The following is a 144,179-nucleotide window of genomic DNA, read 5'->3' as shown; positions in this document are numbered from 1 at the left end:
CCATGACCTGTTCCACATTGGCTTCTTCTTCTCAGCTACATCCATGTTGGTGGTGGGCCTGAAACTGGCATGAAAACGCCAAAAGTTGCAAAATTTTTGTAAAACCCTGCATTGCGCAAAGATGTGACTATTCCAAGTGTTTTACGCCAAAATGTAAACACTTTGGGCCGAATTCATGACAGCTTTCATGCAAAAATCTGGAGCAAAAAAGCTCTGAAAAGTCAAAAAATGTAGGCGCAACATGGAGTTGCTTCAAAATTTTGCAACTTTTGGTGCTCTCCCGACCAACAAAATGGCAAGAGCTGGAGCGAGATTGGTTGTTCGAGATCATCGCATGTCATATTCATTAAGGGTCTGGAGTAGGATTTGCGGTGAGGCGCATACAAAGTTGCACACTACTCATCCAGTGCTCCTGACTCAAGAATCAGGGACATATGACTCCGGCACATCTCATCAACGCCGACGTGAACAACGCTGGTCTTGATGAATCAAGCTCACAAGATTGAAAACTCCTCCAGAAATTTAACTCTAGGGAAGATCAGAATGAGATATACAAAAAAAATTGACTTTTGCCAAATGTCACATCCAGTGGCATAACTTGAAACTCATGGGCCCCGATGCGAAAGCTCCAAAGGGGCTCCCAAATATTTAAAATCTTTAATAGCAATAGTCTTTTTCTATAGGCCAAAGGGACTTTTAGGGCCTTCTAGGTTCCAGGGCCCGGGTGCAATTGCAACCCCTGCACCTGTTGCAGTTACACCCCTGGTCATATCTCACAAATCTGTCTGAAACAAAGCAAAGTTATTGAGGAAAAAATAAAAAAGACAACTTAAAAAGTGGCACAAAACATATAGAGCATAAGGCACAAATACTAAAGCCACTAAAAGGAACAAATCGCACCATGAAACTGGAGAAAACAGTGATGAAACTGGACCTACTTGACTGAAGCTCCATATTAATGAACCATACACATTCTTCGTTCTCCTTGGAATTTGCGCATTATTGTCTTATATTGTGTGAGTTGCTTACACCCATGGTTTGATCATGCAAGATTAGCAGTTAGTTTTGTCAACAAATATACAAGTGATTGCTGCCAATAGAATAAACACTCGTAAAAAAAAACAAAACATTGGAATATATTATGACAAACATGCCATCAGTGCCTTATTCTTTGCTGCTGGTAGAGGAGTTGTAGGTAAATTTACAATTCATCTTTGTTTTCTCCTCTCTGTTCCGTTTTAATGAAAACATAAAAGTAAATGTTTAATCACAACAAACCGCCTCATTCTAGGAGGAAGTGCAGTCATTCCAAGACGTGTGTGAACGTAGAAGCAGATGTCTTCTGAAGGTCGTCAGTGCTGTAAATTGCAGACTTCATGACAGCTTTGATACAATACTTGGAAATAGGTTTACATTAATGTGTTCATAGAGGTCTCACAAACCATATAAACATTCAAATCTACCATAAAAAATTCACGGTATCAACCTTATCATCATTCTCGGCAATAATATATCATGACATGATAACGCGCTGCTTGTACAGTGACATTTACAGTTTGTGAAATATGGAAGAGGCAGTTTATTGGAAAGTACACCTGGTCAGCGACTGATACAATTTCCCCGTTCTGACCTTTTTCTTTGAGTTTGTTTATGTGAAGAAGTTATGGTGTGAAAAAAGTAAAATCACACCTGGAGTTAGTTTGTCTGCAGCCTCCCATTTTCTTTGCACAGGCCAAAATGTAAATATAATGCAACCTTAAAAAATGATATTTTAATCATTAAATGAATAATTTTCTAAATGGCAACAATTGTGCTTTGCCTTTGGGAGCCATGGATGTAGGATACATCCTAAAACTCCTGCCTTGGACACCAAGAATGCTTATCTTACGCATGCTCAAGATAGTCTTCATCTAAAATGAAGAAATAGTTAAAATCCCACCATTACTACTATTTAAAGGGTTTGTATGGCTGCTCACTTCAGCCTCAGGAGGTTAACGATCATACAAGTCTTCTCACAAAATTAGAATATCATCAAAAAGTTAATTTATTTCAGTTCTTCAATAAAAAAATTAAACACGTATATAAGGCTGCGGTTATCCCTGTTGCTTGTGCACCTTTTTCTACCACACTTTTTCCTTCCACTCAACTCTCCATTAATATGCTTGGATATTGCACTCTGTGAACAGCCAGCTTCTTTAGCAATGACCTTTTGTGGCTTACCCTCCTTGTGGAGTGTGTCAATGACTGCCTTCTGGACATCTGTCAATCAGCAGTCTTCCCCATGATTGTGGAGCCTACTGAAACAGACTAAGGGACCTTTCTAAACGCCTAGGAAGCCTTTGCAGGTGTTTTTTGTTAATTATTCTAATTTACTGAGATAATGACTGTTGGGTTTTCATTGGCTGTAAGCCATAATCATCAACATTAACTGAAATAAACACTTGAAATAGATCACTCTGTTTATAATGACTCTATATAAAATATGAGTTTCACTTTTTGTATTGAAGAACTAAAATACATTAACTTTTTGATGATATTCTAATTTTGCGAGAAGCACTTGTATATATATGTTCCAGCATATGTGCTAGGACAGGTGCACGATACCAGCTGATTTTGCACACATCCTGTTAGGTACCGTGTTTCCCCAAAAATCAGACTTACCCCGAAAATAAACCTTAGCATGATTTTACAAGCTTTTTGGATTGCTGGAAATATAGACCCTATTCCAATAGTACACCCTAGTTACAGTCAGGGCCAGCATTAGGGGGAAGGAGAGGAAAACTTGGCAATTTCTCAGGGAGCTCACTCTGAGGGCCTCCCAATGTTTCTATTCTGGGAATATGACTTCTTAAGGACCTTTGGTGACATCCCGGTCATGTGACCATGATGTCACCAAAGGTCCTTCAAAGAGAACACGCCAGCACCTGTACATCCTTATATACAGTATTATTGCACTCACCTAAAGGGTGGTCCGGTCCAAAGGGTGTCGCTGTTCTTGATCTAACGACTCTTCTCTTTTATGTCATCCACACAGTTTCTTTGGCATCACATCCCTGCTCAGGCGCATTTCTCCATTTTGCTGAGAGCATAGCAAAGTACTTTAATGCGCATGCACGGGGAAAAGCCAAAGAGCGCCGGTGTGTGCGCATTAGAATACTTTGCTCTGCCCTCAGCAGGGCACAGAATAGTGCGCCTGCACATGAGTGCGATGCCAAGGACACTGTGTGGATGATGAAAGACGCGTCATCCACATGAAGGAAGAAGAGAGGAGTGACAAGATCAAGAATAGCGACGTACATCGGACCCTTCAGAGCCATAGGTGAGTATAATAAAAGGTATTTTTTGTTTTAGAAAGAGTGCATTGGGGACATATAGACAGTATTTTATAATACTGTCACAAAGTTCTTACAGGTGCTGGCCCTACTCTATATGGGAAAAACCTGGTGACAGATTCCCTTTAACTGCCAGAATCTAGAGGAACTGAAGAGGAGACAGGCTGGCATGTACTGTATGTGCAGTGTGTATATACATGTGTATATTAGTGCAGAGTGTATATAGATGTGTATGTGGAGTGTATGTGTATATACACGTGCATGTATGTGCAGTGTGTGTACAGTACAGACCAAAAGTTTGGACACACCTTCTCATTTAAAGATTTTTCTGTATTTTCATGACTATGAAAATTGTACATTCACACTGAAGGCATCAAAACTATGAATTAGCACATGTGGAATTATATACTTAACAAAAAAGTGTGAAACAACTGAAATTATGTCTTATATTCTAGGTTCTTCAAAGTAGCCACCTTTTGCTTTGATGACTGCTTTTCACAATCTTGGCATTCTCTTGATGAGCTTCAAGAGGTAGTCACCGGGAATGGTCTTCCAACAATCTTGAAGGAGTTCCCAGAGATGCTTAGCACTTGTTGGCCCTTCTGCCTTCACTCTGCGGTCCAGCTCACCCCAAACCTTCTCGATTTGGTTCAGGTCTGGTGACTGTGGAGGCCAGGTCATCTGGCGTAGCACCCCATCACTCTCCTTCTTGGTCAAATAGCCCTTACACAGCCTGGAGGTGTGTTTGGGGTCATTGTCCTGTTGAAAAATAAATGATGGCCCAACTAAACACAAACCGGATTGAATTGCATGCCGCTGCAAGATGCTGTTTTAGCCATGGTTCAGTATGCCTACAATTTTGAATAAATCCCCAACAGTGTCCATCCGTTCACCTTTTCTGCATCGCACAAAGAGGCGGTGGTTGGAACCAAAGATCTCAAATTTGGACTCATCAGACCAAAGCACAGATTTCCACTGGTCTAATGTCCATTCCTTGTGTTCTTTAGCCCAAACAAGTCTCTTCTGCTTGTTGCCTGTCCTTAGCAGCGGTTTCCTAGCAGCTATTTTACCATGAAGGCCTGCTGCACATAGTCTCCTCTTAACAGTTGTTGTAGAGATGTGTCTGCTGCTAGAACTCTGTGTGGCATTGACCTGGTCTCTAATCTGAGCTGCTGTTAACCTGCGATTTTTGAGGCTGGCGACTCGGATAAACTTATCCTCAGAAGCAGAGGTGACTGTTATGACCCCAATGGCGAGGGTCTCAGAGGAACAAGTAAGTCTGCGAAGTACAAAAATCCAGCTCATAGGGCAGTGGTAACTGGGTTGACCATATATCTACTCCTAACGCCAACACTAGAAGTAGCCGGGGAACATGCCTACGTTGGTCGCTAGATGTCTCGCGCCAGCCGGAGGACTAACTACCCCTAGAAGAGGAAAACAAAGACCTCTCTTGCCTCCAGAGAATAGACCCCAAAAGTTGGATACAAGCCCCCCACAAATAATAACGGTGAGGTAAGAGGAAATGACAAACACAGAGATGAACTAGGTTTAGCAAAGAGAGGCCCACTTACTAATAGCACAATGTAGTAAGATAACTTATATGGTCAACAAAAACCCTATCAAAAATCCACACTGGAAATTCAAGAACCCCCGAACCATCTAACGGCCCGGGGGGAGAACTCCAGCCTCCCTAGAGCTTCCAGCAAGGTAAGGATACAGATTATGTACAAGCTGGACAAAAATGCAAACAAAAACAAATAGCAAAAAACAAGAAAGCAGACTTAGCTTAATCTAGCAGGAACCAGGATCAGTAGACAAGAGCACAACAGATTAGCTCTGATTACAACGTTGCCAGGCATTGAACTGAAGGTCCAGGGAGCTTATATAGCAACACCCCTGACCTAACGACCCAGGTGAGCATACAAAGGATGGCAGACATTCCCAGAGTCAAATCACTAGTAATCACTAGAGGGAGCCAAAAAGGTAAATTCACAACAGTACCCCCCCCTTAGTGAGGGGTCACCGAACCCTCACCAAGACCACCAGGGCGATCAGGATGAGCGGTGTGAAAGGCACGAACCAAATCGGCCGCATGCACATCAGAGGCGACCACCCAGGAATTATCCTCCTGACCATAGCCCTTCCACTTGACCAGGTACTGAAGCCTCCGCCTGGAGAGACGAGAATCTAAGATCTTCTCCACCACGTACTCCAACTCGCCCTCAACCAACACCGGAGCAGGAGGCTCAGCAGAAGGGACCACAGGCACAACATACCGCCGCAACAAGGACCTATGAAATACGTTGTGAATGGCAAACGACACCGGAAGATCCAGGCGAAAGGATACAGGATTAAGGATTTCCAATATCTTGTAAGGACCAATGAAGCGAGGCTTAAATTTGGGAGAGGAGACCTTCATAGGAACAAATCGAGAAGACAGCCATACCAAATTCCCAACGCGAAGTCGGGGACCCACACCGCGGCGGCGGTTGGCAAAACGCTGAGCCTTCTCCTGTGACAAATTCAAGTTGTCCACCACATGACTCCAGATCCGCTGCAACCTATCCACCACAGAATCCACCCCAGGACAGTCAGAAGGCTCCACATGTCCCGAGGAAAAACGAGGATGGAAACCAGAGTTGCAGAAAAATGGCGAAACCAAGGTGGCGGAACTAGCCCGATTATTAAGGGCAAATTCAGCCAACGGCAAGAAGGTCACCCAATCATCCTGATCAGAAGAGACAAAACACCTCAAATAAGCCTCCAGAGTCTGATTAGTTCGCTCCGTTTGTCCGTTAGTCTGGGGATGAAAAGCGGACGAAAACGACAAATCAATGCCCATCCTACCACAAAAGGATCGCCAGAACCTGGAAACAAACTGGGATCCTCTGTCCGACACAATATTCTCAGGAATGCCGTGCAAACGAACCACGTTCTGGAAGAACACAGGAACCAGATCAGAAGAGGAGGGCAGCTTAGGCAAAGGAACCAAATGGACCATCTTGGAGAAACGATCACATATCACCCAGATGACAGACATGCCCTGAGACACTGGAAGATCAGAAATGAAATCCATAGAGATGTGTGTCCAAGGTCTCTTCGGGACAGGCAAGGGCAAGAGCAACCCGCTGGCACGAGAACAGCAAGGCTTAGCTCGAGCACAAGTTCCACAGGACTGCACAAATGACCGCACATCCCTTGACAAGGAAGGCCACCAAAAGGACCTGGCCACCAGATCTCTGGTGCCAAAAATTCCCGGGTGCCCTGCCAACACTGAGGAATGAACCTCGGAAATGACTCTGCTGGTCCATTTAGCAGGCACAAACAATCTGTCAGATGGACAAGAGTCAGGCCTACCAGCCTGAAATCTCTGCAACACACGCCGCAGATCAGGAGAAATAGCTGACAAGATAACTCCTTCCTTAAGAATACCCACAGGTTCAGCGACTCCAGGAGCATCAGGCACAAAGCTCCTAGACAGAGCATCGGCCTTCACATTCTTAGAACCTGGTAAATACGAGACCACAAAGTCAAAACGGGAGAAAAACAATGACCAGCGGGCCTGTCTAGGATTCAGGCGTTTAGCAGACTCGAGATACATCAGATTTTTGTGATCAGTCAAGACCACCACACGATGCTTAGCACCCTCGAGCCAATGACGCCACTCCTCAAATGCCCACTTCATGGCCAACAACTCCCGATTGCCCACATCATAATTTCGCTCTGCCGGTGAAAACTTCCTGGAGAAAAAGGCACAAGGTCTCATAGTAGAGCAACCAGGGCCTCTCTGCGACAAAACGGCCCCTGCCCCAATCTCCGAAGCATCCACCTCCACCTGAAAGGGAAGTGAGGTGTCAGGTTGGCACAAAACAGGCGCCGAAGTAAACCGGCGTTTCAACTCCTGGAAAGCCTCCACGGCAGCAGGAGCCCAGTTAGCTACATCAGAGCCTTTCTTGGTCATATCCGTCAATGGTTTAACAACGCTAGAAAAATTTGCGATAAAACGACGGTAGAAGTTAGCAAAACCCAAGAACTTCTGAAGACTCTTAACTGACGAGGGTTGAGTCCAATCATGAATAGCTCGGACCTTGACTGGGTCCATCTCCACAGCAGAAGGGGAAAAAATGAACCCCAAAAAGGGAACCCTCTGTACACCAAAGAGACACTTTGAGCCTTTAACAAACAAAGAATTTTCACGCAAAATCTTAAAAACCATCCTGACCTGCTCCACATGCGAGTCCCAATCATCAGAAAAAAACAGAATATCATCCAGATAAACAATCAAAAATTTATCCAGATACTTCCGGAAAATGTCATGCATGAAGGACTGAAAAACTGAAGGTGCATTAGAGAGCCCAAATGGTATCACCAAGTACTCAAAATGACCTTCGGGCGTATTGAATGCGGTTTTCCATTCATCGCCTTGCTTAATGCGCACAAGGTTGTACGCACCACGAAGGTCTATCTTGGTGAACCACTTGGCACCTTTAATCCGGGCAAACAAGTCTGACAACAGCGGCAAAGGATACTGAAATTTGACAGTGATCTTGTTTAAAAGCCGATAGTCAATACAAGGCCTCAAAGATCCGTCCTTTTTGGCCACAAAAAAGAATCCCGCACCAAGAGGGGAAGAAGAAGGACGGATATGCCCCTTCTCAAGAGACTCCTTGATATATGAACGCATCGCGGTATGTTCAGGTACCGACAAATTAAACAGTCTCCCCTTAGGAAACTTACTGCCAGGAATCAAATCTATTGCACAGTCACATTCCCTATGAGGAGGCAGTGCACTGGACTTAGACTCGCTGAAGACATCCTGATAATCAGACAAATACGCCGGAACTTCCGAGGGCGTAGAAGAAGCAATAGACAAGGGCAGGGAATCTCCATGAATTCCATGGCAGCCCCAACTTGACACCGACATTGCCTTCCAGTCCAAGACTGGATTATGGGTCTGTAACCATGGCAAACCCAAAACAACCAAATCATGCATTTTATGCAGAACAAGAAAACGTATCACCTCCCGGTGTTCGGGAGTCATGCACATGGTAACCTGTGTCCAAAACTGCGGTTTATTTTTTGCCAAAGGCGTAGCATCAATACCCCTAAGAGGGATAGGATTTTCTAATGGCTCCAGAACAAAACCGCAGCGCTTGGCAAATGACAGATCCATCAGACTCAGGGCAGCACCTGAGTCTACAAACGCCATGACAGGATACGATGACAGTGAGTAAATCAAAGTTACAGATAGAATAAATTTAGGTTGCAAATTACCAATGGCGACAGGACTAACAACCCTAGTAAGACGTTTAGAGCATGCTGAGATAACATGTGTAGAATCACCACAGTAGTAACACAAGCCATTCTGGCGTCTATGAATTTTCCGCTCATTTCTAGTCAGGATTCTATCACATTGCATTAAATCAGGTGCCTGTTCAGATAACACCATGAGGGAATCTCGTTCCACTGGGTCAGCACGGACCATTTCCGAAATTTTTGGCAATACACTTCAGCCTCGTCCTGGCCCTGAGACATAGCCAGCAAGGCTTTTTCTGCCTGAATCTCAAGATTGGGTTCCTCATAAAGCAAACCGAGCGCCAGAAAAAACGCATCAATATCAGCCAATGCCGGATCTCCTGGCGCCAGCGAGAAGGCCCAATCCTGAGGGTCGCCCCGTAAAAAAGAAATAACAATTTTCACTTGCTGAGCGGAGTCTCCAGATGAACAGGGTCTCAGGGACAAAAACAATTTACAATTATTCCTGAAATTTCTAAATTTAAATCGGTCTCCGGAAAACAGTTCAGGAATCGGTATCTTAGGTTCTGACATAGGATTTCTGATAACATAATCTTGTATGCCCTGCACACGAGCAGTAAGCTGGTCCACACCTGTAATCAAGGTCTGGACATTCATGTCTGCAGCAAACACAAGCCACTCAGAGGTAAAGGGGAAAAGAAAAAAAAATGAGAAAGAGAAAAAAAAACTCAGAATTTTCTTTCTTATAATCCCGCTTCTGCAATGCATTTAACATTTATTACTGGCCTGGCAAACTGTTATGACCCCAATGGCGAGGGTCTCAGAGGAACAAGTAAGTCTGCGAAGTACAAAAATCCAGCTCATAGGGCAGTGGTAACTGGGTTGACCATATATCTACTCCTAACGCCAACACTAGAAGTAGCCAGGGAACATGCCTACGTTGGTCGCTAGATGTCTCGCGCCAGCCGGAGGACTAACTACCCCTAGAAGAGGAAAACAAAGACCTCTCTTGCCTCCAGAGAATAGACCCCAAAAGTTGGATACAAGCCCCCCACAAATAATAACGGTGAGGTAAGAGGAAATGACAAACACAGAGATGAACTAGGTTTAGCAAAGAGAGGCCCACTTACTAATAGCACAATGTAGTAAGATAACTTATATGGTCAACAAAAACCCTATCAAAAATCCACACTGGAAATTCAAGAACCCCCGAACCGTCTAACGGCCCGGGGGGAGAACTCCAGCCTCCCTAGAGCTTCCAGCAAGGTAAGGATACAGATTATGTACAAGCTGGACAAAAATGCAAACAAAAACAAATAGCAAAAAACAAGAAAGCAGACTTAGCTTAATCTAGCAGGAACCAGGATCAGTAGACAAGAGCACAACAGATTAGCTCTGATTACAACGTTGCCAGGCATTGAACTGAAGGTCCAGGGAGCTTATATAGCAACACCCCTGACCTAACGACCCAGGTGAGCATACAAGGGATGGCAGACATTCCCAGAGTCAAATCACTAGTAACCACTAGAGGGAGCCAAAAAGGTAAATTCACAACAGGTGACTCTTGGTCTTCCTTTCCTGGGGCGGTCCTCATGTGAGCCAGTTTCTTTGTAGAGCTTTATGGTTTTTGCCACTGCACTTGGGGACACTTTCAAAGTTTTCCCAATTTATCGGACTGTCTGTCCATCATTTCTTAAAGTAATGATGACCACTCGTTTTTCTTTACTTAGCTGCTTCTTTCTTGCCATAATAAAAATTCTAACAGTCTGTAGGACTATCAGTTGTGCATCCACCAGACTTCTGCACAACACAACTGATGGTCCCAACCCCATTTATAAGGCAAGAAATCCCACTTATTAAACCTGACAGGGCACACCTGTGAAGTGAAAACCATTCCCGGTGACTACCTCTTGAAGCTCATCAAGAGCATGCCAAGAGTGTGCAAAGCAGTCATCAAAGCAAAAGGTGGCTACTTTGAAGAACCTAGAATATAGGACAGAATTTCAGTTGTTTTACACTTTTTTGTTAAGTATATAATTCATAGCTTTGATGCCTTCAGTGTGAATGTACAATTTTCATAGTCATGAAAATACAGAAAAATCTTCAAATGAGAAGGTGTGTCCACACTTTCGGTCTGTACTGTATATACATGTATATATATGTTCTGGGTGTATATATGTGTGTGTGTATATTCATCATGTCTAATTGCAATGTGTGTATACACCATGTTCCAAATTATTATGCAAATTATATTTTTCTCGGATTTTCCTAAATGGTCAGTGCAAATAACAGTCAGTCTAATAAAAGTCATCACCCGTTAGATTATACATCGAATTTTATTGAAGAAACCTCCCAATGATAACAGTATAATCTCCAAAATGAATAAAAACTCAAAATGCACTGTTCCAAATTATTAGGCACAGTAGAATTTCTAAGCATTTGATATGTTTTAAAGAACTGAAAATACTCATTTGTGAAATTTGCAGCATTAGGAGATCACATTCACAGAACAAAAAAGCTATTTAGCTCCAAAACATACTAACAGGCCAAGTTACATGTTAACATAGCAACCCTTCTTTGATATGTGATTCATGACCTTTTTCTCTCTCACAAGCTTGCCTTCCTTGGCCTCATAGAAACATGGCTAACACCCTCTGACACCGCCTCCTCTGCTGCGCTGTGTTATGGCGGCCTCCACTTCACACACACCCCTCGCCCAGGCAACAGACATGGTGGACGAGTGGGTCTTCTCCTTTCTTCTAACTGCACCTTTAACCCAATCTCACCTCTACCCTCCCTTATTCTCCCCTCTTTCGAAGTCCACTCTGTCCACATCTACTCTCCCTCCAACCTCCAAGTGGCCGTCATATACCGACCTCCAGGCCCAGCCACTGTCTTTATTGACCAATTCTCTACCTGGCTTCTTCACTTTCTCTCTGCTGACGTTCCCACCATCATCATGGGCGACTTCAAAATCCCCACTGATACCCCTCAGTCAACAGCCTCCAAACTTCTGTCCCTTACTTCATCTTTTGGACTTACTCAGTGGTCGTCCGCAGCCACCCACACAGACGGACATGCATTGGACCTGGTCTTCACCCATCTCTGCTCTCTATCTAACTTCACCACCTCCTCTCTCCCTCTATCCGATCACCATCTGCTCACTTTCTCATCCCTGTCCTCCTCACGTCACCCATGTCCAGCAACATGCGCACCCCCGCTGAAACCTTGCACACCTAGACTCCCACGTGCTCTCTGACTCTATCCTACCACTGACATCCATTTCCTCACTCCATGACACAGACACTGCCACTGCTTTCTACAATTCCACTCTCGCATCAGCTATTGACACAGTTGCCCCTCTCGTTCATGGCAGAGTGTGACGTATCAATAGACAACCCTGGCACAATAACACCACTAAAAAACTCCGGCAACTGTCCAGGGTTGCAGAGCGGCACTGGAAGAAAACACATTCGCAAGACGACTTCACTGCATTCAAACAGGCAACACTTGCTTTTAAATCTGCTCTCACCTCTGCTAAACAGGCCTACTTCACAACCCTCGTATCCTCCCTATCCTACAACCCCAAACAGTTATTCAAAACCTTTAACTGCTTTTGACACAGTTGACCACTGCCTCCTACTACAGATCCTCTCCTCCTTTGGCATCAAAGATCTCGCCCTATCCTGGATCTCCTCATACCTTTTCAACCGCACATTCAGTGTCTCCCACTTCCACACTACCTCCTCATCCCACCCTCTCTGTTGGAGTCCCCCAAGGCTCTGTTCTAGAACCCCTACTCTTCTCAATCTACACACTTGGCCTGGGACAACTCATAAAGTCCCATGGATTCCAGTACCACCTTTATGCTGATGACACTCAGATCTACCTTTCTGGACCAGACATCACCTCTCTGCTATCCAGACTCCCGGAGTGTCAATCAGCCATATCCTCCTTCTTCTCCTCTCGCTTTCTCAAACAATGTGGACAAATCTGAACTCATCATCTTTCCTCCTTCTCATAGATCTTCCATACCTGACCTATCTATCGCAATTAACGACATCACGCTTTCCCCCGTACCGGAAGCCCGCTGCCTCGGAGTAACCCTTGACTCTGCCCTGTCCTTCAAACCACATATCCAAGCTCTCTCCACCTCCTGTCACCTCCAGCTCAAAAATATCTCCAGAATCCGTCCTTTCCTCAACCATCAATCTGCTAAAATGCTTGTGCATGCCCTCATCATCTCCGGCCTTGACTACTGCAACATCCTTTTCTGTGGCCTCCCTGCTAACACCCTTGCACCTCTCCAGTTCATCCTTAACTCTGCTGCCCGACTAATTCATCTCTCTCCTCGCTACTCCTCCGCTTCCCCTCTTTGCAAATCTCTTCACTGGCTCCCATTCCCTCAACGTATCCAGTTCAAATTACTAATACTGACCTACAAAGCATTCCATAACCTGTCTCCTCCATATATCTCTGAACTAATCTCCCGATATCTTCCCTCACGTAATCTCCGGTCCTCCCAAGACCTCCTTCTCTCCACACTTATCCGCTCCTCACCCAACTGCCTCCAAGACTTCTCCAGATTTCTCTGGAATTCTTTGCCCCAACACATCCGACTATCAACCACATTCGGATCCTTCAGATGGAACCTGAAAACCCACCTCTTCAGGAAAGCCTACAGCCTGCACTGACCCCGCTGCCTCCTCACCACTACTGAAGCTACCAACACCGGAGCTCCTACAACCCTCAACCTATTGTCTCTATCCCCACCATCCTGTAGAATGTAAGCCCGCAAGGGCAGGGTCCTCGCCCCTCTATGTCAGTCTGTCATTGTTAGTTTGCTGTTGTGAATTTGCTTTTTGCTCCCTCTAGTGGTTACTAGTTTTTTGACTCTGGTTTTTCTGTCATTCCTTTTATCCGCACCTGGGTCGTTAGTTAGGGGTGTTGCTATATAAGCTCCCTGGACCTTCAGTTCAATGCCTGGCAACGTAGTTATCAGAGCTAGTCTGCTGTGCTCTTGTCTACTGATCCTGGTTCCAGTTATATCAGCTAAGTCTGCCTTTTGCTTTTTGCTATTTGTTTTGGTTTTGTATTTTTGTCCAGCTTGTTCCAAATCTATATCCTGACCTTTGCTGGAAGCTCTAGGGGGCTGGTGTTCTCCCCCCGGACCGTTAGACGGTTCGGGGGTTCTTGAATTTCCAGTGTGGATTTTGATAGGGTTTTTGTTGACCATATAAGTTACCTTTCTTTATTCTGCTATCAGTAAGCGGGCCTCTCTGTGCTAAACCTGGTTCATTTCTGTGTTTGTCATTTCCTCTTACCTCACCGTCATTATTTGTGGGGGGCTTCTATCCAGCTTTGGGGTCCCCTTCTCTGGAGGCAAGAAAGGTCTTTGTTTTCCTCTACTAGGGGTAGCTAGATTCTCCGGCTGGCGCGTGTCATCTAGAATCAACGTAGGAATGATCCCCGGCTACTTCTAGTGTTGGCGTTAGGAGTAGATATATGGTCAACCCAGTTACCACTGCCCTATGAGCTGGATTTTTGTATTCTGCAGACTTCCACGTTCCTCTGAGACCCTCGCCATTGGGGTCATAACAGTTTGCCAGGCCAGTATTAAATGTTTAATGCATTGCAGAAGAGGGATTATAAGAAAGAAGATTCTGAGTTTTTTTTTTCTCCTTCCCCTTTACCTCAGAGTGGCTATGCTTGCTGCAGACATGAATGTCCAGACCTTGATTACAAGTGTGGACCAGCTGGCTACTCGTGTGCAGGGCATACAAGACTATGTTATCAGAAATCCTAGGTCAGAACCTAAAATACCGATTCCTGAACTGTTTTCCGGAGACAGGTTTAAGTTTAGGAATTTCGTGAATAATTGTAAATTGTTTTTGTCCCTGAGACCCTGTTCATCAGGAGATTCTGCTCAGCAAGTAAAAATTGTTATTTCGTTCTTACGGGGCGACCCTCAGGATTGGGCTTTTTCGCTGGCGCCAGGAGATCCGGCATTGGCTGATCTTGATGCGTTTTTTCTGGCGCTCGGTTTACTTTATGAGGAACCCAATCTTGAGATTCAGGCAGAAAAGGCCTTGCTGTCTATGTCTCAGGGGCAGGACGAGGCTGAAGTGTATTGCCAAAAATTTCGGAAATGGTCCGTGCTGACACATTGGAACGAGTGTGCACTGGCCGCTAATTTTAGAAATGGCCTTTCTGAAGCCATTAAGAATGTTATGGTGGGTTTTCCCATTCCCACAGGTCTGAATGATACTATGGCACTGGCTATTCAAATTGACCGGCGGTTGCGGGAGCGCAAAACCGCAAATTCCCTCATGATGTTGTCTGAACAGACACCTAATTCGGTGCAATGTGATAGAAAAACCGCAAATTCCCTCATGGTGTTGTCTGAACAGACACCTGATTTAATGCAATGTGATAGAATCTTGACTAGAAATGAGAGGAAAATTCATAGACGCCGGAATGGCTTGTGCTACTACTGTGGTGATTCTACACATGTTATCTCAGCATGCTCTAAACGTATAGCTAAGGTTGTTAGTCCTGTCACCGTTGGTAATTTGCAACCTAAATTTATTCTGTCTGTAACTTTGATTTGCTCACTGTCATCTTATCCTGTCATGGCGTTTGTAGATTCAGGTGCTGCCCTGAGTCTCATGGATCTCTCATTTGCTAAGCGCTGTGGATTTACTCTTGAACCATTAGAAAATCCTATTCCTCTTAGGGGTATTGATGCTACACCATTGGCAGCAAATAAACCGCAGTATTGGACTCAGGTTACCATGTGCATGACTCCTGAACACCGCGAGGTGATACGTTTCCTGGTTTTACATAAAATGCATGATTTGGTCGTTTTAGGGCTGCCATGGTTACAGACCCATAATCCAGTCCTGGACTGGAAGGCTATGTCAGTCTCAAGTTGGGGCAGTCGTGGTATTCATGAGGATTCCCTGCCTGTGTCTATTGCTTCTTCTACGCCTTCGGAAGTTCCGGAGTATTTGTCTGATTATCAGGATGTCTTCAGTGAGTCTGAGTCCAGTGCACTGCCTCCTCATAGGGACTGTGACTGTGCTATAGATTTGATCCCAGGCAGTAAATTTCCTAAGGGAAGACTGTTTAATCTGTCGGTACCTGAACATACCGCTATGCGTTCATATATCAAGGAGTCTCTGGAAAAAGGACATATTCGTCCGTCTTCTTCCCCTCTTGGTGCGGGATTCTTTTTTGTGGCAAAAAAGGACGGATCTTTGAGACCTTGTATTGATTATCGGCTTTTAAATAAGATCACTGTCAAATTTCAGTATCCTTTACCGCTGTTGTCTGACTTGTTTGCCCGGATTAAGGGTGCCAAGTGGTTCACCAAGATAGACCTTCGTGGTGCGTACAACCTTGTGCGCATTAAGCAAGGTGATGAATGGAAAACCGCATTCAATACGCCCGAAGGTCATTTTGAGTACTTGGTGATGCCTTTTGGGCTCTCCAATGCGCCTTCAGTTTTTCAGTCCTTTATGCATGACATTTTCCGGAAGTATCTGGATAAATTTTTGATTGTTTATCTGGATGATATTTTGGTTTTTTCTGATAGTTGGGATTCGCATGTGGAGCAGGTCAGGTTGGTCTTTAAAATTTTGCGTGAAAATTCTTTGTTTGTCAAGGGCTCAAAGTGTCTCTTTGGTGTACAGAAGGTTCCCTTTTTGGGGTTCATTTTTTCCCCTTCTGCTGTGGAGATGGACCCAGTCAAGGTCCGAGCTATTCTTGATTGGACTCAGCCCTCGTCAGTTAAGAGTCTTCAGAAGTTCTTGGGCTTCGCTAACTTCTACCGTCGTTTTATCGCTAATTTTTCTAGCATTGTGAAACCTTTGACGGATATGACCAAGAAGGGCTCCGATGTAGCTAACTGGGCTCCTGCTGCCGTGGAGGCTTTCCAGGAGTTGAAACGCCGGTTTACTTCGGCGCCTGTTTTGTGCCAGCCTGACGTCTCACTTCCCTTTCAGGTTGAGGTGGATGCTTCGGAGATTGGGGCAGGGGCCGTTTTGTCGCAGAGAGGCCCTGGTTGCTCTGTTATGAAACCTTGTGCCTTTTTCTCTAGGAAGTTTTCGCCTGCCGAGCGAAATTATGATGTGGGCAATCGGGAGTTGTTGGCCATGAAATGGGCATTTGAGGAGTGGCGTCATTGGCTCGAGGGTGCTAAGCATCGTGTGGTGGTCTTGACTGATCACAAAAATCTGATGTATCTCGAGTCTGCTAAACGCCTTAATCCTAGACAGGCCCGCTGGTCATTGTTTTTCTCCCGTTTTGACTTTGTGGTCTCGTATTTACCAGGTTCAAAGAATGTGAAGGCCGATGCTCTTTCTAGGAGCTTTGTGCCTGATGCTCCTGGAGTCGCTGATCCTGTTGGTATTCTTAAAGATGGAGTTATCTTGTCAGCTATTTCTCCGGATCTGCGACGTGTGTTGCAGAGATTTCAGGCTGATAGGCCTGAGTCTTGTCCACCTGACAGACTGTTTGTCCCGGATAAGTGGACCAGCAGAGTCATTTCCGAGGTTCATTCCTCGGTGTTGGCAGGTCACCCGGGAATTTTTGGCACCAGAGATCTGGTGGCCAGGTCCTTTTGGTGGCCTTCCTTGTCAAGGGATGTGCGGTCATTTGTGCAGTCCTGTGGGACTTGTGCTCGAGCTAAGCCTTGCTGTTCTCGTGCCAGCGGTTTGCTCTTGCCCTTGCCTGTCCCGAAGAGACCTTGGACACATATCTCCATGGATTTCATTTCTGATCTTCCGCTATCTCAGGGCATGTCCGTTATCTGGGTGATATGTGATCGCTTCTCCAAGATGGTCCATTTGGTTCCTTTGCCTAAGCTGCCTTCCTCTTCCGATCTGGTTCCTGTGTTTTTCCAGAACGTGGTTCGTTTGCACGGCATCCCTGAGAATATTGTGTCAGACAGAGGATCCCAGTTCGTTTCCAGGTTCTGGCGATCCTTTTGTAGTAGGATGGGCATTGATTTGTCGTTTTCGTCTGCTTTCCATCCTCAGACTAATGGACAGACGGAGCGAACCAATCAGACTTTGGAGGCTTATTTGAGGTGTTTTGTCTCTGCTGATCAGGACGATTGGGTGACATTCTTGCCGTTGGCTGAGTTTGCCCTTAATAATCGGGCTAGTTCCGCCACCTTGGTTTCGCCTTTTTTCTGCAACTCTGGTTTCCATCCTCGCTTTTCTTCGGGTCATGTGGAGCCTTCTGACTGTCCTGGGGTGGATTCTGTGGTGGATAGGTTGCAGCAGATCTGGAATCATGTGGTGGACAACTTGAAGTTGTCACAGGAGAAGGCTCAGCGCTTTGCCAACCGCCGCCGCGGTGTGGGTCCCCGACTACGCGTTGGGGATTTGGTGTGGCTTTCTTCCCGCTTTGTTCCTATGAAGGTCTCCTCTCCCAAATTTAAACCTCGTTTTATTGGGCCTTACAGGATATTGGAAATCCTTAATCCTGTATCTTTTCGTCTGGATCTTCCTGTGTCGTTTGCTATTCACAATGTATTTCATAGGTCCTTGTTGCGGCGGTACATTGTGCCTGTAGTTCCTTCTGCTGAGCCTCCTGCTCCGGTGTTGGTTGAGGGCGAGTTGGAGTACGTGGTGGAGAAGATCTTGGATTCTCGCCTCTCCAGGCGGAGGCTTCAGTACCTGGTCAAGTGGAAGGGCTATGGTCAGGAGGATAATTCCTGGGTGGTCGCCTCTGATGTTCATGCGGCCGATTTAGTTCGTGCCTTTCATGCCGCTCATCCTGATCGCCCTGGTGGTCGTGGTGAGGGTTCGGTGACCCCTCACTAAGGGGGGGGTACTGTTGTGAATTTGCTTTTTGCTCCCTCTAGTGGTTACTAGTTTTTTGACTCTGGTTTTTCTGTCATTCCTTTTATCCGCACCTGGGTCGTTAGTTAGGGGTGTTGCTATATAAGCTCCCTGGACCTTCAGTTCAATGCCTGGCAACGTAGTTATCAGAGCTAGTCTGCTGTGCTCTTGTCTACTGATCCTGGTTCCAGTTATATCAGCTAAGTCTGCCTTTTGCTTTTTGCTATTTGTTTTGGTTTTGTATTTTTGTCCAGCTTGTTCCAAATCTATATCCTGACCTTTGCTGGAAGCTCTAGGGGGCTGGTGTTCTCCCCCCGGACCGTTAGACGGTTCGGGGGTTCTTGAATTTCCAGTGTGGATTTTGATAGGGTTTTTGTTGACCATATAAGTTACCTTTCTTTATTCTGCTATCAGTAAGCGGGCCTCTCTGTGCTAAACCTGGTTCATTTCTGTGTTTGTCATTTCCTCTTACCTCACCGTCATTATTTGTGGGGGGCTTCTATCCAGCTTTGGGGTCCCCTTCTCTGGAGGCAAGAAAGGTCTTTGTTTTCCTCTACTAGGGGTAGCTAGATTCTCCGGCTGGCGCGTGTCATCTAGAATCAACGTAGGAATGATCCCCGGCTACTTCTAGTGTTGGCGTTAGGAGTAGATATATGGTCAACCCAGTTACCACTGCCCTATGAGCTGGATTTTTGTATTCTGCAGACTTCCACGTTCCTCTGAGACCCTCGCCATTGGGGTCATAACAGTTTGCTTACTGTAAGTGATATCTGTAATTTGTATGTAACCACTTCTCATGTACAGCACCATGGAATCAATGGTGCTATATAAATAAATAAATAATAATAATAATAATAATAATAATAATAAAAAAATAATAATATCACCTTCACAATTCTTGCATCCATTGAACTTATGAGTTTTTGGAAAGTTTCTGCTTGTATTTCTTTGCATGAAGTCAGAATAGCCTCCCAGATCTGCTGTTTTGATGTGAACTGCCTCCCACCCTCATAGATCTTTTGCTTGATGATACTCCAAAGGTTCTCTATAGGGTTGAGGTCAAGGGAAGATGGTGGCCACACCATGAGTTTATCTCCTTTTATGCCCATAGCAGCCAATGACTCAGAGGTATTCTTTGCAACATGAGATGGTGCATTGTCATGCATGAAGATGATTTTGCTCCTGAAGGCATGTTTTTATACCATGGAAGAAACTTGTCAGTCAGAAACTCTATATACTTTGCAGAGGTCATTTTCACACCTTTGGGAATCTTAAAGGGCCCGACCAGCTGTTTCCCCATGATTCTGGCCCAAAACATTACTCCTCCACCTCCTTGCTGACATCGCAGCCTTGTTGGGACATGGTGGCCATCCACCAACCATCCACTACTCCATCCCCCTGGACCATCCAGGGCTGCTCGACACTCATCAGTAAACAAGACTGTTTGAAAATTAGTCTTCATATATGTCTGGGCCCACTGCAACCGTTTCTGCTAGTGAACAATGTTTAAGGGTGGCCGAATAGTAGGTTTATGAACCAGAGCAAGCCTTTGAAGGATCCTACACCTTGAGGTTCGAGGGACTCCAGAGGCACTAGCAGCTTCAAATATCTGTTTGCTGGTTTGTAATGGTATTTTGGCAGCTGCTCTCTAATCTGATAAATTTGTCTGGCAGAAACCTTCTTCATTATGCCTTTATCAGCACGAACATGTCTGTACTCAGATTCAGCCACAAATCTCTTAACAGTACGATGATTACGCTTAAGTTTTCGGAAAATATCTAACGTTTTCATCCCTTGACCAAGGCATTGCTGTCATGATTCCCCAATGGCATGGGAACATCAGAAACACAAAAATAACAGACTAGCTCTCGGGTGATGGAAACTCAAGCTGACCGTGACCTAAATCTACCACACAACTAACAGTAGCCAGGAAGCATTCCTACGGCTGCCTAGATGCCATGCGCCAGCCGGAGAACTAACTACGCCTGGAAGAGGAAGGAACAGACCTGGCTTACCTCTAGAGAAATTCCCCAAAGATGATAGTAGCCCCCACGTATATTAACGGTGAGTTCAGAGGAAAAGACATACACAGTATGAAGGTAGATTTAGCAAAGCGAGGTCCACTTACTAGATAGAGGAAGGATACAAAAGAGGACTTCACGGTCAGCTGAAAAACCCTTTCAAAAACCCATCCTGAAATTACTTTAAGACTCCTGTGTCAACTCATGACACAGGAGTGGCAATTTCAGTCCACAAGAGCTTCCAGTAACAGGAAATGACAAAACTGTAAACTGGACAAGAAAAACAAAACAATAAGGACAAGAGTCCACTTAGCTGATCAGCAGACTAGTAGCAGGAACATGCAACTGAAAGACTCAGGTTACAATGATGACCGGCAAGGAAGTGACTGGAGAGCAAGGCTAAATAGGGAACTCCCAAAACTGATGGAAGCAGGTGAGCTGAGGCAGAAAAGCACACACAAGTCTCCAGTACCACCAGCCACCACCAGGGGAGCCAAAAAGCGGATCACAACAGTACCCCCCCCTTAAGGAGGGGGCACCGAACCCTCACAAGAACCGCCAGGGCGACCTGGATGAGCCCTATGAAAGGCACGAACCAAATCCGAGGCATGAACATCAGAGGCAGTTACCCAAGAATTATCTTCCTGACCATAGCCCTTCCATTTAACCAGGTACTGGAGTCTCCGCCTGGAAATACGGGAGTCCAAGATCTTCTCTATAACGTACTCCAATTCACCCTCAACCAGCACAGGAGCAGGAGGCCCAGCAGAAGGAACCACCGGCACCTCGTATCTCCGCAACAACGACCGATGGAACACATTATGGATAGCGAAAGATGCCGGAAGGTCCAAACGAAAGGAAACAGGGTTAATAATCTCCAAAATCCTATAGGGACCGATGAACCGAGGCTTAAATTTAGGAGAAGAAACCCTCATTGGGACAAAACGGGAAGACAACCACACCAAGTCCCCAACACGAAGGCGAGGACCAACCCGACGCTGGCGGTTAGCAAACCGCTGAGTCCTCTCCTGGGACAAATTCAAATTGTCCACCACTTGTTCCCAAATCCGATACAACCGATCCACCACAGCATCTACTCCAGGATAATCCAAAGACTCCACCTGACCAGAAGAAAAACGGGGATGAAACCCCGAATTGCAAAAGAAAGGGGAAACCAAAGTGGCAGAACTGGCCCGATTATTAAGAGCAAACTCCGCCAACAGCAAAAAGGCAACCCAATCATCCTGATCCGCAGACACAAAACACCTCAAATACGTCTCCAAAGTTTGATTAGTTCGCTCCGTCTGGCCATTAGTCTGAGGATGGAAGGCAGACGAAAAAGACAAATCAATGCCCAACCTGGCACAGAATGCCCGCCAAAATCTAGAAACGAACTGGGTACCCCTATCAGAAACGATATTTTCAGGAATACCATGCAAGCGAACCACATTTTGAAAAAACAAAGGAACCAACTCAGACGAGGAAGGCAACTTCGGCAATGGCACCTAATGAACCATCTTAGAAAAACGGTCACACACCACCCAGATAACAGACATCCTCTGAGAGACAGGAAGATCAGAAATAAAGTCCATCGAGATGTGCGTCCAAGGCCTCTTCGGAATAGGCAAGGGCAACAACAACCCGCTAGCCCTAGAACAACAAGGCTTGGCCCGAGCACACACATCACAAGACTGCACAAAAACACGCACATCACGAGACAGAGATGGCCACCAGAAGGATCTAGCCACCAAATCCCTGGTACCAAAAATTCCAGGATGACCCGCCAGCGTAGAAGAATGAACCTCCGAGATGACTCTACTGGTCCAATCATCAGGAACAAACAGTCTACCAGGTGGACAGCGATCAGGTCTATCCGCCTGAAACTCTTGCAAAGCACGTCGCAGATCTGGGGAAATAGCGGATAATATCACCCCATCCTTAAGGATACCTGTAGGTTCCGAATCACCAGGGGAATCAGGCTCAAAACTCCTAGAAAGGGCATCCGCCTTCACATTCTTAGAACCTGGTAGATATGAGACCACAAAATTAAACCGAGAGAAAAACAACGACCAGCGCGCCTGTCTGGGATTCAGGCGCCTGGCAGACTCAAGATAAATCAGATTCTTGTGATCAGTCAAAACCACCACCTGATGTCTAGCACCCTCAAGCCAATGACGCCACTCCTCAAATGCCCACTTCATGGCCAAAAGCTCCCGATTACCGACATCATAATTTCTTTCGGCGGCAGAAAATTTTCGAGAAAAGAACGCACAAGGTCTCATCACTGAGCAATCGGAACTTTTCTGCGACAAAACCGCCCCCGCTCCGATATCGGAAGCATCGACCTCAACCTGAAAGGGGAGAGAGACATCGGGCTGGCGCAACACAGGGGCAGACGAAAAGCGGCGCTTAAGTTCCCGAAAGGCCTCCACAGCGGCAGAGGACCAATTGGCAACATCAGCACCCTTCTTAGTCAAATCCGTAAGAGGCTTAGCAACACCAGAAAAACCAGTTATAAATCGACGATAAAAATTAGCAAAGCCCAAGAACTTCTGAAGACCCTTTAGAGAAGTAGGCTGCGTCCAGTCACAAATAGCCCGAACCTTGACAGGGTCCATCTCAACAGAAGAAGGGGAAAAAATGTACCCCAAAAAGGAAATCTTTTGAACCCCAAAAACACACTTAGAACCCTTTACACACAGAGAATTCTCCCGCAAGACCTGAAAAACCCTCCTGACCTGCTGAACATGAGACTCCCAGTCCTCAGAAAAAATCAAAATATCGTCCAAATACACAATCATAAATTTATCCAGATATTCACGGAAAATATCATGCATAAAGGACTGAAAAACTGAAGGCGCATTAGAAAGGCCGAAAGGCATTACTAAATACTCAAAGTGGCCCTCAGGCGTATTAAATGCGGTTTTCCACTCATCCCCTTGCTTAATTCGCACCAAATTATACGCCCCACGGAGATCAATCTTGGAGAACCACTTAGCCCCCCTTATGCGAGCAAACAAATCAGTAAGCAGCGGCAACGGATACTGATATTTGACAGTAATTTTATTCAGGAGTCGATAATCAATACAAGGCCTCAGCGAGCCATCCTTTTTAGAGACAAAGAAAAACCCAGCTCCTAAAGGTGATGAAGAAGGACGAATATGTCCCTTTTCCAGGGACTCCTTAACATATTCTCGCATGGCAGCATGCTCAGGTACAGATGGGTTAAACAAACGACCCTTTGGAAATTTACTGCCTGGAATCAGATCTATGGCGCAATCACACTCTCTGTGGGGAGGGAGAGAACCAATTTTAGGCTCTTCAAAAATATCCCCAAAATCCGACAAAAATGCAGGAATCTCAGAGGGAATAGATGACGAGATAGGAACCAAAGGTATGTCCCCATGAGCCCCCCGACATCCCCAGCTTAACACAGACATAGTTTTCCAGTCCAGTACTGGGTTATGAGATTGTAACCATGGTAATCCAAGCACTAAAACATCATGTAAATTATACAACACGAGGAAGCGAATCATCTCCTGATGGTCTGGAGTCATACGCATAGTCACTTGCGTCCAGAACTGTGGTCTATTACAAGCCAGAGGTGTAGAATCAATACCCTTCAGAGGTATAGGGACTTCCAGAGGCTCCAAATCAAACCCACAGCGCCTGGCGAAGGACCAATCCATGAGACTCAGAGCGGCGCCAGAGTCCACATAGGCATCCACGGTAATAACTGATAATGAACAAATCAGAGTTACAGACAGAAGAAATTTAGACTGTAAAGTGCCAATAGAAACAGACTTGTCAACCTTCCTAGTACGTTTAGAGCATGCTGATATAACATGCGCGGAATCACCACAGTAGAAGCACAAGCCATTTTTGCGCCTATAATTCTGCCGCTCGCTTCTTGACAGAATTCTGTCACATTGCATTTTCTCTGGCGTCCCTTCAGAAGATACCGCCAAATGGTGCACGGGTTTGCGCTCCCGCAAACGCCGATCAATCTGAATCGCCATTGTCATGGACTCATTCAGACCTGTGGGCGTAGGAAACCCCACCATGACATCCTTAACGGCATCAGAAAGGCCCTCTCTGAAATTTGCCGCTAGGGCACACTCATTCCACTGAGTAAGCACAGACCATTTACGAAATTTTTGGCAGTATATCTCAGCTTCATCTTGCCCTTGAGACAGGGCTATTAAAGCTTTTTCAGCTTGAATCTCCAAATTAGGTTCCTCATACAGCAACCCTAAAGCCAGAAAAAACGCATCCACATTGAGCAACGCAGGATCCCCTGGTGTCAATGAAAATGCCCAATTTTGAGGGTCACCTCGCAGCAAAGAAATCACAATCTTAACCTGCTGAACAGGATCTCCAGAGGAGTGAGGTCTGAGAGAAAGGAATAATTTACAATTACATTTGAAATTCAGAAACCGAGATCTATCTCCGGAAAATACCTCTGGTGTAGGAATCTTAGGTTCAGAAATAGGAGTACGTATAACATAATCTTGTAAATTCTGAACCTTCGTAGCAAGATTATTTAAACCTGCAGCCAAACTCTGAGGGTCCATCCTTAAACCGGAGAGATCAGAGCCATTCAAGGATTAGAAGGAGAGAAAGGCAAGGCTGTAAATAGAGCAGAAATACAACTGAGCCAACTAAGTAGCAAACATGAGAGGGAAAAAAAAAAAAAATCTACAGACTTCTTTTACTCTCCTTTCTTCTGCCAATTACTTTAACAGCGGCCGGTCATACTGTCATGATTCCCCAATGGCATGGGAACATCAGAAACACAAAAATAACAGACTAGCTCTCGGGTGATGGAAACTCAAGCTGACCGTGACCTAAATCTACCACACAACTAACAGTAGCCAGGAAGCATTCCTACGGCTGCCTAGATGCCATGCGCCAGCCGGAGAACTAACTACGCCTGGAAGAGGAAGGAACAGACCTGGCTTACCTCTAGAGAAATTCCCCAAAGATGATAGTAGCCCCCACGTATATTAACGGTGAGTTCAGAGGAAAAGACATACACAGTATGAAGGTAGATTTAGCAAAGCGAGGTCCACTTACTAGATAGAGGAAGGATACAAAAGAGGACTTCACGGTCAGCTGAAAAACCCTTTCAAAAACCCATCCTGAAATTACTTTAAGACTCCTGTGTCAACTCATGACACAGGAGTGGCAATTTCAGTCCACAAGAGCTTCCAGTAACAGGAAATGACAAAACTGTAAACTGGACAAGAAAAACAAAACAATAAGGACAAGAGTCCACTTAGCTGATCAGCAGACTAGTAGCAGGAACATGCAACTGAAAGACTCAGGTTACAATGATGACCGGCAAGGAAGTGACTGGAGAGCAAGGCTAAATAGGGAACTCCCAAAACTGATGGAAGCAGGTGAGCTGAGGCAGAAAAGCACACACAAGTCTCCAGTACCACCAGCCACCACCAGGGGAGCCAAAAAGCGGATCACAACAGTACCCCCCCCTTAAGGAGGGGGCACCGAACCCTCACAAGAACCGCCAGGGCGACCTGGATGAGCCCTATGAAAGGCACGAACCAAATCCGAGGCATGAACATCAGAGGCAGTTACCCAAGAATTATCTTCCTGACCATAGCCCTTCCATTTAACCAGGTACTGGAGTCTCCGCCTGGAAATACGGGAGTCCAAGATCTTCTCTATAACGTACTCCAATTCACCCTCAACCAGCACAGGAGCAGGAGGCCCAGCAGAAGGAACCACCGGCACCTCGTATCTCCGCAACAACGACCGATGGAACACATTATGGATAGCGAAAGATGCCGGAAGGTCCAAACGAAAGGAAACAGGGTTAATAATCTCCAAAATCCTATAGGGACCGATGAACCGAGGCTTAAATTTAGGAGAAGAAACCCTCATTGGGACAAAACGGGAAGACAACCACACCAAGTCCCCAACACGAAGGCGAGGACCAACCCGACGCTGGCGGTTAGCAAACCGCTGAGTCCTCTCCTGGGACAAATTCAAATTGTCCACCACTTGTTCCCAAATCCGATACAACCGATCCACCACAGCATCTACTCCAGGATAATCCAAAGACTCCACCTGACCAGAAGAAAAACGGGGATGAAACCCCGAATTGCAAAAGAAAGGGGAAACCAAAGTGGCAGAACTGGCCCGATTATTAAGAGCAAACTCCGCCAACAGCAAAAAGGCAACCCAATCATCCTGATCCGCAGACACAAAACACCTCAAATACGTCTCCAAAGTTTGATTAGTTCGCTCCGTCTGGCCATTAGTCTGAGGATGGAAGGCAGACGAAAAAGACAAATCAATGCCCAACCTGGCACAGAATGCCCGCCAAAATCTAGAAACGAACTGGGTACCCCTATCAGAAACGATATTTTCAGGAATACCATGCAAGCGAACCACATTTTGAAAAAACAAAGGAACCAACTCAGACGAGGAAGGCAACTTCGGCAATGGCACCTAATGAACCATCTTAGAAAAACGGTCACACACCACCCAGATAACAGACATCCTCTGAGAGACAGGAAGATCAGAAATAAAGTCCATCGAGATGTGCGTCCAAGGCCTCTTCGGAATAGGCAAGGGCAACAACAACCCGCTAGCCCTAGAACAACAAGGCTTGGCCCGAGCACACACATCACAAGACTGCACAAAAACACGCACATCACGAGACAGAGATGGCCACCAGAAGGATCTAGCCACCAAATCCCTGGTACCAAAAATTCCAGGATGACCCGCCAGCGTAGAAGAATGAACCTCCGAGATGACTCTACTGGTCCAATCATCAGGAACAAACAGTCTACCAGGTGGACAGCGATCAGGTCTATCCGCCTGAAACTCTTGCAAAGCACGTCGCAGATCTGGGGAAATAGCGGATAATATCACCCCATCCTTAAGGATACCTGTAGGTTCCGAATCACCAGGGGAATCAGGCTCAAAACTCCTAGAAAGGGCATCCGCCTTCACATTCTTAGAACCTGGTAGATATGAGACCACAAAATTAAACCGAGAGAAAAACAACGACCAGCGCGCCTGTCTGGGATTCAGGCGCCTGGCAGACTCAAGATAAATCAGATTCTTGTGATCAGTCAAAACCACCACCTGATGTCTAGCACCCTCAAGCCAATGACGCCACTCCTCAAATGCCCACTTCATGGCCAAAAGCTCCCGATTACCGACATCATAATTTCTTTCGGCGGCAGAAAATTTTCGAGAAAAGAACGCACAAGGTCTCATCACTGAGCAATCGGAACTTTTCTGCGACAAAACCGCCCCCGCTCCGATATCGGAAGCATCGACCTCAACCTGAAAGGGGAGAGAGACATCGGGCTGGCGCAACACAGGGGCAGACGAAAAGCGGCGCTTAAGTTCCCGAAAGGCCTCCACAGCGGCAGAGGACCAATTGGCAACATCAGCACCCTTCTTAGTCAAATCCGTAAGAGGCTTAGCAACACCAGAAAAACCAGTTATAAATCGACGATAAAAATTAGCAAAGCCCAAGAACTTCTGAAGACCCTTTAGAGAAGTAGGCTGCGTCCAGTCACAAATAGCCCGAACCTTGACAGGGTCCATCTCAACAGAAGAAGGGGAAAAAATGTACCCCAAAAAGGAAATCTTTTGAACCCCAAAAACACACTTAGAACCCTTTACACACAGAGAATTCTCCCGCAAGACCTGAAAAACCCTCCTGACCTGCTGAACATGAGACTCCCAGTCCTCAGAAAAAATCAAAATATCGTCCAAATACACAATCATAAATTTATCCAGATATTCACGGAAAATATCATGCATAAAGGACTGAAAAACTGAAGGCGCATTAGAAAGGCCGAAAGGCATTACTAAATACTCAAAGTGGCCCTCAGGCGTATTAAATGCGGTTTTCCACTCATCCCCTTGCTTAATTCGCACCAAATTATACGCCCCACGGAGATCAATCTTGGAGAACCACTTAGCCCCCCTTATGCGAGCAAACAAATCAGTAAGCAGCGGCAACGGATACTGATATTTGACAGTAATTTTATTCAGGAGTCGATAATCAATACAAGGCCTCAGCGAGCCATCCTTTTTAGAGACAAAGAAAAACCCAGCTCCTAAAGGTGATGAAGAAGGACGAATATGTCCCTTTTCCAGGGACTCCTTAACATATTCTCGCATGGCAGCATGCTCAGGTACAGATGGGTTAAACAAACGACCCTTTGGAAATTTACTGCCTGGAATCAGATCTATGGCGCAATCACACTCTCTGTGGGGAGGGAGAGAACCAATTTTAGGCTCTTCAAAAATATCCCCAAAATCCGACAAAAATGCAGGAATCTCAGAGGGAATAGATGACGAGATAGGAACCAAAGGTATGTCCCCATGAGCCCCCCGACATCCCCAGCTTAACACAGACATAGTTTTCCAGTCCAGTACTGGGTTATGAGATTGTAACCATGGTAATCCAAGCACTAAAACATCATGTAAATTATACAACACGAGGAAGCGAATCATCTCCTGATGGTCTGGAGTCATACGCATAGTCACTTGCGTCCAGAACTGTGGTCTATTACAAGCCAGAGGTGTAGAATCAATACCCTTCAGAGGTATAGGGACTTCCAGAGGCTCCAAATCAAACCCACAGCGCCTGGCGAAGGACCAATCCATGAGACTCAGAGCGGCGCCAGAGTCCACATAGGCATCCACGGTAATAACTGATAATGAACAAATCAGAGTTACAGACAGAAGAAATTTAGACTGTAAAGTGCCAATAGAAACAGACTTGTCAACCTTCCTAGTACGTTTAGAGCATGCTGATATAACATGCGCGGAATCACCACAGTAGAAGCACAAGCCATTTTTGCGCCTATAATTCTGCCGCTCGCTTCTTGACAGAATTCTGTCACATTGCATTTTCTCTGGCGTCCCTTCAGAAGATACCGCCAAATGGTGCACGGGTTTGCGCTCCCGCAAACGCCGATCAATCTGAATCGCCATTGTCATGGACTCATTCAGACCTGTGGGCGTAGGAAACCCCACCATGACATCCTTAACGGCATCAGAAAGGCCCTCTCTGAAATTTGCCGCTAGGGCACACTCATTCCACTGAGTAAGCACAGACCATTTACGAAATTTTTGGCAGTATATCTCAGCTTCATCTTGCCCTTGAGACAGGGCTATTAAAGCTTTTTCAGCTTGAATCTCCAAATTAGGTTCCTCATACAGCAACCCTAAAGCCAGAAAAAACGCATCCACATTGAGCAACGCAGGATCCCCTGGTGTCAATGAAAATGCCCAATTTTGAGGGTCACCTCGCAGCAAAGAAATCACAATCTTAACCTGCTGAACAGGATCTCCAGAGGAGTGAGGTCTGAGAGAAAGGAATAATTTACAATTACATTTGAAATTCAGAAACCGAGATCTATCTCCGGAAAATACCTCTGGTGTAGGAATCTTAGGTTCAGAAATAGGAGTACGTATAACATAATCTTGTAAATTCTGAACCTTCGTAGCAAGATTATTTAAACCTGCAGCCAAACTCTGAGGGTCCATCCTTAAACCGGAGAGATCAGAGCCATTCAAGGATTAGAAGGAGAGAAAGGCAAGGCTGTAAATAGAGCAGAAATACAACTGAGCCAACTAAGTAGCAAACATGAGAGGGAAAAAAAAAAAAAATCTACAGACTTCTTTTACTCTCCTTTCTTCTGCCAATTACTTTAACAGCGGCCGGTCATACTGTCATGATTCCCCAATGGCATGGGAACATCAGAAACACAAAAATAACAGACTAGCTCTCGGGTGATGGAAACTCAAGCTGACCGTGACCTAAATCTACCACACAACTAACAGTAGCCAGGAAGCATTCCTACGGCTGCCTAGATGCCATGCGCCAGCCGGAGAACTAACTACGCCTGGAAGAGGAAGGAACAGACCTGGCTTACCTCTAGAGAAATTCCCCAAAGATGATAGTAGCCCCCACGTATATTAACGGTGAGTTCAGAGGAAAAGACATACACAGTATGAAGGTAGATTTAGCAAAGCGAGGTCCACTTACTAGATAGAGGAAGGATACAAAAGAGGACTTCACGGTCAGCTGAAAAACCCTTTCAAAAACCCATCCTGAAATTACTTTAAGACTCCTGTGTCAACTCATGACACAGGAGTGGCAATTTCAGTCCACAAGAGCTTCCAGTAACAGGAAATGACAAAACTGTAAACTGGACAAGAAAAACAAAACAATAAGGACAAGAGTCCACTTAGCTGATCAGCAGACTAGTAGCAGGAACATGCAACTGAAAGACTCAGGTTACAATGATGACCGGCAAGGAAGTGACTGGAGAGCAAGGCTAAATAGGGAACTCCCAAAACTGATGGAAGCAGGTGAGCTGAGGCAGAAAAGCACACACAAGTCTCCAGTACCACCAGCCACCACCAGGGGAGCCAAAAAGCGGATCACAACACATTGCACTATTTGATGCTTTTCGGCAGCAGAGAGATCCTTTTTTCTTCCCATGTTACTTGAAAACTGTGGCCTGCTTAATAATGTGGAACATCATTTTTAAGTAGTTTTCCTTTAATTAGAATCACCTGGAAAACTAATTATCACATGTGTTTAAGATTGATTTCAGTGATCCATTGAGCCCTGAGACACAATACCATCCATGAGTTTATTTGAAAAACAAAACAATTAAATCTTTATGACACTTAAATCCAATTTGCATAATAATTTGTAACACGGTGTATTTATATGTGCAGAGTGTGTATATATTACATGTCTATGTGCAGTGTGTGTATATATATTACACGTGTATGTGCAGTGTGTGTGTATATTCGTCATGTGTAAGTGCAGTGTGTGTGTGTATATATATATATATATATATATATATATATATATATATACTAGACTGTGGCCCGATTCTAATGCATCGGGTATTCTAGAATATGCATGTCCCGGTAGTATATGGACAATGATGATTCCGACTGTACCCGTCGCTGATTGGTCGAGGCAACCTTTTTGACATCATCGTCGCCATGGCAACCATTATGACATCTACGTCGATACTGTGCCCGTCGCTGATTGGTCGAGGCAACCTTTTTGACATCATCGTCGCCATGGCAACCATTATTACATCTACGTCGATACTGTGCCCGTCTCTGATTGGTCGAAGCCGCCAGGCCTCGACCAATCAGAGAGGCGGGATTTCCAGGACAGACAGACAGACAGACAGACAGACAGACAGACAGAAAGACAGACAGACAGACGGAAAAACCCTTAGATTATATATATAGATATATATGTGTATGTGCAGTGTGTGTATATATTACATGGCTATGTGCAGTGTGTGTATATACATGTATATATATGTGCTGGGTGTATATATGTGTGTGTATATTCATCATGTGTAAGTGCGGTGTGTGTATATTTATATGTGTATGTGCAGTTTGTGTATATATTACATGTCTATGTGCAGTGTGTGTATATATAACATGTGTATATGCAGTGTGTGTATATATTACATGTGTATGTGCAGTGTGTGTATATATTACATGTGTATGTGCAGTGTGTGTATATACTACATGTGTATGTGCAGTGTGTGTATATATTACATGGCTATGTGCAGTGTGTGTATATATTACATGTGTATGTGCAGTGTGTGTATATACTACATGTGTATGTGCAGTGTGTGTGTGTGTATATTTACATGCACATGTGCAGCATGTGTGTGTGTGATGACATGATTACGTATATTTTGAATAAATGTTGATTTTTTTTGTTCAGGAATAAATGAGGACTGTTGATTATGGAAAAAAATAAGACATCCTCTGAAAATAAGCCCTAGCTCATCCTTCTGTAAAAAAAATAATATAAGACCCTGTCATGTTTTCAGGGAAACACAATATGTGTAGATACCATATTATTAGCACCATTCACCTACAGATGAGGAACTGAGGGGTGTCAGACAATACCTTTAAGGTTTCAATTCAATAAAATAAAATCCTTTTCCGTCATTACTAAGTTAGTAGATGTTTTTTATGCTTATGAGGATCAAAATATTGACAGCTGAGAATTCTCAATGGCAAACTGTGATTTCCCCTCCAACTACAAGTTCATTATACAGCAATATTGTAAGGTTTAGATTACATTCCTATAGCAATCTACGTCCAGATCAGTAGAACCTCTGGGGATTCCGGGAAACCACATACCGATGTCACCACTGCAGCCAGAAATTGTACGATACATCATTATGTGAATAGGACTCAGCGGCGGAGTACAGGACTGTCATACTTGGAATAGCATGGAATTCAACAGGTAAGTGAATGAAATATGTTTTTACAAGTTTGGAGCCTGTTGGGGACACTTTTATAGGCTAGAAGCTCTTTTCAAAATAGTTGCTACTAAAAAAAAAAAAAATTTCAACACAGGGGATAATAAAGACGCTTGATTATCCTCAACTTAAAAACTATGAACTAATCCATAACATCTACGTGTGTGCAAATGGTGAGGTCTGATTTGTACATTGGTCTCCAAAATCTGTATATAAACCCAGCCTTATAGCTAGGAGCTGTCACTGAGAATACAATAAGATGGAGCATCAGTACATCGCTTCTTTCTTTCTAGCACATGATGAGGAATTCTCACAGCCATAATTATCCTGCAGGACGACACAAGCACAAACACCTAATCCCTAGTCATCTCTAGATTCCTTCCTATAATAGTATAGTATTACAGAAGAATAACCAGATCTATAGCACTATAAGTCATATTTTTATCTTTGTCCCCAGGGCTGGGAGTTCCCAATATTTGACTGTTCAATAAGAATGTCACATTTCTATCATTTTAAGTGAAAGTGATTCAACAAATATATTTAAGTCAGTATCTATATGGCATAATTCCCAGTAATTCATATTTCTCAGTGCCTGTTCTTTGGATGCTTTTTCCACAAAATCATTAGGGTACAGTTATGAGCAATACATTAGCTGCAGTGCCTACGGGGAGTCTGCGGTAGTCTAGGACACACCTCCTGCTTTATTATCGATTGTTTCGGCTACTTTCTCCCTCCTCTTGCAGCTCTACCTTATCCGATTGGCTGCTGCATCTACAGTATAATAAACTCAACAGAAAGTCAAAATTCAAATGTTTTATACACAAGCTCTCCACAATGCTACTACCCCGTCCACCTTCTTCATTATCTCCTTCCACAACCCTACCTGTGATCGGCATTCTGCAATCTTATGGCCTGTTTAGACAAGCCATTATTGGAAAATAAGCATTTATTGCAACTCTCTTCAATTCTTGGTCCATCTAAACAAGCTGGCAATAATTATATGAGGAGCGAACAAAACGCTCGTTCTTACAAATGTCTTGAGTGGGCTGCGCCTACTAGACAAGTAAAAGACAGCGCAAAACAATAGCGCACACACCAAAGTAATTACAACATTACTACATTTGTTGTGTGCACTATTGCTTTGCGCTGTCTTTTTCCCACAATTACATGAGCGTAATCAGTTGCACCCCTTTTGACTCTTATTCTTGTGTGTTTTGAGTATGGCCGCGCATTAGATGAATCCAGGCCAGGAGTATGCATATCTCATACTTGACCACTGTCCCGGGGGCAGACACCGGCGAATCCTCGCAGCGCTACACAGTGCATGTGCTGGGGAATTCGTAAGTTTGTAGCCACTGAGTGACTGCTGACTATTCATTCTAGACTGGACAACCCCTTTAAAGGTGAAAAAATGTATCTAATTATTACCAGGCAGGTAATGGAAACTTATCTGCCTGTTGTGCACGGCACCGTTCTTCCCCGGCACAGAGCAGTCACAGACCGCTCCTGCCAGAGATTCAGAAGCCTCTGCTGACATCATATCTAACGAGCAGAGTCTTCTTTTCCAGTCCATTCTGTCGATGTGTGGGACTTCCTAGGTCATCCGCTGCCTGACTGAGGAGCCATCTGTCAATCAGAATAACCTCGGAAGTCCCGCCCCATTGCATCAGCAGAGGCAGCTGAACCCCCGGCAGGAGCATCTGCGACTGCTCTGTGCACAACAGGCAGGTAAGTTGCAATTACCAGCCTGTTAGTGCTTAGATAAATTTTTTTATTTTTTCAAAGTCCTGGATACCTGTTACGATCCCAGTGGTAGAGGATCACAGATATTCCGGCAAGATAGCAAAAACCTAAATACTGCTCTAGGGAGGTGGAAACTGGGCTAACCGCATACCTGATCCTAACACACACAACTAAAAGCAGCCGGTGAACGTGCCTACGTTGGTTCTAGACGTCTCGAGCCAGCCGGAGAACTGACTACCCCTAGAGGGAAAATAAGACCTCACTTGCCTCCAGAGAAATTGAACCCCAAAGAGATAGGAAGCCCCAACAGATAATAACGGTGAGGCAAGAGGAAAACACAAACGTAGAGATGAACTAGATTCAGCAAAGTGAGGCCCACTAGTCTAGATAGGCAGAAAATAGATAGTGGACTATGCGGTCAGCAGAAAACCCTACAAAAACATCCATGCTGAATATTCAAGAACCCCCACACCGACTGACGGTGCGGGGGGAGAATATCAGCCCCCTAGAGCTTCCAGCGAGCCAGAAAATCAAATGTAAGCAAGCTGGACAAAAACACTGGAAAATGCAAATGATCAAAAATACAAAAAGGACTTAGCTTTTCTTGCATGAGACAGACTGAAAGGAATCTGGAGGAGACCAAATAGGTCTGGATACAACGATGCCAGGCAAGAGACTGAGTCCAGAAGAGACCTAAATAGGGAACACCCGCTGCTTAATGACACAGCTGGAGCTCAGGCCTGCAACAAGACATGCCTAACACAATACCGTTAGTGACCACCAGAGGGAGCCCAGAAACACAGTTCACAACAGTACCCCCCCCTTGAGGAGGGGTCACCGAACCCTCACCAAGACCCCCAGGGTGATCAGGATGAGCAGCATGAAAGGCATGAACCAAATCAGCCGCATGAACATCAGAGGCGACAACCCAGGAATTATCCTCCTGACCATAGCCTTTCCACTTAACTAAATACTGGAGTTTCCGTCTAGAGATACGAGAATCCAAAATCTTCTCCACCACGTACTCCAACTCGCCCTCAACCAAAACCGGGGCAGGAGGCTCAACAGCAGGAACCACCGGCACCACGTACCGCCGCAACAAGGACCTATGAAACACATTATGAATAGCAAATGACGCTGGAAGGTCCAAGCGAAAAGACACCGGGTTAAGGATTTCCAAAATCTTATAAAGACCGATAAAGCGAGGCTTGAACTTAGGAGAGGAGACTTTCAAAGGAACATGCCGAGAAGACAACCAAACCAAATCCCCAACACGAAGTCGGGGACCCACACCGCGGCGGCGGTTGGCAAAACGCTGGGCCTTGTCTTGTGACAATTTCAAATTGTCCACCACATGGTTCCAAATCCGCTGCAACCTATCCACCACGGAATCAACCCCAGGACAGTCAGAAGGCTCAACCTGACCCGAGGAGAAACGAGGATGAAAACCAGAGTTGCAGAAAAAGGGCGAAACCAAAGTGGCAGAACTAGCCCGATTATTAAGGGCAAACTCGGCCAGTGGCAAAAAGGCAACCCAATCGTCCTGATCAGCAGAAAAAAAACATCTCAAATAGGTCTCCAACGTCTGATTAGTTCGCTCGGTCTGGCCATTAGTCTGAGGATGAAAAGCCGACAAAAAAGACAAATCAATACCCATCTTAGCACAAAAGGATCGCCAGAATCTGGATACAAACTGGGATCCTCTGTCAGACACAATATTCTCAGGGATGCCGTGCAAACGAACCACATTCTGAAAGAACAAAGGAACCAAATCAGAGGAGGAAGGCAACTTAGGCAAGGGCACCAAATGGACCATTTTAGAAAAACGGTCGCACACCACCCAGATGACAGACATCTTCCGAGATACCGGAAGATCCGAAATGAAATCCATGGAAATGTGCGTCCAAGGCCTCTTCTGGATAGGCAAGGGCAAAAGCAACCCGCTGGCACAAGAACAACAAGGCTTAGCCCGAGCACAAATCCCACAGGATTGCACAAAGGAACGCACATCCCGCGACAAGGAAGGCCACCAAAAGGACCTAGCCACCAAATCTCTGGTACCGAAAATCCCAGGATGCCCCGCCAACACTGAAGAATGAACCTCAGAAATAACTCTGCTGGTCCATCTGTCAGGGACAAACAGTCTCTCCGGTGGGCAACGATCAGGCCTATCAGCCTGAAACTTCTGCAGCACTCGTCGCAAATCTGGGGAAATGGCAGACAAAATCACTCCCTCTCTGAGAATACCAGCCGGCTCCGAGACTCCCGGAGAGTCAGGCACAAAACTCCTAGAAAGTGCATCAGCCTTCACGTTCTTCGAACCAGGCAGGAACGAGACCACAAAGTCAAAACGGGAGAAAAACAGCGACCAACGAGCCTGTCTAGGATTCAGGCGCTTGGCAGACTCGAGGTAAATTAGATTTTTATGATCAGTCAAGACCACCACACGATGTCTAGCTCCCTCGAGCCAATGACGCCACTCCTAAAATGCCCACTTCATAGCCAACAACTCCCGATTACCAACATCATAGTTCCGCTCAGCAGGCGAAAATTTTCTTGAAAAGAAGGCGCATGGCTTCATCACGGAGCCATCAGAACTTTTTTGCGACAAAACGGCCCCTGCACCAATCTCAGAAGCATCAACTTCAACCTGGAAGGGAGAGAGACATCCGGCTGGCACAAGACTGGCGCTGAAGTAAACCGACACTTCAGCTCCCGAAAGGCCTCCACGGCCGCAGGAGACCAATTAGCAACATCAGAACCCTTCTTGGTCATAGCCGTCAAAGGTTTAACCACGCTAGAAAAATTAGCGATAAAACGACGGTAAAAATTAGCAAAGCCCAAGAACTTCTGCAGGCTCTTAACAGACGTGGGCTGAGTCCAGTCATGAATGGCACGGACCTTGACTGGGTCCATCTCCACAGTAGAAGGGGAAAAAACAAAACCCAAAAAAGAAACCTTCTGTACCCCAAAGATACATTTTGAGCCCTTCACAAATAGAGCGTTCTCACGCAGAACCTGAAACACCATCCTGACCTGGTTCACATGGGACTCCCAATCATCAGAAAAAAACAAAATATCATCCAGATAAATAATCATAAATTTATCCAGATATTTCCGGAAGATGTCATGCATGAAGGACTGAAACACAGAAGGGGCATTAGATAGTCCAAAAGGCATCACCAGGTACTAAAAATGACCCTCGGGCGTATTAAATGCCGTTTTCCATTCATCTCCCTGCTTTATACGCACAAGGTTATACGCACCACGAAGATCTATCTTGGTGAACCAACTGGCACCCTTAATCCGAGCAAACAAATCAGACAACAATGGCAAAGGATACTGAAATTTAACCGTGATCTTATTTAGAAGACGATAATCTATACAAGGTCTCAAAGACCCGTCTTTCTTGCCCACAAAAAAAAATCCTGCACCAAGGGGAGAAGAGGATGGGCGAATATGTCCCTTCTCCAAAGACTCCTTTATATAGCTCCGCATCGCGGCATGCTCTGGCACAGATAAATTAAAGAGTCGTCCCTTAGGAAATTTACTACCAGGAATCAAATCTATAGCACAATCACAGTCCCTATGAGGAGGAAGGGCACTGGACCTGGCCTCATTAAATACATCCTGAAAGTCTGACAAAAACTCAGGGATCTCAGAAGGAGTAGAAGAAGCAATAGACACCAATGGAGAATCGCCATGAATCCCCTGACACCCCCAACTAGACACAGTCATAGCTTTCCAATCTAAAACTGGATTATGGGCCTGTAACCATGGCAGACCCAAAACGACAACATCATGCATTTTATGCAGTACCAGAAAACGAATCACCTCCTGATGTACAGGAGTCATGCACATGGTCACTTGCGTCCAATACTGAGGTTTATTCTCTGCCAAAGGCGTAGAATTAATTCCTCTAAGAGGAATAGGATTTTCCAAAGGCTCCAGGACAAAACCACAGCGCTTGGCAAACGACAAATCCATCAGACTTAAAGCAGCACCAGAATCCACAAAAGCCATAACTGAGTAAGAAGATAATGAACAAATTAAAGTCACAGACAGAATAAACTTAGGCTGAAAAGTACCAATGGCGACAGGATTAACAATTTTTTTTAAGCGTTTAGAGCATGCTGAGATAACATGTGTTGAATCACCACAGTAGAAACACAACCCATTTTGACGTCTATGATTTTGTCGCTCGGCTCTGGTCAGAATTCTGTCACATTGCATAGAATCAGGTGACCGTTCAGACAGCACCGCCAAAGGATTAACAGATTTGCGCTCCCGCAAACGTCGATCAATTTGAATGGCCAGAGCCATTGAATCATTCAGACCTGTAGGGATAGGAAACCCCACCATCACATCTTTAATGGCTTCAGAAAGACCATTTCTGAAATTTGCGGCCAGAGCACACTCATTCCATTGAGTAAGCACGGACCATTTCCGAAATTTCTGACAATACACCTCAGCTTCGTCCTGACCCTGAGAGATAGCCAGCAACATCTTTTCAGCCTGATTTTCAAGATTAGGCTCCTCATAAAGCAAACCAAGTGCCAGAAAAAACGCATCAACATTCATCAATGCAGGATCTCCTGGCGCCAGAGAGAAGGCCCAATCTTGAGGGTCGTCGCGCAAGAAGGAAATAACAATCTTAACTTGCTGAGCGGAATCACCAGAGGAACGAGGTTTCAGAGACAGAAACAATCTGCAATTATTCCTAAAATTCAGGAACTTAGATCTATCTCCAAAAAACGGCTCAGGAATAGGTATTTTTGGTTCAGACATAGGGTTATGGATAACAAAATCCTGAATGCTTTGCACCCTAGCAGCAAGCTGATCCACACTAGAAGTCAGAGTCTGGACATTCATATCTGCAGCAGAGTTCCAGCCACTCAGAGAAAAAGGGGATGGAAGAAGCTAGGCAAACTGCAGCAACAAAAAAAAACAAAAACAAAACAACTCAGAACTTCTTTTTAATCCCGCTTCTGCGATGCATTAAACATTTTCTTTTTGCCCTGGCATACTGTTATGATCCTAGTGGTAGAGGATCTCAGATATTCCGGCAAGATAGCAAAAACCTAAATACTGCTCTAGGGAGGTGGAAACTGGGCTAACCGCATACCTGATCCTAACACACACAACTAAAAGCAGCCGGTGAACGTGCCTACGTTGGTTCTAGACGTCTCGAGCCAGCCGGAGAACTGACTACCCCTAGAGGGAAAATAAGACCTCACTTGCCTCCAGGGAAATTGAACCCCAAAGAGATAGGAAGCCCCCAACAGATAATAACGGTGAGGCAAGAGGAAAACACAAACGTAGAGATGAACTAGATTCAGCAAAGTGAGGCCCACTAGTCTAGATAGGCAGAAAATAGATAGTGGACTATGCGGTCAGCAGAAAACCCTACAAAAACATCCACGCTGAATATTCAAGAACCCCCACACCGACTGACGGTGCGGGGGGAGAATATCAGCCCCCTAGAGCTTCCAGCGAGCCAGAAAATCAAATGTAAGCAAGCTGGACAAAAACACTGGAAAATGCAAATGATCAAAAATACAAAAAGGACTTAGCTTTTCTTGCATGAGACAGACTGAAAGGAATCCGGAGGAGACCAAATAGGTCTGGATACAACGATGCCAGGCAAGAGACTGAGTCCAGAAGAGACCTAAATAGGGAACACCCGCTGCTTAATGACACAGCTGGAGCTCAGGCCTGCAACAAGACATGCCTAACACAATACCGTTAGTGACCACCAGAGGGAGCCCAGAAACACAGTTCACAACAGATACCCCTTTTAAAGCTCATGCCATTCACAAAAATGTTTCTCAACCTGTGTATACCAACCAGTAAACAACCGCTGATCAGCTGGCATACCGCGGATCAGCATGTGTTTCATGACCTGCATCAGCTATAGTCCATTCACATTGTATAATGTGCAGCGTTAAATATCATTTAACAGCTTGTTTACACAAGTTGGCATCTCTTCAGGTAAGAACTGATTGATTTGTAATATATAGATGATCAAATCTTTTGAAATTTGAATTTTCCAATTTTGACAAATTTTTCTAAAAAATTTAATTTGCGACAAATAAATTTAAGCAAATTTCAATACTGGAAAGCGTGTAATTGCTCAGAAAATACACATGGAGGAGAATAGAGAGAACTTTGCTGATCATGAGGAATACCTGCTGCAAATACTCGATGGCTGGCAGTAAAAATCTTATGTAAAATATGTGCATTTTTGCCACTTTTTTGCGTGCATTTTCTAGGTGTTTTTAGATGCAATTTTTTTCCCTTTCATTTAAATGAGTGAAAAATGATACAAAAATGCAGCAAGAATTGATATGCTGCAGACTTTAAACTTCTTTCAATCTGCAAGGAAAAAATAAGCAGCGTGTGCATGAGACTTCAGAAATCTCCTTCACTTTGCTGGTACTGTTTTTTTTTTTTTAAACAAAAAAAAAATCAAAAATGAACATACCTGAGAAAAGTAATGACAACTGGTTGATTAAAATTTACCAAAATTCTACATTTATCAGTCATTTTTATGTTTTGAAAAGTGCTTAATAACTATAATTGTCTGGCTTGTTATAGGTCAGCTTTACTTGTATAAATGTTCCATCTATGTTTAGTATGCAAACAAGTGTCACTAAACTTTATTAATACCAAATATATAATATCCATGATAAAAGCAAATGTTCTTTCGAGACATATGACCAAAATATTTTGTAGATATTTCCAAGCTACTGGAAGCAATAAGAAATATCTGCTTAGATCTTGTTCTTTGTTTTGAAACGAATAACATGCTGTGTTGTCCATAGGGGGTAAATGCCAAATTACGGTAACTGGTCAATTGCATAAATCATTACATGCAGAGGATCTCTTTTTCTTTTGACGATAGATACTCAAAGACTTATGATTGCTTTATTTAATCTGGTTTAATGGCACAATACGGTTAACGTATATTGTCCCCATATGTTTATGAAAGGTTTCTATTACATAAATGATGTCATGCATTGCATGATACAGGGTCTTCAGCTGGAAGCCTAGCGAGTCTTAAAGTTAGCCTTTCGACATGCCATAGGAGAAAAGCTAGAAAACATTAAAGGTGAAATTTTCAGGAAGTAATGAAAGCCAACTCATTATGGTGTCCAGTTTATTTACCCAGAACAGAAGGTCCTCAAGTTTGTTTACCCCTCAACACCATTTCCATGACTCTTGGGACAATTCCATCCCTTTATATGCTAATAAAAGATCTTGCCACCCTGTTGGGCAGAGAATAGGCTTGCAAGGAAATACACTGACTAGCAAGAGGGTAACACAATGTTTTGAACTTTTGACTTTCAGGCTCCATATCTCACCATCCAGCTGGAATAGTATGTTGTCCTTTTCATATCCATAGTACTCGAGTATATGAAGTAACTCATCTTGTAGTACACTCACATATAGCTCACCATTGAGACCACCATCAATCCTGGTCAAGTATCAAACGACTTTGGCTGTGCAACAATCCCACATCATAAGGTTCCTTCCACTGAACTTGACAGTTCCTTCAATTTCTAGATCTGTTAGCCCCTTTTTTCTTGTCTCTTCCAGACACATCAGAGCCTAGTCTATTGACATTTGTCTTAAAGTTCCAATTTTCTACTGTCTACTTTTTGTACTTTTTTACAAACTCGAGCGCTTCTTATGACGATATTGAAGTTGAGGCTTCTTTACCTTTTTTTGGGTCACCATTCCAGACTTTTGTAACGTATGTTGCACAAGGCTTGCATAGACATCTGTAATCTCACTATTGCAAAGAATACGGGCCACCTCCACCTCCTTGTTTGATGCACCAGAACTGATAGACCTCGTGATGAGTCTACGTGTTGACTCTGATATTTAGCCTGGACGTCTACCTCTTGACATTTGACGGGATGGATGGACTTAATTTTATATTCCTCTAATTGTCATGACACTCACATGATGCAATTTGGCAATTTTCTTGACTGAGAGACCGCTATCGATGAGCTGGATGATGCTTTTTCTTTTTTCTTGGGAATTCTGCTTCATGGCTGCTCCTCAATTTGAGTCATTGACATTTTACTTGTGAATCAATCTAATCAACCTAATAATACACTGAGCTATTATGAAATTTGAGAACAGATTATTTATTTTGTAGTATACAGGAAGAAAAAGATTTTTCCACGACCAGGAGCAAAACAGTAACAATGCAGTGACATGACAAGAATCTGCAAAACTTAATAATATGCTAAATAGTTGCAGGTCAAATTTATGTATGAGATAGCCAAGTGTTGAACCTTACTGATCACTATGATGTGTGAAAAGTTTTGATAAGCAATAGAAACCATTTAAAAACACATTCCAGGAAAAATTTACTCTGTGGTCCCAATTCATCAAAGCATTTATGCCAGAATTCAGGTATAAAATGCTTGCAGAGGTGCAAAATTTTGGTGCAACTCAAGTCTGCTTTAAATTGTGCAACTCTTAGTGTTCTCATGCCATTTTCATCCATCTCCATCAAAGTAGGCCAAGCTGGGGTAGGAGGAGGGCATGGCATTAGCTATGCTACAAACTATACTCCAGCAGGGACTGGAGTAAGATTTGTGGTGAGATAAACAAGGAGGAACACACCACTTGTGCGCCCCTGAATGAATCACGAGTCTTGTACTCTACCCTGCCCCCTCATCAAGACCAGTGTGTATGTCTGAATTTCTTAATTCCAGCCCTTAAGTACTCTCAAGAGGTCATGGCTTGCGAATATCTGATATCCAGAAATCCTGTGGCACTAACAATACTAAAAAGATCCTGAAAATACGACCTGTTGGAGTATTGGAGGAATGGAGTTGAAAAACATTGCACTGCCTTATTCCAGTTACAGGGCCTAATTGTAGTCCATGATTACTAGCTTTGGTATTCTATGAATCTCCAGTCATGTTTTACTGTTTCAGACTCTGTACTGGGCATAATGCAATAAATCATTTTTCTGGAATACTCCTAAATCACCTAAAATGATTGCTGACATTTTGCATATTGCAGAGTATTGTATCAGTCAAAAAATAATCACATGACCTCAGAAGGGCTTCCTCATAATGCCTTGCAGCCATCACATCACATGGTTTAGTATAGCCAATCAAAAGGGACTATCATGACCTATATAAATGTAAAAGCAGGAAATGCAGCAGCCATTTTGTGGCGAATCTGGATAGTGAGAGGACGTCACGGCTTACAGCTTAGCCATAGAGATAGGAAGAAAAGCCATAAAACACTTGTAACGGGGCCAGGGTTGTAGTCGTGGCTTTCAATGGTGGCTGCTTCAGCGCACCCTGGCCCTCCGTCACATGCACACACTGTCCCAGCGGTAGCGTACCTTTTTGTCTGCTTTCCTCTCCATCCAGATCCTCTCTGGTACGCCAGGAGTCTCCCTCTTGAGGTTCCACACAAAGAGAGGCAGAGTCAGGTTCCAACTTAAAACAAACGATTTTACTCAGTTCCTTTCTCAGCCTGTCCAGTTCACATTTAGGTACAGAACCAAATACTTCAGAAGATATGACATTTTCTTTCCCTGGGCTGTCCCTCACTTGTTTAGGGCTATTGCAGGATCGTACCGTTGTCCCCGGTACCGCAGCATTCTGTTTGACAGGTCTGACTATCTTTTAGGAGTTCCCGGTCCCTTTTGCCCCAGACACACAGGCATCTTCCTAAATAGCTGTCTGCCACCATGACGAAGCTGCCCTGCATTCCTTTACTTCACTGGCATTTCTTACTCCTGGGACCTGGATGAGCTGGGCTCGTTTTCTTTTAACAACATTGCATGGCTCAACTGGCTCAACTGCTCTGTACGGGCCCAGAGGCCCTACTGACTGACTACAGGAAATCCAGCTTACCCCAGTTGGCCCCTCCTAATTTAACTAGTTCCTATAATACTGAGGTCTTATGCTATTATGCCCCCCTCTACCAGTTTGTCAGGGATGTAAAACACGGTACAGGGAAAGTATTATTATTTATTATTATAGCGCCATTTATTCCATGGCGCTTTACATGTGAGGAGGGGTATACATAATAAAAACAGGTACAATAATCTTGAACAATACAAGTCGCAACTGGTACAGGAGGAGAGAGGACCCTGCCCGCGAGGGCTCACAATCTACAAGGGATGGGTGAGGATACAGTAGGTGAGGATAGAGCTGGTCGTGCAGTGGTTTGGTCGATCGGTGGTTACTGCAGGTTGTAGGCTTGCCGGAAGAGGTAGGTCTTCAGGTTCTTTTTGAAGGTTTCGATGGTAGGGGGTAGTCTAATATGTTGTGGTAGAGATTTCCAGAGTAGGGGTGATGCGCGAGAGAAATCTTGTATGCGATTGTGGGAAGAGGAGGTAAGAGGGGAGTAGAGAAGGAGATCTTGTGAGGATCGGCGGTTGCGTGCAGGAACATATCGGGAGCCGAGGTCACAGATGTATGGAGGAGACAGGTTGTGGATGGCTTTGTATGTCATGGTTAGGCTTTTGTACTGGAGTCTCTGGGTAATGGGGAGCCAGTGAAGGGATTGACAGAGGGGAGAGGCCGGGGAATAGCAGGGTGACAGGTGGATTAGTCGGGCAGCTGAGTTTAGAATAGATTGGAGGGGTGCGAGAGTGTTAGAGGGGAGGCCAACAAAGCAGGAGGTTACAGTAGTCAAGGCGAGAGATGATGAGGGCATGGACTAAGGTTTTTGCAAATTCTTGGTTTAGGAATGTACGGATCCGTGAAATATTTTTGAGTTGAAGGCGGCAGGAAGTGGAAAGGGCTTGGATATGCGGTTTGAAGCCCTTGTGCACCCCTTACACACTGACCAAACCTTACAGATGGTGTGTGACACCGCTGGGAAAAAGATCAGTATGTGAAGAAAAGAGAATGGTGTCATGCATGTTTTCAGGGGGAAAAGAAGCATTTTAGTTTCGCAAAACAAAAAATTTATTTTCTGATAAAATTTGGCAAATTCAAAAAAGGATCGGCTCATCTCTACTTACGAATTCTGCACAAATTTGTTAGTATAGATTAACCTCCAATAATTAGTTATCAGCCAACTTGTGTGAGGTTTGTATAAGACGAACTAGAAAGACTTATGTAATGCAGACAAACAGCAGATGTGCGATGACTTGTTCTGGTTTCGTGCTGATTTGCACCTTTGAGCCATAATAGTAAATAACCCCCTATATGTGTCCTTGTGAGAGCAGCTGCAGTGCTGGTATGTTTGCGCTTCGTATTGTTCACAGGGGTTATCGGACTATAAAATAGAGTCTGTGCTTAGTGGCGGCATCTTGCAAGTGGCACCTGCTAGCATAGTATCCAGCCTATAATCAACTTACTATCTTTACAGCATCATAAAGTAGTGATCACGTGCACCTTTCCAAGGCATCTCTACTCCGAGATGTGAGCACATGCACTGATAAACATGAATCTCACCAAGTGCCACATGATGGTAATAAAGTGCTCCAGGTGTTTACTATTATCGCCGCCTTTCTGTCATTAAAAGGGTATTAACATGGTGGGCTCAATCATTTCTCACCTACACTAAACTGTCCCCTACAGGAACAGTCATTACCCACAAATAGTAACAACTGTCAAACATGTATCGTGTTATATGGAAAGGAAATGGTCTAAGTGAGTCACTTTCTCTTTTTTACTATAAGTATTCAACACGTTTTATAGTATTGTTCTTCATCATCTTTATACGGACAAAATGATCTAAGAGTATAGAATTTATTGCCCCTAAATGGTCCTTTAAAAAAAATATGAAAAAATAATAAATATGTATGGTCACTGAGATACATTTTTGTCTTAAAGGGGTTGTCCAGGATTTTTTTCCTTACTATGGCCCTAAAAACCTGCCTGCTTTACCCAGTCCCACCTCAGAGTGGTCACTGACCGCTCCTGCCAGCGCATTAGCAGCTCCACGTCAACAGAGCATCTCTTCCTGTTCCAGGCTGCCCTGTCTGCCTTTTTATTTTAATGTACGGCAAAGATGATATCACATTTTGATTGCATATTTTATTGTACTGTATGTAATACAAAACATGAAAAACAAAGTGTGAACTGAGCGGAGATAAAAAAGGGTCTCAAAGTTCTATAACAAAAATACAGCAAAATTTCACATGTAAATACAGCCATATCCTGAGTTGTACAGAGCTGGATTAGGTCACGCTTGACTTTTATAGTCAAGTATGATTCTGATCTCTTAAATAGTGATGAGGGGGTATTTTCTGTTAGATTCCTTATGAATTTGAAAAAGTTCCTGATATCGAACTACAATGGCATTCTCCTCTAAAAGGACCAAATTGCAAAAATAAGGGAAATTTTCTTCCCAGATCGCTAAAAGCATCACATAGAGTATATCGTATGAGAGTTGATTACAGAGTTACACTTTAAAGAGTGGTTGCAGAAAGTGGTTCTTAATGGTTGCAAACACACAGCGTGGCACAGTAAACCTGATGGATGCAGAAAATCAATCTAATTAAGCATTCAATACGCTAAAAAAGGGCATAGATAACACCTAAAAAAAAATCATACATTGATCTAGTGCCGCTAGGCAAAAATATATATAACTGAACGTGAGATTCTTAGTTTAACATTCTGATCAGACTATCTGAAGCCCACTGCCACGTCAAGGTGAACTTCTCAGTGGGTCCTAACTTTTATTACCTTGAAGGATCGGCGTCGTACACTAACCACCATCGCAGTGACAATGCACCAGCAGGGCGGGCGGCCTGGTGCCTCACAACGCCCATGCTGCAAGACTGAGTCCCTATGACTCCAGACCGTGCCACCCCGCAAGCACAAAGCCACAGAAGCAATGGCCGCCACACAGCACCAACACCCCTTACCCCTAATCCCGTCCACCCTTCTGTGCCGGCATAACCGATTCAGTCAGACTGCCATATTACTCGCTGAGGATCGCAATCATTGGACTGGCCGTCTGCTCTCCTGAGCTGAGAGGGACACATGCATAGAAATACATGCTGGTCAGGAGAGCAGATGGCCAGTCCGAGGATTGCGATGCGAGTAATACCGCAGTCTGACTGAATCAGTGACTCCAATGCAGAGGGGTGAGCAGAAATATGGGTAGGGAAGGGGTGAAATTCATTCTCCATTTGCTCTTGCGTGATATTAAATTTTCAGGGGCTTACACAACACAACAGGCAAAGTGTAACAATAAAAGTTACATATCCTGAAAGGGTTGTCCAATTCATATTTCCTGATACTATTAGTAGGGTAGTTAAAAATGACCAGACATATTCCTTTTAAATAACCTCCTACCAGACTTGGGGCGCAGCAGTTCAGAACCACAATAATCACGCTTACATCAGCATATTTGATAACAACAGAAAAAGGTCCGTCACTCCTGACCTTCATAAGATCAGACCGGTGGTGCTCAACTTTAATAAACTGATTCTTCAATGGACTGAACAGTGGCCCCAGTTTCATTTCTCTTCTTTATTCTCATCGCCATCTTTACATACATGTAGAGGGAGAGGGTGCTGGATCGCTGAGGCAACCGGCCCATAGTAGCGTAAGAATATGCAAAACAGCTGTTTCAGGACCCACTCCCACTACATGTTTGTAAAGATGGCAATGTGAATAACAGCAGGTGCAGATGACTGTTTTCTCTACTTTCAAGAACATTGGTCCAGTTATTCTTATTACACTCTGATCAGACTGTGATCCGCCTTTCTCAGAGGTGTAGAGAAAAACAAAAACAAAGTTTCTTCACCTTTTCTATGCTGTCAGTCTATGGAAATCGGACCACACTTGGACGACATCCGAGTGTGGTCTGATTTTTTTCCACAAACCCCTATAGCTGAATGGGTGAGTGTGATCCTATTCTCAGAGGTAAATTGTGCATGCTGTGATTCTTTTCCTTGGACCGATTTGGTCGGAGGAAAAAATCAGACACATCCATGGCCCCATAGAATAACATGGGGATGACAAAACTGTAAATGGTCCTGTAAAAGATTAAAAACTGCTGAGTAAAAAAAAAACAGATTGTAAATGGACTGCATATGGACAGCACACAGATGACAAGTGAGAAAAAAATTGTACACTTTTCTGGATGAAAATTGGACTAATTTTTCATATGCTCGTTTGACCCAACCTTTACAATATTGAGGAGCTCTGGAGAGGGACATAAGTGCAAACAAAATGGGGCAATACTGTCTGGTAAGGGATAGGTATAATCGATGGTAGCACAAGGCACAACACCTATAAAAGTGTGGAAAGCTGCTGCTGCCTCGTAACTGGAGGGGAAAGTTCTTCAAGAGGTAGAATGACAAAAATGGAAGCTGGCACGTTTAGGAGGGCTGAGCTCCACGATCGAAGAGCCTTGGGATTCCAAAACCTTTTTTTAATAGAAAGCATGCCAGCTTCCATTTTTGTTATTCCACCTTTACAATATAGCTGTAGATGTAGGGGCGGACTGAGCTGGGGGTATAATGTGGAGAAGAACCAGCTTTCCTCTCTGAAGAAACTGTATTACACACTGAATGTATTTGCATTGACCTGTACTGTTCAATGCCTCCTACTAGCAAGGTCTGTCTGTGTTCAGACCTGTGTTTTGGGACATGAGGATGGAAACTTGGGGCCCTCCAAAGAATCATGTTTACTCTCTAGAGTATTACAAAATGTGCAACAGGATGAAACAAAAAAATATACAAACTCCTAAATCATTTCCGCATGCAGCAATAAACTGCTAGGAAAGCAGGACGGAGGGGGAAGAATGCATTACCTACAAGTAGCCATTAGATTTTCCAGTTCTGCAAAAGTAAATATGTGACTGAGAGACCCTTCAGATATTTCTATAATGCATTTATACAGAAAGAGTGGAAAGACTTATTTCTGTTAAATACTTACAGAAATATGGAATTAAGAGCAAGGAGCAGCATAGGGATAGTATCTGTACTGTCTTAATGCATAAGATTCACAATTGAAGGACTGCAATGTAGGTAATCAATAATTATTGATATTTGAGTAATCATGAATATTGTATACAATGAACATACAGTATAGTGCCAAACAGAACTCAAATAATGTTACCATACAATGTCTGGAAAAGACCACAGCCAATGTATAATCTAGAGTTTAGATGGATTCTAAACAGCTCCATTACTCCAAATTTGGCTTCACCTGGCTTTTCTCGGCAGCCCCATAAAAAGTGAATGGAGCATCAGTCGGGCAACCGATCTGCTCCTCCATTCTGTAATGGGATAAAGTTCCCCACCAATCAAAAAGTTATCACCTATTCTAAGAATAGAAGATTTCACTGTACATCTCTTTTAAAGGGAATTTTGTGAGCAGGATCAACCCTCCTAAGCTGTCTACATGGACATGTAGGTGACAGAAAGTTGAATGAAATGCTAAATTGATTTCTGTGATCCGATGATTTATTCCAGAGAAAGTCACATTTATCTTAATATGTAAATGAGCTGTTAAGATTTATGGGCTGATCACTGATCTGCATGAGAATCTGCCTACAGAAAGTATTGTAAATGAAAGGGGAGTTACTAGTGTGAGACATGTAATGACTGACAGTCTGCTCCACAAGTCTCACACTGGTAACCTCCGCCGTTATTTATAATAAGATCTTAACAGCTCATTTACGAATTTAGAACAATGAGGATTTTTCTGGAATAAGACATCAGATCTCATGCTATCATTTTATTGAACTTTCTATGACCTACATGCCCACTTAGATGGCTTGGGCTGGTTACTGAAATATTTCCTTCAACTAATTCCCATCAGGGCCATTTTTGTTTTTTTTTCCTCCACTGTTTCTAAGAGTCACACTTTTTTATTATTGTTTCCAGAAGTATAAGGATTTTTTTCTTTGCAGGAAGACAGTTTTGAATGACACCATTCACTTTACCATTTAATGTAATTTAAAAAAAAGGAAAAAATTGGCTGTGAAATGGTGAAATAAATGCAATTTCACCGATGTTACACAGGTTTTCGTTTTCAAAACGTGATAAAGTGATAAAGTTACCTAGTAACTTTATTTTGCATATGTAATATGATTCTGGCTATACTAAGTTACAGAAATTACAGAGAATAGTGGAAGACTGGAACATCTTAAAAAAGGAGCAAAATGGGCTTGGTAAGTTAAATATTACTTATATTATTATTTTAACTTACAGGTATTGACACTCTTGAAATTGTTCCAGAAAATGAAGTATGTTTCCCAGAAAGTTATAATTACATGTTTGGTTATAGACATGTTTATTTGTTTTGTGTGTATTGGAACAACATAAAAGAAAACTGAGAAAAAAGGCAAATTGGACATAATTTCTCCCAAACCCCCAAAAATGGGCTGGAGAAAACTGTTGGCAACTTAACATTTGGTTGCACACCCTTTGGACTAAATACCTGCAATCAATCGCCTCCTATAACCATCAACAAGCTTCTTACATCTCTCAACTGGAATTTTGGACCAATCATCTTTTGCAAACTGCTCCGAGTCTCTCATGTTTAAAGGCGCCTTCTCCCAAGAGCAATTTTAAGATCTCTCCACAGGTGTTCAATGGGATTTAGATCCGGACTGCGGATTGCTTGCTACTTCAGAACTCTCCATGTTTCCATCCATTTATGGTTGCTTCTTGAAGTATGTTTGGGGTCACTGTCCATCACCTAGGGCGAAAACCCAGCCTTGTGACATTGGGCACTACATTGCGACCCAAAATCCTTTGGTAATCTTCAAATTTCATGATGTCTTGCACACAGTCAAGACAGCCATTTTTAGCTGTAGGTACTTTTTCCCTTTCTCTGTAGGCCTCATTTAGTTTTCGGTAAACAGTAGAATGATGTGCTTTATCAAATAGATCTATCTTGGTCTAATTTTTCCACAAGAAGCTTTCCCAGAGGGATTTTGACTTACACATGTTTATTTTGGCAAGCCAGCTTTTTATGTCTTTGTGTCAGCACTATGGTCCTCCTGGGTTGCCTACCATAGCGTTTCATCTAATTCAAATGTCGACAGATAGTTTGCGCTGACACTGATGCACCCTAAGCCTAGAGGACAGCTTGTATGTCTTTGGAACTTGATTGGGGTGGCTTATCCAGCATCTGGACTATCCTGCATTGCAATCTTTCATCAATTTTGGGGCTGTGCAGATGGGGGTAATAAACTAACAGGGCTGTGCAGATGGGGGAATAAAATGAGGGTCTGTTAAGAGGTGAGAGAATAAAATGAGGGGCTGTGTAGATGGGTGAATAAACCAGGGGCTGAGCAGATAAGGAGGAATAAACTGACAGGTTGTGCAGATGGGGGGGAATAAACTTATGACTGTGCAGATGGGGGAATAAACTGAGGAGCTGTGCAGATGGATATAGAGTGTGGACAGCGGAAATGGAGGTAAAATATGGAGTTATGTTAGCATGGTGGGGGACAGCCATAAATAGTGTAATGGAAAATTAGAGAGGGGACAGCCATGGTATAGGATGTGGTTCGTAAACACGGATGGTGTGGCTGTTATAGCTGATAATGGTAGTGTAGAGGCCACATACCATAAGAGGCTTATTTAGGGTCATAATATGGACTCATATTTTTATGCAGAAGGCATTTTAATAACCCACTTATTTTTTATAGGCACTGTGTTGCGATGTACTGCAAAGGACCGGAGAAGAGGAAGGTCTTCAGAGAATAGCTGTGGAAGTGAAAAATCATCCAGGCATCTAGACAAGATGTAGGTGGAAAGAGACAACTCCAGAGAAGATGTAATTTACAAGGTACCTGGATGTAAATTTTCTTTGTGATACTGACAAATTCTTTTCAGTACTGTGGTTCCTGTATGGTCTGCAGTCTGATAATGGCTGTTAATAACAACTCCCAATATCTCCTTGCCATTCTTAAGGACATACTGGGAGTTGTAGAGTTGTATGTTCATGAAATACAATTGTTTATGAGGCTTACTTGATATTAAAATTGATTGTTGTACTAAGCTTGGTTCTTGAATTCAAGTACTCTTGGTTCTGGTCATGTATTCATGTACTCATGGTGGTTCTGATGATGCATTCATGTACTAATGGAGGTTCTGGTGACATATTAATTTACTGATGGTTCTGGTGACATAGTCAAGTACTGATGGTGGGTCTGTTAATGTATTCATGTACTGATGGTGGATCTAGCGATGTATTCATATACTAATAGTGGTTCTGGTAACGTATACATTTGCTGATGGTGGTTCTGGTGATGTATTCATGTACTGATGGTGGTCCTGGTGATGTATTTTTTTTAGTGATGCTGTTTCTGTGCCATGTTCATGTACTATTGATGGCTAGGATAGTCTATTTATGCACTGATGATGATTTCGGCTTGGTATTAATGCAATGGTGATGGTTGTGGTGATGAATATATCACCAGAATAATCATCACTACATGAATACAGCACCAGAGCAATCATCATTACATGAATACAGCACCAGAAACACCGTCAGTTTTGTGCCAACTGTATTTGTTGCATGACGGACAGAATGATGGAAGTACACCACTTGTTTATTTTTTACTTTTGATGAAATTTTTTGTGTGAAAAAGTTAACAATTCTAGTGGAAGTGGTCATCAGAGTTTGTTACCTAACCCATTGGAGGGGAAGGGGGGATATGCATTAGTGCTCCTGTTACTTTAATCTATGAGGCATTCCTTTGCTTTGGTGTGGGCGGAGGGCGCCATTGACTTCATCTGCCTAGGGCATCAAAATACTTTTTCCCAGCCCTGCCAATCACTGTGAAAAGTAGATAGCTGTGCCCAATGCCCCTTACACAGCTAATTGTCTGGGGTGCTGAGTCAGATGGCCAGCGAATGTAAGATAGGCCAACAGTTTAATTCTCTTTGTTGTGTTATTCTTCTGTTAGTCCTCCTGAAAAAGAATAAATAAATAGACAACTGGGCATTTCCATATCCCTTGCCAGTAGGGAAGGACCCTACTGTCTCATAACTGGTTTAGTATGAGACTGTAGTCCGCTCATTCTCTACCGGCACTGTAGGGTTGTAAAGGGTCAACAACCCCGACCGGGCTTCGATGGCTATTAATGGCAGAACTCTGGCTCATGATGTGTTTCTTATTTGGCATGACCAGACTCCAATCTATAGACTTGTCTACTGCAATTACATCATACAGCAGAGCCTCTGCTTCTGTATCTTCTCATTTTTAGAAATCATTATCGTAATATAATTGTGTTGTTTCCAAGGGTCGTTCATGGCATTGTGGTAACGTAAGACATACTCTGTGTTCAGAAAAAAACGCAGCATTTTCCAATTAAATCTCCCACAACACAGTAACATACGTGATGAGAAGCCTATTACTAATACTTAGCTGTAACATATAAAATGCATTATGTAATGTGGCCTCCGGCATCATACACAATTGTGAGCGGGAGAACGCACCCACACGCTCCGGGATTACGCAATGTTCTGGAGACTGGAATAGGTAATTACTTCTTATGGGCCATGTTCTTTCAACAAAAAATTATGACCACAATCATTTCTATTATGATTAACACGTTCTCCTTAATGTGCAGTGTGCCATTGCTATAGCAGATGAGGAAAGAATAAACAAAATAGTATGACTGCAAGTAAATCCATCAGGAATCCATGTACTCGTCTATGGTAAAAAATAAAAATCTAATTAGCACACATATTAGAAAATTGGGTATTACAAAAATAGATTTACTTTTTCTTCGAAAAAAAAAATCCACTCTTGGGGTGTTTGGTATTTAAAGGTACCGTAATACTGGTTAAACTATTTTGATTCTTAAAGGGAATCTGTCACCTCCAAAAAGCATTTTAAATGAGCTACACTGTCATATTGGAGACTTAGAATAATAATAATCATCTTTATTTTTATATAGTGCTAACATATTCCACAGCGCTTTACAGTTTGCACACATTATCACCGCTGTCCCCGATTGGGCTCACAATCTAGAATCCCTATCAGTATGTTTTCGGAATGTGGAAGGAAACCCACGCAAACATGGGGAGAACATACAAACTCCTTGCAGATGTTGTCTTTGGTGGGATTTTAACCCAGGACCCCAGCACTGCAAGGCTGCAGTACTAACCACTGAGCCACCGTGCTGCCTTATCCCTACAACTTATGAAAGTCATATTAGCACTGTACTACCACAGTGCCTGAGAAAATAACTTTTAATTCGCATCTAAGAGTTTGGTGCACCGTTACTCCTTTTCTTTGCATATTGGGACTTCCCTCGCTTCTGATTGACAGTGCTCGCTTCCTAAAGATTAATGCTAAAAACTAAAACTGAATGTTTATCATGAACAAAAGCTTATAGTATATAGAGTACATGTTGAGAATATTTTCAGTTTTTACCTAAATGCATGTATTTTTGTTTAAAAATGTATTTTGCAATACAATTGTTTACCAATCAGATTAACTCTTTTTATATTTCTATAGCTCGAGTGTTTCTGAACTTGGAGATATCAAACGTATGTGATTTTTTTTTTAATTATTGTTTTATTTTGAATGAGGCAAAAGGGGGGTGATTTGAACTTTTAGATTTTTTTATTTATTTTTTAATATTTTTAAAAACATTTTTTTTTTACTTTTTATTTGCTTCAATAGTCTCCATGGGAGATTTTAAGCTGCGATCTTGTGATCGCTTGTGTTACACATAGCAGGACTGAACTATTTTACAGACTGGGCGGCGCTTATAGTAGATCGGCAATGACAAGTACAGGGGTCTCCTGCAGACCCAGGTTTGTCATGTCAACCCATCGGTGCCCTGCGGTCACGTGACAGGGGTGCTGATCAGTGGAGCTAGTGATGAGCTTCCTAAATGCCACTGTAAGATCGCTATTCCACCCGCGGCTGTTAGGGGCACATGACAGCTGACCAGATCAGCTGTCATGTGCCAGAAAAGATGCCGGCTCAGCGCTGGAGCCTGCATCAAAGAGGGGGTGCCAACCCATGATACACTTATACGTCATAGGTCGTAAAGGTTATGCTTATTGTGTTAACACAGCCAAACCAGATTAGTATACCCTTTTTTATTCTCTAAAATGTATACCAGATAGACCCTGTTGCACTTTTTTCTGCAACCTAGCCCTTTTATCACTGTGCATAGCGAACTGCAGAATTAGTTAAAGGGAATCTGTCAGCAGGTTTTTGCTACCTGAGAGCAGAATGATGTAGAGAAGAGACTCTGAATCCAACGATGTTTCACTTAGTTTACCTGGTGCAGCCATTCTGACATAGAGTTTTTAGATGTAGCATGAAGCAGAGCTGAGAAAGCTAGCCCCGCCCACACTAGGCATCCATGTACAAAGTCCATAGACAATGAGCTGCATATCACAGGCAGGGGTAGAGTTGGAATAGCATGGACGTGCTGCTGTAGGCAATGATAATCAGGTTATAAAACCTTCAGTGAAATTAGCACACAGCCTCACATATGACACATCATTGAAATCTGTGTTTTAACCCCTACCTCATGCTGTCCTCAGATTACATAGCAAAAACTTGCTGATAGGTTCTCTTTAACAGTGAATCCACCATTGAGCTTGTCTGGTGGTTCTGGTCTGTAACTTTTTTCTCCATATTACTGAACAATCTCCTTAGTGTCCATAAGACTGAAAGTGCAAATTTCAACTGGTTATAAATAAGTTTAGAAGATGGTTCAGAAGAAGAGAAGCAAGAATTATAGACTGAGCTCACTGACAGCCTCACTGTTAATGCATTCTGCAGTCTGCTATGTACTGTGATATATAGAGGATGTAGGATCTAAACATTGTCAATAAAACCCTTTTAAGTAAAAAAAAAGTCCCCAAAAGGTGTAAATTGCCTTTAATTTTATGTAAAGTGAGCAAAGCAGCTTAGTAAAACAACATACAGTAGTTAGATATGGGCATTTGTCTAATCCATCCTTTTCATGAAATATACAAAAGATGTATACCTTGATCACCCTAGGCCTCTGCCCATTGGGCCTGGCATCTTCCTACACTTTCCTGCTGCTGATGGAATATGGTCAAAGCGATTGGAATGAATGGAGCTAATTAATGCCCGACTTATAAGAACATGTGATATTGGTGCAGATGAAGAAATGAACAATAAAAGTGATCTCTATACCAATGGAGGACTGAAAGAATTGGGGGATAATGCCATAGATGCTATCTGATTTTTTATGATATAAGGCAAACCTCTAATTGAAATTGAAATGAAGGAAAAATAGATTTTCCCTATTCATTTTCTTGCCATCTTTACCTTTGCATCTATAGTCAGCTTTATGACGACTCTTCAAAAATTATTGGGTTATTTACCTCTGTAATTGTTAAACTGTCCTTAGTATGAAGTGAGGAGGCAGTATTAAATGTTTGCTTAAAATAATGATAGTAAGAAAGGTTGTTTTAGTAATGAATGGATTAATAATAAAAATATTTTAAAAAAGTTCTCTTGAAAAGAGCAGATAACATAAATCTTCGTTCACTTCCTTGCAACGGAAGGGACCAAAATAAATGATTTTAGAAGGGCAGGATCTAATGATTACATTTATCTGGGGCTTCAATATAGTTATAAGCTCAGGAAACAATTAATATTAAGGAACATGTGAGAGAGGGGCCCCTCGCCCGGGAAGAGGTGATTTACCTAGTGAAGCATCACATCCGATGTACAGAACTCTCCCGACTGCGCAGGTTATAGCCGAGATGTCAGCCGCCTTCTCATATCATTTGCCCATCTAACCAGGGGGTGCAGGGAGGATTTTTTTTTAACAGTAACCTTGGACCTTTGCTGCTGCCATGGGACAATCAATGCGTAACTTTACAAATAAATTTCTGACCCCCTCTGGCAAGTAAAGCATTAAATAGCATTTCTCTCTACTATCAGTGGGGGTCTCCATTAGGCAACTGAAAATGAAAACTATGTCAGTTGTCCATAAAGTGAAGTACTTTAAAGTGAAAAATGATCTTGTGCAATACATGTGATGAAAGGAAAAATCACTGCAGCGAGACGTGTATATATGAAAGTACAACGTGTAAGCAGACGGGACTGGTGTATTCTGTGCATCAATGCGACCGTTGGTGGGAATGTCCTGGCCGCGAAAAATGTTTGGTCACCATTTTAGAATTTTACCAGTCTACATCTTACATTGTGATTACCAGAGGTAACAACTTTGGCACAGAGCAGCTCCATCTGCCAACGACAAGGCTACATTTTATGTGTCCAGGCAGAATAACAGGAGCCACACTGAATCATCCTGCCGGTACAAATAGTGCTAAAGCAGAAATATCTTAAACAATGGACAGATTTAGCTCTTTTGCTTGTTTTGTTTTTTTTGCAATTTTAGGTCCCATTTATGGTTACAGAGATATGGAGAATTTTTATTTAATGCAAATTGTTCCTAATTTTTACTAATGGGGCGTGGCTTATGCAGAGCTCACTAAAGACACGCCCCTGAGCAGCGCTACCTTAGTAAAGACCTTAAAAATTAGCACTAAATTTTAACAGCATGGGGGATTTAAAAAAACAAAACAATAAAAAATCAGATTACTCTGGAGAACAGCAGGAGCAAAATAAGAGCAAAATCTCGTCACTTTTGATCTGATATCAGGTGCTCATTTAAGTACTTGTCTCAAATTCTTAAGTAGGTAAAATCGCAAAGTGCTTGTAAAATCAATTAAAAATATTTTCCACTCTTAAGAACAGAGAGATTTTTCATTTCATAGTGTACAGCTTGTTGCCTTGATTAGGGGCCGCCCTGCAGTCTGAGTGGTCAGTTACTTACACAAGACGTACACGCTGCTTCCAGGCTTTATGTTTACAGCCTGTTCTCGCTGGTCATTAGATCCAGCCAGTTTTAGTCCCCCTGCACTTCTTCCATGCTGCACCATGTTGCTAGTCCATATGACCAATCTTCAGGGGTGCACCGCCCAGGCAGAGCAGGAAACTGGAAGGCAGTGGAGGGGTGCACTATTGAAGAAGCAAGACAAGAACAATCCTTTAAAGTGGCCAAAAAGTAGCACCAGTTCCAGGAGTGCCAATACAATAGCATGAGCCAGAGATATGCACGTTAGTCGTGCCCAGAGAGTGCCACACAATACTCAGATGTTCAGTGAATCATTTTCCCAAATCGTGTTCAACAGTGCCAAGGTGATATGGATACTAGCAAGTGTATACAGTGCCAAGGTAATATACAGTGCGGAAATACAGAGGGGAAAGTAAAGTATTTAGTCAGCCACCAATGGTGCAAGTTCTCCCACTTAAAAAGATGAGCGAGGCCTGTAATTGACATCATAGGTAGACCTCAACTACGAGAGTCAAAATGAGAAAATAAATCCAGAAAATCACCTTGTCTGATTTTGCAAGATTTATTTTGCAAATTATGGTGGAAAATATGAGTTTGGTCATTAACAAAAGTTCATCTCAATATTTTGTTATATATCCTTTGTTGGCAATAACAGAGGTCAAACGTTTTCTGTACGTCTTCACAAGGTTGGCACACACTGATCCGATTTTGAGGACATGCGTCTATAAAAGCGGGCAGCACACCGACACTGCACACAGATACAGGAATATAGCCTTATTATATATAGCACAGTTCCTTAGTATCTAAGTTCTCACTTATTATGTATAGCACATTCCTTAGTTACATAGTTTCCTCTTTTATTATTTATAACACTGTCCCTTGTTATGTTCCATTCTCTAGTTATATATGGTCCATTAATATATAGCTTCTCCTGCTGTTATGTACAGTGCTGTCTCTTACATAGTTTATGCTAGTTATATTTGCTAATCACATCGACCTCTCTTTATTACATAGTCCTCTCTTGTTAGATATAAAATGGCTGCTAGTGGAGCTGCAAGTGACCAGAAAACCAGTCCATCTGCTCCCCCATTAGAAAAGAAGCTTTCCCATGCTCCATCAGCTATCAATCCATTATACAACCCCTGGCGAAAATTATGGAATCACCGGCCTTGGAGGATGTTTTGTTTGTTTGTTTTTCATGATTCCATATTTTTTTCCTCAGAATTGAGTGACTTTGCTTGGTTAAAAAAAAGTAACCATTACTGACTGCAACATTTTTTGTTCTTGATTTCTTTTAGGGTTTCTTAAGGCCAGAAAGTTGCCATTTGAAATGACTTTAGTTTTGTGCCATGTCTGTCATCTGCTTTTTTTTCTACAAAATTAAACAACTGAATGAACATCCTCCAAGGCCGGTGATTCCATAATTTTTGCCAGGGGTTGTATATCTAAAAAGAGAGGACGATATGTAATAAAGACAGGGCTCACTATAAATAATCCAATATGTAAGGGATAGAGCTGTACATAACAAGAGAGGGCACTGTGCAATAAGGGGCGGCGATATACATAATAAAGGAGACTATGTAAGCTAAATATATATATGTTGCTATATGCTGTATATATCTGTAGCTTTGTCGCCATAAAAGGAGGGGGGCCCAGACACATTTCTTGCACGGGGACCCCAAGCTGTTACTGTCCGCCCCTGCTGCTATATAATATCTTCCATACTGCTACTGATGCTGTGCTATGAAAGGATAGAAGGACAGGAAACCATCATATTTCTGTGTGCTGTAAATTAGAGCAGCTAGTCGCCTCTCACTTTCTCATTGACAACTGAACATTAAATAGTGCCTACAAAGGAGAAAAATGGTGAAAAACTCCAGAAATAACCTTACTCCTGATGTTCACACACACACGACGGCTTATTCTGAAAAGTAACCTGAAATGACAGGTACGCTTGAAGCAAAAATCTGTCCATTCACTGCTAGCAAACTAAAATGGTATAAAGTTGAAACAAAACTTTTATAACTTTTTTTTTCCCCCAAAATAAATACAATCAGTCACATTGCTCCTTTCTCCAAGAATTCTTAAAAGTTATTTTCTGTACTTTGCAGGCACTTTATTTTGGAAAAAGAATCATAGGAATCTTCTTGATGCAGTTATTTGAAATTTTTCTGAATATTGGTTGCGTTCTTGTGCTTCACATAAGTTCCTGTGGTTTCTGATGTAACACATTGTTAGCGGATTCCGTGCGATATTTTCGGAAATGTTTTACTTATAGACAATCTGCATATAAATAGAACTGATTCAATTTGTCTTGCAGTTACATTATTGTCTCATTTTTCAGGCTTCACTCTTAAGGAATATCACAGCGGGGTACTGTGTCCTGGATCATATAAAAGGCATGCTGCTTTCATTAGTACATAAGTTATGGGGCCATATATAACCAAGAACGAAAATAAGATGACAGTCTCACTGTGTAAGTATAGAATGAGGTAGGACAAGAGAGATTTAGCAGAAAAAAAATGAAACATGTTTAATTCTCTATTTGGGTCCAATACATACCATCTATACGTTGAAGACATCCAGATCTACCTCTCTGGCCAAACGTCACCTCTCTGCTGTCCTGTATCCCAGAGTGTCTACCAGCCATACCATCCTTCTCTTCTGGCTTCCTAAAACTCAATGTGGACAGAAATGAACTCATCATCTTTCCTCGATCTCACCTAACTCCCCTACCCCATTTATCCATAACAACTAATGACACCACGCTCTCTGCAGTACTGGAAGCCCGCTGCCTCGGGGTATCCCTCAGTGTCCTTCAAACTACACGTCCAAGCTCTCACAACATCCTGCCGTCCCCAACTCAAAAATATTTCTAGAATGCGTTGTTTCCTCAACCCTGAATCAACTAAAATGTTAATGCATGCCCACATCATCTCCCGCCTTGACTACTGCAATACCCTACTTTATTCCCTCCCTGCTAACACTCTCGCACCCATCCAGTCAGTCCTTAAATCCTTATGAAATCTCTTCTCATGTACAGCACCATGAAATCAATGGTGCTCTAGAAATAAATATTAATAATAATAATGAGTGCCAACACAGACTAATTGAAACTTACCCTCCACTCTTCATATTAAATGTGACTGCACATTCCTAAGGTACATAAGGCTGCCGCTCCTTCTGTGTCTGTGACTGGTACCCTGTTGTCCGAAATGGCTGTCACATGGCATTAGGAGTCTGAATTGTGCTTCTGTGCATTTTTCTGTCCTTCACTGGACAAAACACCAACATATTCAGCACTGGTGCATTCCATACGAAGAAAAAAAGAGAGGGAAGCCATGGTTCAGACATACCACAATGATTCCCAAAGCAAAATTCACATGTTACAGATTTTGGACTAATGGACACTATAAGATCCGTTGTCAGGTTCATTTTTTGCAGTTCTCTTAAAGGAGTTATCCAGGACTAAGGACCTAAGAACTAACAGGCAGGTAGATGCTACCTATCTACTTGTCGTGCCCGGTGCCAATCTCTGCCGGCACAGACCATTCCTGATGGCAATTCTGCGGTACTTTATTATTATCTATATATATAAGAGGCATCGTGATTACTCGCTAATCCCGCCCCCTGCATAGTAGCTCCGCCCCCACACATCACCACACATAATCCCACCCCCACCACATTACCACACACAATCCGCACCACATCACCACACATAATCCCGCCCCTTCAACACATCACCACACATAATCCCGCCCCCCAACACATCACCACACAATCCCGCCCCTCCAACACATCACCACACATAACCCCACCCCCACCCCTTTACCACGCATAATCCCGCCCCCCACCACATCACCACACACAATCCTGCCACCCCATCACATTACTACACATAATCCCGCCCCCCCACCACATTACCACACATAATCCCTCCACATCACCACACATAATCCCGCCCCCCACCACATTATCACAGATAATCCCACCCCCCACATTACCACACATTATCCCCCCCACCACATTACCACACATAATCCCGCCCCCCCACCACATTACTACAGATAATCCCGCCCTCCACCACATTACCACACATAATCCCGCCCCCAAAAACATTACCACAGATAATCCCGCCCCCCACCACATTACCACACATAATCCCACCCCCCACCACACATAATCCTGCCCCCCACCACATTACCACATATAATCCCGCCCACCCACCACATTGCCACACATAATCCTGCCCTCAACCACATCACCACACATAATCCCGCCCCCCACCACACATAATCCCGCCCACCCACCACATTACCTCACATAATCCCGCCCCCCACCCCATCACCTCACATAATCCCGCCCCCCACCACATCACCACACATAATCCCACCCCCACCACATTACCACACACAATCCGCACCACATCACCACACATAATCCCGCCCCCCACCACATTAGTACACATAATCCCGCCCCCACCACATTACCACACACAATCCCGCCCCCACCACATTACCACAGATAATCCCGCCCCCCCACCACATTACCACACATAATCCCACCCCCCCACCCCATCACCACGCATAATCCCGCCCCCCCACCCCATCACCACGCATAATACCGCCCCCCCACCCCATCACCACGCATAATCCCGCCCCCCCACCCCATCACCACGCATAATCCCACCCCCAACACATCACCACACTATTGTTATTAACTTCATTTTAAGTTAATTTACCACCTGTGTAAGCGCTATTGAATTTTGTCATTATTTACTTTAGTTTAATCACCAGCAACGTTAATTAGATAGCAATGAGCGTGCCGAGCGTTAGCTGGCTGGAAACAGCTAGTTTATTTATATAGCACCATTCATTCCATGGTGCTGTACATGAGAAAGGGGTTCTGTACAGAGTTATAGATATCATTTTCAGTAAAGAGACTGGTACAGAGGGGAGAGGACCCTGTCCTTGTGGACTTACATTCTACGGGATAATGGGGAAGAGACAGTATCCGGTGATGTCACGTAGACAGAGCAGCTGCTTCTTTTCTGCTTTGTTCTGCTGATGGGGCATCACCGCCGACGCCATGCTGATTTTACGTAGTTTTTAAAATATTTTGTTTTTACTTGGGACATACGGTAAGGAGGAGGATTACAAGGACAGAGATGCACACAAATAGCACACAGTACAGAATGAAAAAATAAAATCAGCATCATCTTCTCTGCACAGTGCCCGCCCAAGCATAAATATGCAAATACAGTGCACTCCCACTGCCGGACACAGACAGATATGGGCCCCTGTGCAAGAATAGTTTATGGGCCCTTTGCAGTCCAATAGCTCATCATAATACACAATTCCACCTGCTTTAGAGGTGGTAGTGGCCCCCTTATATTCTGGGCCCCTGTGCGACTGCACAAGTTACACCAATGATAAGTCCGTCCCTGTACACTCCAACTAACACCTACGAGTATGTTTTAATGTGTGGGTGGAGGAAATGTGCACAATACAGGGAGAACATACAGTCACTTTGCAGATAATGTTCATGGCTGGATTTGAACCCAGGAACCCATTGCTGTAAGACATCAGTGATTACAACCGAGCAATCACGGATCTTTAAGTAAAAGTGTTTCGCCCTGCAAACTAACTTCATAAATTTCTACTAATTGTACACAACACGCTCAAGTCATGAAGAAATGAGAACAAATACTATTGTACTGAATAGAAAAAAGGTCAGCATCAGCACGAGGAAGCGGAAGGTAGAACTGAAGTCAGCCTTCAAAGCCAAAAGTTCGGGGGTGATACAGGGTAATGTCATTTACAGTCCTGTAAGGCGACTCTACAACATATTGCTACCAAATGAAGCTCTTCATAGATCAGTGCTTCGGCCTTTGTTAAGGGACAATTTAGCTGTAAGCCCCAGTCTCCTGTGTGGTCCCGAGAAGGAACGTGTAGGTTCTCTGTTTATAACGCTGCACTCTGATTACAAGGTTTGTGTATACTCTGAGAGCTGGATCGGAGCAGGAAAAGGAGGGAAATATGAAGAGTGATTAATTGTTTAGATCTTTTCTCTCTAAAACACATTGACCCAATGTAAACAGCTCCAAGAATAACTGGCTGTCAGCCGTGACGTCGTTTTCTTTCAGAACAAGGACCTCGGGCTGTACCTTGACAGGGCCTTTGAGTAGGCCAAGAACACCTGGTAATGGATTTTAAGTTCCTTTCTCTTCGCCTCTATCTACGTAGGCAGCAAAATAAGCAAATTGTAATTTCATCAAGCTTATACATCCTCCATGAAATAAAGTTATACTATAGAGCTGATCTATTGAGATAATCTATCATGTTAAAAAAAAATGATCAAAAATACAACTTCACTGGAAGGCCACATTCACATATTCAGTATTTGGTCGGTATTTTACCTCAGTATTTGTAAGCTAAAACCAGGAGTGGGTAAGAAATGGAGAAGTGGTGACGTGTTTATATTATACTTTTCCTAGGATTGTTTCACTCCTGGTTTTGGCTTACACCTACTGATGTAAAAAACTGTGGCCTTATACTATGATGTGGAGATTCACAACTATATTTCAGGATTGGCCTGCTGCCCTGATCCCCAAAAACAAGTTAAAACTGCATTTAATGCACATGCCTGTCTATTACAGTGGGGCAAAAAAGTATTTAGTCAGTCAGCAATAGTGCAAGTTCCACCACTTAAAAAGATGAGAGGCGTCTGTAATTTACATCATAGGTAGACCTCAACTATGGGAGACAAACTGAGAAAAAAAAATCCAGAAAATCACATTGTCTGTTTTTTTATCATTTTATTTGCATATTATGGTGGAAAATAAGTATTTGGTCAGAAACAAAATTTAATCTCAATACTTTGTAATATATCCTTTGTTGGCAATGACAGAGGTCAAACGTTTTCTGTAAGTCTTCACAAGGTTGCCACACACTGTTGTTGGTATGTTGGCCCATTCCTCCATGCAGATCTCCTCTAGAGCAGTGATGTTTTTGGCTTTTCGCTTGGCAACACGGACTTTCAACTCCCTCCAAAGGTTTTCTATAGGGTTGAGATCTGGAGACTGGCTAGGCCACTCCAGGACCTTGAAATGCTTCTTACGAAGCCACTCCTTCGTTGCCCTGGTGGTGTGCTTTGGATCATTGTCATGTTGAAAGACCCAGCCACGTTTCATCTTCAATGCCCTTGCTGAAGGAAGGAGGTTTGCACTCAAAATTTCACGATACATGGCCCCATTCATTCTTTCATGTACCCGGATCAGTCGTCCTGGCCCCTTTGCAGAGAAACAGCCCCAAAGCATGATGTTTCCACCACCATGCTTTACAGTAGGTATGGTGTTTGATGGATGCAACTCTGTATTCTTTTTCCTCCAAACACGACAAGTTGTGTTTCTACCAAACAGTTCCAGTTTGGTTTCATCAGACCATAGGACATTCTCCCAAAACTCCTCTGGATCATCCAAATGCTCTCTAGCAAACTTCAGACGGGCCCGGACATGTACTGGCTTAAGCAGTGGGACACGTCTGGCACTGCAGGATCTGAGTCCATGGTGGCGTAGTGTGTTACTTATGGTAGGCCTTGTTACATTGGTCCCAGCTCTCTGCAGTTCATTCACTAGGTCCCCCCGCGTGGTTCTGGGATTTTTGCTCACCGTTCTTGTGATCATTCTGACCCCACGGGGTGGGATTTTGCGTGGAGCCCCAGATCGAGGGAGATTATCAGTGGTCTTGAATGTCTTCCATTTTCTAATTATTGCTCCCACTGTTGATTTCTTCACTCCAAGCTGGTTGGCTATTGCAGATTCAGTCTTCCCAGCCTGGTGCAGGGCTACAATTTTGTTTCTGGTGTCCTTTGACAGCTCTTTAGTCTTCACCATAGTGGAGTTTGGAGTCAGACTGTTTGAGGGTGTGCACAGGTGTCTTTTTATACTGATAACAAGTTTAAACAGGTGCCATTACTACAGGTAATGAGTGGAGGAAAGAGGAGACTCTTAAAGAAGAAGTTACAGGTCTGTGAGAGCCAGAAATCTTGATTGTTTGTTTCTGACCAAATACTTATTTTCCACCATAATATGCAAATAAAATGATAAAAAAACAGACAATGTGATTTTCTGGATTTTTTTTTCTCAGTTTGTCTCCCATAGTTGAGGTCTACCTATGATGTAAATTACAGACGCCTCTCATCTTTTTAAGTGGTGGAACTTGCACTATTGCTGACTGACTAAATACTTTTTTGCCCCACTGTATATCCAGAATCTGTCCCAATTTTCAGATTTGACATCCACTCTTTTGAAATGGATGGCTCATCTTTATTAGCATTCTGCCAGATAATAGGTGCTAGAACTTTCTTTTTTCTTATTTCCTAGTAAGAATTGCTCCTGCCATTGTACAGTCACTTACCTGTCCTGAATTGAAAGCCCATCGCTCTGTAAAGTCTGTATGCAGCTTGACAGACAGGCGACAAGGTGCAAAGAGACAAAGGCCTCTTTCTTCACCCTTCCTCGAATTCATTTTGGCCTCTCTGCTGCTAGATACAGATTACACTCGACAAGGCAGTAGACAATAAATTAGAAATTACCTTTCAAATTAGATCAATTTTCTGCAGTACAGTGATTATGACCCTAGGATTGAGTCCTAGTAATGCTGTGATATCACTGGTGCCACTAGGGCACAAGTTCCCACCAGCTCAGGAACCACATGAAGGGGGTCTGAGAGCTATATGTGACTTCCAAACCATTGGTTGGGGAAAATGTTCCATTTAGTCCACTGAGGTCCTCTGATATCAATGAAGCTTTATTTTATACACAAGGTAGAAATCTTGCAGTCTCGATCTATTATTGTAGAGATTCAAGGCTTGGTTGGTTTATACCTGATAAAAGTGTGAACTGTTTCATCCAAGTACTTGAAGGTATGGACAAATTACAAGAGATATTCTTTTGAACATGATGCACTATGTGTAAGAATGCTGCAGGCTGGCATTCTATGCCCTAGGCCACATTGACACATCCATTTTTTTGTGTAAGAGAAACCATCTTACATTAGTGTAAAAGATCTGATTTTTGTGTGGAGCACAACAGAGAGCAACAGACCCAGGGGAAGGACGAGGAGCCAGTGACATCTAGGACTCTTACTATTTTTTATAAATGTACATGAGCATGTAAATGAAAAAGAGGTTTATTAATGAAAACTAAAGACATGAGACGGCCAAAGTCGGCCAAACCCACTGATATCGATAGGATTGGCCGACAGACTAAAATGTTTGGGGGCATCCTGACAGATGATGTTGAGGGAGGGAAGGAACCTGGCTGTTGAATTTCAACTGCTGATATCTTTTTGGTCAAATAAGCTGCTGCCAGAGAAGTGTGACAGTGACTCTCTCATGCTGGACATAGGAGCGTGCAGCCGAGCCAAAAGTTCCTGTGTATTAGAGAGTATGGAGAGATTGCTGTAGTAGCTGTGGCTTTAACACAAGATTCACACATCAGTGTGAGTGATACCATCCAAGAAAAATGGACCAATTTTTTCTCAGGTGCTATCCTAGATATTTCCTAGTTGCTTCATTCTTTTTCTGTCCTTTTCTTTTATACTGAAGCAGATAGGCTGTTTGAACTTTTTTCATCCATTGACTCTTAACAAAGTTATCAGTTAAAAACCGAAGAAACTACAATGAAAGAATGAAGTACCACGTCTGTCTTCCTAGTTTCATACGTGTTTCACGGATACCCAATAGACTTTAATCGCCAAGTCTAGTTTGCAAAACAGATGAGAATAAAAGCTGCTCCAAGTCTCCTGGATTTGAGACAGGGATCCATTTTTAAAACTGATGTGTATGGATCAACAAAATTTAATGTGTCCGAGAAACAAAAGGAAAGTACTAAGACATGTCACACGGATGTGTTAGTGTGGCCTTAGAGACATTTGCTGCCAGTTCAATAGTCAAGGTGAAATAATTTTGTCTAATTGAATAGATTTTTATTGTGTCCTCACTCTATTTGTTCCCTTTTATTACTGGACAACCCCATCTTAAATGCCAAAGGGCCCCAAATAATAATTAAAAACCCAAAAGCACACATGATCACATCCCAGACCAGCACCATTCTAGCAATGAAAGTGCTGTGAGTCCGTGTGGTCATGTGATATTGTTATATGACATGACCGATGTAGCCTATCAGCTGCCACTGATGGGCTGCAGCGTTCATAAATCCATTTATCTAGAGGCACAGCACTGACATCGCTGGAACCTCGTCAGTCAGGGAAGTATGCATTTTTTTTAATTTTTTTTATTTTTTTTACTACTTCCTTTTTTGATGATGCTTTATTTGATAATTCTAATGCATGCTGGGATTCTCAAACAAAGCATCATCAGGGGCAGAGGCTGCAATCACTGCCACAGTACCTGCCCCCATTTGGAAATGAAGCATTGTCAGTGATGCTTATTTCAGGGGCTGGGCTAATCTCTGCTTTGTCACTGTGCTATGTGCACAATGACAGTGCGCTCTGTTGCGGACTCACAACCGCAGTAATGAGCCGGCAACAGAGTGGATTGTCAGAATACCAGGAGCCCCTGCAAGTGACGTCACTGTTGTCCGCACGCTAGGTATTGTGACAATGCACTCTGTTGTTTGCGCTTTACTGCTGCTCTGAATCGGCAACAGAGCACACTGTCATTGTGCACATCGCACAGTGCACAGCAAGGAGGGACTAGTTCAGCCCTGAAAAGAGCATCACCGATGACTCTTCATTTCAGTGAGGAGGCAGGGGTTGTTGCAGTGACTGCAGCCTCTGCCCCCTGAAGACCCTCTGCTTGAGTATTCCTGCATGTACTGGGATTCTAAAAGAAAGCAACATGAAAAAGGTAGTGAAAAAAAAAAGAAAAAAGAAAAGCAGCTTGATAGTGGAAGTATAGGGAATTTTTAATTCAAGTATGTTAGAAAATAGTTTAGATGATGGCAATAAATAGATAGGGATGTAGGAGGTAGGAGGAAAATGAGTTTGGACTTCAGACCACCCCTTTAAGTTTACTGGAGTAAAATAAAATTTTACTTTAGTTGCAATTTTCTAAAGATCTGTTGGCATACAATGTATAAGTGAAATGGTAGATGAGGCTATACTTAGAATATAAAGGCAAATTATTGCCAAATGTATCTAAATATATTATTAGAATGCAATTGAGCCTTGTAATGTATATAATTAGAAAATAACAGTGGTTACGTATAATGTCTGGTTAGTTGGGTCCTAATAAAAAACAAGAACCGCATTAACCACCTAATCTGAGACGCAGTTAAATAAATAGATGCTGAGGCCAGAACATATACCATGGCTGGATAATCATATCAAAAGATTCAAATGGAAGATGTCTCCACCACAAAATATTTTACAGCTCATCTTCTGTAAAAGACATGTTTCACCAATGTCTCTATAGAAAACCTTTGTCCATATGCGGCATAGTAAATCCATGAAGGGCCCATTCTCAACTATCCAACCTCAGCTTGTTTTATCTTTGCACGTGTAATGCCGCATTTCGCCTCCAGTGGTCACTGCAGAAAAATATGTCGCTGCTGCATTTGTGGCTGATCAATAGGGTTTTCGGCCTTTAAACAATTCTGGACTGGCCATATGATGATGTTGTGTGTTCACTGACAAAGAAGTGAGCAGGGAGTGAAGGATATTAGAACAATACGAAGATAATTGGATTACTAAGTGGCTAGGTGCAGACAACCTAAGGGTACCGTCACACAGTGCCATTTTGATCGCTACGACGGCACGATCCGTGACGTCGCAGCGATCGTATGATTATCGCTCAAGCGTCGTAGACTGCGGTCACACGTTGCAATCACGGCGCTGGAGCGATGCCGAAGTCCCCGGGTAACCAGGGTAAACATCGGGTTACTAAGCGCAGGGCCGCGCTTAGTAACCCGATGTTTACCCTGGTTACCAGCGTAAACGTAAAAACAACAAACCGTACATACTTACATTCCGGTGTCTGTCCCCGGCGTCTCAGCTTCTCTGCACTGTGTAAGCACAGCAGCCGGAAAGCAGAGCGGTGACGTCAGACGTCACCGCTGTGCTCGCTTTCCGGCCGGCAGGCGCTCACAGTGCAGAGAAGCTGAGACGCCGGAGGACAGACACCGGAATGTGAGTATGTACGGTTTGTTTTTTTTACGTTTACGCTGGTAACCAGGGTAAACATCGGGTTACTAAGCGCGGCCCTGCGCTTAGTTACCCGATGTTTACCCTGGTTACAAGCGAACACATCGCTGGATCGCTGTCACACACAACGATCCAGCGATGTCAGCGGGTGATCAAGCGACGAAAGAAAGTTCCATACGATCTGCTACGACGTACGATTCTCAGCAGGGTCCCTGATCGCTGCTGCGTGTCAGACACTGCGATATCGTATGGATATCGCTGGAACGTCACGAATCGTACCGTCGTAGCGATCAAAGTGTGACTGTGTGACGGTACCCTTATACTTAATCATCTAAGAAAATCAGGTTGCCCATGCACACCACATCCTGATTAAACTCTGATCAGAGGGTGATATGATTCTCTCAGATGAGGAAAAGATAGGAGAAAAAAAATTCTCCATCTTCTTCAATCTGCCAGCCCATGTAAATTGGACTCCACTCAGATGTCACCCGAGTGCAGTACGATGTTTTCCATTGACTTGCATGACTGAGTGTGATCCGAATATCTGATCAAACTGGGGCATGCTGCTAAATTTTTTCACCAGACAGGCTCAGGAAAAATTTGGACATATGCATGGCCCCCTTGAACATCACGGGGATAAATGCTATCCGCCAAAACGACGGAGAGCATTCGACCAATTATTACAGTCATCTGTACGAGCCCTAAGGGATGACAATCTATATTGTGCCAAAGCCACTTTTTGATTAGACACTTTTGCGTGTTCTGTTTTTCTTTATGCCCTTTAATGGGGATTTGTCTGTGAAGGCTGCAAGGCTGTAACATTATAATAAATGTGGGATCTAATCTGATATGTATTATTACAGTAAATGAAGTCAGTATTCCCGGTGTGTGGGTGCGGAACATGCGGCACCTCCTCGGCCTGTCGTCCTTCTTATTTTGGCTCATTTATGAAAGAGAAAACAAACAATATGTGGATGATGTGGGGTACCAACACTAACATTACAAGGCAATTGTAAGAAATGTCTATAGATATATATGACTACAGTTAGCCAAGACATGTCAGGTATTTGAGCTCGTGCCTATAATAATGCCTATAATTTGGCTCTTGTTTCATGTATGCATAATGAATCTATCAGCTATATTATAATGTCAAATATTGTTATTTCTTTCTCCCCGTAGGCACTAACATGGAAACTGATAAACGCCTTGCCAGTACTCAAATTTTAAAGAGCACCTGCCACCAAAATTCTCCGAAGGCTGGTTTCGCACAGATAGAATATATGTAATTAAAGAAGACAATTTACGGCTAATGTTACATTTATTAAAGATGAATACATGGAATTTGCTAATATAGCTTTTTATAAAGTTCTGCTCCCCTTTCTATGTTCGTGAAACCATGTCTGCTTGTGCTATAAGCCTTCTGCCCTCCCCACATATCCATAAAATGACTGCACCGCAGGGGCATCTGACGAGACACCTCAGTAGATCTCAGCCATTAAAGGAGAAAATGATCCATTGTTTAAATCAGGTGTTTGTGTTACATGTATTCTTTAACCCCTTCCCAACCTTGGATGTACCCAGTATATCATGGCTGGTAAGTACTTGCAGACATTGGACATACTGGGTACGTCATAGCTAAACTGGTCTCATTATAGTACCTGCTATTTCTAACAGCAGGACACCTGGAGTCATCGTACGGGGGATGACAACTACTATTGCTGTGATTGGCTGTTCAATTCTGAACAAAGAAAGTGCCTGATACACTGATATCCAGCGTACGTGCTATAACAGCACAGATCATAGGCTGGAACCTAGCAACCACAGTGTCACCAGGGCAGATCAGACAATGATGTCTATTGCACCAATCAGAGTGCAGTGACTTCCTCAATCTAGCTGCAGACGTATAAAGTGCGGTTACTGTGTCATTCTGTTGTGCTGTGCTGGGCCTTGTGGTGCCACAGACTTTTTGAAGCCTGTGCCATCACTTCTGCTGGTGCTGCTGTTGCTGAAGAAGAAAGAAGACGTTCCCAATTCTTCCCTGATCCGTTCCTGATCCCTGATCTTCCCTAATCCACATCAATCCCACTCTCCCGCCTTCCCCCCTTTTCCTCCCCTTTTTTCCCTATCCCCCTCCCCTCACCTCCTTCTGCCACCAAGCGCTGATCAGTACTTGATCGCTTGATCTTAGGCAGGTTATTTCTTTTTGTGCCTTATGCAGCTGCTGAGCACTGATCAGTGATGCAAATCACTGATCAACGATACCTACTCGCTGTTTTACAGGACTCCGTGTGTGCGTCCTGGAGCCACAGAGCCCCTGATCAGACAAACACGATGCTTGCAGACCATTCCATCAAAGTCTGTATTTCAAAACATCACTCCTTCCCTTTTGAGCCCTGCTGTGCGCCCAAACTGTAGTTTTCCTCCACATATGAGGTATTAGAATACTCAGGAGAAATTGGACAACAGATTTTGGGGTCCATTTTCATCCTGCTATCCTTGTGAAAATAAAAACAGTTAAACAGGCTAAAATATTTTTGTGGAAAAAAATATGATTTTTTTTATTTTTACGATTTAACATTATAGTTTTCTGTGATGCACCTGGAGGTTCAAGGTGCTCACTACTTGAGATGAGCGAATTTGCTCGAGTTTCCTCTTATTCCGTTTGTTGGGCTCTCCATGCATGTGTCGTGACTGTCACACAGCCGCGACACATGAAGCTGCGGCGTTGATCAGCTGATCAGCTGGCATGATCCAAGAAGCCGGGTTCCCTCTGCAGCTTATTCAGCAAGCGCTATAGCTTGCCGAACAAGAGGGAACCCAAGCAAATTCGCTCATGACTACTCACTACACATCTAGATAAATTCTTTGGGGGGGTCTAGTTTCCAAAATGCAGTCACTTTTGAGGAATTTCCACTGTTTAGGCACATCAGGGCCTCTCCAAATGCGACATGATGCTTGCAGACTATTCCATTAAAGTCTGCATTCCCTTCCAAGCCCTGCTGTGCTCCCAAACAGTAGTTTTCCTCCACAGGTGGGGTATCAGTGTACTCAGGAGAAACTGCACAACAGATTTACTGGTCCATTTTTTCCTGTCACTCTTGTGAAATTAAAAAAAGTTAGGGCTAAAATCATTTTTTGAAGAAAACGTGATTTTTTTTATATTCAAGACTCGACATTATAATTTTCTGGGAAGCATCTGGGGGCCAAGGTGCTCACCACACATCTAGATAAATTCCTTGGTAGGTCTAGTTTCCAAAATGGGGTCACTTTTGGGGGGAAAGCACTGTTTAAGCACATCAGGGGCTCAGCATCCGATTTTGATTCCAGACAATTTTGTGCTCAAAAAGTCAAAAGGTGCTCCTTCCCTTATGAGCCCTGCCATGTGGCCAAACAGTGGTTATGGGTTATTGGCGCATTCAGGAGAAAATGTACAACACTTTTTTGCATCCATTTTCTCCTGCTATCCTTGAGAAAATAGAAAAAATGGGTCTAAATTAACATTTTTGTGAAAAATAGTTAAATGTTCCTTTTTTCCTTCTACATTGCTTCAGTTCCTGAGTTGATAAACTTCTTGAATGTGGATTTGAGCACCTTGAATAGTGTAACATTTTGGTATTTTCTGTCATATACACACGTGGTCAAAATTGCTGGTACCCCTTGTTTAATGACAGAAAAACCCACAATGGTCACAGAAATAACTTGAATCTGAAAAAAGTAATAATAAATAAAAGATCTATGAAAATGAACAAATGAAAATCAGACATTGATTTTCAACCATGCTTCCACAGAATTGAAAAAAAAAATAAAACTCATGAAATAGGCCTGGACAGAAATGATGGTACCCCTGAAAATAATGTGACAAAATGGACATGTTAAAACAAGGTGTGTCCACTAACTAGCATCACAGGTGTCTACAATCTTGGAATCAGGGAGTGGGTCTTTATATAGGGCTACACATACACACTATCTCACCAAACAGCACAGTGAGTATCACATTCAACATGGACCAGATGAAGGTAAAAGTTATAAGACCATCTCCAAGCAGCTTGATGTTCCTGTGGAGATCACCACCATACGGAGACCACTTGTGCGACTCTCAGCAGGGAGACTCACACCGATTTTCAATTCGTTGTGTGACCCCGCCGGCCTAAAGGTTCTCCACAGAACATATTATGTGCCAGTAAAGGTGCATAAGATGTATCCCAATATAACCGATAAATGTTTCAGGGGTTGTGATTCTTTGGGTGACATGAAACATATATGTTGGACATGCTCCTTGGTAAAAAAAAAAAGAACGTTCTAGCTTGAGGTTAAAACCTTGATTAGAAGTGTAATTGGAGGGTCGATCCATCTTAACCCAACTGTTTTACTTTTTGGTGATAAACCTTTAGCATTTGTAACACTCCAGGGTCCTGGTTATCACAATGGCATTGCTTTCCTCACGGGGAGAGTGATGTCACGCTTGGAAACGAAGGAAGATCTCTTTTATCAGGTAACCACAATGCACACAACATGTTCCCACTCCAGGCCAGAAGGGGGAGCTCTAAGCCTGGTATAGGGGGAGCTCCCCTATAAATACATTCTGGTCTGGAGGGAAAGTGAGTTTCAGTTAGATAGTGCCAGACAGCAGACTGGAGCAGTCTGAGACAGAGAGACGTGTTTGGGGCTGTGCAGCTGGAGTTGCTGCAGCTCCAGGTTTAAGAGATCAAGAAATAACAGTATTTCGTGAGAATTCAGGAGAACGAAGCACAGGAGAGAGACACCAGGGGAGCATAGCAGCATTTGGACTTTCTCCCTGGCCGAGCGCAGATTCCGGTAGCCGGAAGACCGAGGTTGTGTCGGACTCTAGGAGGCACAGCAGAAACCCGCAGGACAGCTGGATTACGCATCACCTGTCTGCCCTAATACCTAGGAGGCACAGTGGCACATAGAGCCCGGGTCGTGATAGAGACCCTATAAAAAGGCTCGAGCCACCTGTAATACGTATTTGTGTCCTAACCTTCATGGAGGACAGAGAGAATTGTGAGGACCTTGCCAGAAGCCAAAGGCAGTAAGGGACTACAACACCACCACGCTAGAGGAAGGCTTCTAACTCCACACTGGTAAAGGGGACACTCTGGATTCATTTCCAAGCCGGTCGGACCCTTCCTGTACCTGTGATCTGGTGCCCTGGACTGTGGCTGCCTGAAGTCTTCAGTAAACCAGGTAAAGAGACTGCAAACCCGTGTCCTCCATTATTTACTGTACCACTCATCATCTTCACCTACATACCGGGAGCCCTGGGGACCTACTTCACCTGTGGGAAGTTGTACCATCTAGCTGCCATAAAATCACCCCAGAGGACCACTTTAAGTAGCGTCGGTCCCCACTGACCGAATACCACAGGTGGCGTCACGAACACAAACTTTATTCAAAACTCCTTTAAAGACTTTCCCTTTTACATGGGTGCCCAGGGCCACGGACCGGGTCACCGTCACCATGACACATCCCCTTAAGTACCACCCGGCCCTGGCGGGCAACTCATTTTACCTAGTACATACTTTAATTTACTTAATTTTATCACTATGGCTGCACGGACCCATATAACCTGAAAATGTAAAATGTCAGTTTTATCCACAAATTCAGTTAAGAAAAAAATTGATGCACTGATGTTATACGAGCGTATTTAAGCTACTAGATCAGATACATTTGGGCTCTATAGCGTTTGGGCCCAGTGGATGGACTTCCAAATAAATGGCTAAATAATGCTCTTTTTTATCACCCTAACCTGCAAACTGTTGAAATATTGCGTGTTGCATTAAAAGACCTTTAGGTCCCAAGAGTTCACATATGTGCTTATATGTATCCAATGTGCTATAATATACCCATATGTTGATTTTACTTTTTGATTTGCAATGCATCTCGAAAATAAGATGCACTAGATGTAGGGATGTAGGCTAATGATATTTTCTGATATATTTTATACCTCTCCCTTCTTCTTTTTCTCCCCTTCTCTTATGTCTTTTCCTCTTCCCTCCTTCTTTATGCAGTCCCCATATCTGGGGTTTACATTTTAACTTTCTTTTATGTTTATGTTTTATGTTAAATACAATGTTAAAACATTAATAAAGCTCTTTGGAAACTAAAAATGTGAAAATTGCAAGATTTCTCATTTTTATATTTAATACACAGTGTTATATGGTAATAAAAAGAAAAATATTAACCCCCGAAAAATACATTTCACATAAAAACCTGATTTAAACAATAGGTAATTTCCTGATGGCACCTTCCTTTTAAAGCACTCCGCTAGATTTTTGGCAACCAAGACCTGCACAAGTACATGTGGCAAGTGCGGTATGTTTTAAAGAGGACACTGAATGTCAACGGCAGCCACCTGATGAAAAAGAGTGGTGTGTAAGTGCAGCGCCCCAGAGTTCTGGTCGTTGCAGTAATGTCGCTCTGCCACTAAGGGGAGTGATGTTACGTCTGATTGCACTAAAGGAGTTCACCTGACCAGGTATCACAGTCACACACTACACTTCACATTCTGGCCACCAGGGGGAGCAAAAGGTTTTATTTATTAGGCCACTCCTCACAATCTGGTAAAACTGGGGGTTGGATAGGAAGTTAGAGAGAAACTGACTGGGTTTTGCCCAGGCAACATCCTGTGAGAGAGGGAGTTACTGGGAAGACTCAGGGGGGTCCCTGACAGGGGTGGGATCCTGACAGTGGCCTAGCAAGAGACAGATCGTTATGGAGCCGTGCCTGCACTACCTTGCGGCAGCATCCTAAGAAAGGACAAGAAGCGAAGTATATTGTGGAGAAGTGAGAAAACTAGACCACAGCACAAAGGCAATAATGCCGGGAGGAGTCGTGCCCTAAGATCGTGGCAACATCCTTCTGAGGCGCGTAGCCGGTGACCGGAATACCGAGGGAGTACTGGCTCTACGCACTACTCCAACCACGGCCGGGCAGTTAACTTTAGGTTGGCTGTCTCACCCTTTTCCCCTAAGCAGACAACGGAGGCAATTGTGGGAGAGGTGCGTCTCTAGGGTCCCTAGACATACGGGTCGTCCTATCCATATCATCTGGGGGACGGAGAGAAAGAACAGAAACATACACAACAGTTGTGAGGACTATCCCGTGGTGCTCAGCAGGGAAGTACTACAACACACAGGTGCTAGTAGGAAGGCTACTGATTTCCACCTGCAAAGGGAACTGTGGATGTGCCTTCGGACCGGCCGGTCTCAGCCAGCCCTGTTAGCAGTGCTCTGGATTGTGGATGCCGAAGCCTTCAGTAAAGAGGTAAAGAGACTGCAACCCTGTGTCCTCATCATTTACTGCGACCTACATCACCACCATCTACATCTCAAGGGAAGCCCTGGGGACATACTTCACCTGTGGGAAGGTATACCATCTAGCTGCCATTCCATCACCCCAGCGGACCCCTAGCAGCGTCGGTCATCTTGACCGAATACCACAGGTGGCGTCACGAACACTTGACAAACTTTCACCTACACCTTTAATTGGACGCCCCTTAGCAGGGCCACGGAACAGGTCGGGCCACCGTGACATCCCCAGAACCGAGACCGAGAGACCTGGTACCGAGTACCCCGCTGCCCTGCGTCTGGGGGCGTTCCATAAACACTACAAAAGGCTTACCAAAAAAATAATAATAATGGTACAATAACTTATGTTCCAATGAAGTTAAAATAGTATTTTATCTACTTACTGTATAGCTGTTTAAATAAAACTGATAAATGTGGATATGTAATATAGCAGCAGACCATATGGTAGAAATGGGGAAGAGAGTGCAAAATTAGTTGGCTGCATAATATTAATGGGTGGAGACAATGTTGGTTCAGAGCCATTCTGTCATGCAAAACAACACCACTATTATAATATATAGTATTGCAGATTTTCTTTCCAGAACTTTAAAGTTAATCCTCTTTCTCCATCATGCAAAAATATGTGCAGTTATAATCTCCAATACCAGAAGTGTCTCAAAAACTCAAACGAGGTGTCAATTTTTCAATTATTGTTTTTCTCTGTACATTTCACTCCTGATTTTAGCATACAAACACTGATGGAAAATACTGACTAAATACTGAGGTAGGAATAAGCCCGAAGTTACATTTCCCATGTAATACATTGTAGCGCTTATCACTGGAATTAATTATCCTTGATGAAGGCGTTGAAGCCGATTATCTGGCAGTCATTGAAATAACTGTTTGTACCTTTAAATGTTTATCATTTGGCTATGCAAGCCGGTGAATCATAACGTGAGTAGTCTGTGAGTCATTATCTAATTATTTGGGGAATTCCACATTGATGAGTATTACCATAAGTGTTTCCCACAGAGTGACATAATAACTCTTACTGTACCTGAAAAAATGCATTAAATTGTCGAAATAAACATAAACAATACAAATCCTTAATTTGCGGGAAAATAAATGTGCCAAATATTACACAATTTGTTCTAACTGGAGTAGAAAAGTTCATAACACATGAATAGATGTAAAACCAGGTTGATAACTCATACAAATACCAGAGATGAGTGGATCAGGTAAAATTTTAATTTACCATTTTGCACAAATTTTTCCTAGAAATTCAATTCTTAGAGAAGTTAGTCTCGGCAAATATAATGTCCCTTATTATGCTCTGGGGTCTCTCAGGACCCCAGAGCATAATAAAGAGAGGAAGATATAAAAAGTTAAAAAGTACTTATACTCACCTTATTGTGCACCACCCGGTTCTGCCGCTTCTCACTGTCATCATCGCATCTTGTTCTCAGTGCTGTGAGCGCTGAATCTCCGGGCCTTCTCACAGCAGCGTAATGACCGCAGTTGCAGTGGTCGCCACTGTGACCAGATTCCACTGACACCAGCAGAAACTTAAACTGGAAGTGCATCCTCAGCTCCGTCGAAAGATTTTCTATAGGGTTCAAGTCTGGAGCCTTGCTAGGCCACTCCTGGATCTTTAAATGCTCCTTACGGAGCCACTTCTTAGTTGCCCTGGCTGTGTGTTTTGTATCATTGTCATGCTGGAAGAACCAGATGTGACCCATCATCAATGCTCCTACTGAAGGAAGGAGGTTGTTGGCCAAAATCTCGCAATGCATGACCCCATCCATCCTCCCTTCAATACGGTGCAGTCGTACTGTCCCCTTTGCAGAAAAGCACCCCCAAAGTATAATATTCCCCCACCGTGCTTCACGGTTGGGACTGTGTTCATGGGGTTGAACTCATCCCTCTTCGTCCTCCAAACACGGTGAGTGTTGATACCAAAAAGTTTTATTTTGGTCTCATCTGACCACATGACCTTCTCTTATGCATCCTCTGGATCATCCAAGATGGTCATTGGGGAACTTCAAATGGGTCTGGACATATGCTGGCGTGAGCACAGGGGCTTGCATGTCCTGCTGGATTTTAATCCACGATGGCCTAGGGTGTTACTAACAGTAATGTTTGAGACTGTGGTTCCAGCTCTCTTCTGGTCATTTACCAGGTCCTCCGTGTAGTTCTGGGCTAATGCCTGATCTTTCTCAGAATCATCCTTACCTCACAAGGTGTGATCTTGCATGGAGCCCCAGACTGAGGAAGATTGACAGTCATCTTTTGTTTCTTCCATTTTCTAATAATTGTGGCAACAGATGTTGCCTTCTCAACATGTTGCTTGCCTATTGTCCTGTAGCCCATCCCAGCCTTCTGCAGGTCAATTTTGTTCCTTGTGTTCTTAGAAAGCTCTTTGGTCTTGGCCATGGTGGAGAGGTTGGAGTGTGATTGATTGAGCGTGTGTGGACAGGTGTCTTTTATACAGGTAACAAGTTCAAACAGGTGCAATTAATATAGGTAATGAGTGCAGAGAAGGAGGGCTTCTTACAGAAAAACTAACAGGTCTGTGAGAGTCAGAATTCTGGCTGGTTGGTAGGTGATCAAATGCTTATTTCATGCAATAAAATGCAATTTCATTATTTAAAATTCATACAATGTGATTTTCTATTTACAGATTATGTCTCTCACAGTTGAAATGTACCTATGATAAAAATTACAGATCTCTCCATTCTTTGTAGGTGGGAAAACTTACAAAATCAGCAGTGTGTCAAATACTTATTTTCCCAACTATTTATCTATCTATCTATCTATCTATCTATCTATCTATCTATCTATCTATCTATCTATCTATCTATCTATCTATGCTTCTCACAAAATTAGAATATCATCAAAAAGTTAATGTTTTTCAGTTCTTCAATACGAAAAGTGAAACTCATATACTATATAGAGTCATTACAAACAGAGTTATCTATTTATTATTATCATTATTTATTTATATAGCACCATTGATTCCATGGTGCTGTACATGAGAAGGGGTTACATACAAATTACAGATATCACTTACAGTAAGCAAACTAACAATGACAGACTGATACAGAGGAGAGAGGACCCTGCCCTTGGGGGCTTACATTCTACAGGAATGTTTATTTCTGTTAATGTTGATGATTATGGCTTACAGCCAATGAAAACCCAAAAGTCATTATCTCAGTAAATTAGAATACTTTATAACACCAGCTTGAAAAATGATGTTAAAATCTGAAATGTATGTACAGTAAATGCACTCAATACTTGGTCGGGCCTCCTTTTGCATCAATTACTGCATCAATGCAGCGTGGCATGGAGGCGATCAGCCTGTGGCACTGCTGAGGGGTTATGGATGCCCAGGTTGCTTTGATTGCAGCTCCTCTGCATTGTTGGGTCTGGTGTCTCTCATCTTCCTCTTGACAATACCCTACAGATTCTCTATGGAGTTAAGGTCAGGAGAGTTTGCTGGCCAATCATGTACAATGATACTGTTGCTTTTAAACCAGGTATTGGTACTTTTGGCAGTGTGGACAGGTGCCAAGTACTGCTGGAGAATGAAATATCCATCTCCAAAAAGCTTGTCGGCAGAGAGAAGCATGAAGTGCTCTAAAATCTCCTGGTAGACTGCTGCGCTGACTTTGATCTTGATAAAACACAGTAGACCTACACCAGCAGATGACATGGCTCCCCAAACCATCACTGATTGTAGAAACTTCACACTAGATCTCCAGCAGCTTGGATTGTGGCCTCTCCACTTTTCCTCCAGACTGTGGGACCTTGATTTCCAAATGAAATGCAAAATTTACTTTCAACTGAAAACAACACCTTGGACCACTGAGCAACAGTCCAGTTCTATTTCTCCTTTGCCCAAGTAAGAGGCTTCTGGCGTTGTCTATTGGTCATGAGTGCTTGACACAAGGAATGCGACACTTGTAGCCCATGCTCTGGATATGTCTGTGTGTGGTGGCTCTTGAAGCAATGACTCCAGCAGCAGTCCACTCCTTGTGAATCTCCCCCAAATTTTTGAATGGCCTTTTCTTAACAATCCTTTCAAAGCTGTGGTTATCCCGGTTGCTTGTGCACCTTTTTCTACCACACTTTTTCCTTCCACTCAACTTTCCATTAATATACTTGGATACAGCACTTCTTAAGCAATGACCTTTTGTGGCTTACCCTCAATGACTGCCTTCTGGACATCAAGTCAGCAGTCTTCCCCATGATTGTGGAGCAACTGAAAGAGACTATGGAACCTTTATAAACACTTAGGAAGCCTTTGCAGGTGTTTTCGTTAATTATTCTAATTTAGTGTGATAATGACTTTTGTTTTTTTATTGGCTGTAAGCCATAATCATCAACATTAACAGAAATAAACACTTGAAATAGATCACTCTGTTTGTAATGACTCTATATAATATATGAGTTTTACTTTTTGTGTTGAAGAACTGAAATAAATTAACTTTTTGATTATATTCTAATTTCGTGAGAAGCACTTGTATCTATCTATATAGATCATCAGACTCTAGTTACACCACTGCCTTCTTATATTAGGCTGGAACTGACTGTGATGAGGCCCGGGACAGTTATGAATAAGTGGTGGTAAGGTCACGACATGCATGTGAAGAAATGATCACAGCGTTGGTAAGAAGATGTGAAGAGTACCGGACGAAGTGGCTGACGAAGTGAGTGGTATGAGTATAAGAATTTTTTTTATTTTTTAACCTTTTTATGGCTGTTTACAGTTCAAGAAATTAGCAGCCTAAAGCCATTATTTAGCTGTGTCTGTGTGGAATTTAAACAAATTAGCATTTTGACGAAAGTGTATTTTCATAATATTTGAGTAGAATTCAATTCCACTTGAATAGATTCTCTCATTTCTAGTAAGTGCCATTGGGTCTGATGACCGATAACAAATGAAAATAACGTAGCAACCAAAATGTCAATCAAATTTAACTAAAAAATCTAAGTTAATAAGTTACACAAAACTTTGATTTACACTATATACAGTACTGACTGACTTAACCTGACTCATTAAATGGAACCTGTTACCAGAAAAACCCTATTAACCTTTATAGGGTTGATTTGCAGGTTAAAAGTGTTACTAACTTGCCCGGCACCCACGCTTAGCTGAACGCTGCTGGGAGAAAATTAACTTTATTCCCTCCGGAAGCATTCCGGACTCAGCCACAGGGGTGGTGCTGGTTCAGTCACCAGGAGGTTATAACCACGCCCCCAGCTCTTACCTACACTGTCTCTGCATTGATGCTGGCAGGGCTGCGGTTCCAGCAGCTGCTTTGTATACTCAGATTGGTGACTGAACCCACTCCAGCACCACCCCGTGACTAAAACTGGAATGCTGCCGGGGAGAATAAAGTTCATTTTCTCCCTGGAGTGTTCGGTTAAGTTTCGGGCGCCAGGCTGGTTAGTAACACTATTAACCTGCAAATTAACCCGGTATCTGCAGGTTAATAGCGCTTTTTTCTGGTGACAGGTTCCCTTTAAGTAAAAGGAAACTTAAATCAAAAACATTTTTTTAAATATAGTAAAATTAACAAAACATGATTGTTTAAAGGGATTGTCCAGGCTTCGTACAAAAAACTGCAGTTTGTCTATGTGGCTGCTGACTGCCGAATTGTGATCACATGCCGTGCACACACTGTCATGATTCCCGAGTGTTGCCGGTGTGAATGGGTGGTCACGTGTCCACATGCATGTATTTGTATACTTGCGGTTATATTCAAAGTAGTCTGATCCATCTGCTCTCAGTTCATTTCTATTGAGAGAAGCTGAGCGTGTCTAGTGGGCACTTGACCGCAAGTATACAAATCGCATGCACATGGTCATTTGACTGCCCACTTGCACTGGCAATATCGTGAACTGAAGAGAGCGTGTGCATGAAGTGTGACTGCAGACTATTGTTCCAAGTCTGAGCATCTACTTTAATTTGAAAAATGTCAATTTAAGAAAGCTAGATTGGAGTGGCTGTAGTCGGTCTCTGCACTGTCTCACTATTTTGACAGTTTTGTAAGACTTCCTGCTTCTGAGTTGGGAGATACCACTGTGTGTTGTAGACATCACGTAACTACAAGGGAGATCTGTGTTACTGTTAAGCCACGTTCAGTTATATAAAAAAAAGTATGACAGGTTCCTGTGTATTATGTAGCAGCAGAGCAGAAAGTGGTTGGACTCAGAAACCTCACCAGTCTTCTCTTCATTGAGGTTACTGCTGCCTGGGAGTTTATGCTATGATAGTCAGCTATTGCAGATTAACTCTTTAGAAGCAAGATAACCATTTGCAGTCAGCTGTGTCCTCTCGTTAGGCTGCATAATATGCAGGGCCATCTTACTGTTTGTCTATTAAACAACAATGTTCTGTATATAGCTCAGAGTCTTGCAGCAGGTGAGTAAACTTTTTACCTGATATATGACTTTCTAACTTGCTGCCCATTGGGATGTATTGGAAATTAATTCATTCTTTTCCTTTTTTTTGTTAGATGCTCCCCAATCTCTAGTATTAAAACTTCACCAAGTGTCAAAGTGACGTCAATGTGAATAAGGGCCGAGCAGGACTGGGTCCTGAATACGGATAATCATCAAATGGGAAGCTATATTAATGTAAAGTCCAGCTAAAAGAAAGGGAGGATGCACCTTTACCTGCACTAAGTGCAGAAACCTGAAATTTAACCAAAACAAATGAATTGGAGTATAAGCTGGAGAGCATGTAAAATATAGGAGCATGTTCACACTGGCCATTAAACAGACAAAGCCTAAGATAGGGATTCAGGACCCGCTCCTGCTCAGCCCTTATTCACACTGAGGTCACTTTGACACATGGTAAGACAAATGGCGTTGGCGAATACTCGTTCCTGACTCATTCTTTGTGAGCCCGTGTTCTTGGATCGCTTGCCTTGTAGTGTTCATTACAGCTGAATAAGTCAGGTGGTTCGAATCAAGGAAACTTCAATATAAAATCTGCCAATCTTCTTTCCGAGAGTGTGAGTTATTAGTGCGTAAAATGTTAGTAAGCAAGGGGTTAAAGGTCTTGACTCTGGGCCAAATGCACTCTTGTTCTCCTCAAATTCATGTGACCTGGAAGCTGGGACCTGCATGACTCACAGGTGTAACAGAGCCAGTGAAGTCCAAGGAATGAGTCTCTGTTCAGGTTTTGGCTAGGGACCTTCAGCTCTCCCTCCCCCCTCTGCCAAGCACCACGGGGTCATTAAACCCATTTTCCGCTTGGCTGACTCGATGTCTTCAGTTTCCACTTAATGTGAAATAGCTTTTCTGTAATCTGACCCTCAGACTTCAGAATGTGCCAGTTGTGCTCCATGCTCCCTGGATCCTCAGATAATAGGCAGAACACAGTTACAGAGTTACACACGCCAAAGCGGAAACAAAGCAGTATATATTGCATGTCTCAGGGGAGCCTGTAAAGCCCAGCAGTTAATTCAGCGAGTGGTCCTCAAGAGTCATCCTTTCGAAGAGACAGCAGATCACTCTCTCTTCACAACACATCAAAGATGACGATATGATGGAAATATGAGACCCTTCACCACGGTATTTTATCGTTCTGGTGGGCTGAATATATTTCAATTGTATCTGTAGACTTAGTAATCCACTATGTGGCCTCTATAAAATCATGTCAAAAGGGAATATAAAATTACTAGATAATTGCAATTTTTAGGGCTTAAAACATAATAAAAAATCGATATAAACCTACATTACATATGGAGGCAAGACTATTAATTATTAAAGAGTTATTCACAAAATATTAAGTCATATTTAATGGACAGAAGATAACTTACTGATGACTGGTGGTCTGATCGCTAGGATCATGAGATTAGTCCCAGTGGTTAGATCCCACTGTCAGTAAGTAATCCCCTATTATAACATACTAGATGGTATGTTACCCGATTAACGCATCGGGTATTCAAGAATATGTATGTAGTTTATTTATGAAGATTTTAGAATAATACATTGAATACACAGGATTGCGCCTGTCGCTGATTGTTCGCGGCCGGCCATGTAGTATATAACAGCCCATGTAGTAAATAGCACAGCCACATAGTATATTGCACAGCCACGTAGTATATAGCACAGCCTCGTAGTATATAGCACAGCCACGTAGTATATAGCACAGCCCACGGAGTATATAGCACAGCCCACGGAGTATATAGCACAGCCCACGGAGTATATAACACAGCCCATGGAGTATATAGCACAGCCACGTAGTATATTGCACAGCCCACGGAGTGTATAACAGCCACATAGCATATAACACAGCCACGTAGTTTATAACAGCCCACATAGCATATAACGCAGCTCACGTAGTATATAACAGCCCACGCACGCTGTATATAACACAGCCCACGTAGTGTATAACACAGCCCACGTAATGTATAACACAGGCCACATAGTGTATAACACAGCCCACGTAGTGTATAACACAGTCCACATAGTGTATAACACAGCCCACGTAGTATATTGCACAGCCCACGTAGTATATAGCACAGCCCACGCAGTATATTGCACAGCCCACGTAGTACATTGCACAGCCCACGTAGTACATTGCACAGCCCACGTAGTACATTGCATAGCCCACGTAGTATATTGCACAGCCCACGTAGTATATTGCACAGCCCACGCAGTATATTGCACAGCCCATGTAGTACATTCCACAGCCCACGTTGTATATTGCACAGCCCACGTTGTATATTGCACAGCCCAAGCAGTATATTGCACAGCCCACGTAGTATATTGCACAGCCCATGTAGTACATTGCACAGCCCACGTAGTATATTGCACAGCCCACGTAGTATATTGCACAGCCCACGCAGTATATAGCAATGTGGGCATCATATCCCTGTTAAAAAAAGAATTAAAATAAAAAATAGTTATATACTCACCTTCCGTTGGCCCCGGATCCAGGCGAAGCGTTTACCGATGCTCCTCGCGCGCTCCGGTCCCAAGAGTGCATTGCGGTCTCGCGAGATGATGACGTAGCGGTCCCGAGAGACCGCTACGTCATCATCTCGTGAGACCGCAATGCATTGAGCGGTCACCGGGGTGTCGCGAGGAGCGGGAAAGGCCGGTTCTGGATCCAAGGGTCCGACGGACGGTGAGAATATAACTATTTTTTATTTTTTTTATTATTTTTAACATTAGATCTTTTTACTATTGATGCCACATAGGCAGCATCAATAGTAAAAAGTTGGTCACACAGGGTTAATAGCAGCGGTAACGGAGTGCGTTACCCTTGGCATAATGCGGTCCATTACCGCTGCCATTAACCCTGTGTGAGCGCTGAGTGGAGGGGAGTATGGAGCGGGCACCGGGCACTGACTGCGGGGAGTAAGGAGCGGCCATTTTGCCGCCGGACTGTGCCCATCGCTGATTGGTCGTGGCCGTTTTGCCGCGACAAATCAGCGACTTGGATTTCCATGACAAAAAGAGGCTGCGACCAATGAATATCTGTAACAGACAGACAGACAGAAGGATAAATGGAAGTGACCCTTAGACAATTATATAGTAGATGTTACTGAACAAGCTACTACTACCTCTTCATTTGTTAGTAGGCGGAACAACCCTAAAAATGTAGATGACGCTGGGCAATGGTACTAAATTTCAATTTAATCATTTACCTTTACATTACAATCAATAACTCAATAATTTGAACTGATGCCAAGAAGTACAACAATGACTACCCTGATATGAGTTCTACAGCCAATCTCTGGTCTTAGTGGACATGTGCTGACTATGCTAAAATCCCTACTCAGGTCAGAGATTGCCAGCAGGGGCTACTTGAGGATAACTGGAACATCATCACCACAGGCTAGCTTGAAAGACTGGTGGGACCACCAAAGTGGCGGCATTGGAATGTCAGGTTTTGTAGACAGGTGTGAGGCTAAAGAAGTAGCGTGCAGAGCTAGAGGTCTGAAATGAGACACTTGGAATTATTTCAGATCTACCCAGCCTACGGAAAGAAATATTGCGTGTCTGCATTAGTAGAGATGTAGGCTGGTCAAAGCATCACGTTTTCAAATGTTGTTTAGCTGCATTGGTCCAAGATGTCAGATACTCATTTGGGTCACCACCATTACTTGGAACTGGGCATGGAGCCACTGGTGTAGAACGACTAAAATTCTGAAGTTTGTGGAGCCGGTGGCACGGAATGGAGAGGGATTGGCTGAGTGATGTCTTCATCTTTCCATTACATTATTGGTCAGGTTTTGAGTTACATTGACACATGCACAGTACAATAAAATTATGGGCAGTCTTCTCTTTTTCTGGACACTACAGCAGAAGGTTGGCCACCATATCTTGAACCCAGAAAATGTCACAGTGCATAAATTGGGCTGAATCTAGTAATGCATTTTTTGCATTATTATTATTATTTTTTTTTTAACCATGTCCAATTTTGTCTTCCCCTTCCTTTCTCTACCCTAACTAATGTACAGTAGTTTTTCCTGCCCCTGGAAAAGTGAACCCCTTGTTCCTCAAATGCCCTCCCTGTTAATGTGACAGCACTTTCGTGTCAGGAGACAATTTATTTTTCCCGCCGGGCTTTTTATTTCAGAGAAAAGGTGAAGTAGGCAGCAGTAAACAGTGTTCCTTTGAGTTGGAGCCTTTCTGTTGCTCTGAACTTTCCGTGTCCTTCAGAAGATTTTACCGGTGTAATTACAAATCCCAAACACTGCATAAGCCAAAAGTATAACCCCACGCAAGCAGCAGTGATCTGTGGGACATGTAGTCCAAGGTAATCCACAAGAATAGCGTAACCCATAAACTTCCATCAATGCATAGAAATTATCTCACACTAATAAGTGAAGATTAATTTTTAACTTAACGCTACAATGTTAGGGTCTGTCCTACTGTACCTATATATTTTTTGCATTGTACATAAAGATCAACATGCTTAAATTCATCCTTCAGCATCTATCAGGTAAACAGACAACTCTCCTAATCCACAATTCCAGAGAATATATTATTAATTACATAATATAAGCATGACAGGTGCTTGGTGAATTTTCTTTAAAATAGCATTTCAATTTTTATGTTAAAAAAAATTACAATTGCATAAGAACATCAGTTAATTTAAATGTAACTGCTTTCAGGATGCTCAATGTCTTAAAACTTTGGGCTACTTGGCATAATACTATGCAAACATATTTTAGAAGTTCAGTGTCAGCAGCTGTATGGAGATCGTGAAGGAGCAAAAAGCCTCCTTATAGAGAAAGCAGAGATGGTTTATTACCATGTCTGCCTTCCTGATCTGTGTGTACACACTGCTAAATGAGTACTGCGCATACAGTTTAGGAAACAGTAACAGCACTTTGTCCTCCTGTAGTAGCAATCATGTATGTGATCCACAAGTGCTGGGAAGGAGAAGGAGCTGCTGAGGCTTAAAAGTCCCAAATTTTGCAAACAGGAGGCTGAATTTGCAATCAGCAATAAAAAAATATGTATTATTAGCAATGGCTTTCTTCTTTTTATTCTTGGTTTTATTTATTACGTCTTTTCTTTATAAATGTATTTTTCATTTATTCCAGATATTATACCCACTGAAAGCTTATAAAAGACCTATGGAGGCCTTGTCGACATTTATAAAGAAAAGACGTAATAAATAAAACCAAAAATAAAAGGAAGAAAGCCATTCCCAGCCCAAATCTCTGTATCTAACCACACCCCACACAAAAAATATATATCTGATATGTAAAAATTGTTACAGAAAAGGGAAGACAGTTTGAAATAGATGTATGTCACCAGGTTTTTCTGCTCCATCTAAGAACAGCATGATCTAGGGAACAGAGACCTTGATTTCAGCCGTGTGTCATTTACTGGGCATCTTTCTGTAGTTTTGATAGAATACTCTCTTCTGTTGCACCTCTGCATAGAAGGTTACCGAATACTACGCGCTCCAAATTTAAGTGCTTAACAAACATACATAAAAAGACTGTGTAAATGACATTTTATCATGACACATTTTGCTACATTTTGCTAAATTTACACCATTTCTGATGACTAGCAAACTGCTGCATTTTAGACTATTATTCAATTTCACCCAAATTGGCCAGTTATAGTGGTGGCTCTGCAGTACTCTGTCACAGCCACTATACCGTTGATGGAGCTGTGTTGTTTTACTGCTGTCACCAGAGACAGTTGATTGGCGATGACGCTGGGTATCGCATCCCCACCAATCTCATATTGATGACGTATCCTAAGAATAAGTTATCAATTTAAAAGAACTGGCACCCCCTAAAATAAGTACAAATTGTTTTCTCAACAGGGATATATCATACGTAATTTCAAATGGGCACTTGGTAAGGGACGGGGAAGTGGATGTCATGCTGATGATGAGTGCAGTGGCCGAGGCCGTGGACAACGTGAAACCGTGGACAACGTGAAACCGTGCCTGCCATGGGAGCACAACAAGCACACACATAATATCGATCTAACTTCCTGTACCACTTTGTAGGGGTGTGTGGAACACCACTCTCAAAGCCAGACCAGTGTGATAAGGTTGTTGGATGTTTCCGGTCACTTTGCCAGCACTACTCTGTCTTCCACACGGTCCAGTCTCAGTAGCCGTGATTCTGGACCACATGATCCTCACCCTGATCCTCCTTCCTCTCACCATGCCGAGTGCCTAGAGGCAAGTGACTCCACACTTGTACACTCCGAAGAGCTGTTCAAATTTCCATTTATAGAGTCATAGTAACATAGTTAGCAAGGCCGAAAATAGACATTTGCCCATCCAGTTCAGCCTATATTCCGTTAGAATAAATCCACAGATCTACGTCCTTCTAAAGAACCTAATAACTGAAAGATACAATATTGTTATGCTCCAGGAAGACATCCAGCCCTCTCTTGAACCCCTCGACTGAGCTCACCATCACCACCTCCTGAGGCACGGAATTCCAGATTCTCACTGCCCTAACAGTAAAGAATCCTCTTCTATGTTGGTGGAAAAACCTTCTCTCCTCCAGACACAGAGAATGCCCCCTTGTGACCGTCACCTTCCTTGGTATAAACAGATCCTCGAAGAGATATTTGTATTGTCCCCTTATATACTTATACATGGTTATTAGATCGCCCCTCAGTCACAGTATGACAGATTTAAAAGTCTTAATACTAAGAGGTTATTTTAAGGATGACAGAGAAAGAAAAATTTGGGAATTCAAACAAATGAAGATGTTCAATTCTTTGACACTAGGACTCAATTTAAAGGTACCTTCACACGAAACGACTTTACAACGAGAACGACAACGATCCGTGACGTTGCAGCGTCCTGGATAGCGATATCGTTGTGTTTGACACGCAGCAGCGATCTGGATCCTGCTGTGATATCGCTGGTCGGAGCTAGAAGTCCAGAACTTTATTTGGTCGTCAGATCGGCGTGTATCGTCGTGTTTGACAGCAAAAGCAACGATGCCAGCAATGTTAAACATGGAGCTAACGACCTGTGAGAACGATAAGTGCGTCACCGCTACGTCACAGGATCGCTCCTGCGTCGTTCTGGAGCTGCTGTGTTTGACATCTCTACAGCGATGTAAACAGCGACGCTGCAGCGATCAGATCGTTGTCGTTCTCGTTGTAGAGTCGTTTCGTGTGAAGGTACCTTAACACCTGGATTTATGAGTCACTACATGGATACAATTCACACATCCACCACAGGGACTCCAGATAACTAAGAACATCATTCCCACTGCTTCTCCATTTGTAAGAAAATGCCTAATTTGATTTCCTTGGCTTATCTTTATGAGGCATCACACCTCCCACCCCCTGAACAAATGTCCTACTGTAGTATTCCTTAAATGTTGTGCTTTTTTCTTGTTAATCTATTTGTAATCTTGCCTGAAGAAGGAGCCACTGTGCTCTGAAAGCTTGCAAATATATTATTTTCTGGTTAGCCAATAAAGGTATCGCTCCTAGAATACTTTTGTCATCATTGGGCAGAAAAGTATTTACATCGATTTTTCTGGCTAACATGGTTTCACATTACAATTTGTTATTGTACATCATAGAAATGAAAGTACATTTCTTAAAAGAGTCTGGCCTCTCGCCCTGCCTGTTTCAAGCGGGACATGAAGAGATTGAATGTAGCAATCCCCAAATGTTTGAGCAGCCACCCTCACAAGAAGGCAATGGTAGGAAAATGCAATTACTGTCGCAAGGGCTGGATAATGATGATACACAATTGCAAACAAGTGGTGTTGTTACATCAGTAAGCCAGGAGGAGGACCAGGGTGCGGGATAGAAAAACAAGGTGGTGGACGATGAGGTCACTGACCCAACCTGGGAAGGAGGACATGAGGACAGCAGCATACAGGGGCAGAGATCCACAGTTCCACAACAGGCAGAATTAGGCAGTGGGGTGGCCAGAGACACAAGGCGGGCAACTGTTCCCCAGAGTACCAAGCCTAGGGTTAGGTGTTCCCAAGTCTGATGCTTATTAAAGACAGTCCAGTTAACCCAAAACAGGCCATTTGCAACAACTGCCATGCCAGCATCAGCAGCACAACTACCAGCCAGACTACCACCAGCATGCTCAGGCACATGCAAGCAAAGTACCCAACTACTTAGTCCAAACGCCACGGTCCACAACAGTGTCAATGGGTGACACCACTGCCTCTTCCCCTGTTCTACATACACACAAATCCCTTGTCCATGATGTAGGCGAAGATGCCTCTCACCCTGTACCTGTCGTTGCACACTTGCAACCACTGTTAGCAACCATGTTTGCGTCCTTGTCCCAGCTTAGTGTTCAGTAGTTCCTACCCCAGTCCTTGAAACGCAAGCGTAAATACGCAGCCACCCACCCACGGGCCACAAAACTGAACGGTCACATTTTCAGACTGCTTGCCCTGGAAATGTTGCCATTTAGTCTTGTGGAGACGGAACCTTTCTAAAGCCTCATGGTGGTGACTGTTCCTCAATACTCTGTCCCCAGCCGTCACTATTTCTCCCAGTGTGCCTTCACCGCCTTACACAAACACGTGTGCAATAACATCATTCATGCTCTGACCAATACTGTTACTGGGAAGGTCTGCTTAACCACGAACACATGAATAAGTGTTTGTGACCAGGGAGGCTACATTTCCCTGCCGGCACATTGGGTGAATATTGTTGAAGCCAGGACCCATTCGGACCTTTGGATGGAACATGTGCTACCAATACCGAGGATTGCAGGCCCTGGTTCAATCAAGGCTGCCTCCACCTTCCACAGCAGTTCCTGCACTTCTTCCTCCTCCTCACCCTCCATCTCACAAACGTCAACATCAGCCGCAAGCCGGAAGCACTGCAGCACTGCCTCAGCCAAGTGACAACAAGCTCTGCTGAAGCTAATCTGCTTAGGTGACAAACCGCACACCACTGCAGAGTTGTTGAAAGGTCTAAGAGACCAGAGTTATTCTAGTACTTCTGCTCCTTCAAGTAGATTCTATTCAACTATGTTATAATAATACCGTTGTCACAAGTGTGTCATGTCTTCCTGGAAGATGTGAGGTTAGGCGATCTTAATGTACTGTGAATCGCAGGTCTTCCATTTAGCCTGTATGCTTTGTCCCTCATATTAAATTGACTTTGTTTTCTCATTTGGTGCTGAAGAGGTTAATGACCCTTTGTATGTTGGTTAGAGACATGCAGCTCCATCTCATAACTGATCCTGATATGCTCGCTTCCTCTCTCTATAAAACCTGGCCAGGCTTTCTCATCCCTCCCTGTGAAAGTTTTACTTCCTGGCTTGCTGAAGTTGGAGTTCGTAGTTGCTGATGGAGATTGTTGTTTGCTGCATTTGGGTGTATGCTTTCTCCATTATCCTATTCCCATTTGGTTTGTACTTTCCTATCCTTACCTTTATTACTCTCTACCCTTGGTGAGTGTTTTTGTATGTAAGTTGCTTTTTGTTATCCCTGTTTGTCTTATGTGTATCTAAACTAACATATCTGTCCCAGGCCACCTAGTCAAGAGGGTGGGGACAGTTTAGGACATTAACAGGAGCATAATAAGGGCTGAGAATTGGGCCTCTCTACCTTTAAGAGTTCCCGTGGGACAGGGATATTTAGGGTCCCAGTTCCATGGATAGTCTGAGGCCCCCCTTCCTTACCAAAGACAATCACAGCATGACAACCGCTCTTATCTGCGGTGAGGTGTGTCAGTAGAGTTAGGGTACCGTCACACAGTGAAATTTTCATCGCTACGACGGCACGATTCGTGACGTTCTAGCGATATCGTTACGATATCGCTGTGTCTGACACGCTACTGCGATCAGACATCACGCTGAGAATCGTACGTCGTAGCAGATCGTTTGGAACTTTCTTTCGTCGCTTGATCACCCGCTGACATCGCTGGATCGTTGTGTGTGACACCGATCCAGCGATGTGTTCGCTTGTAACCAGGGTAAACATCGGGTAACTAAGCGCAGGGCCGCGCTTAGTAACCCGATGTTTACCCTGGTTACCAGCGTAAACGTAAAAAAAACAAACAGTACATACTCACATTCCGGTGTCAGTCCTCCGGCGTCTCAGCTTCTCTGCACTGTGAGCGCCTGCCGGCCGGAAAGCGAGCACAGCAGTGACGTCACCGCTCTGCTTTCCGGCTATGGTGCTTACACAGTGCAGAGAAGCACAGCGCCGGGGACAGACACCGGAATGTGAGTATGTACTGTTTGTTTTTTTTACATTTACGCTGGTAACCAGGGTAAACATCGGGTTACTAAGCGCGGCCCTGCGCTTAGTTACCCGATGTTTACCCTGGTTACCCGGGGACTTCGGCATCGCTCCAGCTCCGTGATTGCAAAGTGTGACCGCAGTCTACGACGCTGGAGCGATAATCATACGACGCTGCGACGTCACGGATCGTGCCGTCGTAGCGATGAAAATGGCACTGTGTGACGGTACCCTTAGCATATTACAGGCATCTAGTCAGGGATAAAATCCTAAACCTCGCTGCTGCTATTTCCATGGACTCAGTAACCGATTCATGTTTTTATGGTGATCTGTACTCAGAAATTCTTCAAAGTACTTGCGTTCCTTCATAGTTTGTTGCTGCCATGTACAAGAAAAAATATTTTCAGGGTCGGTTCAAATTACTTCTATATTCTACAAAAATACCTCGCATCTGAAATCCGTCTACTGTGAGATGTTGCAGTAGGTATAGTGTATGACAGGCATCTAGTCAGGGATTATTGCCTTATAAATTCTAAGCCTTGCTGCTGCTTTTTTCGATGAACTCATTGACCATTTCATGTTTTTACAGTGATACGTACTCAGAAATTCATAAAAGCTGGCACTACTACTTGCGTTCCTCAAGAGTCTGCTGCTGCCATGTACAACAAAAAATGTTTTCAGGGCCAGTTCAAATCCCTTCTTTATTCTACAGTAATACTGCTCTTAACTGATTTAATGTGTCCATTCACAGTGTCTCTCTAGCATCTGTATGTAAGAGGTAGTGGTGGGACACGTTACACTACTGTAGCTAGAATTACCACTTCTGAATTCTCGAGTGCTTTGTTTCAATCTTTGTCTGGGTGCTTCTTTAAGTATGTCCTGCTGGAAGACCCATGACCTAGGATGCAAACCCAGCTTTCAGATCCCGGACAGTACATTGCGACTCAAAATTCTTTGGGAATCTTCACATTTCATGATGCATTGCACATAGTCAAGGCACCCAGGGCCATAGGTAGCAGAACAACCCCAAAATATCTTTGAACCTATGTGACTGTAACTACTGTCTTCTCTTATTTTTAGGCCTCTTTACAGTTACAGTAAACACTAAAAGAATGTGTTTTACCAAAAACGCTATCTTGGTATCATCTGTCCAAAAGACGTCCGTTGGCCCTCTATAAATCGGGGGGACTCCTGCTGGCCCTCCAAGTTTCAAACTTTACAAATAAAATGTGCGCACCTCAGATGGATAAATAATAGTGCAGAAGGAATATACACCTATGCAAAGCATAGCCGTCTGCTGTCCCTCCAAATATGCTTAGCGATGACTGTCTGCTGGCCCAATAAAATTAGAGTGAGGGCTGCCTGAAGGCCCTCTGATAATAGTGAGGGCCTCCTCCTGGCCCTCTAACAAATTAGTGATGGCCGCCTAATGGCTCTGAAAAAAAAAAGTGACTTTCAGAGTCCCTCCTTCAAAAATTAAACAGGATGTGTCTGATCATAACTCACACACCATATGGACAGATAAGGTATTAAAATGATAAAATTAAATTTCCTGTTGAATGTTTTATTCACCATTGAAAGCAATACAAACGTGCAAAAACTCTACATGTGAACATAGCCCAAGGTGGGGCGGAGCATTTTTTTATCTGTTTTGGCTTATACACTCACCGGCCACTTTATTAGGTACACCATGCTAGTAACGGGTTGGACCCCTTTTGCCTTCAGAACTGCCTCAATTCTTCGTGGCATAGATTCAACAAGGTGCTGGAAGCATTCCTCAGAGATTTTGGTCCATATTGACATGATGGCATCACACAGTTGCCGCAGATTTGTCGGCTGCACATCCCAAAGATGCTCCATACAAGGCAGGATGGATCCATGCTTTCATGTTGTTTACGCCAAATTCTGACCCTACCATCCGAATGTCGCAGCAGAAATCGAGACTCATCAGACCAAGCAACGTTTTTCCAATCTTCTACTGTCCAATTTCGATGAGCTTGTACAAATTGTAGCCTCAGTTTCCTGTTCTTAGCTGAAAGGAGTGGTACCCGGTGTGGTATTCTGCTGCTGTAGCCCATCTGCCTCAAAGTTTGACGCACTGTGCGTTCAGAGATGCTCTTAGGCCTACCTTGGTTGTAACGGGTGGCGATTTGAGTCACTGTTGCCTTTCTATCAGCTCGAACCAGTCTGCCCATTCTCCTCTGACCTCTGGCATCAACAAGGCATTTCCGCCCACAGAACTGCCGCTCACTGGATTTTTTTTCTTTTTCGGACCATTCTCTGTAAACCCTAGAGATGGTTGTGCGTGAAAATCCCAGTAGATCAGCAGTTTCTGAAATACTCAGACCAGCCCTTCTGGCACCAACAACCATGCCACGTTCAAAGGCACTCAAATCACCTTTCTTCCCCATACTGATGCTCGGTTTGAACTGCAGGAGATTGTCTTGACCATGTCTACATGCCTAAATGCACTGAGTTGCCGCCATGTGATTGGCTGATTAGAAATTAAGTGTTAACAAGAAGTTGGACAGGTGTACCTAATAAAGTGGCCAGTGAGTGTATATACGTAATTATCCTGGAAAGAATGTTTCTTAATTTTCTAGTCAAATCCATTTTAATTGCGGTTTTGTATGTTTTATTGTCAGTCTGTAAAAGTGGCTAAATACTTTGACAACATTGTTCCCAGCAGAAACCTAGGATTCAGAGATGCTTCCAGGGGTCTTCCCCATGTTGTTCCCATGCCATTTCAGCACTGTTTCCCTGGTTTTCAGCAAGTTTTAGACCTCCTCCAGACCTACGGGGGCACGGAAAAAATTCTCAAGCTTCCGATTGACTTGCATTATACTCGTTACTCAGGTCGAGCACCAGAGCATTACAATTTGCTCGACTCCAGTAATAAGCACCCGAGCATTTTAGTACTCACTTATCACTATTCTTTACTTCATACTTGTTACATAGTTACATAGGTTGAATAAAGACCTAGGTCCATCAAGTTCAACCTTTCTCTACCAATTATAAATTTTCAAACAAATAAAGCAGCACTCTGTAGCGCCATAGCATGCAAATATGAAATATGAAAATTAAATTACATTACTGCACTAGAAATATGAAAAATTGAGAAAGCTTATTGCATAAATTGGACAATTCATGTGAACCTGGAAGCCACGTTAAGGCGATTCTCGTTTCTTTATCTTTATCTGTAGGGGAACCTAATGTGTATCCTCTTTTGGACTGAAATCTATATATCTGTGGAGCGATAGGGTCCTGCTGTGATTAAAAATGCCTGAGGCTAAGCACAGTGCTCAGTTAGAAGGCTAGTGAATACAAATTTAAAAAACTGACCGTCACATCCAAACATAAACTAGGTCTGAACAGGTGCTTACCTAGAGTCACCAACTCATATACAATCAAACAAATTAAGCAGCATGCGGTAGCGCGATAGCATGCAAATATGAAATATGAAAATTGAATTGCATGACTGCACTAGAAATATGAAAAAGGGGTCAGTATACTGTGTGGGTGGTACTATACAGTGAGGGGGCATTATACTGTGTATAAGAGAGCATCATGCTGTGCAAAGGGGAGCTGTACAGGGGGAGACTCTGGACATTATTAAATGTAAAGTGGGCACTTATTGTTATAGGGGAACTCAGGTTACTGTGACTATTAAAGGGGCACGCAGGGCAATATTACTTTCTAGGGGGCAAAATATGGGCTCTGTTTTCTAGGGTACTTGCACCCGGCATTACTATATTAAAGAGGGTTACTTTAGAATTTAGAGGGCACAGAGAACCACACAGCAGGTGCAGTAATAGGGGTATCAGGGGCGGTAATAGGGACACATAAGGCAGCAGCGGCTCAGTATTGGGGTATCAGGGGTAGTAATAGGGACACATACTACAGCAGCAGCTCAGTATTGGGGTATCAGCAGGATGAGGAGTTTGTGCAGGTTGGGAATAGATGGTGATGGGGCTGGAATGTGAGAAGTGAAACGTGTCTTTGTTGTATTCTCTGCAGACGAGTCCTGGCTGGAAGAAGTTGTCATGTCAGTCGGGGCCAGATGGAAAAGACGGGAAAAGTGAACGATTCCATCAGAAAGAACATCAGCGGTAAGTCATTATCTATAACTGTGCTGTGATCTGTTATATGCTCTGTAGGGCTGGTATCTACCACTGACCATATGGAGGTAATATCAGTGTTGGTCGTTATATAAGAGATTATTTTCAATAACATCGCGGTCATCTGCTGAGGTTCTCATCCACTATTAGGGGGCTTCGCCCCTTCCTGAACCAAAACCCTAGCTACGCCTCTGATCCTGCCCCATGATCCTGCCCCATCTGTCTCCATCCTGCCTCATGATCATGCACCATCTGTTTCCATCCTGCCTATACAGTAATCTATACATTATACAGGTAAATGTCAAAAACAAAATTAGATACCAATAAAAGTAAAATTAATTGAGACATCAGTACGTTAAGTGTTTTTCAATATCCATATTGAATCAGGAGCCCCATATAATGCTCCATACAGTTCATAATGGGCCCCATAATATGCTCCATACAAAATACGCCCCATATAATGCTCCATAAAATTTATGATGGGCCCCATAAGATGCTCCATATTAAAATATGCCCCATATAATGCTGCACAAATGCTGATTATGGCCCCATAGATGCTCCATATAACAATGTGCCACATATAATGCTGCTGCTGCAATAAAAAAATGACATACTCACCTCTCTTGCTGCCCGCTGCTCCTCAGCGTCCCGTCTCTCCGCACTGACTGTTCAGGCAGAGGGTGGCGCGCACACTAATACGTCATCGCGCCCTCTGACCTGAACAGTCACTGTAGAGGACGCGGAAGATGGGGCAGCGATGGAACGAGGAAAGGTGAATATGAAATACTCACCTGCCCCCGGCGTGGTCCCTGGCAGCTTCTCCCGGACAGATGATCTCTGGCGCCCGCAGCTTCTTCCTCTATTCAGCGGTCACATGGTATCGCTCTTTACAGTAATGAACATGCGGCTCCACCCCTATGGGAGTGGAGTCCATATTCATTACTTTAATGAGCGGTACCACGTGACCGCTGAACAGAGGAAGAAGGTGCCGGCGCCGGAGACCATGGGGCACGCAGGGACCGCATCAGGAGCGCCAGGAGCAGGTGAGTATGTGACCGTCGTCGCTCCCCCTCACCCGCCGACCCCCCCGCCGACCAGGACTCGAGTATAAGCCAAGAGGGGCACTTTCAGCCCATTTTTTTGGCCTGAAAATCTCGGCTTATACTCGAGTATATACGGTATATACAATTTATAGGTGATACTGTAATTATATACAGCAGTAGCAGCCAGTTTCACTTGTATATACAGCAGTCTACATACATATAGGCAGTACTGCTACTGACGTCTATATACGTTATATAGGTGACACTGTTTGTGTGTGTATATCTACTATATAATTGTCTAAGGGTCACTTCCGTCTGTCCTTCTGTCTGTAACGGTTATTCGTCCGCTGATTGGTCTCTCCAGCTGCCTGTCATGGCTGCCGCGACCAATCAGCGACGCGCACAATCCGGAAGAAAATGCGCCGCTCATTACTCCCCGCACTCACTGCCCGGCGCCCGCATGCACCCCTCCGCTCACCGCTCACACAGGGTTAATGCCGGCGGTAACGGACCGCGTTATGCTGCAGGTAACGCACTCCGTTACCGCTGCTATTAACCCTGTGTGACCAAGTTTTTTACTATTGACGCAGCCTATGCAGCGCCAATAGTAAAAACATCTAATGTTAAAAATAATAAAAAAAACAAAAAATGATCATATACTCACCTACGCCGCCTTTCCCGCTCCTCGCGATGCAACCGGCACGTTCCGGTCGCACGGGTGGTCTGGCAGAAGGACCTGCCGTGATGTCACGGTCATGTGACCGCGACGTCATCACAGGCCCTGCGCACCTGCGCGAGCAGGACCTGCCGTGACATCACGGTCATGTGACCGCGACGTCATCACAGGCCCTGCGCGCCTGCGCGAGCAGGATGGGACCGGAAGCTGCCGCCTGTATGCAGCGCCCCAGAGTCCTGGTCGTTGCAGTACTGGCGCTCCGCCACTAAGGGGAGTGATGGTGCGTCTGATGGCACTAAAGGAGTTCATCTGACCAGGTATCACAGTCACACATTACACTTCACACTCTGGCCACCAGGGGGAGCAAAGGGTTCTATGTATTAGGCCACTCCTCACAATCTGGTAAAACTGGGGGTTGGATAGGAAGTTAGGGAGAAGCTGACTGGGTTTGATCCAGGCAACATCCTGTGGCAGAGGGTGATGCGGGGAAGATTCAAGGGGGTCTCTGTCAGGGGTGGGATCCTGACAGTGGCCTAGCGAAAAGGACAGAACGTTACGGAGCCACGCCTGCACCCATTGCGGTGGCATCCTAAGAAAGGACATGAAGCGAGGTTTATTGTGGAGAAGTGAGAAACGAGATCACAGCACAAAGGAGAATAGAGCCAGTAGGAGTCATGCCTTAAGATCGTGGCAACATCCTACTGAGGCGCGTAGCCGGTGGCCGGAACGCCGAGGAAGTATTGGGCTCCAAGCATTACTTCAAACAGCGGCAGGACAGTTAATTATAGGTTGGCTGTCTCACCTAAATCACCTAAGAAGACATAGGAGGCAATTGTGGGAGAGGGGCGTCTCTAGGGTCCCAGAATAACTCCAGGCCTACCCGTGATACGGGTGCGTCCTAGCCAAATCATCTGGGGGACAGAGAGAAAGAACATCAGAAACAGAAACAACAGTTGTGAGGACTATCCCGTGGTGCTCAGCAGGGAGGTACTACAACACACAGGCGCTAGAAGGTAGGCACTGATTTCCACCTGCAAAGGGAACTCTGGATGTGCCTTCGGACCGGCCGGTCTCAGCCAGCCCTGTTAATAGTGCTCTGGATTGCGGATCCTGAAGCCTTCAGTAAAGAGGTAATGAGACTGCAACCCTGTGTCCTCGTTGTTCATCGCGACTTGCATCACGCACCACCATCACACCTTTCATTGGACGCCCCTTAGCAGGGTCACGGACCGGATCTAGCCACCGTGACAACCCCAGGACTGAGACAGATAGGCCCGGTACCGAGTACCCCGCGGCCCTGCGTCTGGGGGCGCTCCAACTTGGCGTCACGAACAGGATCTACTTAAGCCTGAAGAATCAGGTCATGTGTGCCTTGGAACTGTGTCTGAATTGTGCTTGAACCGTGATTTGTTGCAATGACTGTGTATTGCTATTGCCGCCAAACATTCCCGCCAAAACCGCCGCCATTGCAGCGCCACGAGGAGCGCAGAGGAAGAAGGGCGTGCCATGGGAGGAGACTATCAAAGCGGCGCCAAAAGTGGCGACCGCCCCCTCCGACTACTGCTGCAAGATGATGACCTGCCCCGAAGCCGAGGAGAACCGCCCCCCAGATTGCAACGGCGGGAACCAAGACAAGAAGGAGCTCCACCTCGGAGAAATGGCGGAGCCAGGTGCATGTGCAGCTACCGACCTCGAGACCACGAAGGTGACCAGCGAGTACCTGAACGACGACGGAGTGATCCCGGATTATCCCCACCAGCCAGAAGTGGGTCCGAACTCACCACAGCTGAAGGACCTGAACTTCTCGGAGCCGCAGGCGGGGGAGCTGAGTCAACCTATCCCGGACATGGAGCCAGCCGATGCGAAGCAATGGAAGTCGGAGCTGTGCCAGGAGGACGCCTTGGAAGAGCCACGGTCCGAGCCGCAGCCGACTCCAGTGTCCTCGTCAGTGGAACAGATCAGCATCGATGGAACCACATCAGACGCAGGTATGGAAAGCGCCCCTGCTCTCCCGACCGATCCTGCTCCCATGACTGCTCCCCATCCCAACAATGACCGATTCTTCTCCCCCGAGCTGGTAGTGATAACCCCCGATACTATGGAGAAGGTGGTGCCTCCGTTACCGACAACTATGGGAGAACCGCTAGATGTGAGCTCGGAGGGGGTGATCTTCCAATGGGATACCCCGAGGATTGGGCCAGACGCGGCCAGGCAGGAGGGCCTCAGCATTGCTGTGCTCACCTGGGAACAGTATAAACAATGCTTAATTCTGCACTGGAAGAACCGAAAAGAGACTGAACAAAGTGACCCACCGAAAGTACAATACCCAAAGACTGCACGCGGTAAGAAGGACTTGGTAAAACAGGGGACTGTACTAGCCTTTCACCCGAAACGGGGTTGGGGCTCTATACAAGAACCGGGACTGCCGACTGAAATCTTCTTTACCAGCTACAATGTGAAGACCCCGTTCCGCAATACATGTGACAATCAGCTACTATGCAGAGGGGATCAGGTGACCTACACTCACCACCGGAGTGCGCAGGGGTGGTGCGCTCGAGACGTCCAACGATGCGAGCCGGCAGTAGCGCCACCTGCTGTCCCGACTACGATTAACCCTGATTTGACAAACTCTACCACTATCACTACGGTGTGCATTATTGCCGCTACCGAACTTGCGACCAAAGCCGACATTCGAATCCAAACGCCGGGTGACCTGACCGCACCTGGGAGACAAACCAATGACACCGACCCCGCATCAGCCGGGGACAAAGAACCACAGCCCTACCGGTCAGGAGGTGTTCGCCACCAGCTGCTGCGGTGTAACCTACTGTGAGAATAGACCTCGGAGCCATGAGGATGTAAATAGTTAACTGTCTGCTTTCCTGATGTTTTGCTGCTTTAAACCTGACCAGGGTTATTCTTAAAGGGATCCCTTTGTTTACCCGGGATCCCTATTGTTTTTGCTTTTAGTTTTTGCTTTTGTTCATCATTGTTTACAAAGACTGCCGAATCATGGACGGTGAATGGTTCACAAACTGTGTTGTAAATAGTTCGCACCTTCTTAAAGGTGCCCCCTACTGGTTTTACAAAAAGGAGAACTTTTTGAAGAGACTGTTCTTGAATACAGCGCAGAAGTTCTTGCCTTTAAACGGACTTGCAGATAGAGAGTCTGCACTACCTCAAAGAGACTTGAGTCCCTCTTAAAGGGAATGTTCACGTGTTGCACTTAAATATGATGTTGCTTTAAGAAAAGTTGGATTGTAATAATGTTTACATAGGGATAGTATGTAGTTAGTTAGATAGCAATAGGAATTGTTTAATGATGTTACTAGAGATTGAGGACAGGAAAGAGTTGAAAGCCGAATTTCAATAAAGTTAACCCGTAGGGGTTAGTGAGTCCTCCTGGAAACCACAGAGACATGGTTGACTGCTCTTATACTGTGAATAAAAATTGAGAAAGAGAGGCAGTAGGCCTGGACGAGTAGCCAGGCGGTCCTGCATGTTCAAAGTAAAAGTGTTGTACTTAGAAAATAAAGACAAAGTTAATTTATATCTTAGAGTTTTTATAGTAGGCCTTTAGTGGGTTCAGCTTATACGCCCTTAAAGGAAAAGTTAAATTATTGTTCAAAATTTGCACTTAGTAGATAGAATACCCGGCTGGGTAATGATGGTTATTTATAGTCGAGTTAGTCATAAGTGTTATTTATAACCTTAAGTAAAAATGTAAATATGTTTCTGTTTGTAACGTTCAAGCGTCCTCACCTCCCATAAAGGGAAGCACTGTTAAATTTACTTGTTCATTGCGTTCCAAAAATTTGTATGTCTTTTGCTAACATGTATTGTTGTTCTTCTTCCCAGTCCGGGAGTACTGGATTTAACCAGGGGGGAGTGCAGCGCCCCAGAGTCCTGGTCGTTGCAGTACTGACACTCCGCCACTAAGGGGAGTGATGGTACATCTGATGGCACTAAAGGAGTTCACCTGACCAGGTATCACAGTCACACATTACACTTCACACTCTGGCCACCAGGGGGAGCAAAGGGTTCTATGTATTAGGCCACTCCTCACAATCTGGTAAAACTGGGGGTTGGATAGGAAGTTAGGGAGAAGCTGACTGGGTTTGATCCAGGCAACATCCTGTGGCAGAGGGTCTTGCAGGGAAGATTCAGGGGGGTCTCTGTCAGGGGTGGGATCCTGACAGTGGCCTAGCGAAAAGGACAGAACGTTACGGAGCCGCGCCTGCACCCGTTGTGGTGGCATCCTAAGAAAGGACATGAAGCGAGGTTTATTGTGGAGAAGTGAGAAACGAGATCACAGCACAAAGGAGAATAGAGCCAGTAGGAGTCGTGCCTTAAGATCGTGGCAACATCCTACTGAGGCGCGTAGCCGATGGCTGGAACGCCGAGGAAGTATTGGGCTCCAAGCATTACTTCAAACAGTGGCAGGACAGTTAATTATAGGTTGGCTGTCTCACCTAAATCACCTAAGCAGACATAGGGGGCAATTGTGGGAGAGGGGCGTCTCTAGGGTCCCAGAATAACTCCAGGCCTACCCGTGATACGGGTGCGTCCTAGCCAAATCATCTGGGGACGGAGAGAAAGAACATCAGAAACAGAAACAACAGTTGTGAGGACTATCCCGTGTTGCTCAGCAGGGAGGTACTACAACACACAGGTGCTAGAAGGTAGGCACTGATTTCCACCTGCAAAGGGAACTCTGGATGTGCCTTTGGACCGGCCGGTCTTAGCCAGCTCTGTTAACAGTGCTCTGGATTGCGGATCCTGAAGCCTTCAGTAAAGAGGTAAAGCGACTGCAACCCTGTGTCCTCGTTATTCTTCGCGACTTGCACCACGCACCACCATCACACCTTTCATTGGACTCCCCTTAGCAGGGTCACGGACCGGATCTAGCCACCGTGACAACCCCAGGACCGAGACAGAGAGGCCCGGTACCGAGTACCCCGCGGCCCTGCGTCTGGGGGCGCTGTTGTGAACTCCGTTTTCAGGCTCCATCTTGTGGTCACAGATGGTATTGTGTGACTTTGGTTTTTTGGCTCCCCCTGGTGGTTTGGTTTATTATCCTGCGGGTCTGGCTGGATCAGCTGCCTCGTTATTCACCAGGGAGGCTCCTATTTAGCTCTGCTTCACTTCCACTTGTTGCCGGCTGTCAATGTATTCAGTGCTATTCTGATTACTCCTGATTATCTCGTTTTCTGCCTCTTCAGGATAAGCTAAGTTCTGTTTGAATATTTTTTGCTCATCTGCCTGCAATATGATTTCTGTGTAAGATGAGTCTAGTCCAGCTTGCTAATATGTGATTTCTTGTTGCTGGCAAGCTCTGGGGTACGGAGTTGCTTCCCCCGCACCGTTAGTTGGTGCGGGGGCTCGAGCTATCTCTGCGTGGATATTTTGAATAGGGTTTTTTTATTGACCGCACAGTTCCCTTCCTATTTTCTGCTATCTAGTATTAGCGGGCCTCATTTGCTAAATCTGATTTCATCTCTGTGTTTGTGCTTTCCCCTTAACTCACCGTTAATATTTGTGGGGGGCTATTCTATATCTTTGGGGTCATTCCACTGAGGCAAGAGAGGACTTTTTTTCCCTCCAGGAATAGTCAGTTTCTCAGGCCGTGAAGAGACGTCTAGGATTTTCAGGTAACGTTCCACGGCTACTTATAGTTGTTTGCGGATAGGATCAGGTTGCGGTCAATCTAGTTACCACCTCCCCAGAGCTAGTCGTCTGTTCAGTTAGGGTACTGTCACACAGTGCAATTTTGATCGCTACGACGGCACGATTCGTGACGTTCTAGCGATATCGTTACGATCTCGCAGTGTCTGACACGCTACTGCGATCAGGGACCCTGCTGAGAATCGTACGTCGTAGCAGATCGTTTGAAACTTTCTTTCGTCGCTGGATCTCCCGCTGTCATCGCTGGATCGTTGTGTGTGACAGCGATCCAGCGATGCGTTCGCTGGTAACCAGGGTAAACATCGGGTTACTAAGCGCAGGGCCGCGCTTAGTAACCCGATGTTTACCGTGGTTACCAGCGTAAAAGTAAAAAAAAAAAACCGTACATACTCACCATCTGATGTCCGTCAGGTCCCTTGCCGTCCGCTTCCCGCTCTGACTGTCTGCCGGCCGGAAAGTGAGAGCAGATCACAGCGGTGAGGTCACCGCTGCACTCTGCTCTCACTGTACGGCGGCACTCAGTCACAGCAGGAAGCAGACGGCAAGGGACCTGACGGACATCAGATGGTGAGTATGTACGGTTTGTTTTTTTTACTTTTACGCTGGTAACCACGGTAAACATCGGGTTACTAAGCGCGGCCCTGCGCTTAGTAACCCGATGTTTACCCTGGTTACCTGGGGACTTCGGCATCGCTCCAGCGCCATGATTGCAAAGTGTGACCGCAGTCTACGACGCTGGAGCGATAATCATATGACGCTGCGACGTCACGAATCGTGCCGTCGTAGCGATCAAAATTGCACTGTGTGACAGTACCCTTACTTAGCTAGTCCGTCCTGCGATCCTTGCCACTAGGATCGTAACAGTACAGCCGGCCAGTAAAGTGTTAATTGCATGGCAGAAGCAGGAGAAAAGAAGCTTGGAGAAATGTTTTTATTTTTTTTTTGCTGCCGTGTGTCTAGCTGCTGTGTGTCTGGCTTCTCTCCTCCTCTTAATCTTGGTGTGGCTCTGAGTTCAGCTGCTGATATGGATATCCAGAGTTTAGCCTCCAGTGTAGATCATCTTGCTGCAAGGGTACAAAGTATTCAGGATTTTGTTGTGCACAGTCCTATGTCAGAGCCTAGAATACCTATTCCGGAGTTGTTTTCTGGAGATAGATCTAGGTTCCTGAATTTTAAGAACAATTGCAAATTGTTTCTTTCTTTGAAACCTCGTTCCTCTGGGGATTCTGTTCAGCAAGTTAAGATTATTATTTCTTTCTTGCGTGGCGATCCTCAAGATTGGGCTTTCGCATTGGCTCCAGGGGATCCTGCATTGCTCAGTGTGGATGCGTTTTTTCTGGCCCTTGGATTGCTCTATGAGGAACCTAATCTTGAGAACCAGGCTGAAAAAGCGTAGTTGGCCCTCTCTCAGGGGCAAGATGATGCAGAGGTGTACTGCCAGAAATTTCGGAAATGGTTGGTGCTTACTCAATGGAATGAATGTGCCCTGGCTGCAAATTTCAGAAAAGGTCTTTCTGAAGCCATTAAGAATGTCATGGTGGGGTTCCCTACGCCTGCAGGTCTGAATGAGTCAATGACTCTGGCCATTCAGATTGATCGGCGTTTGCGGGAGCGCAAACCTGCGCACCATTTGGCGGTGTCTGCTGAACAGACACCTGAGTCTATGCAATGTGATAGAATTCTGACCAGAAGTGAACGGCAAAATTATAGACGGCAAAATGGGTTGTGCTTTTACTGTGGTGACTCAGCTCATGTTATCTCAGCATGCTCTAAGCGCACAAGAAAGATTGATAAATCTGTCACCATCGGTACTTTACAGCCTAAGTTTATTTTGTCTGTTACCCTGATTTGTTCCCTGTCATCTTACCCGGTTATGGCTTTTGTGGATTCAGGTGCTGCCCTGAGTCTGATGGATTTGTCATTTGCCAGGCGCTGTGGTTTTGTTTTGGATCCTTTAAAATTCCCTACTCCACTAAGGGGAATTGATGCTACACCATTGGCTACGAATAAACCTCAGTACTGGACACAAGTGACCATGTGCATGACTCCTGTTCATCAGGAGGTGATTCGCTTTCTTGTATTGCATAATTTGCATGATGTTGTCGTGTTGGGCCTGCCATGGTTGCAGACTCATAATCCAGTCCTGGATTGGAAAGCAATGTCTGTGTCAAGTTGGGGTTGTCAGGGAATTCATGGCGACACTCCTGTGGTGTCAATTGCTTCATCCACTCCTTCTGAGGTCCCTGCGTTTTTGTCGGATTACCAGGATGTATTTGATGAGCCCAAACTCAGTTCTCTACCTCCTCATAGGGATTGTGATTGTGCTATAAATTTGATTCCTGGTAGTAAGTTTCCTAAGGGACGACTTTTCAATTTGTCAGTGCCGGAGCATGCTGCTATGCGGAGTTATATAAAGGAGTCTTTGGAGAAAGGACTTATTCGCCCCTCCTCCTCCCCTCTTGGTGCGGGGTTCTTTTTTGTGGCTAAGAAGGATGGTTCCCTGAGACCTTGTATTGATTATCGCCTTCTAAACAAAATCACGGTCAAATTTCAGTATCCTTTGCCATTGTTATCTGATCTGTTTGCTCGCATTAGGGGGTCTAGTTGGTTCACCAAGATAGATCTTCATGGTGCGTATAACCTTGTGCGTATTAAGCAGGGTGATGAATGGAAAACTGCATTTAATACGCCCGAAGGCCATTTTGAGTACTTGGTGATGCCTTTTGGACTTTCCAACGCTCCTTCTGTCTTTCAGTCCTTTATGCACGACATCTTCCGTGAATATCTGGATAAATTTATGATTGTGTATCTGGATGATATTCTGGTTTTTTCGGATGATTGGGAGTCCCATGTTAAGCAGGTCAGGATGGTGTTTCAGGTCCTACGTGCCAATGCTTTATTTGTGAAGGGCTCAAAATGTCTTTTTGGAGTCCAGAAGGTTTCTTTTTTGGGTTTTATTTTTTCTCCTTCTGCTATTGAGATGGACCCAGTCAAGGTTCAGGCTATTCATGACTGGACTCAGCCTACATCTGTTAAGAGTCTTCAGAAGTTCTTGGGTTTTGCTAATTTTTACCGTCGCTTCATCGCTAATTTTTCTGGTGTTGTTAAGCCATTGACGGATTTGACCAAGAAGGGTTCTGATGTTACTAATTGGTCTCCTGCGGCTGTGGAGGCCTTTCGGGAGCTGAAGCGCCGGTTTTGTTCGGCTCCGGTCTTATGTCAGCCAGACGTCTCCCTTCCTTTCCAGGTCGAGGTTGATGCTTCTGAGATTGGAGCGGGGGCTGTTTTGTCGCAGAGAAGCTCTGATGGCTCTGTGATGAAGCCATGTGCTTTCTTTTCAAGAAAGTTTTCGCCTGCCGAGCGGAATTATGATGTTGGTAATCGGGAGTTGTTGGCTATGAAGTGGGCATTTGAGGAGTGGCGACATTGGCTCGAGGGAGCTAAGCATCGTGTGGTGGTCTTGACTGATCACAAGAATTTGATTTATCTCGAGTCGGCCAAGCGGCTGAATCCTAGACAGGCTCGTTGGTCGTTGTTTTTCTCTCGTTTTGATTTCGTGGTCTCATACCTGCCTGGTTCGAAGAATGTGAAGGCTGATGCTCTTTCTAGGAGTTTTGTGCCTGACTCTCCTGGTGATTCAGAGCCAGCTGGTATCCTCAGAGAAGGGGTGATTTTGTCTGCCATCTCCCCAGATTTGCGACGAGTGCTGCAGGAGTTTCAGGCGGATAGACCTGACCGTTGTCCACCGGAGAGACTGTTTGTCCCAGATAGATGGACCAGCAGAGTTATTTCCGAGGTTCATTCTTCGGTGTTGGCAGGCCATCCTGGGATTTTTGGTACCAGAGATTTGGTGGCTAGGTCCTTCTGGTGGCCTTCCTTGTCGCGGGATGTGCGTTCCTTTGTTCAGTCTTGTGGAATTTGTGCTCGGGCTAAGCCTTGCTGTTCTCGTGCCAGTGGCTTGTTGTTACCTTTGCCTGTCCCGAAGAGGCCTTGGACGCACATTTCCATGGATTTTATTTCAGATCTCCCTGTCTCTCAGAGAATGTCTGTCATTTGGGTGGTGTGTGATCGTTTTTCTAAGATGGTCCATTTGGTGCCCTTGCCTATGTTGCCTTCCTCCTCCGAGTTGGTTCCTCTGTTTTTTCAAAATGTGGTTCGTTTGCACGGGATCCCTGAAAATATTGTTTCCGACAGAGGATCCCAGTTTGTGTCTAGATTTTGGCGGACCTTTTGTGCTAAGATGGGCATTAATTTGTCTTTTTCGTCGGCCTTCCATCCTCAGACGAATGGCCAAACCGAGCACACTAATCAGACTTTGGAAACCTATTTAAGATGTTTTGTTTCTGCTGATCAGGACGACTGGGTGACTTTTTTGCCATTGGCCGAATTTTCCCTTAATAATCAGGCTAGTTCTGCTACTTTGGTTTCGCCTTTTTTTTGTAATTCAGGGTTTCATCCTCGTTTTTCCTCGGGTCAGGTGGAGCCTTCTGACTGTCCTGGAGTGGATGTTGTGGTGGATAAGTTGCATCAGATTTGGAATCATGTGGTGGACAATTTGAAGCTGTCACAAGAGAAGGCTCAGCGCTTTGCCAACCGCCGTCGCTGTGTGGGTCCCCGACTTCGCGTTGGGGACTTGGTGTGGTTGTCTTCTCGCTTTGTTCCTATATAGGTCTCCTCTCCTAAGTTTAAGCCTCGGTTTATCGGTCCTTATAAGATTTTGGAAGTCCTTAACCCTGTGTCATTTCGTTTGGACCTCCCGGCATCGTTTGCTATTCATAATGTGTTCCATCGGTCGTTGTTGCAGAGGTATGTGGTGCCTGTGGTTCCTTCGGTTGAGCCTCCTGCCCCTGTGCTGGTTGAGGGAGAATTGGAATATGTGGTGGAGAAGATCTTGGATTCTCGTATTTCTAGACGGAGGCTTCAGTATTTGGTTAAGTGGAAAGGCTATGGTCAGGAGGATAATTCCTGGGTTGTCGCCTCTGATGTTCATGCGGCCGATTTGGTTCGTGCCTTCCATGTGGCTCACCCTGATCGCCCTGGGGGTTTTGATGAGGGTTCGGTGACCCCTCCTCAAGGGGGGGGGTACTGTTGTGAACTCCGTTTTCAGGCTCCCTCTTGTGGTCACAGATGGTATTGTGTGACTTTGGTTTTTTGGCTCCACCTGGTGGTTTGGTTTATTATCCTGCGGGTCTGGCTGGATCAGCTGCCTCGTTAGTCACCAGGGAGGCTCCTATTTAGCTCTGCTTCACTTCCACTTGTTGCCGGCTGTCAATGTATTCAGTGCTATTCTGATTACTCCTGATTATCTCGTTTTCTGCCTCTTCAGGATAAGCTAAGTTCTGTTTGAATATTTTTTGCTCATCTGCCTGCAATATGATTTCTGTGTAAGATGAGTCTAGTGCAGCTTGCTAATATGTGATTTCTTGTTGCTGGCAAGCTCTGGGGTACGGAGTTGCTTCCCCCGCACCGTTAGTTGGTGCGGGGGCTCGAGCTATCTCTGCGTGGATATTTTGAATAGGGTTTTTTTATTGACCGCACAGTTCCCTTCCTATTTTCTGCTATCTAGTATTAGCGGGCCTCATTTGCTAAATCTGATTTCATCTCTGTGTTTGTGCTTTCCCCTTAACTCACCGTTAATATTTGTGGGGGGCTATTCTATATCTTTGGGGTCATTCCACTGAGGCAAGAGAGGACTTTTTTTCCCTCCAGGAATAGTCAGTTTCTCAGGCCGTGAAGAGACGTCTAGGATTTTCAGGTAACGTTCCACGGCTACTTATAGTTGTTTGCGGATAGGATCAGGTTGCGGTCAATCTAGTTACCACCTCCCCAGAGCTAGTCGTCTGTTCAGTTACTTAGCTAGTCCGTCCTGCGATCCTTGCCACTAGGATCATAACAGGGCGCTCCATGTACCTCGCACAGGCGACAGAACTCGGATCGGAAGGTGAGTATGTTTATTTTTTATTTTTTAACCTGTGACACACGTGGCTAGGCAATATACTATGTGGCTGGGCAATATACTACGTGGCTCTGTGCTGTATACTACATCGCTGTGCAATATACTGCGTGGCTCTGTGCTGTATACTACATCGCTGTGCAATATACTGCATGGCTCTGTGCTGTATACTACATCGCTGTACAATATACTGCGTGGCTCTGTGCTGTATGCTACATCACTGGGCAATATACTATGTGGCTGGGCAATATACTACATGGCTGGGCAATATACTACATGGCTGTGCAATATACTACGTCGCTGGGCAATATACTACGTGACTGGGCAATATACTACGTCACTGGGCAATATACTACGTCACTGGGCAATATACTACGTCGCTGGGCAATATACTACGTCGCTGGGCAATATACTACGTCGCTGGGCAATATACTACATGGCTGGGCAATATACTACGTCGCTGGGCAATATACTACGTCGCTGGGCAATATACTACGTCGCTGGGCAATATACTACGTCACTGGGCAATATACTACGTGGCTGGGCAATATACTACATGGCTGTGCAATATACTAAGTGGCTCTGTGCTGTATACTATGTCACTGGGCAAAATACTACGTCACTGGGCAATATACTACGTGGTTGGGCAATATACTACGTGGCTGGCCAATATACTACGTGGCTGGGCAATATACTACGTGGCTGGGCAATATACTACATGGCTGTGCAATATACTACGTCGCTGGGCAATATACTACGTGACTGGGCAATATACTACGTCACTGGGCAATATACTACGTCACTGGGCAATATACTACGTCGCTGGGCAATATACTACGTCGCTGGGCAATATACTACGTCGCTGGGCAATATACTACATGGCTGGGCAATATACTACGTCGCTGGGCAATATACTACGTCGCTGGGCAATATACTACGTCACTGGGCAATATACTACGTGGCTGGGCAATATACTACATGGCTGTGCAATATACTAAGTGGCTCTGTGCTGTATACTATGTCACTGGGCAAAATACTACGTCACTGGGCAATATACTACGTGGTTGGGCAATATACTACGTGGCTGGCCAATATACTACGTGGCTGGGCAATATACTACGTGGCTGGGCAATATACTACGTGGCTGGGCAATATACTATGTAGCTGGGCAATATACTACGTCACTGGGCAATATACTACGTGGCTCTGTGCTGTATACTATGTCACTGGGCAATATACTACGTCACTGGGCAATATACTACGTCACTGGGCAATATACTACGTGGCTGGGCAATATACTACGTAGCTGGGCAATATACTACGTCACTGGGCAATATACTACGTGTCTGACCAATATACTACGTGGACATGCATATTCTAGAATACCCGATGCGTTAGAATCGGGCCACCATCTAGTATATATATATACATATATACTGTATATGCTGTATATATATATATATACTTCTGTATACTTATTTAGGCGATACTGCTTTGTGTGTGTGGGTGTATATTATATATATACACACATATATATACACAGCAGTATCACTTATATAACGTATGTACACATCAGTAACAGTATTGCCCATATAATGTACACTCACTGGCCACTTTATTAAGTACACCTGTCCAACTTCTTGTTAACACTTAATTTCTAATCAGCCAATCACATGGCGGCAACTCAGTGCATTTAGGCATGTAGACATGGTCAAGACAATCTCCTGCAGTTCAAACCGAGCATCAGTATGGGGAAGAAAGGTGATTTGAGTGCCTTTGAACGTGGCATGGTTGTTGGTGCCAGAAGGGCTGGTCTGAGTATTTCAGAAACTGCTGATCTACTGGGATTTTCACGCACAACCATCTCTAGGGTTTACAGAGAATGGTCCGAAAAAGAAAAAAAATCCAGTGAGCGGCAGTTCTGTGGGCGGAAATGCCTTGTTGATGCCAGAGGTCAGAGGAGAATGGGCAGACTGGTTCGAGCTGATAGAAAGGCAACAGTGACTCAAATCGCCACCCGTTACAACCAAGGTAGGCCTAAGAGCATCTCTGAACGCACAGTGCGTCGAACTTTGAGGCAGATGGGCTACAGCAGCAGAAGACCACACCGGGTACCACTCCTTTCACCTAAGAACAGGAAACTGAGGCTACAATTTGCACAAGCTCATCGAAATTGGACAGTAGAAGATTGGAAAAACGTTGCTTGGTCTGATGAGTCTCGATTTCTGCTGCGACATTCGGATGGTAGGGTCAGAATTTGGCGTAAACAACATGAAAGCATGGATCCATCCTGCCTTTTATGGAGCATCTTTGGGATGTGCAGCCGACAAATCTGCGGCAACTGTGTGATGCCATCATGTCAATATGGACCAAAATCTCTGAGGAATGCTTCCAGCACCTTGTTGAATCTATGCCACGAAGAATTGAGGCAGTTCTGAAGGCAAAAGGGGGTCCAACCCGTTACTAGCATGGTGTACCTAATAAAGTGGCCGGTGAGTGTATATAGACTGCTGTACATACATTATAGGTTATACAGCAGTCTATATACAGTACTGTCAGTACATTATATACTCATCAGCTGTGTATACATAAAACAAGTTTTCATCTTGGGTCTCAGACTCACCCAGGTCCCTGAGATGGGGGGAGGATGAGGAGATGAGGCAGCTCCAATGGGATCCACTGTCCAGCATCTGCACTGAAGAGGCAGTGAGAGAAGGGTTCTCTGACGCTGGTACAGGCAGGCCAGTGTCTGATACAGATAGAGGCGTCCTCTGTGCACCGCCTTTTCAAATTTTTAACGTGGCCCTGTGTGTGCGCGCGCGGTCTCCTGCATGCCTGCGCTGACAAGGGCAGCAGCCGCGCGCACGCACTAACTAGACAGCGCGCACAAACAGGGCCATCACTCAAGATTTCAACGTCCGGCGGCCCACTTTGTGGTGGAGACCTGCCAGCCTGCCTTGGCAGATGCACACTCCAGGCCTGCTTTTAACTATTGGCTCGCGGGTGCGCACGGCACCGGCATAATCCTGCTGCTGGGGCCTGGTGAGTAGAAGAGATGTGGTCCCATGCGGGCCCCCTCTGCTCATCGGGCCCCATACGCCAGTCAGAGCAGTAATTCCCTGATGCCCTGCTCGCAGCTGCCATTTGATAAATCTGGCACATTTTTAGACCGTCTTGTTCAGATTTACATCACCTAGTTAGTTATTGGCTTGTTTTGTGCCAGAATTGTGAGCTACACTTTGGGTGTAATTTCTGGAGCAGAATGTTAGACCCGCCCCTCTCATATAAACCACACCCATTTCTGCTAAGCCACGCCTCTTATCAGATAAGACACAGAAAGGGTTTAAAACACCTGAAGCAAATCATGAAATACAGATTTTGCTGCACATTACATAATGCTGTCATATTTCCCTGATAAATCTCTCCCAGTGACTTCTGATCAACATTTAGATTTGCAGTGAGCATAAACCACAATCTTAGGACCATTAAATACATTATCAGCCTTCTTTATACACTTGTCAACACAAGTCATTGTACCCCTAAGTATCTATTATAAAGAGATATATTTGCCCCCACATTATCTGCATAGGACCACGTAATATCCAGTATTTGCTGAACTTTATACTAAAATGTACTATAGCACTATAACAGCATCCGGTCCCTTTAAATCTTCAGATAATTCTGTCACCATGGTAACTGCATTCATGAACAACCAATAGGATTGATCAGTTTGAATTCGAAAAAAAAGTCAGTTTGTTACATCTCATCCGAGTGTGAAGACAGACACCTGCGGTCAGTGCGAGATTCCAGGTATAACACGTGAGATAATGCACCGGACGGACCCCGCATCCATCACACGCACTCACACACCAGAACTGACACTTTCTGATAAATCTGATCATTACCAAGTTATTGTTTACCCAACACAATCAATTACCAAAACCCCTGCTGACTATTCCTGATGTCTTATAGGATTTGGATGCATTTTATCAGAGAAGATGTCAGCGGTCACCATGTGGAGCCGGTACTCTGCCAGCGCTGGATCAGGTAGTATCCATCAGTCTATGATAACTGACCGTTCTCTACACTGCTGGTGGGTGGGCTTCTGGGGCTTTACTATATAGGGGTTGTCCATCTTTGGGGGCTTTTTTTTTACTTAAATGTTTATATTTTGAGGTAAATAATATTTTTGCAAGGAAGTTTTGTGAAAAAAATTCCACTATTTGCCTCCTATAATCTTGATGCTGGGCTGTTTATTGCTGGCTGCTGCAGAATTAGCTAACTGAGAATTTATCAGTGAGCTCCTTCTGACATAAAATGAAAGTTTATGGCGCTTTTATGTTTTTTCCTGAGTGCCGCTTAGTAAATTTCAGTAGTGGCTTCTCTATCACATCCTCTTTGTACGGTTAAGATTGATCCTAAGATCTGGTTGTGTTTTCGTCAGTTTACGTCACACCTGAGGAGCAACTGAGAAGACTGGCGTATTGTATCAAGCTTCTCCCGTCACCCCTCTACAAGAAGGAGGTCAGTGAGAAAGCTAAGGTAAAGGAAGTTGTGTACTCGGGTAATCCTCGTCATCCTTCTAACTTCATGTCTTCTCTTCCTAGCGCCTCATGCCAACCAACCCAGAAGCCCAGAGAAGGTATGCTGTAAGGGACGAAGAACAGCCCGCTCCATCTATAAGTCTCCGAGCCAGTGAGAAGAGGAAGAGGGAAGAAGAAAGGACGCTGAGAGAAATGCTGGCCTATCTGGACGAAGAGGAAGACGAGAATGAAAAGAAGGAAGAAGAGGAGATGGCGGCAAAGAAGATCAAACTGGACATTAGGCTCCTGAGAAACACCACACGAAGAAGCAGGACCAGGCCGCACAACTTCCGCCACCAAGTCAGCCAAGCCTCTCCCATGACATGGAAGAACATCATGTGGACCATCCTGCTGGGACCTCTCTGCCGATAACATCGGATACGGAACGTAAGTATTAAAAACACTAGAAATAATAATAGGAGCATAATAGTAATATAGTGACAATATATCAGTATTAGACTAACAAGAGTAATTTGATTAGTGATAATAAGAAAGTCATAAAATAGTAATAAAGTAACAGTAGTAATAGTAGTAGGTGGAATAGCAGTGTGATCCAGGGTTCTAGGACTGATCGCCTTTTCTCGGGGTCAAGAAGGAATTTTTCCCCTGTGAAACAAATTGGCAGAATGTGTCCTGGGGTTTTTGCCTTCTTCTGGATCAACAGTGTAAGAATAGGGTAGTATTAATTATAATGGAAAACTTAGAATAATAAAGTCATAAAATAGCAGTATTAATAATAGTAAGAATATAAAATATTTATATCTATAAAAAGACAAGAACCTACAGTAAATTAAAATAATTATAGTCGTAGCTCAGTCAGTGCTGTAATGTGAAATAGTTGTAGAAAAGTTAGAATAGTACTGTAATAAGAGAGCAGGATGTAAATAATAGATATAAAATCTATAAAAAATACAAAACCCTAGATATTATAATAATTATAACTATAGTAGTAGTAGAATTAGCACTGTAATGTTAGTTAGATAATGAGTAATAATATAATTAGGTTTGATCCAGGGTTCTAGGACTGATCGCCTTTTCTCGGGGGCAAGAAGTAATTTTTCCCCTGTGACACAAATTGGCTGAAGGTGTCCTGGGGTTTTTGCCTTCTTCTGGATCAAAAGCTTTAGACATAGGGACCTTAGTACTAGGGTTGAGCGACTTTCATTTTTTTAAGATCGAGTAGGGTTTTGGGAAACCCGATTTTGTCCAGAGTCGAGTCGAGTGCAGTCGGCCGATTATCGCTAAAAGTCGGGGATCGACCGAAACACGAAACCCAATGCAAGTCAATGGGGAAGCATAGTCGGCAGTGAGTGGAGGCCAGGAAAACACCTACAGTGCCCATTTTAATGCCAAAAACATCCATTCTTGTTTCTGAAGCTTGCCAATCTTAATTAACTGTATAATAATAGTTGGGCATAGGGAATTGGGGGAAAGTTGTGGGGGGAGTAGGGCTGGCTCAAGTTTTTCGTGGGCCCAGGAAATGCGGACTACGTCACGGCGGTGTTGCAGGGAAAGGTAAGTATTTAAAAGTTGCAAGTGCTGTGATCCTGAGCAAGCAGGGGGGGGCCCACTCGTTCGCATTGCCACTGGCACAGGGCCCCTCAAAGTACGGCGGTGTGTTTGCATGGCGGGGGCGCCTCCCACCAGCAGCGACACTTTTGCGTACTCTGAGGGGCCCTGTGCCAGTGACGTCGCCAACGAGTATGCCCCCCCACCTGATGAAGGAACCTGCACTTTCATCTGCACCTTCCTCTTTGTCCCTGTGTAAGGTGGTATAACATGCGGGAAGGGGAACCTTACTTTCAGCAGGGACAGATTCTGGCTGTGTAGAGTACAAGGGGAATGTAGTGGTCTAGGTCAATGTACCAGCAGACTCATTTAGCAGTGGCTGGGCAATGGGCAGGATGAGGAGGAAACAGATATAGGGCCAAAGAATAAAGTAGGCTACATGCAGTTCAAAATTGGTAACAGGACTAAACAGGCGGCATTGCTTTGTTCAGTGGAGTAGCAAACCCAAGAGCAGCAGACACTGTTTCAAGGGCCTAACCACACTAGTAGGCCAAATGCAGTTTAATATCTGATAGTATAGGGCGAAAGCCAGAATGTGGAAGCTCAGCTTTGTTCAGTTGAGGACAACACCAGGGAGGGGCAGACACCTTTAGTAGGCCGGAAAAGCCTATTGCATTTTTTAAAATGGTAATTTGGAGCAGAAGGTTGAAGCTCAGCTTTATTTAGTTGAGGGCAACACCAGGGAGGGGCAGAAGCCGTTAGTAGGCCCTAACCACCATTTTTTTTTTTAAAACCACTTAATGAGAGCCGGAAGGTTGAAGCTCAGCTTTATTTAGTTGAGGACAACACCAGGCAGGGGCACACAGACAGACACCTTTAGTTGGCCGGAAAAGCCTATTGCATTTTTCAAAATGGTAATTTGGAGCAGAAGGTTGAAGCTCAGCTTTATTTAGTTGAGGGCAACACCAGGCAGGGGCACACAGACAGACACCTTTAGTAGGCCGGAAAAGCCTATTGCATTTTTCAAAATGGTAATTTGGAGCAGAAGGTTGAAGCTCAGCTTTATTTAGTTGAGGGCAACACCAGGCAGGGGCACACAGACAGACACCTTTAGTAGGCCGGAAAAGCCTATTGCATTTTTCAAAATGGTAATTTGGAGCAGAAGGTTGAAGCTCAGCTTTATTTAGTTGAGGGCAACACCAGGGAGGGGCAGAAGCCGTTAGTAGGCCCTAACCAAAGTTGAAGGCCAAATGCAGTTTAATTTCTGATACTATAGGCCGAAAGCCAGAAGGTGGAAGCTCCGATTTAGACAGTGGAGGACAATTTGAATTAGGGACTGCAGACAGACTTAGTAGGCTGTCCCCTGTGGACCATGCATCCACCACATTAACCCATTGCGCCGTAATGGACACGTAATCTTCCGTGGCCATGCCTACAGGTCCATGCGTCTGTTGTCAGGTGCACCTTTGTACTCACAGATTGCCAGAGTGCATGGACAATGCGGTCTTCTACATGCTGGTGGAGGGTTGGGATGGCTTTTCTCGCAAAAGAAGTGTCGACTGGTTAGCTTGTAGCGTGGTACAGCGTAGTCCATCATGGCCTTATTAATAGTAAATAAAATATATAACTAGGCTCTATGAACTTTTAAATAGGTTCCAGGGGTACACGGGCAGCATTGGTGTGGTCAGTGGAGGAGTATTGCAAGTAGGGGCTGCAGACAGGCTATCAAAGGCCTAAAATAACAAACAGTAGGCAGTCATGGCAGTTTTACATCGGTTACATGGATACACAGGCAGGCACTCCAGGCAGCATTGTGGTCAGTGGAGGAGTATTGCAAGTAGGGGCCGCAGACAGGCTATCAAAGGCCTAAAATAACAAACAATAGGCTCATGGCAGTTTTACAGCGGTTACATGGATACACGGGCAGGCAGCTTGGTGGTGGTGAGTGGAGGAGTATTTAAAGTAGGGACCGCAGACAGGCTATCAAAGGCCTAAAATAACAAACAATAGGCTTATGGCAGTTTTACAGCGGTTACATGGATACACGGGCAGGCAGCTTGGTGGTCAGTGGAGGAGTATTTAAAGTAGGGACCGCAGACAGGCTATCAAAGGCCTAACATAACAAACAATAGGCTCATGGCAGTTTCACAGCGGTTACATGGATACACGGGCAGGCAGCTTGGTGGTGGTGAGTGGAGGAGTATTTAAAGTAGGGACCGCAGACAGGCTATCAAAGGCCTAACATAACAAACAATAGGCTCATGGCAGTTTTACAGCGGTTACATGGATACACGGGCAGGCAGCTTGGTGGTCAGTGGAGGAGTATTTAAAGTAGGGACCGCAGACAGGCTATCAAAGGCCTAACATAACAAACAATAGGCTCATGGCAGTTTTACAGCGGTTACATGGATACACGGGCAGGCAGCTTGGTGGTGGTGAGTGGAGGAGTATTTAAAGTAGGGACCGCAGACAGGCTATCAAAGGCCTAAAATAACAAACAATAGGCTCATGGCAGTTTTACAGCGGTTACATGGATACACGGGCAGGCAGCTTGGTGGTCAGTGGAGGAGTATTTAAAGTAGGGACCGCAGACAGGCTTCAAAGGCCTAACATAAGAAAATGGGCTGGCTGTAGGCACTTTATAATTGGTTCCAGGGGTACACGGGCAGCAGTGGTCTGGTCAGTGGAGGACTAGTGGAAGGAGGGACCGCAGACAGGCTTCAAAGGCCTAAAATAACAAACAATAGGCTCATGGCAGTTTTACAGCGGTTACATGGATACACGGGCAGGCAGCTTGGTGGTCAGTGGAGGAGTATTTAAAGTAGGGACCGCAGACAGGCTTCAAAGGCCTAACATAAGAAAATGGGCTGGCTGTAGGCACTTTATAATTGGTTCCAGGGGTACACGGGCAGCAGTGGTCTGGTCAGTGGAGGACTAGTGGAAGGAGGGACCGCAGACAGGCTTCAAAGGCCTAAAATAACAAACAATAGGCTCATGGCAGTTTTACAGCGGTTACATGGATACACGGGCAGGCAGCTTGGTGGTCAGTGGAGGAGTATTTAAAGTAGGGACCGCAGACAGGCTATCAAAGGCCTAACATAACAAACAATAGGCTCATGGCAGTTTTACAGCGGTTACATGGATACACGGGCAGGCAGCTTGGTGGTGGTGAGTGGAGGAGTATTTAAAGTAGGGACCGCAGACAGGCTATCAAAGGCCTAAAATAACAAACAATAGGCTCATGGCAGTTTTACAGCGGTTACATGGATACACGGGCAGGCAGCTTGGTGGTCAGTGGAGGAGTATTTAAAGTAGGGACCGCAGACAGGCTTCAAAGGCCTAACATAAGAAAATGGGCTGGCTGTAGGCACTTTATAATTGGTTCCAGGGGTACACGGGCAGCAGTGGTCTGGTCAGTGGAGGACTAGTGGAAGGAGGGACCGCAGACAGGCTTCAAAGGCCTAAAATAACAAACAATAGGCTCATGGCAGTTTTACAGCGGTTACATGGATACACGGGCAGGCAGCTTGGTGGTCAGTGGAGGAGTATTTAAAGTAGGGACCGCAGACAGGCTTCAAAGGCCTAACATAAGAAAATGGGCTGGCTGTAGGCACTTTATAATTGGTTCCAGGGGTACACGGGCAGCAGTGGTCTGGTCAGTGGAGGAGTATTGCAAGTAGGGGCTGCAGACAGGCTATCAAAGGCCTAAAATAACAAACAGTAGGCAGTCATGGCAGTTTTACATCGGTTACATGGATACACAGGCAGGCACTCCAGGCAGCATTGTGGTCAGTGGAGGAGTATTGCAAGTAGGGGCCGCAGACAGGCTATCAAAGGCCTAAAATAACAAACAATAGGCTCATGGCAGTTTTACAGCGGTTACATGGATACACGGGCAGGCAGCTTGGTGGTGGTGAGTGGAGGAGTATTTAAAGTAGGGACCGCAGACAGGCTATCAAAGGCCTAAAATAACAAACAATAGGCTTATGGCAGTTTTACAGCGGTTACATGGATACACGGGCAGGCAGCTTGGTGGTCAGTGGAGTATTTAAAGTAGGGACCGCAGACAGGCTATCAAAGGCCTAAAATAACAAACAATAGGCTCATGGCAGCTTTACAGCGGTTACATGGATACACAGGCAGCTTGGTGGTGAGTGGAGGAGTAGTGCAAGGAGTGTCTGTCCCAGTACTCCCAAAATATAAATAGATGTTAATGTCTCGCAAAACAACCACAACAAAAAAAAAGGTGGCATACTTAGGTACAGGGGTGGGCTCATCTACTGAGTTTCTGACATAGTAATTTGGCAGTAACTATTTAATGGTGCCAATATAGGACACAGACACAGACTACTTTAAGTTGCATCATAGATGTCTACAAATTTGTATTGTCAGTGCCAGACATTGAATGATGTCAGCGAATAGACTAAAGATTGGTGGAGCTGTGCGACATAATTTTGGACGTGGTAGAGCACATTTTGAGCTGGGGTAGGGGGGAACTCTCTTGAGGCCGGCGGGACCGCCCCAGGGCCCCTCATGTTACAACGGTGTGTCTGACGTTGGGTGCGCACCACCACCGCCAGAGACACTACATTGTACTATGAGGGACCCAGTAGCAATGCCGTCAACCAAAAGCGAGCACACCCACCTCTTCAGACAAACAGCAGTCTCACGGGTGCTTGCGCCAAGTCGCGATACCACGGCCCCGTGTGGGGAGTTTTGCCATTTAGGGAGGTGTAAACATGTCGTATGCTGTACAATCAGCTGCAGCAAATTAGACATTAGAAAAGTAATTCACAGGCAAGAGCTTTTCATAGGAAAGCTAGGTGTCGGCCGGGCAAGGTGGGGCAAAAGATTTCGAAATCCAGTTGTGGTTCATTTTAATGAATGTTAGATCGTCAACATTTTGGGTAGCCAGACGAGTCCTTTTTTCGGTTAATATTGAACCTGCAGCACTGAATACTCTTTCTGATAGGACACTTGCTGCCGGGCAAGCAAGCTCCTGCAATGCATATTCTGCCAATTCTGGCCAGGTGTCTAATTTGGAGGCCCAGTAATCAAATGGGAATGACGGTTGAGGGAGAACATCGATAAGGGATGAAAAATAGTTAGTAACCATACTGGACAAATGTTGTCTCCTGTCACTTTCAATTGATGCAGCAGTACCTGTCCTGTCTGCGGTCATAGCAAAATCACTCCACAACCTGGTCAGAAAACCCCTCTGTCCAACGCCACTTCTGATGTGTGCACCCCTAACACTCCTAGTCTGCTGCCCCCTGGAGCTCGTGTGAGAACGATCACGTGCGCTGTGTGCTGGGAATGCCTGAAGCAAACGGTCAACAAGAGTTGATTGTTTGGTTGCTAATATTAGTTCCAAGTTCTCATGTGGCATAATATTTTGCAATTTGCCTTTATAGCGTGGATCAAGGAGGCAGGCCAACCAGTAATCGTCATCGTTCATCATTTTCGTAATGCGTGTGTCCCTTTTTAGGATACGTAAGGCATAATCCGCCATGTGGGCCAAAGTTCCAGTTGTCAAATCTCCGGTTGTGATTGGTTGAGGGGCAGTTGCAGGCAAATCTACGTCACTTGTGTCCCTCAAAAAACCAGAACCCGGCCGTGACACGCAACCAATTTCCTGTGCCCCCGGGAAAGGTTCGGCATTAAAAATATACTCATCCCCATCATCCTCCTCGTCCTCCACCTCCTCTTCGCCCGCTACCTCGTCCTGTACACTGCCCTGACCAGACAATGGCTGACTGTCATCAAGGCTTTCCTCTTCCTCTGGTGCAGACGCCTGCTCCTTTATGTGCGTCAAACTTTGCATCAGCAGACGCATTAGGGGGATGCTCATGCTTATTACGGCGTTGTCTGCACTAACCAGCCGTGTGCATTCCTCAAAACACTGAAGGACTTGACACATGTCTTGTATCTTAGACCACTGCACACCTGACAACTCCATGTCTGCCATCCTACTGCCTGCCCGTGTATCCTCCCACAAATAAATAACAGCACGCCTCTGTTCGCACAGTCTCTGAAGCATGTGCAGTGTTGAGTTCCACCTTGTTGCAACGTCTATGATTAGGCGATGCTGGGGAAGGTTCAAAGACCGCTGATAGGTCTGCATACGGCTGGCGTGTACAGGCGAACGTCGGATATGTGAGCAAAGTGCACGCACTTTGAGGAGCAGGTCGGAGAACCCAGGATAAGTTTTCAATAAGCACTGCACCACCAGGTTGAAGGTGTGAGCCAGGCAAGGAATGTGTTTCAGTTGGGAAAGGGAGATGGCAGCCATGAAATTCCTTCCGTTATCACTCACTACCTTGCCTGCCTCAAGATCTACTGTGCCCAGCCACGACTGCGTTTCTTGTTGCAAGAACTCGGACAGAACTTCCGCGGTGTGTCTGTTGTCGCCCAAGCACTTCATAGCCAATACAGCCTGCTGACGCTTGGCAGTAGCTGGCCCATAATGGGACAACTGGTGTGCAACAGTGTCATCTGCCGATGGAGTGGTTGGCAGACTGCGTTCTGTGGAAGAGCTGTAGCTTCTGCAGGAGGATGAGGAGGAGGAGGGGGTGCGAACGCCTACAGCCAACTGTTTCCTAGACCGTGGGCTAGGCACAACTGTCCCTAAATTGATGTCGCCTGTGGACCCTGCATCCACCACATTCACCCAGTGTGCCGTGATGGACACATAACGTCCCTGGCCATGCCTACTGGTCCATGCATCTGTAGTCAGGTGCACCTTTGTACTCACAGATTGCCTGAGTGCATGGAGTGCGCTGTTTAACATGCTGGTGCAGGGCTGGGATGGCTTTTCTGGAAAAAAAGTGTCGACTGGGTAGCTCGTATCGTGGTTCAGCGTACTCCATCAGGGCTTTGAAAGCTTCGCTTTCAACTAACCGGTAGGGCATCATCTCTAACGAGATTAGTCTAGCTATGTGGGCGTTAAAACCCTGTGTACGCGGATGCGAGGATAAGTACTTCCTTTTTCTAACCAGAGTCTCATGTAGGGTGAGCTGGACTGGAGAGCTGGAGATCGTGGAACTTTCGGGTGTGCCGGTGTACATGGCAGACTGAGAGACGGTTGGAGACGGTATTGTTTCCGCCGGTGCCCTAGATGCAATATTTCCTCCTACAAAACTGGTGATTCCCTGACCCTGACTGCTTTTGGCTGGCAAAGAAACCTGCACAGATACTGCCGGTGGTGCGGAAAATGGTGGCCTTACAGTGACGGAAGGGATGTTGCGTTGCTGACTAGCTTCATTGGCCGAGGGTGCTACAACCTTGAGGGACGTTTGGTAGTTAGTCCAGGCTTGAAAATGCATGGTGGTTAAGTGTCTATGCATGCAACTAGTATTTAGACTTTTCAGATTCTGACCTCTGCTTAAGCTAGTTGAACATTTTTGACAGATGACTTTGCGCTGATCAGTTGGATGTTGTTTAAAAAAATGCCAGACTGCACTCTTCCTAGACTCGGATCCCTTTTCAGGGATTGCAGACTGAGCTTTAACCGGATGGCAACGCTGTGCTCCAACAGGTTTTGGCTTTGACACGCGTTTTGGGCCAGATACGGGCCCGGCAGATGGAACCTGTTGCGATGTTGATGCCTGCTGCGGCCCCTCCTCCACCTCCGCTTCTGAACTACTGCCGCCTGCACCCTGTTCCCCCAATGGCTGCCAATCGGGGTCAATAACTGGGTCATCTATTACCTCCTCTTCGAGCTCGTGTGCAACTTCGTCTGTGTCACTGTGTCGGTCGGTGGTATAGCGTTCGTGGCGGGGCAACATAGTCTCATCAGGTTCTGATTGTGGATCTGTACCCTGAGAGGGCAATGTGGTGGTCTGAGTCAAAGGAGCAGCATAGTACTCTGGCTGTGGCTGTGCATCAGTGCACTCCATGTCAGAATCTACTTGTAATGGGCATGGCCTGTTAAATGTTTCACTTTCTAAGCCAGGGACGGTATGTGTAAAGAGCTCCATGGAGTGACCCGTTGTGTCGCCTGCTGCATCCTTCTCTCTTGTTGTAGTTTTTGCTGAGGAGGACAAGGAAGCGACTTGTCCCTGACCGTGAACATCCACAAGCGACGCGCTGCTTTTACATTTACCAGTTTCGGAAGAGGAGGCAAAAGAGCTAGAGGCTGAGTCTGCAATGTAAGCCAAAACTTGCTGTTGCTGCTCCGCCTTTAAAAGCGGTTTTCCTACTCCCAGAAAAGAGAGCGTTCGAGGCCTTGTGTAGCCTGACGACGAAACTGGCTCCACAGCTCCAGACTTAGGTGGAATATTTTTATCCCCACGACCACCTGATGCTCCACTACCACTACCATCATTACCAGCTGACAATGAACGCCCACGACGACCTCTTGCACCAGACTTCCTCATTGTTTTAAAATCTTAACCAAAGTAACTTTATTTGTTGCTGTCAAACAACTTACACGGTGAGCTATAACTTCAGTATGATTTCAATATCCCTTAACAGGTTGGTGAGACCACAAGGAAAATCAGGCACAATGTTACACACTCTGTTTTCTGTGGCACAAAATCACAGAGATGACACACACGCAGGACTGTCACTCAAGCACTAATGTCAATATTAATCTCCCACCTAATTTATGTATTTTTTTTTTCAGGGAGACTTTAGAAACCAAATAATAAGAAAATAAATAAATAAATAAATAGGCTTTCTATAGCCCACTGAATGAGAGATAGCACACACAGCAGTGGCACACAAGCCCTGACTGAGGCCAATATTTTTCTCCCACTGATTGATGTAGTGTTTTTGTGTTGAGGTAGAATTTAGAACACAAATCACGGGAAAAATAAATAGGCTTTCTATGGCCCACTGAATGAAAGGGAGAGAGGTGGCACACCCAGGAGTCAAGACTGGCACACAAGCTGAAAGGGCAATATTACTCTCCCACTGTTTTTTTATGTATTTTTTGTTTTTTAAGGGAGACTTTAGAAACCCAATAATATTTAAAAAAAAAAATAAATAGGCTTTCTATGGCCCACTGAATGAAAGGGAGAGAGGTGGCACACCCAGGAGTCAAGACTGGCACACAAGCTGAAAGGGCAATATTACTCTCCCACTGTTTTTTGTATGTTTTTTTTTTTTTTTCAGGGAGACTTTAGAAACCAAATAATATTAAAAAAACCAAAAAAAAAATAGCCTTTCTATGGCCCACTGAATGAGAGAGAGAGGTGGCACACCCAGGAGTCAAGACTGGCACACAAGCTGAAAGGGCAATATTACTCTCCCACTGTTTTTTTATGTATTTTTTGTTTTTTAAGGGAGACTTTAGAAACCCAATAATATTTAAAAAAAAAAATAAATAGGCTTTCTATGGCCCACTGAATGAGAGGGAGAGAGGTGGCACACCCAGGAGTCAAGACTGGCACACAAGCTGAAAGGGCAATATTACTCTCCCACTGTTTTTTTAGGTATTTTTTTTTTTTCAGGGAGACTTTAGAAACCAAATAATATAAAAAAAAAATAAAAAATAAATAGGCTTTCTATAGCCCACTGAATGAGAGATAGCACACACAGCAGTGGCACACAAGCCCTGACTGAGGCCAATATTTTTCTCCCACTGATTGATGTAGTGTTTTTGTGTTGAGGTAGAATTTAGAACACAAATCACGGGAAAAATAAATAGGCTTTCTATGGCCCACTGAATGAAAGGGAGAGAGGTGGCACACCCAGGAGTCAAGACTGGCACACAAGCTGAAAGGGCAATATTACTCTCCCACTGTTTTTTTATGTATTTTTTGTTTTTTAAGGGAGACTTTAGAAACCCAATAATATTTTTTAAAAAAAATAAATAGGCTTTCTATGGCCCACTGAATGAAAGGGAGAGAGGTGGCACACCCAGGAGTCAAGACTGGCACACAAGCTGAAAGGGCAATATTACTCTCCCACTGTTTTTTGTATGTTTTTTTTTTTTTTTCAGGGAGACTTTAGAAACCAAATAATATTAAAAAAACCAAAAAAAAAATAGCCTTTCTATGGCCCACTGAATGAGAGAGAGAGGTGGCACACCCAGGAGTCAAGACTGGCACACAAGCTGAAAGGGCAATATTACTCTCCCACTGTTTTTTTATGTATTTTTTGTTTTTTAAGGGAGACTTTAGAAACCCAATAATATTTAAAAAAAAAAATAAATAGGCTTTCTATGGCCCACTGAATGAAAGGGAGAGAGGTGGCACACCCAGGAGTCAAGACTGGCACACAAGCTGAAAGGGCAATATTACTCTCCCACTGTTTTTTTAGGTTTTTTTTTTTTTTTCAGGGAGACTTTAGAAACCAAATAATATTAAAAAAAAATAAAAAAAAATAGGCTTGCTATAGCCCACTGAATGAGAGATAGCACACACAGCAGTGGCACACAAGCCCTGACTGAGGCCAATATTTTTCTCCCACTGATTGATGTAGTGTTTTTGTGTTGAGGTAGAATTTAGAACACAAATCACGGAAAAAATAAATAGGCTTTCTATGGCCCACTGAATGAGAGGGAGAGAGGTGGCACACCCAGGAGTCAAGACTGGCACACAAGCTGAAAGGGCAATATTACTCTCCCACTGTTTTTTTAGGTTTTTTTTTTTTTTTCAGGGAGACTTTAGAAACCAAATAATATTAAAAAAAAATAAAAAAAAATAGGCTTGCTATAGCCCACTGAATGAGAGATAGCACACACAGCAGTGGCACACAAGCCCTGACTGAGGCCAATATTTTTCTCCCACTGATTGATGTAGTGTTTTTGTGTTGAGGTAGATTTTAGAACACAAATCACGGAAAAAATAAATAGGCTTTCTATGGCCCACTCAGTGAGAGATGGCACACACAGGGATGGCACTGTAGCAGAAATGCCAATCTTAATCTCCCACAAAAAAAAAAAAAAACTGTCCTACAATTACTATCTCCCTGCAGTAATGTAAGCCAGGTATGGCAGGCAGCAATAGGAGTGGACTGATGCACAAATTAAATAAAAAGTGTGGACAAACAAAAAAGATAGCTGTGCAGAAAGGAAGGAACAAGAGGATATGTGCTTTGAAAAAAGCAGTTGGTTTGCACAGTGGCGTACACACAGCAATACAGCTATCACGGAGCCTTCTAGGGCAGCCCAATGAGCTACAGCGCTGAGGGGAAAAAAAAAAAAAATAGCTTCCACAGTCCCTGCACACCGAAGGTGGTGTTGGACAGTGGAAATCGCTGCAGCACAAGCGGTTTGGTGGTTAGTGGACCCTGCCTAACGCTCTCCCTGCTTCTGACGAAGCGGCAGCAACCTGTCCCTAAGCTCAGATCAGCAGCAGTAAGATGGCGGTCGGCGGGAACGCCCCTTTATAGCCCCTGTGACGCCGCAGACAGCAAGCCAATCACTGCAATGCCCTTCTCTAAGATGGTGGGGACCAGGATCTATGTCATCACGCTGCCCACACTCTGCGTTCACCTTCATTGGCTGAGAAATGGCGCTTTTCGCGTCATTGAAACGCGACTTTGGCGCGAAAGTCGCGTACCGCATGGCCGACAAGCACAGGGGTCGGATCGGGTTTCATGAGACGCCGACTTAGCCAAAAGTCGGCGACTTTTGAAAATGATCGACCCGTTTCGCTCAACCCTACTTAGTACTATTATTAAAGTCACAAGAATAATAAAAACAATAAAACTAATAAATAAAAAAGTAAATGTTAAAAGGTACATTTTTAATAAATAATAAAAAATGATAGTAATAATAATAACAGATTTGTGAGGCAGAGTCCCGTTAGTTAATGAGTTAGTGTAGTGTTAGTGTAGGGCCCCATCTGAAGAGGTCGCCTTGTCGTTGGCAGATGGGCTCGCACAATTTGATTAAAATGTGCGCTAAGAACCTCACATTTATATCTATAGAAGATATGCAGGAATACCATTCAGGCGATGTAGATATACATGTATACAGCCGTTTTGTAAGTAACTTTTCTGCAGAATCACAGCAGCAGGCATACCATACCAGCAATGTATCATTTAGTTTATCGGTGCAGCAGTTGTGATACTCTCACTTGTCTCTGAGGCTGACCTAGCAGAGCTCAGATGTTGAGCTGTGTATAACCTCATCCACACCACTGATAGGCTGCTTTCTGTGTACAATGTACACTCCCTGACAGAAGTTATGTCGCTTATCCATGTTATGTAAATAAAAGCTTATAACCTGACGTTAAATTCATCCATTGGTTGTATAAATTATTCTTTTGAAAGCTGAAACCCTCCGAAATGTGGTTTAGGTTAAGAAAATAAATTGGCATCAATGCATAAATATTGATCAGTTAATGGACACAGAATGGTCAGATTTTGGCAAGACAAAAGTTTTGTCGCCCACAGAAAAAAATGTGATATTCAAACAAATAATTATCTTAAAATACAAATATACGTTGCATAACATTGGTGAATGAAGTTGTGGTGCTATTAGAGTCATATTTAATATTTTGTGTGACTTCCATGAGCTTGAAGGGCTGCATCCATGCGGTTCAACAATGATTCATACAATTTATTAATGTGATTCATACAATTTATTAATGAAGTCATCAGGAATAGCAAAGAATGCAGTCTTATATGCCTTCCAGAGTTCATCTAGATTCTTTGGTTTTGTCTTCCAAGCTTCCTGTTTCATCCTACCCCAAACATGCTCAATGATGTTCATGTCTGGTGACTGGGCTGGCCAGTCCTTGAGCAACTTGATCTTTTTTGCCTGGAGGAACTTTGTTGTAGAGATGAATGTATGAGATGGAGCACCATCATGCTGAAAAATTTGACCCCTTTTATGATTTGGAATATAAGAGGTAGCTAATACTTATTGATATTTTAGGCTATTGATATTGCCTTCCGCCTTGCAAATGTTTTGCACCCCCATACTAAATGTAACACCAGACCATGATCTTTCCACCACCAAATGTAACTGTTTTCTGAGTGTATTTTGGATCCTTACGGGCTCCAGTAGGTCTCCTGCAGTATTTGCGGCGGCTGTGGTGTAATTCTACTGAAGATTCATCAGAGAAATCCACCTTCTGCCACTTTTCCAGCATCCATCTGTTTAGCAGGCTGTGGGACTTAGCAAATTCAACATGGTTTTTTATTTGCCTTTTGTTTAGTGCTGGCTTCTGGGCACTGATTCGACCATGGAGGCCATTTTGAGACAGAATCCTACAAACTGTTCTAGTTGACACAGGGACTTGAGGTGACCAAACTTGTTGGAGCTCTGCTGCAGTGGAAGAGGGGCTTGCTTTGGATTTTCTAACCAACAAACGTTCCTCCTGAGCAGTTGTCTTGCGGGGTCTGCTGGACCTGGGCTTGTTAAACACATCTCCAGTCTCTTCAAATCTTTTTTTAATTCTTTGTACTTGACGCTGAGACACATTAAAGGTGCCAGCCACCTCTGCAGTGGATCTGGTCTTCAGGCTCCTGATAATCCAGGCTTTGGTCGCAAGGTGGATTTTTGGCATGTTGTCAGAGCTCAAGTTGCAGTTCAAGTGAAGGTCTGGGGTGCTGGTTTTCTTTTTATACACACACTAATTAACCAATCATTTACTGAGCACAGGTGAGGATGTAAACTAGGATTGGGTGCATTATATGACCAGGCGACAAAACTTTTGTCTTGCCAAAATCTGACCATTCTGTGTCCATTAACTGATCAATATTTCTGCATTGATGCCCATTTATTTTCTTAACCTAAATCACATTTCAGAGGGTTTCAGCTTTCAAAAGAATAATTTATACAATCAATGGATGAATTTAGTGTCAGGTTATAAGCTTTAATTTACATAACATGGATAAGCGACATAACTTCTGTCAGGGAGTGTTTAAAAGGCATTCTCCCCTACTGCGAGGTGTCTGTGCAACCCCTATAGTTCTGTTAGGTGGTTTGGTGTGCAACTGTATGTTGCCAGGTCCCCCTTCCCTAATCTATTATTGTCCCTTATCCCATTTCCTGTGTACCCATTAGTCCACCATAGTTAGCCCTTGTTTTCCTGTGATCGCTTTATTTACATAACATGGATAAGCGACATAACTTCTGTCAGGGAGTGTATATTGACAGAAAGCTGCTAGTAAGTGCTGGGTGCGGGGTTGGACTAGGAGACACGAGACACCTGGTCCTGTAGAGATAAAACACTAGTTGAATTGAAACAGCAAAACACAGCCAAGTAATTCACACATCACTGGAATCAGACTCTCATCCCCTACATCAGGGGTGTCAAACTGCATTCCTCAAGGGCTGCAAACAGGTCATGTTTTCAGGATTTCCTTGTATTGCACAGGTGATCATTTAATCACCTGCACAGAATGATTCCAGCACCTTGTGCAATGAGAAGGAAATCTTGAAAACATGCATGGTTTGAGGCCCTCGAGGAATGCAGTTTGACACCCCTGCCCTACATCATGCTGCTCTCAGATTACATAACAAAGCATGCATTTGCAGCGCCACAGAGTCCTGGTCGTTGCAGTACTGTCGCTCCGCCACTAAGGGGAGTGATGGCATGTCTGATGGCACTAAAGGAGTTCACCTGACCAGGTATCACAGTCACACATTACACTTCACACTCCGGCCACCAGAGGCAGCAAAGGGTTCTATGTATTAGGCCACTCCTCACACTCTGGTAAAACGGGGGCTGGATAGGAAGTTAGTGAGAAGCTGACTGGGTTTTGCCCAGGTAACATCTAGTGAGAGAAGATCCAGGGGGGTCCCTGTCAGTGAGAAACGAGATCACAGCACAAAGGCGATAGAACCAGTAGGAGTTGTGCCCCGAGATCGGCAACATCCTACTGAGGCGCGTAGCCGGTGGCCAGAATGCCGAGGAAGTATTGGGCTCTACGCATTACTTCAAACCAACGGCAGGGCAGTTAATTTTAGGTTGGCTGCCTCACCTTAATCACCTAATGAAGACAAAGGAGGCAATTGTGGGAGAGGGGCGTCTCTAGGGTCCCTATAAAATAACTCCAGGCCTACCCCGTCATACGGGTGCGTCCTATCCATATCATCTGGGGGACGGAGAGAAAGAACAGAAACATACACGACAGTTGTGAGGACTATCCCGTGGTGCTCAGCAGGGAAGTACTACAACACCCAGGTGCAACTAGGTAGGCACTGATTTCCACCTGCAAAGGGAACTCTGGATGTGCCTTCGGACCAGCCGGTCTCAGCCAGCCCTGTTAGCAGTGCTCTGGATTGCGGATGCTGAAGCCTTCAGTAAAGAGGTAAAGAGACTGCAACCCTGTGTCCTCATTATTTACTGCGACCTACACCGTCACCTACACCTTTTATTGGGCGCCCCTTAGCAGGACCACGGACCGGGTCGGGCCACCGTGACATCCTCAGAACCGGAGACCCGGCTCCGAGTACCCCGTCATCCTGCATTTGGGGGCCGCTCCAACTTGGTGTCACGAACAGGATCTACTTAAGCCTGAAGAATCAGGTCATGTGTGCCTTGGAACTGTGATTGACTTGTGCTTCAACCGTGATTTATTGCAAAGACTGCGTATTGCTATTTGCCGCCAAAAGTTCCCGCCAAAACCGCCACCATTACAGCGCAACGCGGAGTGCAGGAGAAGAAGAAGGGCGTGGATTTGTGGGCGTGGACAAGCTGAAGAGCGCGAAGAACAATGGCCACCCAGTCTAAGTATTGCTGTATCCTGAGGACATGTCCGTCAGCAGCTGAGGTCCGCCTCCTCATTCTCTATGGAGGGTGGAGACCATGGAGACAGGGCCACCCCTGAAAGAGAGCGCGGGAAGAAGATCGAGAGGAGGAACCAGATACCAACATGGCGACCCCCAGGCGTCCACGTGGGAGCGCTTCGGCCCAGCACCAGTCCCCAGCGGGGAAAGAAGATCCTGACCCGCCACCACTGAGGGAAGAGACCTCACCAGAGCCCCACGCGAGGGGGCCCAACGGCCAGCCGCGGGATGACTGGCTGGGTCTGGCTGAGGCTCGTTGGCTGGTGTCCTCCTTGAGACGTGCTCAGAGGGGGACGCGGCCCACATCGCTGCCGGCAGCGGCGTTCGCACCTACAGAGTGGACCGACCGCGGTGAAGCTGGCTCCGGGACGGATCCTGGACCTGGTCGTGCCGCGGAGATCCAGCTGACCCCCACGTCTGCCCCGTCGGCTGCTGCGGAGGATCCGGCTGCCGCATTGCCCGGCCATGGGTCGCGGGAAACGGACCTCCGGGTTCTTCCATGGACGGAGAATCGGCGGCACCGGAGGATGGAGCGGAAGGAGGCTGGACGCGGGATGTCGATCAACCTGCGGGACGACTCCCCACCGAAATGGGGTGTGGTCATGGCCTTCCAACCCCAGGAAGGACAGGGGGTGATCCAGGAGATCGGGTCGCCGGTAACGGTGCGTGTTGCTCGGGACAAGGTGGAGCCCTGTCACGGAGAGATCGACGCTGATCGTGACCTGCAACCGGGGGATGCCGTCACCGGTGGCAGCGAGGAAAAGGCTGGTGGGCACGGGACGTCCGGCAATGTGCAGCTCTCCTGGTGCCGCCGGAGGACCCAGGAGCTGAGTCCGTTGCAGGAACGGAGATGGCGGCTCCCACTGCCCAGGAGCAAAAGGCACAGGCCCAGGATGTGACCCTGGGTCCCACCCTTTCCCGGCTGAAGGGGATGGTGTGTAGGGTGAAGCTGCTGCAACAACAAGAGTAAACCTCAGAACTGGAACAACTGTAAATAGTTAACTGTGTGTGTTTTCCTTGCTGCCTTAAACCCGACCAGGGTTAGTTCTTAAAGGGATCCCTTCGTTTACCCGGGGTCCCTAATGCTGTATGTTTGTTTTGCATCACTGTTTTAAAGGACTGCCGAATCATGGACGGTGAATGATTCACAAACTGTTGCTGTAAATAGTTGCACCTTCTTAGGCTACGTTCACATTTGCGTTGTGTGCCGCAGCGTCGGCGCCGCAACGCACAACGCAAATAAAAACGCAGCAAAACGCATGCACAACGCTGCGTTCTGCGCCGCATGCGTCCTTTTTTTCATTGATTTTGGACGCAGCAAAAATGCAACTTGCTGCATCCTCTGCGCCCGGACGTGGGCGCCGCAGGGACGCATGCGGCGCAAAACGCAAGTGTGACACATGTCCATGCGCCCCCATGTTAAATATAGGGGAGCATGACGCATGCGGCGACGCTGCGGTGCCCGACGCTGCGGCGCCGACCGCAAATGTGAACGTAGCCTTAAAGGTGCCCCCTACTGGTTTTACAAAGGAAAGAGCTTTTTGAAGAGACTGTTCCTGGATACAGCGCAGAAGCTCTTGTTTACTGCAGACTTGCAACTTGAGAGTTGTACTACCTCAAAGAGACTTGAAATGTCCCTCTTAAAGGGAATGTTCACTGTTGCAATTAGCCGAGATATAATGTTGCTTCAAGAAAGTTGGATAGTAATAATGTTTTACATAGTAGTATGTAGATAGAGAGATAATGATAAGGAATCGAAATGTTGATAATGATATGTGAATAAAATTGAAGTTAAAGTGATTATCGGAACTAATGATAGAGAGCCAAGGAAAGATGCAGTAGGCCCGTGGGGGTAGACGAGAGAGTCCTGTAGGGTAGGAGAAAGAGAGCTCAGGAAAATATTGATTTGCACTTTTAGTCTTGTAGTATGCCTTTAGTGGGTACCTGCCTTACGCCCTTAACCCCTTCGTGCCATGCGCCGTACTAGTACGGCGCTGCCGGCACTGCATTAGTGCCAGCCGCAGTACTAGTACGGCGCCCCGATCACCGCGGTCTCACGCTGAGCGCCGCGGTGATCGGGTGCGGGTGTCAGCTGTATATGACAGCTGACACCCCGCAGCAATGCCCACGATCGGCGCTGTCGCCGATCGCGGGCATTTAACCCCTCTGATGCCGCTGTCAATAGTGACAGCGGCATAGAGGGGGATCGCGCAGGGACGGGGGCTCCCTGCGCTCTCCCACCGGAGCAGCGCGATGAGATCGCGCTGCTCCGGTGACCTGGAAGGAGTCCCCGGATCCAAGATGGCCGCGGGACTCCTTCCGGGTCATAAGATGACCCTGCTTGCCGGCGTCTGATGAGAATCCTCATAGCAGGCGCCGGCAAGCCTGTGGAACGTGCCTGTCACATCGGTGATCAGACCGAGTGCTATGCACACGGTCTGATCACCGATCTGTGATGTCCCCCCCTGGGACAAAGTAAAAAAGTAAAAAAAAAAATTTTTCCACATGTGTAAAAAAAAATAAAAAAAAAAATTCCTAAATAAAGAAAAAAAAAATAAATATATTCCCATAAATAAATTTCTTTATCTAAATAAAAAAACACCACACAATAAAAGTACACATATTTAGTATCGCCGCGTCCGTAACAACCCCACCTATAAAACTATATCACTAGTTAACCCCTTCAGTGAACACCGTAAAAAAAAAAAAAAAACGAGGCAAAAAACAACGCTTTATTCTCATACCGCCAAACAAAAAGTGGAATAACACGCGATCAAAAAGACGGATATAAATAACCATGGTACCGCTGAAAACGTCATCTTGTCCCGCAAAAAAAAAGCCGCCATACAGCATCATCAGCAGAAAAATAAAAAAGTTATAGCTCTCAGAATAAAGCGATGCAAAAACAATTATTTTTTATATAAAATAGTTTTTATTGTGTAAAAGCGCCAAAACATAAAAAAATTATATAAATGAGTTATCGCTGTAATCGTACTGACCCGAAGAATAAAACTGCTTTATCCTTTTTACCAAACGCGGAACGGTATAAACGCACCCCCTAAAAGAATTTCAGGAATTGCTGGTTTTTGTTCATTCCGCCTTACTAAAAATCGGAATAAAAAGCGATCAAAAAATGTCATGTACCCGAAAATGGTACCAGCAAAAACGTCAACTCGTCCCGCAAAAAACAAGATCTCACATGACTCTGTGGACCAAAATATGGAAAAATTATAGCTCTCAAAATGTGGTGATGCAAAAACTATTGTTTGCAATAAAAAGCTTCTTTTAGTGTGTGACGGCTGCCAACCATAAAAATCCGCCCAAAAAACGCTATAAAAGTAAATCAAACCCCCCTTCATCACCCCCTTAGTTAGGAAAAATAATAAAATTTTAAAAAATATATTTATTTCCATTTTCCCGTTAGGCTACTTTCACACTAGCGTCGGTACGGGGCCATCGCGCTGCGTCGGCCCGACATACCGACGCATACTGTGCAAGCGCCGCACAACGGGGGCAGCGGATGCTGTTTTTCCACGCATCCGCTGCCCCATTGTGAGGTGCGGGGAGGTGGGGGCGGAGTTCCAGCCGCGCATGCGCGGTCGGAAATGGTGGACCGTCAGCACAAAAAAAGTTACATGTAACGTTTTTTGCTGCCGGCAATCCGCCACAACACGACGCAACCGTCGCACGACGCTTGCGACGTGTGTCAATACGTCGCTAATGTTAGTCTATGGGGAAAAAACGCATCCTGCAGATGACTTTGCAGGATGCGTTTTTTCGCCAAAACGACGCATTTCGACGTATGCAAAAAAACGCTAGTGTGAAAGTAGCGCTAGGGTTAGGACTAGGGTTAGGGTTGGGGTTAGGGTTTCAGTTAGAATTGGGGAGTTTTCACTGTTTAGGCACATCAGGGGCTCTCCAAACGCGACATGGCGTCCGATCTCAACGCGTTTGTTTGCGTTAAAAACGCATGCGTTTTTATAGAAAAAAAACAGAACACACACTGAAAAGTCACCCACCACCATCAAGGTGATAAAGGGATCCAAACCCTAACCCTACCCCTAAACTCATCCCTAACCGTTTAATGAACATTTTCTGACAGTCATAGTGCCACGTATTTCAGTGCCACGTATTTCAGTGCCACGTATTTCAGTGCCACGTATTTCAGTGCCACGTTATTTCAGTGACACGATATTTCAGTGCCACGTATTTAAGTGCCACGGTATTTCAGTGAAATACGTGGCACTGAAATATCGTGGCATTTACGTGAAATACGTGGCACTTAAATACGTGGCACTTAAATACGTGGCACTTAAATACATGGCACTTAAATACGTGGCACTTATATACGTGGCACTTATATGCGTGGCACTTATATACGTGGCACTTATATACGTGGCACTTATATACGTGGCACTTATATACGTGGCCACTGAAATATCGTGGCACTTATATACGTATATACGTATATAAACGTATTTCAGTGCCACGTATTTCAGTGCCACGTATTTCAGGTTAGGGGTAGGGGTAGGGTTAGGGTTTTTTGGTTTTTTCTTGTTTTCTTGTGTTTTTCTATAAAAACGCATGCGTCTAAAAAAAACGCATGCGTTTTACCGCGATTACATGCGTTTTTTCACACATGCGTTTTTTAAAAAAACGCAAGTGTGAAACCAGCCTTACCCTTGGGAAAATAAAAATATGGGGGCTAAAATATAATTTTCGTGGAAAAAAATATATTTTTTATTTTCGCGGCTCTGCGTTATAAACTGTAGTGAAGCACTTGGGGGTTCAAAGTTCTCACAACACATCTAGATAAGTTCCGTGGGGGGTCTAGTTTCCAATATTGGGTCACTTGTGGGGGGTTTCTACTGTTTAGGTACATCAGGGGCTCTGCAAATGCAACATGACACCTGCAGACCAATCCATCTAAGTCTGCATTTCAAAGGGCGCTCCTTCCCTTCCGAGCTCTGCCGTGCGCCCAAACAGTGGTTCCCCCCCATATATGGGGTATCAGCGTACTCAGGACAAATTGCACAACAACTTTTGTTGTCCAATTTCTCCTGTTACCCTTGGGAAAATAAAAATGTGTGGGCTAAAATATAATTTTTGTGGAAAAAAAAATATTTTTTATTTTCACGGCTCTGCGTGATAAACTGTAGTGAAACACTTGTTGGTTCAAAGTTCTCACAACACATCTAGATAAGTTCCGTGGGGGGTCTAGTTTCCAATATGGGGTCACTTGTGGGGGGTTTCTACTGTTTAGGTACATCAGGGGCTCTGCAAATGCAACATGACACCTGCAGACCAATCCATCTAAGTCTGCATTTCAAACGGCGCTCCTTCCCTTCCGAGCTCTGCCGTGCGCCCAAACAGTGGTTCCCCCCAATGTATGGGGTATCAGCGTACTCAGGACAAATTGGACAATAACTTTTGTGGTCCAATTTCTCCTGTTACCCTTGGGGGAAAAAAAATTGCGGGCTAAAACATCATTTTGTGGAAAGAAAAAATGATTTTTTGATTTTCACAGCGCTACATTCTAAACTTTAGTGAAACAACTGGGGGTTAAAAGTGCTCACCACACATCTAAATAAGTTCCTTAGGGGGTCTTCTTTCCAAAATGGTGTCACTTGTGGGGGTTTCCACTGTTTAGGCACGTCAGGGGCTCTCCAAACACGACATGGGTTCCGATCTCAATTCCAGCCAATTTTGCATTGAAAAGTCAAATGGCGCTCCTTCCCTTCCGAGCTCTGCCATGCGCCCAAACAGTGGTTTATCCCCATATATGAAGTATCAGCGTACTCAGGACAAATTGCATAACAACTTTTGGGGTCCAATTTATCCTGCTACCCTTGGGAAAATAAAAAATTTGGGGCAAAAAGATCATTTTTTGTGAAAATTAATATTAATTTTTTTTACGGCTCCACATTATAAACTTCTGTGAAGCACTTGGAGGTTCAAAGTGCTCACCACACATCTAGATTAGTTCCTTAGAGGGTCTACTTTCCAAAATTGTGTCACTTGTGGGGGTTTCCACTGTTTAGGCACGTCAGGGGCTCTCCAAACACGACATGGGTTCCGATCTCAATTCCAGCCAATTTTGCATTGAAAAGTCAAATGGCGCTCCTTCCCTTCCGAGCTCTGCCATGTGCCCAATCAATGGTTTACCCCAACATGTGGGGTATCGGCGTACTCAGGACAAATTGTACAACAACATTTTTGGTCAAATTTCTCCTGTTACCCTTGGTAAAATAAAACAAATTGGATCTGAAGTAAAAATTTTGTGAAAAAAAAGTTAAATGTTCAATTTTTTTTAAACATTCCAAAAATTCCTGTGAAGCACCTGAAGGGTTAATAAACTTTTTGAATGTGGTTTAGAGTACCTTGAGGGGTGCAGTTTTTAGAATGGTGTCACTTTTGGACATTTTCTGTCATATAGACCCCTCAAAGTCATTTCAAGTGTGAGGTGGTCCGTAAAAAAAATGGTTTTGCAAATTTTGTTGCAAAAATGAGAAATCGCTGGTCAACTTTTAACCCTTATAACTCCCTAACAAAAAAAAATTATGTTTCCAAAATTGTGCTGATGTAAAGCAGACATGTGGGAAATGTTGTTTATTAACTATATTATGTGATATAACTCTCTAATTTAAGGGCATAAAAACAAAAAATTTGAAAATTGCTAAATTTTCATAATTTTCGACAAATTTCTGTTTTTTTCACAAATAAATGCAAGTCATATCGAAGAAGTTTTACCACTATCATAAAGTACAATATGTCACGAGAAAACAGTCTCAGAATCACCAGGATCCGTTGAAGCATTTCAGAGTTATGACCTCATAAAGTGACAGTGGTCAGAATTGTAAAAATTGGCCGTGTCACTTAGGTGAAAACAGGCTTTGGGGTGAAGGGGTTAAAGGAAAAGTTAAATTATTGTTCAGAATATGCACTTAGTAGATAGAATGCCAGGCTGGATAATAATGGTTATTTATAGTCAGTTATTTAATAAATGTTATTTAAAATCTTAAGCACTATGTAAATATGTTTTTGTTTGTAACGTTCAAATGTCCTTACCTCCCATAAAGGGAAGCACTGTTAAATTTACTTGTTTATTGCATTTCAAAATTTTGTATGTCTTTTGCAAACATGTATTGTTGTTCTTCTTTCCCAGTCCGGGAGTACTGGATTTAACCGGGGGGGAGTGCAGCGCCCCAGAGTCCTGGTCGTTGCCATACTGTTGCTCCGCCACTAAGGGGAGTGATGGTACGTTTGATGGCACTAAAGGAGTTCACCTGACCAGGTATCACAGTCACACATTACACTTCACACTCCGGCCACCAGGGGGAGCAAAGGATTCTATGTATTAGGCCACTCCTCACACTCTGGTAAAACTGGGGGCTGGATAGGAAGTTAGGGAGAAGCTGACTGGGTTTTGCCCAGGTAACATCTAGTGAGAGAAGAGCGTTGCTTGGGAAGATCCAGGGGGGTCCCTGTCCGGGGTGGGATCCTGACAGAGGCCTAGCGAAAGGACAGATCGTTACGGAGCCGCGCCTGCACTTCATTGCGGCGGCATCTTAAGAGAGGACACGAAGCAAAGTATATTGTGGAGAAGTGAGAAACGAGATCACAGCACAAAGGCGATAGAACCAGTAGGAGTCGTGCCCCGAGATCGGCAACATCCTACTGAGGCGTGTAGCCGGTGGCCGGAACGCCGAGGAAGTATTGGGCTCTACGCATTACTTCAAACCAACGGCAGGGCAGTTAATTTTAGGTTGGCTGCCTCACCTTAATCACCTAATGAAGACAACGGAGGCAATTGTGGGAGAGGGGAGTCTCTAGGGTCCCTATAAAATAACTCCAGGCCTACCCCATCATACGGGTGCGTCCTATCCATATCATCTGGGGGACGGAGAGAAAGAACAGAAACATACACGACAGTTGTGACGACTATCCCGTGGTGCTCAGCAGGGAGGTACTACAACACCCAGGCGCTAGTAGGTAGGCTACTGATTTCCACCGGCAAAGGGAACTCTGGATGTGCCTTCGGACCAGCCGGTCTCAGCCAGCCCTGTTAGCAGTGCTCTGGATTGCGGATGCTGAAGCCTTCAGTAAAGAGGTAAAGAGACTGCAACCCTGTGTCCTCATTATTTACTGCGACCTACACCGTCACCTACACCTTTTATTGGGCGCCCCTTAGCAGGACCATGGACCGGGTCAGGCCACCGTGACATCCTCAGAACCGAGAGACCCGGCTCCGAGTACCCCGTCGTCCTGCGTTTGGGGCCGCTCCACATTGCTGACAGATTCTCTTTAAGGGTAAAACTGCTGATACTGCGAACGAATAGTAAACTATTACTACATCTTGTAAGCAACTGTTTCCCGAGAAGCATCTAACATGTACATCGCAGTCAGGTTCCAGTACCCGCTCAATAGCGCACATTTTCATCAGGTCGGTGCTGTCAGGGCTTCTACAAGATGTGCGGCAGTCGTAGAGCTGTATTACACGACCCGCTCCTGCCCGGCAGTGGAGCTAGTCCTGATCCTGGCAGCTTAACCCCTTTTATGCCACAGTCAGTGGCAAACATAGCATCTAGGTGGTTAAGACAGAAGAAGAGGGAGGCATGATCACAGTGCTGTGGATTTTCTATGGCAGCCGGGGACCTAACTAAGGTCTGTTTTGACACCAGTCAGAGTCATGTCACCTGCTCTGCAGCTATTAGAAATACCTAGGGCTGAATAGTTTGCTATTTGCAAAATGCCATTTAGCCGTGCTCCACAGCAGCACTGTGTTACCATTTGTGTGATCAGGCCTATTGGGTTCCATGATTGGGCAGGGGAGCTCAGTTATCCGAGGAGAGTGGTGAGACTTGTACAGAGCTGCTGCTGAAACCTAAGAAGCAGCCCACAAGGTGGAGACTTAGCCACAGACGCGGCACCAGGGCTGTGATATGCTGCATAGTCGCTGACTCCTAGGACCCAACCTTCACCTTAACAGGCACAGCAGAGCTCGAAATGCTGCAAGTGATGGGAGAGGGGCTGATTAGTAACTGCTGTGTCTCCGGCAAATTCTCCCGTCAGCTCAGAAAGGAGCCGTACAGAGCGGGGGCGAAGTCATCCTGATGACATGACCTAAATGCAGCCTCCAAAAGTAAAGTTTGCCCTTGTACCCAATGCTTCCTCCCTCCTTCACTGCGAGCATGCTCCATGCCTTAACCTCTTAATGCCCAATGATGTCATAGGGCGCCTCCCCCTCTTTGATCTGATCAGCTGTCATGTGCCACTAACAGCCGTGGGTGGAACTGTGATCCACCCTCAGCTGTTAACCTGTTAAATGCCACTGTCAAACTCCGACAGCGGCATTTAACAGAAGAGTGTCTTAGCTCCGCCCATCGTCAACCGTGTCACATGACGGCAGTTCGCCGAAGGGTTGGCTTTACTACCCAAGGTCTGCAAGGAGACCCCTGTGGTTGTCATTGCCTGAATGCTATGAGCACTGCCCAGTGGCCGGCCGGCGCTCATAGCAGAGCATTTTGTTACACGTAGCAGGGCTGCAGCTATATGTAACACAATCAGATGATCGCAGCTTCTAGTATCCTAAGGAAAATATTGTAGAAGAAAATAGTAGAAAAAATAAGTTTTTAAAAATATTTAAAGAAAACTAAAAAAAATAAAAGTTCAAATCACCCCTCTTTTGCCCCATAAAAAAATAAAAAATACATATATTTGTTATCACCACTTTACCACCCGATCTAGCAAAATATAAAAAGAATTAATCCAATCAGTAAACACTGGCTACCCATTCGCTACAGGGTCCAGTATAAGCTCATCTCTCTCACCCACAAAGCCCTCCAGAGTTCTGCACCGCCTTATATCTCCTCTCTCATCTCTGTCTATCGCCCTACACGTGCCCTCCGTTCTACAAATGACCTAAGACTAACATCCCCTGTAATCCGAACCTTGCACCTCCATCTCCAAGACTTCTCTCGTGCTGCGCCAGCTCTCTGGAATGCACTTCCCCAGACGATCAGGCTGATACCTAGCCCCGACCTATTCAAGCGCGCTTTGAAAACCCCTCTCTTCAAACAAGCCTACCACATCAACTACTCAGTAGACTAACTTTGCCCTGTTCCCTCCTTCCAAATATTATTCTAAATCTGCACCCTACTATTCATCTGTCTCCACACCCTCCATGCACATGATAACTGCGCTTGATACTTGACTAATGCACTTAAACACACGGGCTGATGACCGGATCATGCAGCTTTATATGAAAATCCCTATTTATTATAATTGCCAGACCTAAAATAACAAGCACTTTTCACCTATTGTGTCCCCCCCATTGCCTTGTAGATTGTAAGCTTGCGAGCAGGGACCTCACTCCTAATGTCACTGTTTAAATTGTCTTAACTCGTACCGAATTTATTGTCTGTACATGTCCCCGCTTAATTGTAAAGT

General features: G+C 44.5%; 1 protein-coding gene and 1 long non-coding RNA gene across 3 annotated transcripts; both read left to right on the top strand.

Moving 5' to 3' along the window:
• Positions 1–52,075: 52,075 nt before the first annotated feature.
• Positions 52,076–71,973, top strand: LOC143768421 (uncharacterized). Of its 2 annotated transcripts, XR_013213860.1 has the most exons (4): positions 53,921–53,974; positions 54,959–54,990; positions 60,646–60,777; positions 71,648–71,973. It is a non-coding gene; the product is annotated as an uncharacterized LOC143768421 (long non-coding RNA). The 2 variants fall into 2 exon arrangements; XR_013213859.1 differs by lacking the exons at positions 53,921–53,974; positions 54,959–54,990 and adding an exon at positions 52,076–52,276.
• A 26,525-nt stretch (positions 71,974–98,498) lies between these two features.
• LOC143768420 (uncharacterized) lies at positions 98,499–117,564 on the top strand. Its single transcript, XM_077257094.1, has 4 exons — positions 98,499–98,578; positions 115,917–115,991; positions 116,389–116,468; positions 116,552–117,564. The coding sequence occupies exons 1-4, from the start codon at positions 98,530–98,532 to the stop codon at positions 116,897–116,899; spliced, it is 552 nt and encodes a 183-aa protein (XP_077113209.1). The 5' UTR covers positions 98,499–98,529; the 3' UTR covers positions 116,900–117,564.
• The last annotated feature ends 26,615 nt before the right edge of the window (positions 117,565–144,179 follow it).

The sequence above is a fragment of the Ranitomeya variabilis genome, chromosome 4, assembly GCF_051348905.1.
Source record: "Ranitomeya variabilis isolate aRanVar5 chromosome 4, aRanVar5.hap1, whole genome shotgun sequence".
In the NCBI taxonomy this organism is placed as follows: Eukaryota; Metazoa; Chordata; class Amphibia; order Anura; family Dendrobatidae; genus Ranitomeya; species Ranitomeya variabilis.
This window is presented reverse-complemented; position numbering and strand designations above follow the sequence as displayed.

Excerpts from the sequence above, each read along its gene's own strand:
- LOC143768420 (XM_077257094.1), top strand. The coding sequence starts at position 98,530 with ATGGAAAAGACGGGAAAAGTGAACGATTCCATCAGAAAGAACATCAGC. Across the intron at positions 98,579-115,916 it reads CATCAGAAAGAACATCAGCG|GATTTGGATGCATTTTATCA; the intron begins GTAAGTCATTAT and ends GATGTCTTATAG. Across the intron at positions 115,992-116,388 it reads CTCTGCCAGCGCTGGATCAG|TTTACGTCACACCTGAGGAG; the intron begins GTAGTATCCATC and ends TGTTTTCGTCAG.